Raw genomic sequence first — 144179 nt, forward strand, 5'->3', positions numbered from 1 at the left:
AGTATCTTTTGAAGGAGAGAAATCACAATTTTAACAAAATTCAAAGGATTTTTGGTGGTAGGATTTCTCAGTTCTTTTAATCTGCCAATGTGCATTTAAGGGCTATGAGTAAAATATTTAAGCAAATATTTTCCAGTATTATTTGGTTATATAGAAATATAATATTTGGAAGACAGTTTTTCAATTATTACATTTTTTTAACATTGTAACTGAGATAATATGGTTGCAGTAGTATTTGTGTTTATGCTTCTGATAAATATAGCTACTGTCCCTTCCATACATCAAAGTGCCAAAGACCCTCCACCACTGTCTGGGTGCTGGGTGTCACTTCTAAGTTCCCCCTCTCCATTCCCTCCAATTAACCTCTAAAATCATGTCAAATTTTAATGTTTCCTGAAACACATATTTATAGCTATGTATTATAATTTTAATGGTGACATAGCTTCTTGTGTGTGTGTGTGTGTGTGTGTGTGTGTGTGTGTGTGTGTGTGTGTGTGTATTTGGTTTTTGGGTCACAACCGGTGGCACTCAGGAGTCATTCTGGCTCTGTGCTCAGAAATCGCCCCAGCAGGTTCGGGAAGACCATGTAGAATACAAGGAATCGAACCACCATCTCCTGGGTTGGTTGCTGCCGCATGCAAGGCAAACACCCTACCGCTGTGTTATCTCTACGGCCCATGGCCGCATAGCTTTAAATTGTTAAAAGTCACAATGGATTTCCATAAATTAATGTTTCTTTTTGAGGGGGACACACCCGTTTGACGCTCGCGTTACTCCTGGCTATGTGCTCAGGAATTGCTCCTGGCTTGGAGAGACCATATGGGATGCTGGGGAATCAAACCGTGGTCTGTCCTAGGCTAGTGCTTGCAAGGCAGATGCCTTACCTCTAGCATCACTGCTTTAGCCCCTCCATATATTAATGTTTAAATTAGTTTTAATCTTGTTGTTACAAATAAATTTACTTATATAAAAATCTTATTTCGTTAAGATAAATTGTTTATATAACCAGCCACCTCTTTCCTTAGATCGCATTCATGGCTTCGCTGGCAACTCACTTTAGCAACCAGAACAGTGGGATTATTTTCAGCAGCGTTGAGACCAACATTGGGAATTTCTTTGATGTTATGACTGGTAGATTTGGGGCTCCAGTATCAGGTGAGATGGAAAGATAAAGAAAACACTGAAACAATCAGGAAGGAAGGAAGGGAAGGAGGGAGAATGGGAAGGGGGGATGGAGGGAGGGAGGAAAGAAGGAAGAGAGGGATAAAGGGAGGAATGGAGGGAGAGGGAAGAAGGAAGGAAGAGAGGAAGAAAGGAAGGAAAGAAGGAAGGAAGGGATTAAGGAAGGGAGAAAGGAGGATGGGAGGAAAGAGGGAGGGAAGGAAGGAGGGAAGGAATAAAGGAGGGAAGGAAGGAATGGGGAAGAAAGTAGGGAAGGAAAGAAGGAGGCAGTGAAGAAAACAAGGACGCAAGAAAGGAGGGAAGGAGAGGAGGGAAGGAAGGACAGGAGGAAGGGAGGGAGGAAGGGAGAAGGAAGGAAGGGAGAAATGGAAGGAGAGGGAGGAAGGAAGGAGGGAATTAAGGTGGGAGGGAGGGAAGGAAGGATAGAAGGAAGGGAGGGAGGGAAGGAGGAAGGAAGGGAGAGAGGGAGGAAGGGAGGGTGGGAGGGAGGGAGGAAGGAAAGAAGGGAGGAAGGGAAGGAAGGGAGGGAGGGAGAGGGAAGGATGGAAGGACGGAAGGAAGAAAGAGGAGGATGGGAGGAAAGTTGAGATGGAGGAAGGAAGAAGGAAAACTGGGAAGGTGAACAGAGACAAATGGAGAAAACAAAAGAAGCTAAGAACTCTTGGAATTTGGTTAAAATAGCATCTTTATAAATGTCTGTTGGACTTGGAGATAGAAAGATAATACAGAAATTATGGAATATATATTACCAGAGACCTATACCAGTTCACTTTTGCTTTGTTTTGGGTCTATACCCAGCAATACTCAGGAGCTATTCCAGGCCATGCACTCAGGAATCAGGCCAGGGGATTTTATGGACCATATGGAATACAGGAATTGAACTCCCTATGCAAGGCAAATACCCTACCTACTCTGTTAGCCCCAGAAATCTATGTCAGTTTGATGCATGAACAGTTTCCCATCCTAATGCCTTTGCATTCAGTCACTGGCTGGTTGGTCAGGAAATCCAGAAAGTGCCCCACACCTCCTGAACACTGCCTGGAAAGCGTCCCTACCCCCGAAAAATGTAAAAATAAAATAAAAATCTACTAGTTTTCAACATATGCTACAAATATGGATAAATGCCTGCCTCTTTCAGGTGTGTATTTCTTCACCTTCAGCATGATGAAACATGAGGATGTTGAGGAAGTATATGTGTATCTAATGCACAATGGCAACACTGTCTTCAGCATGTACAGGTAGGTGACTTTCATATCAAAGGACAGCCAAAGACAGGTACTAGTACAGGAATCAACGTAACTGGATATGACTGCATTGTCACTGCACACTCTTTTGCGTCACATATGGCCAGCATAGAATAGCTATTTAGTATCAATGAACTGGATAAGCCTCAGCATCGGAAGATTGATAAGCCTTAAGCTACATACTCAGTCACTAAATATTTGTGTACTTTTCTTAACTTTCCTTCTTCCTCTTCCTTTTCTTATGCTCCATTCCCTGGCAGTTAGTCCTGTTGATGACCTTCTTTTACCTGGTCACCTACAAATTGAGAGTCAAGGGTGGATCTCTTTCTACCCCAAAGGTGATGCTGCTTTAGTTATCCCAGGAACCTACTCCTAGAACTCCTTGGGAGAGGAGGAAAGTTTCTAAAGGATATAATTACAACATGCTTTGATGCAAAGGAGCATCAAAGGAGCAAAGGAGAAAATAACAAATAACAGCCATGTCTCAAAACCAAAATAACAACTTTCCCTGAAGTAAAGGGGAATTGTTTGAAAATTGTTGAAATGGTTGAATTGTTGAAAAGTTTGAGGGTTATTTCTTTTTATTTTTGATGATGTGAGGATTCTATTTTTTTTCTCTTAAGATTGATCTTCCCAGTGGAAGAATTAATTTGTGAGGAAAAAGAGAGATAGAAAGGGAGAGAAGGTAGTTAGAGTTATTGAAATAAAGAGATTCAAAACTTAGTGGCTGGACATATCAGAACTCTGTTTCTGGACCATTTCCTGACTGGGAGAGGTCAGCAGATATTGGGAGGATTATGAGGAAATTGGGAGGGGTTAATCTCCAGGTTTTTGATGATATGGATTGAGGGAGGCGGTTTTGCCATCTATAACAATTATTTTCAAATTCTTACTGGTCATTGATATTACTAGTTTAGCATAAGAAAAAGAACGATTCAGTCAAATTGTTCCCCTAACTCCATCCATCCAAATCCAAGGGCAGGATGGAAATGTCACCAGATCTTCAGTGGAGAAATAAAGACTGGTGAGCAACTAGCCTACCCACCTCTCAGGCTACCAACTACATGTGGCTCCTTTTTCCTCTAAATAGATTTTTCTACCACCTCAGAAGGTAGCTTACACTAAGCATAATGCGTTCAATTCAAAGTCCAGAATCCTAGGAAAATAAGTCACCCAACCTTTCCTACAAGTCAGTTATTTGGTTTTCTTTCTCTTTGGCTGTGGATTCTGAGTCTGAAAGCGTTTTTCTTATTTTCCTACCTGGCTATATTTAAAATGTAAGCAGTTCTCCTGGGACCCTTTTTTAATACCCCACTCCCTGCTGATGCAAATGTGAAGGCTGAGTATTATGTCCCAAGCCCCTTTTATTTTATCCAGTTTGGATTTGGGGATAATTCTATTTTCTCAAAAATTTAGTGATGTTTGCTGCATTTGACATGAGCTATGTTTAAGTAAATCACATAGGTAATGTTGCAGTCTGTTATTTCTTTGATTATTTTTTTATCCTCATTTCATCTTAATTTATTGGTGCCTACCAGCAAGACATCCCATCAACAAATTTAGCTAGGAAGACAATATTTTCAACCCATCAGATTATGTCACAGACTATCTGGTGGAGTAAATGAAAAGTTGTAGTAAGGGCTGGAGATATAGCACGGAAGTAAGGTGTTTGCCTCTCATGCAGAAGGTCAGTGGTTTGAATCCCGGCATCCTATATGGTCTTCTGAGCCTGCCAGGAGCGATTTCTGAGCATAGAGCCAGGAGTAACCCCTGAGCACTGCCGGGTGTGACCCAAAAACTAAAAAAAAAAACAGTTGTAGTAGTAGTAGTAGTAGTAGGAGGAGGAGGAGGAGGAGGAGGAGGAGGAAGAGGAGGAGGAGGAGGAAGAATACATTGGCTTTATATCTGTGTTTTCTGGTTAAAAAAAAAAAAAAGGGTGTGTGGCTGTTCTAAGACTATTAAACCCCAAGTATCTGGATTCTCTTTGCATGAGCCCTACTTAAAATATATTGGGCCTTTCCTGAGTTTATATTTTCTGGCATCATCTTTCTAAACATCACATTTCAGCTTTTTCCATTTTTACTGTATCAGTTTGGCAGATATTAGATCTTTATCTTGCAGTAGTTTAACATCTTTCAAACTTCACAATACTTTCTTCATTACTACTCCTCTGTTCTTCATCCAACATGGTCACAGAAGTAACCTCCTTCAATTTCTAATTCTGAATTAGAGAAGTATAAACTTTTCTATCATTACCCAATGTAGTGGCTTGAACATAAAAGAAATTCCATTTCTTTTCATTGAACTTTCCAGCATGGTGTCTTGTCCATAGTCTTCAAGAACTCAGACTTTTTCACATGGTTCCCAAGGCCATTCTGGTCATCACATAGTCATTTCAGTCTTAATAAAGAAGGAGCATTGGGGGTTGACCAAGTTATATATTCAACCCTACAGATGGGCAAATCATTTGTGTTGATAAGGTTTTTCAAGAGCTTTCACAGATCTATAGTTAAATGCATGAAACTCTGGGAAAGAAATGGAGGAAAGATTTTGGTTAATAATTGTCCACTGGAAAACTAAGCAGTAAATACTTTTATTTTTAATTTTCCAGCTATGAAACAAAGGGTAAATCAGATACATCCAGCAACCATGCAGTACTGAAGCTGGCCAAAGGGGACGAGGTGTGGCTAAGAATGGGCAATGGCGCTCTTCATGGGGACCACCAGCGCTTCTCCACCTTTGCTGGCTTCCTGCTCTTTGAAACCAAGTGAATTAGGAAATAAGCCAAGTCCACTTTAGGGAAAACTTACAGCTGTACAAGTGTGGCTATGATCTGAGGGATACTAGAGTTGTGGCTTCTACATACTGAATTAATGTTTTTGTTTTAATGTGTTTTAATGTTGTTTTTGCACTGCTAACCACACTTGCAGGTGCACAAACAGTATTGATGACTCGGGGGCTCCAAAGAACAAGCTACCAACATTCTTCTGAAAGATGATGATAAACAGGCTGCTTTTATCATTCTTCCCTGGATACTTAAAAATAAATTTACTTTTAGATGCAGGTTGGAAATGATAGTTCCCATCAGAGAAGTCATTGGCAAAAGCATTTTGGTTGTTCTACCTCTAATTCAATTTCTAGTTCATTTTAATTATTCTAATTCCTATCAGGAAGCCCTGAGGTTTGAACCTCATTGTTCTTTTTAATATTACAGAGATGCAGTGATTATGATAGGAAAAAATAGGGGCCCTTATGAGAACCTAAATAGCAAAGGCATTTGTCGAAGAAAAAGCATTTGATTCATGGGTTGATATTCATGCATAAAATATGGCTCTGAAACACAAATGTCTAAAACCCAACTATGAATAATTTTGTAAATTATAATGGTTTAAATAAAACATTAAAAACAATATGCATTTTCTTCAGTAGTTCCAGATAGATTTTAACAAGCAACAGTATACACAATGCCCACAAATAATGGACTTTTCTCCTTTATTTTTAAATAAAAATATTACTGTAATTAAATCCTTACTTCTAATGACTTTATTTTTTCAATAGAATTTTCTCAAAGTCTAGATGTGATTTGTGATGCATTGATAAGATCTAGCATAATCAGCCTGACTCATTTCCATTGTGTTTTTGAGACTGCTGCTGATCTTGTTGACTTCAACCTATAGAACCAGCTAAGATGAACTTGGGTTTATGTGGTATCAATGTAATCACCTATTTTTACAGGTACTAACATATCATAAAAGAGTAGTAAATTCATTTAGATAGAGTAGAATTAATGGCTGCAAAATATAAGGATAATCCATTAGGAAACAAGAAAATCTCTTCATTTCTAAAGTAAAAATTCAGACTTTTGGGTTACTATAGGTGACCAATATTTACAGAACAGCTGATCCACTTGACTTTGGCTTAGCCATCTCCAAAAATTATTTTTAAATGATTTAATTGCTTCCAAAATAATATGTACAAATTTGGGTTATTGGTTCTGAAAATAGAACTGATAGACATTGCCCCAAATTGGTTTATTTTAATCAAAGAAAGCATTACTATATGTATTTACTTGAGTTGTATCTTATTAAGATATACTCAGGAGAATCATATCTAAAAATTATTATATAATTAATTCCCTTCTAACTGATGAGTCCTTAATTTCTTTTCAATTACAATTTGAACAGGAAACAAAAAACTTTTAACTAAGATGTGCTTGTTTTATTTACCTCTGAAAGCTAAATGCATAGAGAAGTTATCAGGGCTGCCCTATTTACTATCTTATTGGACACTCAGTTCCACCTGTGACCTTTTGGTTTGAATAAAAAATATTTCAAAACTCTTCTTGGGGGGGCCAGAGTGGTGGTGCAGTAGGGCGTTTGTTTGCCTTGCACACGGCTGATCTAGGATGGACCGGTTTTGATCCCCCAGCATTCCATACAATCCCCCAAGCCAGGAGCGATTTCTAAGCACATAGCCAGGAGTTACCCCTGAGCGTCACCAGGTTTGGCCCAAAAACAAACAAACAAATAAAAAAAACACAAAAAAACACCAACTTCTTCTTGGTTCAAATACAATGCCATGTAAAGTCAATAGATGTTAGCTACAATGTACTTAACTGTTAATTTTTTTGTGTGACATTTTATTTGTGGCTTTTTTTCTCCCCAATGCCTGTGGTGTTAAGGGATTGAGGTTTAGAATCACAATATATTATAAATATTTCATAGATATGCATTAACAAAATATTTCAACATTATATGTTGCACAAAAGGGGTTTTATAATGGAAGTACATAAACTGTTAGCAAAGTGTCTTAAAGGGAGCATGATTTTAAATATAGTAACCACGATATGAAAATAAACAAATTTTGTTAACTATCCACTTCGTTATTGTTTGGTTTTGTTTTGAACAATACTCAACAGTGCTCAAGCACTGTACTTTTTTGGTGCTGGAAATACTTCCTAGTGATACTTGGGAGACCATGAAATTTCTTGGATCAAATTTAGGACTCCTGGAAAGCCTCTTTAACAAGTGGTGATGGGAAACCTGGTAAGCTAATGCAAGAAACTGAACTCAGACCTCTTCTTGACACCATGCACATAGGTTAAATCAAAATGAATTAAGAACCTTGATATCAGACCTGAAACCATAAGGTATATAGAGAAAAATGTAAGCAGAACTCTTTACAATATTTAAGCTAAAATTATCTTCAAGGATGAAACCCCACTGACCAAACAAGCTGAAGCAATGATGAATAAATGGGACTTCATTAAATTAAGAAGCTTCAGGGGGCCTCCAGGACACATAAAAAAACAACAACAAGATGTCTTATTGCAGAGATCCAACTTGGACAACAGAGACTGAGCAGAACCTTTGGATCCATAATATCCTAGGCTTCAGCTTAGGGACTGAACGAAAACAGGGAGCAAGTGTTACAGAAGACTGAACACCACAACAATGATGGATAGGAACCTCTAGAACCTAAAGACTCTATCCTAGACCCTGACCTATAACCTGTGCAAATACCAAGATCACTAGCTACAGTGGCTTGATTTTCTCACACACAACCGAGAGGAAACTTTCCTGGCATCACAAAAAAGCCTTTGGGATGGGGTAATGAGTATATGGAGCCAGGGGTTTATCCAATGATGGTATGCTTCAAGGATGGAGAAACCCTGAATCTCTTAGGCCATGGGAATTCCCTTTCTTCCCCAATGCTTACTGTGCCTATGCAAAAAAAAAAAAAAGTGGGGGGAAACACCAAACGCCAGCACCCATACTTTTTCTTGTTTTGTGTTGATTTGTTAGCTTTTGACTTTATTTTCCTTCTCTTTTTTTCTTCCACTTTTCTCTTTCTTTTTTACATTTGTGGTTATTATTTAGAGATTTATTTTTATTTTTATTTGCCGGGTCTATTTTAGTTCTTCCATTTTTCTTTTTTTTTCTTTCTCTCTCTTCTTTTTTTGGTAGTTGTCACCAAATTTTTTTCTCCCCCTTTTCTTATCCTTTTTATCTCCAATGACGGTGGAATGGATGCTCAATCTACAACAAACTGTGAAGTGGAGACCAGTTGCACTAGCATACTGTGGGGTAGAGGAGGGAGATATGGGATGCATACTGGGAACAGGGGCAGAGGGAGGACAGCACTGGTGGTGGGAATGCCCCTCATTCATTGTCACTATGTACCACAAATGATGCAGTGAAAGATTTGTAATGTACTTTGGTCACAATAAAAATTTAAAAAAAATTAAGAAGCTTCTACACTTCAAAGGAAATAGGATCAGAACACAAAGACTGTCCACAAAAAGGGGAAAAACTATTCACCCAATCCCCATCTGCTAAGGGGTAAATATCTAAGATATAAAAGGCACTAGTAGAGTTAAACAAGAAAAAACTATCACACCTCATTAAAAAATAGAGAAAAGAGATGAATATTTTCACAAAGAAGTAATATAGATATCTAAACAACATGAAAAAAATGCTCCACATCATAAATTATCAGAGAGATACAAATTAAAAGAACAGTGAGATCATATCACAATACAGCGACTGGTACACATCAAATAGAACAAAAGAGAACAACCCATGCTAGCATAGTGTGGGAAGAAAGGAACTCTCATTAACTGCTGGTGGGAATGTAGACTGGCCATTGTTTAGGAAAACAATATGAACAGTCCTAAAAAATAGAAATGGAAATCCCATATGACTTAATAATACTGCTCCTTGGAATAAATACAAAAGCACAATGCAGAAAAGGCATATGCATCCCTAAGTTCATTGTAGACTATTATCATTATATTGCTCCAAGACCAGGATATTGGAGAGACATGGATCTGGAAGTAAATGCTGATGTAAGAAATAATTCACACACCCGGAAGAAAGTGAAATGGGTCCAGGAATTCCAACATGCAAGTCTTCTGCTCCTAAGAAGCAGACAGCTCAGTGGAGAAAAGCTGGAAATGCAAGAGAGCATTTTCCTGAGACCCAGGATTTTTATTAGGAAGAATCAGATCACACACCCTGAAGTGGATAATAGGGAGAGACCTAGGTTGGAGAAAATGGAGGGATTTTGTTAATCTAACATATCCCCATAATTTACTTCATAGAAAAATGCAGAAATATAAGGTAAAACAAAGAAATTTTCATCCCAAGTTTCTAAGAAAACATCAGATGTCTCTAACTAAAAGATAAGGGGTTGGCAAGACTCTACCCGAGTTTTTCTTTAAGGCCCCAGGAAAGGTTCTCCTCAAGGTTATTTTTTAAGTTTTTAACCTTTTATATTTTGAGAAATTTTTATTTTTAACACAGTGGATTAAAAATCTTTCACAGTAATATTTTAGATACATAGTGACATTGAATCAGGATATTCCCACCACCAATGTTATCCTCCCTCCACCCCTGTTCCTAGCATGCATGCCACATCCACCTCTTTTGCCCCCCCAGGCAAAAGATAAGTATAAGTGGTCCCCTCTGTGTCTAGCTTATTGTAGAGTGAGTATTCAGTTATCATTGGCTTTGGATTTGGTGTTTAAGCCTGATCATTTTTTATTTCTATTCAATGTTCATACGACTGTTTGGTCTTGGTACCCTCTATTATTTCTCCTCCAATTTGTGAGGAAGAACAAGGTAGTTCAAGTTATGTGGTTCTGTTAGAAGTAAAGAAGAAAAAAGGGAGAGCAAAAATCAAACAAGCAAAAAATGGAAGTAGTCCTTCTAGAGGCTATAAATATCAATTTAAGAGAAGAAAGGGGGAAAGAAAGAAAAACATAACAAGAACACAAAAAAAAGAAAAAAACAGCCCCAAAAGCAGCACAGCAATAACCAAACAACCAAACAATAACCATAGTTCTGAGATAAAAACAAGACAAAGGGGCCCGGAGAGATAGCACAGCGGTGTTTGCCTTGCAAGGAGCGAATCTAGGACCAAAAGTGGTTGGTTTGAATCCCGGTGTCCCATATGGTCCCCCGTGCCTGCCAGGAGCTATTTCTGAGCAGACAGCCAGGAGTAACCCCTGAGCAATGCCGGGTGTGGCCCAAAAACTAAAAAAAAAAAAAGAAAGAAACAAGACAAAGCTCAAAACAAACAAACAAACAACAAAAAACAAGCAACAACAATAACAAAAAATTAATTTGTGCCTTTTTTTGTTTTTGCATGGGCACAGTAAATATTGGGGATATTAGAAAGGGAGTTTCCTTGGCCTAAGAGATACAGGGTTTCTCCACACTTAAAGTATACTGTCATGGGAATAACCACAGGCTCTGTGCATGCTCTTATTCTCTCCCCTAGGTCATTTTGTGACGTCTGGGAACTTCCCGCTCAGTCGTGGATGATAAAATGAGGCCTCTATAACTAGAGAGAAATGGAGCCTATGGTGGAGTCTTTCTTTATGGTTCTAGAAGTTCTGTTCCATCACTGTTGTTTTTCTTATCAGTCTTCTGTAGTTGGTGGTCTTGGCTTTTGTACTGATCCTTTGTACTGATCCTAAGACAAAGCCTAGAATAGTCTTTCATTATGTTTCCAGAAGTTCTGTTCAGTTGCAGTTGTCTCAGTTGGGCCTCTAGAATTAGAGATCTTGTTTGTTGTACAGGTCATAGGCCAAAGCCTAGACTAGGGTTTTTTTATTGGTCCCAGGATAAGTTCTACCCAGTCATGGTTGTCACAGTCAGTCTTCTGAAGTTAGCGATCTTGGTTTTTGCACAGATCAAAGGATGACATGTGTTCTAATTTCATCTTATTGTTAGGTGGTAAAATAAGACAACCCTGCTCTTAGACCAAGTTGTTGCATTTCCTCATTGTCAGAATATCTTATCAAAACTGGCGCTTGTTCTCAATCACAGTTTTTGCTGTCAGGTATTAGTAATTGGGGAGCTTGGTGTTAGCACATATTCCATATCAAAGTCAGGATGACTTGAGGCATCTCCTGGTTTCATATCATTATTATGTGGCAAGGCCAGAAAATCTGCTTTCAAAGCAAGTCGTTGCTGATTTTCAAGCCATAGTCAGGTTAGTGTGAGAGCCCACCTTGGTTAAATATGTGCCAAGGCAGTTCCAGGGTTTGTCTTGATAGAAGCTGGCAGCCAGGACCAGCAGTGGCAGTGGTGTTGGTGGCATCCTGAGCAGTTATATTGTTCTGGAAAGTTCTGGGAGGTCACTCCTGCCGTGGTCAGATCCCTGAGTCCCATCCTTCCCTCCCCATTGCTTGTGTTCTGGTCAGTTCTAAGCAGTCATGTTCACTTAACCTAGGTAATACTGGTAGAAGGTCAATTCCTGGTTTAGGTGCAGAAAACCATGTTAGATCCAAAGATGAGATTCAAGGTTGACCACCAATGCCAATGTCTAAGCGACTAAAGCCTAAGTCAATTTACTATGACAAATGTTCAGGGAGGAAGGCCCCCTGTAACAAAATATTTTGAGTTCTCCTCCCTAATGGATAATAACTCCTCTTAGTATTTAACATTTTCCAATTTTAATGCACCCATGAAAGAAGAATGGTGCCACAGGATACTATTGAAGCCTAAGGGGAAAATAATAACAAACTAAACAATACCTATAACCCAGTTCAATCAAAACCACAAAACTCTAAGGTTACTATCTACACTAGCTTCAGAAACTTTTAGTGAGAAGTTAGAATATTCAACCCACAATACATAAATACAGGAAAATCAATACATAAATTACTACATTCATATGTTTATGATTTTTGTTTTTATTTTGGGGAGCCACACCCAGTGACACTCAGGGGCTACTCCTGGCTATGTGCTCAGAAATTGTTCCTGGCTTGGGGGACTAGATGGGTCGCCAGGGTTTTGAGCTGTGGTCCGTCCTAGGGTAGCACCAGCAAGGCAGACACCTTACTGCTTATGCCACTGCTCTGGCTCTACATTTGTATGTTTTATCTTGACTGTTGGAAGAAAGAATGTAGCAATTTGCGTGAGGAAATGTCAGGGTCCCTCTACCAAAAACTAAGCCATTGTCACAACCTTGAACCAAATAGACACAAGCTTAAAAATCCCCTCTCGTGAAATCCACTTAAAAAGCTATGGAATTACATCTCACCAGTCATTAGCTGAGCCCTTGCTTCAGGCAAAACTGTTATAAAATCTTCATGCTCCAAGACCAAAACATTGAAGAGGCACAGGTCTAGAAGAAAACACCTATCCAATAAATAATCTACACACAATGACAAGGGTGAAATGGGTTCCGGTATTATTACAATAATGTCTTTTATTTTCTTTAAAACCCATAAATGAATCAGACTATTCTGTGTCTATCTCTCTCCCTCTAACTTATTTCACTCAGCAAAATAGTCTCCATGTCTAACCATGTATGGAACATGGAAAATGTTCCATGACATGAAACAATAATCTTAATAAAGTTGAATTTTCATGCAATTGTGATTCACATAAGTTTATTAAAATATATCCTCCTAAGTGGTCATGGCTGAGCGGTTAAGGCACTGGACTAGTAAAATATGTCCTCCTTCTGAAAATCAGAAGCTATACAATGTACAAAGCAAGGGTACTTTGCTTTGTAGTAGATTTGAAGTTTTTACTTAAGACACTGACGAGTCCTTAATAGTGGGTTAAACTTTTTTTAACTGGAGGCCATTTCACTGTCCCTCAGATCCTTGAAGGGTGGGACTATTGTTTAAAAAATGACTTTGAGCCCTTCCTGGAGCAGGATTTTTAGCCGGCATGGGTGGGCAGCTGGCAGACCTCCGCATGTGCCAGCAGCCTCTTGGCCCGGCCTAGGGTAGGGGGGCCCGGACCTGGGTCACCTGACCCCATTCTCCCCCTTTCCTCCGGATCTCCAGGTGGGTTCCTGGGAGGAGCTGATGGGGCACCCTGGGTTTTCCCCACTCCCAGGCCGGCTCCAGAGGTATGCTTAGGGGGTGGAGTTTGATCTGGGGCGTGGCAGATAACTGCTCAGCTATACTCAGGCTGTCACTGGCAATTTCATACCAGTCTACATTTTGCAAACCACATGGGGGCGCTAGCCCCCGCGCGAACATATGCTCCTCCCAACCATCAGTACCCCCAGATTTACCCTTCTTAACTTCAGTAACACACAGTTCTAATCTCTGACCAAAGACATACAGTAGATCTAACAAATCCCAGAACTATTTAGAAGGACACAAATTAAACACATATTGAACACATATATCTTTTGAATATTTTATGGGTATTTTCTTTAACTGCTGTAACTCTCTATATATTCTTCTACCATGATGTTTCTATCCACTTTTCATCTTGTCTTTTCTTTGTAAGCTGTTCAGTAAGGATTGTTGGTGGAACTGTCCCTCAGTTTGATGCCTATGATTGAGCTATGTCATGGAAATTGCTGGTCTTGTTCCTATTGCCTCCAGATGCACCAATAACGCTTCATGGCATTGATCCTTGTTTGCATAGACACATTAAAATGGGAAAACAATATACATACAGATAAGTTCTTATCTAATAAATCTCAGTACAATGTACCTTACACCCTGAACATTGATATAATGACCTGGCACAGGCCTCAGAAGAATGGGCATCCTCCATTCACGCCGGAACCAGGCAAGCTATCTACGAAACATCCAAAGTCTTTTATAGCAACAGCTGGAAGCAGTCCTCTACCAGGAAAGACACTACCAAGGGTCTGACATCGACCTCCTAAAAAGAGACTTCTGTTTACACTGAGAAGACGTGACAACAACAATGACCTGCTCTACAGGACATGGTTCTCTCTATTGCCTCTTAAGTGTGAGGTGAAATGAGAGAATGCTCTGCACCATCCTGACTGCAATATGGGATATGCAGACTCCAGGATCTTTAATACAGAAGCATGATACCAAAAACAGAGACTATGTGAGGAATGGAGGTGTATTGCCACTACAGACGATGACTTGAATTGGACAAACTAGTTTGCCTGGAGCCTAGAGTCAGTCCTGTGCCAGGAAACTTCAGGGGGAGGGTCTCCTTGTATTTAGACCATAATTTGTCTTTCCATGTCCCTTATGTTTTGGTGGGCATATGCAAACAAATGCCACTTTAATACCGTTTTTTACTATGTTCCCTTGACTCCAATCCTTAAGAAAAACAACCCACTAAAACTTTTGAGGTCAACTTAAACTAGTAAGCATGTGCATGGAACTAGATAAATGTACTTTGCCCTCAATGTTTAAGGAGTTACATAAGTCTAATGTCTTTAGATTATATTGTGTGCTGCTAAGAAATAGTATGTACTACAACTGGGGATTTGAGGGTCAAAGTAATTGTATTGTACATGGGTTCAGTTTTGTTTTTCTTAATGTTGTTTGGCTGAAAGTTCAAGGCTGGGATATCATCGATGGGACTACCGAGAATTCTGTTTATGGGTGATTGGGCTTCCACTGTAACTTTACCCTGTCCTCTTTCTTTGCATCTTTGTTGTCATAATTAAAACAATAAAAAAAATGACTTTGAATACTAGTGTCTCGTGGTCCATAGTTTAAGGTCCCCTGGCCGAAACTGAGAGGAGGAGTCGAGAGACATAGAGATGGAGGGGAGTTAGAGAGTGTGTTGCACATCCCACACATGCGCACTGTGAGTGCCCGACAAGTCAGCTGCTGAACAGTACAGGCAGCAGCAGCAAAAACACCCAGCGGGCCAGATAAATGTGCTCAGTGAATCGCATGTGGCCCATGGGCCCTAGTTTGAGGACCGTGCTTATGACATTGATGGTTTTGAGAGCCATCTAATTTTAACTATGAGGGTCACTGAGGGGAAGGGGGCTTAGAGTTCTTTTACATTGGTGCCTCATTTTTCATTTTTATCTTTTTTTTCAGAGACACACAGGTTTGGTCACGCAGGCAGGTAAAGAACACTGCATACTTACAGTTTATAGACAGAGAGGAAGAATTGTAATGGGGAACCAAAATGGGAAAAGGCTAAAATAATTAGCAGTGACAATTTTACCTACAGCCCAAGTTATGACTAGAAGGTTGATTTTGCAAGTTTTCCTAAAATTGATATGCTGAAAAGGAATTACAAAAAATTAAAGTGTATCATCTGGAGGTTGGCCATTGTATTGTATACAGGATTGGGGGGATTGTTTGTTTATTTGTTTTTATGGTTTGCTTTTTAATAACATTTGGAAAGTTTTCTGGTACAATTATTTTTTAATTTTTTACAATTATATGTTTTAATTTTTAAATTTAATTTAAAATCAAATCACTAAAATGGGTTTGAGTCAAACAATGTACCAACACCCATCCTTTCACCAGTGTTCATTTCCCACCACCAATTCCCCAGTTACCCTCCTATCCCCCCACTCCCACTCCCAGCCTGCCTCTATAGCAGGTCATTTTTCTCTTTCTCTTTCTCTTTCCCTTTCCCTTTCTCTCTCTTTCTCTTTCTCTCTCTCTTTCTCTTTCTCTTTCTCTCTCCTTTTTTCCTTTTACATTACTGTGGTTTACAGTAATCTTCCCAAAGGGGTATTATGCATTTCACTTTACCTGGCATGTTTTCTATCTGATTTAGTTCCCAGAACCACAAGGTCCTTTATGAGTGTTCAACCTAAAAGGAAATTTACACAAATATAGAGCATACACAGAAAAGAGAATATGATGTTGAACCTTTAGTCACAGAAGAAAAGTGACTAGTTATTAATTGGAATGCACAAAATTCTCAGCTCAGAGAAAAGATGTAAAAGACATCTGGAGATAGATATAATGTCTTGCCTTTTTAAATTTGGAGTTGTTTTTCAAACTTTTTTTAAATAAAAATAAACATTGAGGGAGTGGGTGGGAAAAATAAATAAATAAATAAATAAATAAACATTGAGGTACAGAGAGATAAGAATTAAGGCGCACACCTTGCTCATGGCCAACACACATTTGATTCCAACACCAAATGGTCCTCCAAGTATTACTGAGTACAGCCCTGAAGGCCAATCCCTTCCTCTCAGCACAAATAGCAAATAATTTATAAAAGACATAAAAGTATCCTAGCAGACATTAAATAATATTAGAGACAATAAGTAATATTGCAATATTTATTCCCATTTTCAGCATGATTTCAGTGTTTCTTTGAGAAAAAGCATAATAATGATACCAACCATTTGACATTTACCTTTTATATGTTTTGAAACCTTGCAATGTTTTATAATAAAATATTAAGACTACTATCAAATGCTACTGAGGTTTCTTTGAAAACATAGCTTTAATGTTTTTCATTGGGGAGTTATTTTTGCTACTTCTTGCAAATGTTAATTTTAATTCAAATCAATAATATTGATTTATGAATATTTTCATTATAAGTAATTTGTACATAGTCTAACAAAAGCTATGTGTCCATATAAATCTACCATATAATCTAACAATACCTCTCTTAGTATCTATTTAAAGTACACCAAAATACGTGTGTGAAGGACCAGAGCAATAGCACAGCCAGTAGGACATTTACCTTGCACCAGGTCAACCTGAAATAGATCCCCAATATCCACAGAGTCCCCCTGACCACTAGGAGTGATCACTGAGCATAGAGCCAGAAGTAAACCCTCAACACTGCTGGATGTGGCCCCCAAATCAAACCAAACCAAAACCCCACTCATCTGACAAGAAATATGCACACCTATGTTCATTGCATTGTTTATAGTAGTCAAGGTATGAAACAGCTCCAGTGCCTATTGAAGTGATGACTAGAGAAGCAAAATATGGTGTGTGTATAAATTAATATATACTGCATTATGTGTATATGTATATGTTTACATGCATATATACTCAATAGGAAAATACTCCTTAACTACTAAATACTATTTAACTATAAGAAATGGAAAACAGGGGCCAGAGCAGCGGTGCAAGTGGTAGGGTGTCTGCCTTGCAGGCACTAGCCTAGGATGGATTGTAGTTCAATCCCTCAGTGTCCCATATGGTCCCCCAAGCCAGGAGCAATTTTTGAGTGCTTAGCCAGGAATAAACCCTGAGTGTCACTGGGTATGGCCCAAAAACCAAAAAATAAAAAAAGAAAGAAATAGGAAACAATATGGAGATTCCTCAAAAACTGGAAATTGAGCTCCCATTTGATCCAGCTATACCACTCCAAGGGATATACCCTAGGAACACAAAAACACAATATAAAAATGCCTTCCTCACACCTATATTCATTGCAGCTCTATTTACAATAGCCAGAATCTGGAAACAACTAAGAGGCCCTTCAATAGATGAATGGCTAAAGAAACCATGGCACATATACACAATGGAATATTATGCACCTGTCAGGAGAGATGAAGTCATGAAATTTTCCTATACATGGGAGGATTTGAAAACTATTATGTTGAGTGAAATAAGTCAGAGGGGGATAGACACAGAATAGTCTCACTCATCTATACATTTTAAGAAAAATAAAAGACATTATTGTAATAATGCCCAAAGACAATAGAGATGAGGGCTGGAAGGACTAGCTCATGATATGAAGCTCACCACAAAGACTGGTGAGTGCAGGTAGAGAAATAATTACACTAACAACTATCATGACAATGGTAGTGAGAGAGAGAGAGAGAGAAGTCGAATGCCTGTCTCAAATTCAGGCAGGGGTGGGAGAGGAAGGAGTTGGTGGGGGGGGAATTGGTGGTGGGAATGTTGCTCTTGTGAAGAGATGTGTTCTGTTTATGACTGAATTCCAACTACAGTCATGCTTGTCATGGTGCTTAAATAAAGATATTATTTAAAACAAAACAAAAGAAAATCAATAAATTCAAAGGTAAAAAATAGAAAAAAAGAGAAATTCTTAAATCTTGCCTTCTGTGTTAACATTAGACCAACTTGACTCTAATGACAGTTTCTCTGACTCGGCAGATGCCTCTCTGTGGAACTGAAACCAAGGACTATCAATCACAGAAAGCTACTGCAGTTTTAGCTCCAGCTAACCAACAGTTTCCTTGTAGGGTTTTTACCTTTTCTGTAGTATAAAGACTCTTCCTCCAGTTCCTGAGATGAAACATTCCGGATCACTTCGAAGTTGATGTTATTGGATTGGAACATAAACAATTTTTTCTTGATTTCTTAAGTTTTATGTTCCTGTTTCTCTTTTAAGAGAATATTCAGAGAGAGGGGTAGAGAAATGTCAAGAGGCAGTCCTAGCAAAGATCCTTGAAATAACTCTGATCAAGACTGTTTTGCCAAACCTTTATCATAAGCCGGCACTTTTTAAGGAATTGGAGGGGAGATTAAGGTGCCCACTTCTGGGCACTGTATCCAAATTTATAAAACAGCCAAGTATAGTAAATATCATTTTCACACAGAGCATACCTAGAAGAGGCCAAAAGTTATGAAAGTAGAACTATTTGTGGTTTTAAATTTTTGTTGTTTTAAGAATTAAATTTAAAAGTCAAAACCTTGGTTATTTTAGAACTGCTGGTTGACAGATAGAAACTATATTTCAAGCTCTTTCATTTGGATCCGCCCTGCCCTTCCTCTTCAGATTGCTTCTGATATTAACGCTATTACAGAGTTGGAGACACCTAAGTCAAAATCTGTGTGTGTGTGTGTGTGTGTGTGTGTGTGTGTGTGTGTGTGTGTGTGTGTGTGTGTGTGTGTGTGTGTGTGTGTGTTATTCTGTGGGCTCCTAGGTCAGGGCAGGCCTAGGGGCTCAAAGGGCAGGCGGGTTGTTGTGAAAGCAGGAAAACCTTCGGTTCCTAAAAATGCTTTTGACAGAAACATCAGAGGTCAAGGTCACTTTTTTATATAAATATCTTTACTTAAGCACCTTGATTACAAGCCTGTTTGTAGTTGGGTTCTAATTATACATTAAAAAAAAAAAAAAAAAACACCACTTTCCAACCCCCAACCCTTTCACCAGTGCAACGTCCAGTTTAGACCACTGAAAACTTTGCCAAGTGCCCAAAGGTACCCGGGCGGCGGGGCAGGGAACCAGCCCAGTGCGCAGACTCCGCGCGCAGGCGCACTGACGAAGGAGGTGCCTGGGAAGGCCGGCCGAACGCGCGCGCGCCGAGTCCAAGTCCCGGGAGTCGGAGCCGTTTTCTGCGCCTTCCCTCCGCGCGGCTGGGCTCGGATCTGCCATGCCTCTGCGGGGCGTCTCGGTGGTGGAGCTGGCCGGCCTGGCGCCGGGCCCGTTCTGCGGCATGGTGCTGGCGGACTTCGGGGCGCAGGTGGTGCGCGTGGACCGGACCGGCGCGGGCGGCGACGTGAGCCGCTTGTCCCGGGGCAAGCGCTCGCTCGCTCTGGACCTCAAGAGGCCGCGGGGAGCGGCGGTGCTGAGGCGCCTGTGCGCGCGGGCGGACGTGGTGCTGGAGCCCTTCCGCCACGGTGAGCCCCCGGCCCCGATGTGGGGGATCGCCTCGCTGAGGTTCCGGGCCACAGCTCCCTCTCTCTCTCTCTCTCTGCCTGCTGCACTTTTGCCCTTGACCCCGGCCGGCCCTGCCTGGCCAGACCTTGCTCCTTGCTGTCACCCTCATCACTCGCCTCTGCAGCTGCTTTCCCCAGTTTTGCATTGGGAGAAAAGCAGTTGCCTCTGTTTCCCGGGTGCTTGCTGATCTCTGGTTGCCTGAGCCGGGCCCCTTGTCCCCAGGAGTCCATCCAAAGTTACTGATTTCAGTCAGGACGCTGGCACGAGTCTCTCCCTGGAATATTGCATCTAGGCGTATATTGCATTTAGTCATTGCTGTTGAGGGCCGCTGATCCATCTTACTCACCCAGAGACACAGGCCAACAACTGCCTTCAAGGCGAATGTTTCCAAGCTGCAGCTTCAATCCTTTCCTTATCTACTACTTCCCCGAAGAGGGAAAAGAACTATAAAATCGGTTCCCGTGTTCACTTGTTCTTCACAGATGATGTGCAAATCTATTCCCCCCCCCCTTAGTATTAGGGAACTTGCAGATCTCCCCGCAAATTAAAATTTTGTATAGCCTTCCAAGCCTTGCAACTTCCAGAAGTTCTGAACTGACCCCTTTCTCTTCCTTCCAAATGGATATTTCAGCATCGGAGAGACACAACAGCGGGTTCTGCTCAGCTTTGTCTGAGACAGACATTGGCTGGATACATAATATGGTTGTCTGAGTTCTACCAGCCCTCAGTGCTGAGCCTAGAGTAAGCTCTGAGCGCTGCTGGGTATGGCCCCAAATAATCTTCACTCCCCATCTCACATGGGCTTCTCTTCCTCACAGGTTAATAGCCACAGTGAACAAAGCAAGAATCCCTCTGTTTCCTGAATCAAAAACTTACTCTCAGTCATGATGTCGTCTATGTCCAGTTTTCAGTGACCACTATACAGTCATTTTTCCTCTAGAAATTCAGTAGCTCAGGGTTGTTTCCTTCTGTCTGGCCTCCTGAACCCTGTCCTGACGGATTCTTTTTTAAATCTAGCATCATTCCAGTTGTTACTCTATGATTACTGTTAGAGCAATTTTTTTTGCCCACATGCATCTCCAGTTTTATCCGACATGAAGCAACAGGTCACTAAATTTTGGTGAATGAACTAATTAATTAGCACCTTAATGTGCCCTCTTTAAATGTCTTACTCCTTGCATCTGGATTTGAAATTAGACTAGTCATTTAAAATTAAGAGTCTGTCAAACTTTAGTAGAGGTCCATTTGGAGAAGAGAGTAGCTCAAGTGGTTGAGCAATTTGTCCACTTAGAAGTAAAACACTTGAAACAGTTGCAGGTGAAAGTGGCCTTTACCTAAGTAGGTCATTGAAGTTCTTTTATAAACTGTCACATATTTAGGCTTTATATGTATAATATAGTATATATTAATATATAAAATTTATAAATATATAAAATATGTTTATATTTATATATAGATATATGTTATATATGTTACATATATAAAGAATATCTTTACGGGCCAGGAGAGATAGCACAGCGGTGTTTATCTTGTAAGCAGCTGATCCTCCAGAACTAAGGTGTTTGGTTTGAATCCTGGTGTCCCATATGGTCCCCTGTGCCTGCCAGGAGCTATTTCTGAGCAGACAGCCAGGAGTAACCCCTGAGCACTGCTGGATGTGACCCAAAAACAAACAAACAAAAAAGAATATCTTTACATATTCTTTTTTAAAGTCCCTCTGGGTGTTGTGTAATAAGTGTTGTAACTTGAGAAATCTTAGATGCAATCGTATCTAACCTTTCTACTAATAGGCAGTGTTTTGTTGTTTCGGTTTTGGGCTGTACCTGGCAAAACTCAGGGGTAACGCCTAACAGTGCTCAGAGGACCACTTGGAATGCTGGGACCTAACCCAGGTCAGCCATGTGTAAGGCAAGCTTACCTGCTATACTGTCACTCCAAATGTACTGTCACTCCAAACCATTGGGCATTCTTCGGGTGAAAGTACTAATGGGAAGTGTTGTGCAGGCCTGTGGAAATAATTAAGGCAGAGTTTTGTTGGAAGAATTTGAGAGTGGATGGGAAATAAGGACTATCTGCAAGTGTAACACATTTCCCAGCTTGGGTTGGTTACAGCCCCAGGTGCAGGATTGTTGTTGATTGGGGGCCTGAGGATGATAGTAGTCCCAGGTGCAATTGTGGGGGATTGCTTTTTGTCATTTCAAGAACAGGGAATTCTAGAGGGTTCTTTGTGATTTTTTTGCTTTCTTAAAAGGGAGTCCTGAAAATAGAACACATACATTTGTGAGACTTGGAAGTAGATTGTAGTAAATGAAAAAGTTTTCATAACATTAGTCTTGGAATTGTTGTATATAAAAATATTTACTTAGGATTGTTCTGTGACTATTGCCCCACCTAGACCTTCCAGGTGGGGGCACTGTGGAGTTGGCAATAAATAGCTTGATGGACAGGGGAGAGGGGTCCTTTTGCGAGAGCTGGTTGCAGGCTGCAAGAGGTCTCTCTCTCTCTCTCTCTCTCTCTCTCTCTCTCTCTCTCTCTCTCTCTCTCTCTCTCTCTCTCTCTCTCCCCTCCCCCAATTTTTTACACCCTAACCTTCTTGTCTGTGTGGATTATTATTTATATTACCAAGGTCTCCCCCAGAAAGGGGATGGGAAGTAATTAGTAATTTCTCATTCTGGGGACTGTTTGTGGATTCACAAACACCTAACAAAGAATTTAACAGCCCAGATACATTACAAATGGTGCCTGGAACAGGTGGACCTGGACCCTCAATAACTGTAAGTGAAATGCTTTATTGGAAATTGCCTCTGGAGATCCTTGGATGGCTTCTATGGTCAGCCACGTTGATTGTGCCACCTTGTTACAAATTCTTTGGTTCTGCGTTTGTCAATGGATTATTCCATATTATTTAAAACGAATAGGCTTGATGATAGAAAAATTTGTTGCTTTTGGATGGTTGTGGTTTATAGTTCAAACGAAAATTTATACTCAAATATTCGCCTCGCCTGTGTTGTCTCCATCCGTCATAGTTTGTGGAATCTCTGTGTTGGCAAATATTGTTATGGTGAGCATAGGTATTGGCTGGTGTTTAGGAAGCAAAAAGTGTGGAAAAAGTGAGGCTAAGACCAGCATAGATAATAAAGAGATCTATCTGATGAAAATCCAGGCCAAAGTGCAGGCTGATGAATCTAGCACCATCATCAAAAATATAGGCATTTTTCCCAACAAAAAATCTACTCGGAAACGTAATTTAGAAACTCAGGACTCAAATCAAAATTTTAACACTGATGACCAACCCCTGGTGCTAAGTCCACAAGTGAGTCCTGATTCTGTACACAGAATGGAATCACATAATAGTGCCAACTCAGACAACGAATCATAGGCTAGTGCTCCACATGTCAGGCCTCAGAGCCCAGTACAGAGTACTTCTGCTAATCTGGCCTCAGCCCCGTTACAGAGCCCTGTGCAGAGTACTTCTGCTAATCCGGTCTCAATTCCGTTACAGACAGTATATGTGCCAATTTATGAACCCCTTGAAATAGAAGACATGGAATGGTTTAAGAAAGCATGTAAGGACTTTGGGCCAGTTTCTCCATATTGTCTGGAGATGCTAAGACTTTGGTGTCAAAAATCACTTTGGACCTGCATGAATTTAAAAAAACTATCTGAAATATGCCTGCCATCTAAACAGTGAACCGAATAGATGTTATATGCGGAGGGTGTAAAATCCAAATTATATAGCCCAGATGGGACAAAAAAACAAGTGGCAGGGGTCAATCTCTCGTATGAATTATTAATGGCAGAAAATCAATAGGCAGATATTCAGGCACAAGCTGCTTTACCTAAGGAAATATTTTTATATACAACAATTCCAAGACTAATGTTATGGAAACTTTTTCATATCTACAGTAGATATTGAAGCAGAAAAGGACCTACAAAGAAGAGCACTTTTCAAAAGCTGGGTATTTGTTTGTTTGAAGGCTAGGAAGCTACTCCCAACTCTGTGCTTTAGGGTCCTTTCTAGTTATATTGTGGGGACTATGTGGAACCAGGGATGAAACTTGGACTTTCAGCATGCAAATCATATGTCCAGCCTTTTGAGTTATCACTCCATTCCTTAATGAAATAAGTCATGAAGAGGATTTTAGTGGTTCCTCCAACCCAGTCTCTAAGGGTCTGATTTGGGGTTTTTAACATCTGATGTGGGATGTGAAAACAATTTACCAAAGAGTGAGATTTCCAGACAGAGGAAAATCATAGTTTATTTGAGAGGAGACTGGTCAAGGGGCACAGTAGACACCTCAGTGGGACACCTGTCCAGTACAACCTTAGAGAGACTTTTCTCATTCTTAGGTACCCCATGCATGACCCTGCAGAGAGTGTTGGTCCCTTTTTGCAACCTTATAGAGAGGCAGAATGTTATGGAATGAGGATGAGTTGGGGAGAGGAATTTACCTTCATGGGAATCTTTTTTTTTGTTTTGTTTTAGGGTTACACCCAGCAGCGCTCAGGGGTTACTCCTAGCTCTGCACTCAGAAATAGCTCCTGGCAGGCTTGGGGTACCATATGGGATGCCGGGGATCAAACCTGGGTCCTTCCCAAGTCAGGCACATGCAAGGCAAACACCCTACCACTGTGCTTTCACCTCTTCATCGGAATCTTAAGTCACCTCTAAACTGATGTGGCAGGAAGATCTTTGATAGGGAAGTGTCAGGAAAGGGGTGGCTAGTAGAACTCACCAGAATGAAAAGGCAAAAATGCCTTATTATTGTACTGCATCTCTAGCCCCCCCCCATTAGATTTTTAACTCAGTAAAGTCTCACTGTAACTGTGCTAAAATAAGCAAAGCAACCACTTTGTAGTGAATGGAAAAGATTTGGGAAAGTCAGGGGACTGGTCTAAAAGGAAGAAATGCCTTCTGCTGATGGAAGAGACTAGGATAGATCTGAAGGAAACTAGGCAAATTCTGGAAGAAAATAACATTCTGAAGCAGAAGGTATGTATTTCAAAGCTGATGGCCTCTCTTCCTGGGTCCTTCCTGCAAGCACCTTCCATAGGTCCTCGATAAATGTTACTAGTGTGACTCTATAGATCGTTGTTATGTTTACCACAGAGGACCCTACACATGCTCTGTTTATGTGCTCTTAGAAGAGGTTACTTTTCTCCTAAGGTGTCATGGAAAAGCTCCAGCTGGGCCCTGAGATTCTGCAGAGGGAGAATCCGAAGCTCATCTATGCGAGGCTGAGTGGATTTGGACAGTCAGGAAGATTCTCCAAGCTAGCCGGCCATGATATCAACTATTTGGCTTTGTCAGGTATGTTGAAAGGAATCACCTCTCTCTGTGCCATCTATGTGTTTCCAGTCAAGTCCTGTGGTTATATGCTTAGCATTGTTTCTTATAAAGTGGTGATTTGTCTTGGAATGGTCAGTTTTAAAATTTAATTAAAGAACTGTAGATTACAAGGTGATTGACAGTTGAGATTTAGGCATATAATATTTCACCACCAATCCTACCACCAGTGTCAACTCCCATCATCAGGGCTCCTATTCTTGGCTATCCCACACTCAACTTCTCCCACCCCATCTGCCACCTTGGCAGGTACATTAAAGTTCAGTGGTTTCAGCTTAGATCTCATGTTGTCAGTGTTGTTGAGTCTGTACTGTGGATGAGTAGTTACCTGTACCCCACGATACCAGTATCACTGAAGCACTTACCCCAGTTTCCCCATTACTTCCCGTTCTCATCCTTTTTCTTACCACCCAGATTTATATTCTTCTCTGTGCTTTTCCTCCCTAAGCTCTTGGGTTAGGGGTGCTCAAGGCATCTCTCCATTATATATGTCCTAATACATTATTTTACATACCACAGATAAGTGAGATCACCCTTTGTTTGTCTGTTTCTTTCTGGCGTCCTTCACTCAATATGTCTTCCTGTTCCAACCTGGTTGTAGTAAATTACATGATTTCATCATTCCGTGCTAGAATGGCCATTTTGTAGCCTTTTTTTTTTAAATTTTAACACACTTGAAGAATAATATTTTTTTCTCTAGTGACACTTATTTACTCCCTGTGGAAAGTCAGTTCTCAGTCCACCTAGGAAGTCGGAGACTACTCGGTATTATGATGTTTGCTCTGTGCTTTGAGGATTCTGTTGTAGTTTGATGCTGGACTTCTCTCTTTTCCCATCTTCCTTGGCAACTATTGCCTGAACCATCATTTCAGATTGTGAAAACTAGAAAAAGTCCATACTTTTCAGGTAACATTACTTCATTAAATTTTTTGCCTATAAACAAGTCTTAAAAGGGGTAATTGTAGACTTCTAAGAAAAGAAAGTTATTAAATATTAAAATGTTGAGGAAGGGAACAAATTGGTAGTTTCTTTTTATAATCTGGTTTAAAATACAATTTTAAATTTACAGTGTTTGTGACTATAATGGTTTTATTTTTAGTCTTTTAAAACTGATAATAAATGTGCTTTTTGTTGTTAAAGTAGAGCCTCAGCAGTTAACACCATTCCCACTTCATCCCCAAACAGTGTAAAAAATTGGTGAGAATTTTTCTTTTTAAAAATGATAATTTAGGTACTTAGGACAGTGTTAAAATTTAGGGTTTTTATATACAATATTACTGCATTTCTCCAACACCAAAATGCTGATAGCTCTGGAGGCAGGAGCAATAGCACATTAGGTAGGGCATATGCCTTGCACATGGCCAACATAGTTTCCATCCCTGGCATCATATATGGTTCCCTGATCCTGCCAGGAGCAATTTCTGAATGCAGATCCAGGAGTAACCCCTAAGTGCCACCAGGTATGGCCCCAAAATAAAACAAACAAACAAACAAACAAACAAAAAATGCCCATGACTCTCCACCTCTGCCCTTATGTCTCCTCAAGTCTTGGATTCTTTCACTCCCATCATTCCCTCCACTGTTTGGAAATTAGTTTTGCATTCTAATGTCAAGGGTTTTTCATTATTTAATACTTTTGTGCCCTTACTTTGACAGTAAAATGATCAAAGTTTCATTGAAATAAAGTACTAGAGAAACAAAAATCAGAACAAAGGGATCCAGAGAAATGGTTCAGGGGTAAGATATCTCATTTGCACACGACTGACCTAGGACAACATGCTCCTGAGCACTGTCAGGGTGGCCCCACTGGTCCCAGGCACCCCACAGCAATGCATTCTTGGTGATGTCCTGACTTGCAGAGAATCCTCAGGAGAATTCCCAGACCTCATGAGCAGTGCTTGGGAGACTACCCCCCAAAAAAAACACACACACACATGCACACAAACACACATACACACACAACAAACACATAGAACAAGGATCCTTGCTGTAGGGGAAATCTGTTTATAAAAATACAGAATGGGTTTATATCCAGAAAAACACTATGTGTGACTTTTCACTTCATGTCACTTCATGTTACGTGTTTTTCACTTCATGTTTGGTGGTTTCTCCGAGCTGTTCAGGCATTTATCCAGGAAAAACATTTAGTTGGCGCCTTTGCTCTCTGCCTTGAACATGTAGGTGTGCTGTCTCTGATCGGCAGAAGTGGCGAGACTCCATACGCCCCCCTGAATCTCGTGGCTGACTTTGGTGGCGGCGGCCTCATGTGTGCCCTGGGCATCGTGCTGGCTCTTTTTGAACGCACACGTTCTGGCAGAGGTCAGGTCATTGATGCCAATATGGTGAGTGTTAACTGGGGGAAATGTGGAGCCTGCCTCTTATTATCCAATAGGACACATAGCTGCCTCAAATCCTTTTCTGAGAAGGATAAGAGAAGAAGGGCTTTGAAATTTGAGTTCAAGTTACACAGGACATGCTTTTTTGTAGAAGGGCCTCTTTTCAGGCTGGGGATATGGCTCGATGCTAGAGTATATATGTATACCTTGCTTCTAAGGACTTGGACTCATTCCCAGTCCTGCAAAAAAGAAAAAAGAAAGAAAAGAAAGGAGCCTTATATCTTTGCCATAATTAATTATATCATTTCATCGTGTTCCCTCACATTTCTCCCTTTGTTTGCTGTGGTCATGGTACACAGCAGGTCACACATACATGAACATGGCGCTTTCATACTTGGTGGCAGACAGTGTGCTGTCTTGTACACTTGACTGTCTCGTTCAGTATCACACTGCCAGATTCTGGGATTGCAAGCAGCTGCCAATACTGGGTGTTGCTGAGGGCCTGACTGACAGCTTCATCCATGCAGGGCAGGAACTCTAGCGGGGTGGCCCATCCCTGAGTCTGGATTGTCACATTGCTATGCTCTCTTTGAAAAGGGTCAATTTCCTAAGCTTTTTGAGACTCAACTGAATTCTATGTTATATATGACAATGTCCCAAGTTTTTTCTTAAGCTTCGAATGTAGTTTTCAAACCTTCCACATAAAAAAACTAGATTCCAGAAGTCTCCTGTAACACAGAAAATTTTTTTTTAATAAATAAATACTTTAATTGAATCACCGTGAGGTACACAGTTAAAAAGTTTGTCATACAATGTCCCAACACCCTGCACCCTTGCACATTTCCTGCTACCAGTGTTTCCAATTTCCCTCCTGTCCTCCCCCTATTCATGGAAGACATTTTCTTCTTTCTCTCTCTCTCTCCACACTTTTTTTCTTTGAAACACAGTGGCTTATATCAGTGTTATAAAGGGGTATCATGCATATCACTTTATCTCCTTTCAGCACCTAGCTCTCATCCAGAGTGATCATTTCCAACTGTCATTGTCATAGCAGTTCTTTCTCTGTCCTAACTGCACTCCCCTACTATTTGTAGCAAGCTTCCTATCATGAGCCAGTCTTTCTGGCCCCCATCTCTATTATCTCTGGAAACTATTATCATGCTATCTTTATTTTATATTCCACAAGTGAGTGCAATCATTCTGTGACTATCCCTGTCCCTCTCTCTAATTCTGTTTATGTATAAGCATATTTCACGACTTTTTTTTTTCCTAACAGCTGGGAAGTATTTCATTAGGACACAGAAAATGCTTAACGATGCTAAAGTGCAATGGGTTGTTCTGAACCTGTTAGTGTGCAGGAGATTCCTATGTCCAGTGCTTTACCTTCCCCACTGTCATCTAAGTCTGTCTCATGTGCTGGGTCCCTTCCTCGAGTGATTTCTTCCCATCCACAAGACAATAACTTGGGAGTTGGAGAGAGTAGGGGTGAAGCTGCAGATCTTGTGTGTGATCTCCCCATGTGGTTTTGAAATAAATTATTTAAGTTCCAGTGCCTCAATTTTCTTCTTTGAAAAGCAGAAGTACGAGGCTGGAGCAATAGTCTAGTGCGTAGGATGCTTGCCATGCACATGGCCTGGCCAGCCCAGGTTTGATCCTCAGCACCTCATATGGTCCCCTGAGTGAGTCTCAGGAGTGACTCCTGTGTGCTTAGCCAGGAGTAAGCCCTGAGTATTGCCAGGTGTGGCCCAAAAAGAAAACACACACACACACACACACACACACACACACACACACACATACATAAAGAGGCAAGGGAAGGGAAGGAGAAGGGGGGATAAGGAAAGGAGGAAAGAAAGGAAGAAAGAGAAAGGAAGGAGGGAGGGAGGGAGGGAAGGAGGGAAGGAGGGAGGTAGGGAGAGACAGAGTAAAGCAGAGGTGATGATACTTTCTGCCGCATTAGGAAATGAGTTCTTCTGTTGTTCAGTGTGTGAACAGACTGGCATGTGAAGTTGTTGTGGTCTGTGAGAGCATACTGCAACTACTGTGTTATAGAGGGAGATAGGCTGGGAATCACTGGGAGCCTGTTGAGACTGATCCACTGAGGGGACAGTTCCCAGCATGGGAGGAGAGAGGGGCAGCAGATGGCAAGCAAGGCTGAGCAGAGCTAAGTGGAGAAAGGAAGGGAGTGTTGTCATGGAAACAACGTACCAAGGAAGGAAGGGTCAGGGGTCAATTGGGGGAGAATCCTGACTTCTACAAACAATTAAGCCTTATAAATTGGATTTGTCCTTGGTGACTTTGGCTCTGGGGACCATATGGGATGCTGAGATAGAACCTAGGTCGGAGGCTTGCAAGGCAAATCGCCCTACCTGCTACACAAGTTCTGGCCATTGTCTCTCCTCTAGGAGTCTGGGCTGGGCTTCCTTCTCCTTGTGTGCTAATTTGCTAATTTGAGAACCTTGTGATTTTCTTTTTTCAAAAAAATCATTTTATTTATTGCTTAAGTTATTTTAATTTTTTTTATAATTGATTTGTTTCTTCAACAACCAGACTGCCATTACTGTTTACGAACAGTGGCTGATTTGAGTTTGAGGTTCCGACTTACATAGGTGCCCGCAGATTGCTAGAGCCATAGACCCAGCGCCGTGCTCTAGTGCCCTCTGCTGGTTCCCGCGGGTATAACCCATATGGTCTAGTAGGACAGAACCTGAATTTTTTTTCTTTTTTCTTTTCTTTTTTCTTTTCTTTTTTTTTTTTTTTTTTTTTTTTTGACGCTCAGGGTTTATTCCTGGGTATGCGCTCAGAAATTTCCTGGCTCGGGAACTATATGGGACGCGGGGGATCAAACCTCAGTCAGTCCTAGGTCCGCCGCTTGCAAGGCAAATGTCCTACCACTGTGCCACTGCTCCGGCAGAACTTGAAATTTTAAGGATAATTTTGCTGACAAAAGAGTCAGATTTGAATAATTTTCTGATGTTGTGCAATCGAATACTTACAGCTGGGTGTACATTCAAGGGTCACTTGCTTTCATCAGACTATGTTTCATCAGAATTCTGTGATGACTGGTTTTAGTGAAGATGTTGTGAACTTAGTTCAGGGTTCTTTTTTGCATTAGGAAAGAGAGAGTGTTGGTTAATTACTGCAGGCCAAACAGGAAAAATTTATAGCCATCACTTTCCCACTGTGGTATAAATAGTGGTCAAAGCTGATTAGAATTACAACAGCTTTTTGAGGGGACATTTTTAGCTTTTAATCACTTTTAACAACAGAATTCGGTTGGGTATTTGCGCACGCGGCGCGGTGCGGTGCGGTGCGGGGTGTGTGTGTGTGTGTGTGTGTGTGTGTGTGTGTGTGTGTGTGTGTGTGTTTGGTTTGGTTTGGTTTGGTTTGGTTTGGTTTGGTTTGGTTTTGGGCTGCACTTGATGCTCAGGATTGACTCCTGGCTCTGTGCTCATAGATCATTCCTTGGGGTGACTCATGGGGCCATATGGAACCCGAATTGGTTGCATGCAAGATTGATACCCTCCCCCACTGTACTGTCTTTCTGCCCCTGCACAGAATTCACAACCCCACCCAGCCTGCCTGTGATGAACTAGGGTTGCCTCTTCATAGAACTACTGAAGCAGACAGGCAGGTAGTTGGGGGCTGGGAGTGGGGTGAAGTCCTGACAGTGAATTCCTAAGACATAATAAAATCCATGGATTGAGGGACTTGAAGAAGTTATTCTCTAACTACCCCTAAAGCTGAGGCTCAAAGCATTATTGCAGGTCCCCCCATTGTGGACCAGGGACTGAGATCTGATAAGGCTCTCCTGGGCCTGGAGAAACCTGGACCCTCTCCAGAGACATTTCAGCAGGAGCAAAGGGCTGTGATAAGGACTTGGAGAAGGACTATCAGCCGTTTAAAACTCATCTCCATGAAAACGCCATAGTAATCAACTCAAACCTACTAGAAAGCCACATGTAGGGGTAGTTGGGCAAAGTGTATGTAAACTATCCTGTATGAAGGCTGGGTGCACATGCTGCTGGACATATGTTGCTAACACATGTATGGCCCGAAATGTGTCCCCTCAGCTCTCTATGCCTCCAGAAAAAACTTTCGTTCTCTTGACTATCTCTGTCCTCTCTCTCTCTCTCTCTCTCTCTCTCTCTCTCTCTCTCTCTCTCTCTCTCTCTCTCTCTCTTCTCTCTCTCTCCTCTCTCTCTCCTCTTTCTCTCTCTCTCCCCTCTCTCTCTCTCTCCCCTCTCTCTCTCTTCTCTCCATTCTCCTCTCTCTTCCCTTAAAAAAAATCTCTAAAAGCTATTAATGTGGGGCCAGAGAGATAGCATGGAGGTGGGGTGTTTGCCTTGCATGCAGAGGGACGGTGGTTCGAATCCCAGCATCCCATATGGTTCCCCATGCCTACCAGGGGCGATTTCTGAGCACAGAGCCAAGAGTAACCTCTGAGCCCTGCCGGGTGTGACCCCAACCCCCCCCCCAAAAAAAAGCTATTGGGGCCAGCGAGGTGGTGCTAGAGGTAAAGTGTCTGCCTTGCTAGAGCTAGCCAAGGAAGGACTGAGGTTCCAGTGTCCCATATGGTCCCCCTAAGCCAGGGGCAATTTCTGAGTTCTTAGCCAGGAGTAACCCCTGAGCATCAAATGGGTGTGGCCTGAAAAACAAAACAAAACAAAACAAAACAAAAGCTATTAATGTTTTTGTTTTGGGGACAAAGTCCACAATGCTTGAAGATTGCTCCCACTCTGCTCTCTGGAATCACTCTTTGTGGTGCTTGAGGAACCATACAGGGTGCCAAGGGTTGAATCTGGATCTTTGCATGCAAGGCGAATGTCTCCAAAGATACATTTTTCTTGACTGTGTGTCGCTGTGAGAGATTCTGTTCTCTCACTTGGTAACCTGAGAGGCCAGGATGCCTCGGTGACCTTCTTCCGGGAATGCTAGAATTATTTGGATCAGTAATACACTAAAATGAGGGGGTGACCCAGCCCATGGTAATTATGACTGAGAAGGCTCTTCAGCATTCCATGCAGAGTGGACATTCCCAGCCTTGTTCGTCTGGATTAAGAAAACCCGCAAACTGCCCCTAGCCCCACACATACCACCATAGTGTTATGTTCATTTGTAGCATTCTAGTGATTAATAATAAACTTAAAGCACATTAAATATTCAGCTACAGTTTGGTGGGGGGACTTGGAGTTAACTAAGTAAGCTAAATTAAATATATTATGATTTTCTTTTAAAATGTGATTGAACTGTTGGGCCAGAAAGATAGTAGGGTACCAGGTAGGACATTTGCCTTGCATGTAGAACCTGGTTTCAATCTCTGCTACCACATAGGGTCCCATGAGCCTGCCAGGAGTCTTCCCTGAGCAAAGAGCCTTGAGTATCATGGGGTATGGCCCCAAAACAAACCAGTAATAAAACATGATATAGCATGTGTATATGTGTTAGCATGTATTGAAATAAATTTTTTAAGATCTTTTGCTTTTTATAATCTTCTTAATATGCACATAAATAGGCTATGTAATTTGCTTCCATGTACATACATCTTTAAAATGATTAGTAACTTGGGGGTAGGAACAATAGTACATTGAGAGGGCATTTATCTTGCTTGTGGCCAACCTGGGTTCGATCTCTATATCCCTTATAGCCCCTGAGCCCCACCAGGAGTGATTCCTGAGTGCAAAGCCAGTACTGAGTTCTGGAATTCTGAGCACTACTGGTTATGACTCCAAATCAAAACAAACAAAAAACTAGAATAAAAAAATGATCAATATTTTGCCAGTCTGAAAAGAAAGAAAAAGGTAGTTCTGTCTAAGTCTTTTGGAGAAGTATTTTCTGAAACTAATAGTGTGAAAACTTCCATTCAGAGGTCTGCCATTGACTTTCTTAAAATCCCTAGGAAGTTGTATAACCAGATAAAGTCTTCCTGTCTCAAAGGAAATCATTGTAATGCAGATATTTAGGAAACACTTGAGTAGGAATGAGTTCTGCTTCTCATTGATTTGAGTGGGTTTGTACCATACTCTTTTTTTTTTAAAGGTGGAAGGGGCAGCATATCTAAGTTCTTTTCTGTGGAAAACTCAGAATTCCGGACTATGGGAGCAGCCGCGAGGAGAAAATGTGTTGGATGGTGGTGCTCCTTTCTATACAACATATAGGACAGCTGATGGTGGGTTTATGGCTGTTGGAGCTATAGAACCCCAGTTCTATAATTTGCTGATCAATGGTAAGGAATTTCACCTCCAACCCCCCAACCCACCCATCCTTTCTTCCTTCCTTCATTCCTTTCTTTTTTCCTCCTTTCCTTCCTCCTTTCATCCCTTCCTTCTCTTTCCTTCCTCATCTTTCCTTCCCTTCCTCCCTCCCTCCCTCCCTCCCTCCCTTCCCTCCCTCCTTCCTTCCTTCCTTCCTTCCTTCCTTCCTTCCTTCCTTCCTTCCTTCCTTCCTTCCTTCCTTCCTTCCTTCCTTCCCTTCCCTTCCCTTCCTCCCTCTCTCCCTTCCTCCCTCCCTGCCTCCCTCCCTCCCTCCCTCCCTCAGGTAATCATATAGGATGCCAGGGACTGAACTTGGGTTAGCCACATATAAGGCAAGTGTTCTTCTACCCACTGTACTATTGTTCCAGTTCCTGTAGATATTCTTTATTTTTTTTTATTTAGGGGCCTTTTGAAATTCATGATGTCAATTATTATGTAGCCAATTTCTATAACTTTTCATAACATTTTAGTGTTGAATTTAATCACTTATTCGTAGGCTTCTTCCTTAAAATCTGAGTCCAGTATAACATTGTGTAGACTTTATATTGGGAGTCTTACACACAGTGTGGGTTGATTTCAATTCACTGTGACAGATAATAACCTCATAAGGAGTTTTTATTTTGAAAAACTACTCAGTGAAGGAATTGATTTCTGGAATCTAGAATTGTGATGAAATTTAAATACCAGAGTGTTGGCCAAGGAAAAATAAGTCTGATTTTAGTCATGCAGCCCCAATGACTTCAATCCTCTCCAGCTTTTGGCTGAGACTTTAAGCTGAGTTTGAATTTCTTTTTTTCTTTATACACCTTTTTTTCTGTTTTTTTTTTTTTTGTTTTTTTTTTTGTTGTTGTTGTTGCTGTTATTGTTGTTTATGAGCCACATCCAGTGGCACTCAGAGATTACTCCTGTCTCTGCGCTCAGAAATTGCTCTTGGCAGGCTCAGAGGATTATATGGGATGCCAGGAATTGAACTTGGGACTGTCTCAGGTTGGCAGCATACTAGGCAAATTCTCTACTGCTGTACTATCACTCCAGCCACAAGCTGAGTTTGAATTTCTTCTTTGACCACTTTTAGAGCTGCACTAGAACATCTTGTTTGGGACAGTATGGTAAGCTCAAAACTAATTTTCATTGGTTATGATCTCTCTGCCCAAAACAAAATAATTTAAGAAATTGTTTTTTCCCTCAGGCCTTGGGCTAAAGTCAGAAGAACTTCCCCATCAGATGGACACAAATCAATGGCCAGAAATGAAAAAGAAATTTGCAGATGTATTTGCAAAGAAGACAAAGGCAGAGTGGTGTGCGATCTTTGATGGCACCGATGCATGTGTGACTCCAGTTCTGACTTTGGAAGAGGCTGCCAATCATGGTCATAACAAAGATCGGGGCTCATTCGTCACAGATAGAGAGCAAGGCGTGAGTCCTCGTCCAGCGCCTCTGCTGTCCAACACCCCAGCTAACCCTTTTTCCAAAAGGGACCCCTTGGTGGGAGAACACTCTGAAGAAATACTTCGAGAATTTGGGTTCAGCCAGGAAGAAATCAATCAGCTTAAATCAGATAAAATTATTGAATGTCGTAAAATAAAAGCTAATATCTAAGTTATAAATCAAATGAAATTGAATATTACATTTCTAGTATTAAATAATACATAAAATCATGTGTTTGAAAAGATGAAAAGAATATAACCATGATTCAAAAAGACTCATATGCTAATGACTGAATTATGTTTTTAATTTTATTTATTTAAAGAAAATGCATCACATGGTTAACAGTTAATCATAATACATTTGTTTCCAGATAAGTGAAATCAAAGTTATTTAAAAAATGAGAAGAAAAATTAAAATGAAATGAAAGAGAAGAGAAAAAAGAAAGATAAAAGGAAAAGTACAGTGGCAAGCTCTTGTGAAAATTACTGTATCACCAATGAAATAATATAATGGCAGAATATTTAGTAAGCTTTTGTTGGTATATGTCAAGTCTGTTAAATTAGGATGTTCCTCTAAGTATGACAGCATAAAACAAATGAAGTTGTCCAGAAATTCAAAGTATAATATTGCAAATTTTAGGGGCAATACTCATTTGTATGGCATCCTGGAAGAAGGCCTGTATGAACGTGGAGATTGTGGGCATGGTTACAGCTGCCAGGCTTTTCCGAAAGAAGGGAGCACCTGCTCCAAAAAAAGCTAGGTAATATCAGCCCAGCACCCTATGATTGAATTCTGAGAATGGTTAACTCTAGCTTTTAAAGGAATTTTTTAATATTTTAATATGTAAAATGGTAAACATTTTCTACCTTTTGTTTTACTTGACAGATTATATTTGTCAAAATTAAATAGCCAAATATATTCTTTAAATGAAGTAATACAACTTTTTATTAAATGTTTTCTTCTCTGAACTTTGCTTGTGCTTTTATTTTTGTAAAAACATTTTAATAGAGTTGGAGCATAGTACTGTAAATAGGGCATTTGCATTCAATATTTGCCTTGCACACAGCCAACATGAGTTCAGTCCCTTGCACCCTATGTGATCTTCTGAACCCCACCAAGAGTGAACCCTGAGTGTGGTGCCAGGAGTAAACTCTGCACACCACTGAGTGAGGCCCCCAAAACAGAACTGCTGGCCTAACCAGTCTTCACCTTAATTGAAGATGGCTTCTTCTTGACATATCTAAATCCCACCTGGCCAGGAAGAACCTTTGGATAGGCACTCTATCCCAATCTGTTCTCCAGCCGGGGGTGTGAAGGTGGTCATATTCTTCCCATTGAAGACTGCAGCTCCAGTAGATCTTGCTCTGTCCACATGGAGGAGGATCCCCAGAACAGTTTCATCTCTCCAGGTTGGTTTTTATTTCCTGCAGCAGCCCTGTTCCAGACCATTTCCCTTTCCCAAGATAGGAGTGTGAGAAATGATCTCTATCTCATTGCATGTATTGTGAGGGTCTCAGGCATGTCTTAGCAATCATATGAAAATCCTGAGGGGTCCAAAGCCCACTCTTGCTCCAGTTAGTAAGGAATTCAATACAAAACACTGAAATTGGCCCATAATGTGAATAGGATTTTTTTCTGAATAGACCAAGCAAGACCATGTTCCTGCCCACATAGGATGGGGTTGTTTATCCTCCTGAGGGGCAGGTGCAGAGAAGCTGCATCTCGAGCACTGTTTGCTGGCCTGTGGTGGAAGACTGGTGGGGACAGTCCTCCAGAGCTGCTTTCAGACTCAGAGTCTCAAAGAGGCAGTGGACAGCTCATCTTCAGCATTCCTTTCATCTGATATTTTAGTCTCAGCAGATGGTGATTTTACTGATTCAGTGCCAGTGGAGGGCAGTGAATTATTGGCCTTGGGGTGGTGTTTAGTTTGAGCACATGTCACTGTTGTATTAAATATTAATTATAAAGTCCTTGAAGGTGGTGGATAGATGGCGAGGCCTTTCTTGGATCGTCCAGCACCTGCAGCCCCTATGGCAGGTCTGTGGGTATCAGGTGAAGGTGAGGAAATGATCCACAGCAGTCAGATTTCAGGAGACATGAAGCTTTATCATAAAGCCAGAACCACCTTGTGCATATCTTACATGGCTTCTAAGCTAAGCAGCCTCTCTGAACCTAACCCGTCTCTCCTCTATCCATGCTGCATCTCTCTACTGAGGCAACCCCTTTTTTACAGACCACAGACCCCTCTCATCCAGGTAAGATAGACAGGAAGTTGGGGGAGGGGTTACAGTCATCACTGGGAAGGTGCTTTTGAAAGTTTGGCCTGTATATCCCTTACTGCATGACACATGAAAAAGGACCAGAGCACATAAAGCCTACTAAGAGTAACACCAAACTGCCTAGTATACATATTACTATACCTGTAAAGAACATGGTAAAGAATGTGAAAAAGATGGTAAGAGATGTGAAGAAAGGCCAAGGTCCCTCATTCCAAAGCAAGGACAGTATCATAGTCTTAATCGAAAGGGGTATTATGGCCCTTACCCAACAGGGAATTATCCACTTGGTCCACCCAGGAATCACATCACCCACTATTGTTTAGGTCTCTGTTCGAGGTACCAGATGTAGATAATTCTTCTCATCCCAATCTTGAGGGGAAAAAGGAAGTGTCTGAAATAGGGCCACCACAGGAAATAATCCAAATCAAACTGGAGAGATGAAATGGGTCTGGAGTTCTTCCACTACCTGGAGAGATCTTCCACCAAGTCTTTATTGTGAAGTATTTATTGTGCAGTCTTTATTGTGAAGTATAGGACTACCCCTCTGGGTGGAGAACAGGTTGGGGTGGAGAGCCTAACCAGAGGTTTTTCTTGCCCAGGTAGGATTTAGATATGTAAAGAAGCCATCTTTAATTAGGGTGAAGACCGTTAATCCAACAAAAACAAATAGACATCCTTCAGATGACACTCTCTTGCCTCGTTCTGCTTGTTCTCTTTGTTCTTAGCCTCATAGCAAATCCTGCATCTCATCTCTAGCAAAATCTGGAAGTGAGGCTTTCAAGCACCAGCAGCAAACCTGTATCTCGACTGAGGCTGAGTCAAGTCAAGTCCTTGGGAGAGAAGGGATTATTTTTAAGGAGAGTCAACTTGCTCTTTAATAAGCACAGAAAAAGGCATGGCAAGCTCCTCCATTGCACAGATGCGATCAGAAGTTCAGATAGGGGGCCGGAGAGATAGCATGGAGGTAGGGTGTTTGCCTTGCATCAAAAGGACAGTGGTTTGAATCCCGATATCCAATACGGTCCCCCGAGCCTGCCAGGAGCGATTTCTGAGTGTAGAGCCAGGAGTAACCCCTGAGTGTTGCCGGGTGTAACCCAAAACAAAACAAACAAACAAACAAAAAAAAAACAAGAAGTACAAATGACCCCTACATCTTCTCAAGTTTTCATTGCCTTTGTGTTTTGATAATTTCTTCATGGTGTCCTTTGTTGAAAGAAATAACAAACCATTTCATTTATAAATAATTAAGTATCATACTTACCTGGCAGGGGCGATTCCATGATCATAAAGGTGGTTTCCCTAGGGTGAGGCTCGCCCATTGCACTCCGGGCATGCTGACCCCTGCAATTTCCCCAAATGTGGGAAACTCGACTGCATAATTTATGGTAGTGGGGGACTGTGTGCGCACTCTCCCCTGAAAAAAAATAATTAAGTCTCAACAGCTTAAGTATTTATTATTAATATTAGCAGTTTGACATATATAAGCATAGTGATGGAGAGAAAGTATTGTTTTTTTCTCTGTTCTTCATCATAGCTACTAAGCCTTTCACACACACAGCACAACTTGTTTTACACTGGTTTTAAATTGGCTACTAACTTCATTTTCTGTGTAAATGATTTTCAGATGATAGTTGCTTTTTATTATGGCTGAGAATCTCAGAAATCTTTGAAAGTAGTGTAATTCTGTATTCAGAGTAAACTATGTCCTAGTTCAATGTCAGAGATGTAGACTACCACTCTATTTACTTGCTTCAATATTTTAAATATCCCAGGACACCTCTTTGAACTTACTGTGGTGTCCTGGAAAACAATTGGCACATAATCTGGGGAACAGTGATTTAAACAATTCATCCAGGAAAATACAACTATAAAGAGGCAGAACCAGAATGGAAACAATATTTTGACTCCCAAGTCTTACTCTTAGGATTATTCCTCTAAGATCATGTTTCCTTTGCCACACAAACTTTACATTTGAAATCTGGGTCCAGCAAGGAGATTATGGTCCATTTAAATGTTTAAAACAGAGAAATTACCTGGTTATAAAAGAGCTGAAGACCCAGAAAATAGTGAGGCAACCCAAATATGTGTAATAGGAACCAGAACCACTCCTTTGTCTTAAGCAACAAAGAAAAATGTGTGCTACCTAGACTAGGGGCAGAAGCTGGACCCAAAGAAGTGATACAGCTAATCTTAGGGGAGTGTTTCAGATAGTGTTTCTCCTACCACCTGTCTTCCTATCAATGACTCATTGAACAGTTCTATCCTGCACCTGGAAAGCAGAGGAACATGAGAAATGTAGTTTCTAGTGACACATTAGTGCCTAGAAGTCAGAAAAAGTATAGAAAGGATCTGAAAGAGTAGGGTTGACTGGCACTGCAAATTGTATGTTTATACTTTATTCATCCAATAATTCTTAGGGACCTTCCTGGTTCCAGTATTTTGTAAGATGCTCTTTATGGGATCAAACCAACAGGAGAAACAGGATAAAAATGGAACTATGTAATTTTTTAAAAAAAAATTAAGTGCAATTAGGGAAATATCAGTACTTTTAGATTTCTCATCATTTAGGGGAATGTACAACCTCACACTAGTTACCCCTACTTAAATTATTAACAAAATTTAGTTATTGACACCGAAGGATTATGTGTAGAGAAAATGTGTTCAGAAAAGTACAGAATATTTATAGCAAAATATGGCTTATATTTATATTTTATTGATAAAATGATATTGACTCAGGGGGGAGAGCTCTTTCAAAGCTCATTGCATGTTTGTGTATGTGAGAGAAACAGAAAGAGAATGAAATATAGGAAGAAAAATTCCTTTAGAAATACTTTCTAAGGAGCCTGCAGCAAATCTCAAAAGCTAATCTCCATCACGCTGCCCGCCCCTCTCTTTGCTGCTGACCATAGCATGTGATCTGCGAGGCCTGAAGAGCCTGCTTTTCCCCTCCCCTGGCACTCTCAGTGGGCAGCTCAGCCAATCTCCATGACACATCCTACGTAGAGCCCAGATCCCGGGACCACAGAGGTGGTGGATTTGCAGGCAGGTTCTCTACCCAGTGGCCATGGGCAGCAGCAGTGGGCAGCCTGGCGCTCACACCTATAAATCCCTGTCTGAAGATGGTGCCTTCAGCTCCTTGGAGCCCCCCAGAAGGCCCACGGGCAGACTGGTCATGCACAGCCTGGCTATGTTTGGCCGGGAGTTCTGCTATGCGGTGGAGGCGGCCTATGTGACCCCAGTGTTGCTCAGTGTGGGCCTGCCCCGGAGTCTCTACAGCGTGGTGTGGCTTCTCAGTCCTGTCCTGGGATTCCTGCTGCAGCCCGTGGTGGGGTCGGCCAGCGACCACTGCAGAGCCAGGTGGGGCCGGCGCAGACCCTACATCCTCACTCTGGGGGTCCTGATGCTCTTGGGAATGGCTTTGTACCTCAACGGGGATGCGGTGGTGTCAGGTGAGTCATCTGCACTAGAGGATGGGGGTCAGTAGGACTTCTGCCACCCAGTAGGAGAAGAAGGAAAATTTCTCTGGGGACCTCTTAGTCAGAAGTTGGTGAGCAACTCACAGTATCTCCTTGATTCCAGTGAGCCTCCATGTTCAAATGTCCCCAGTGTTGTTTGGGGGAGCCTTTAACTTTAGAAACATCAATCAGATGATGCACTGTTTTGTCAAGTTTTTTCCTGAGCATTTACAAAATACAATTAAAATTTCAATTCAAAGCTGGAGTGATAGCACAGTGGGTAGGGCATTTGCCTTGTGCATGGCTGATCTGGGTTCAATTTCTCACATCCCATAGGGTTCCCTGAGCCTGGTAAGAGTGCAGAGGCAGGAAGTAACTCCTGAGTGCCTGAGTGTGGCCCAAAAACCAAAATAAATTTTTTAACTCTTTATTAGTAACATTTTTACATATCTAACAATTGTGGTTTTTTTTTTTCATTTGAGCCCTTTATATTTGGTAATTTGACAATATTAAATGAATCCTTAGGTATTTTTAATAACTTTTCTTTATATTCAAATAGGAATTAATTCTGCTCATCACTTTACTTAGAACCTGTCAGAAACTGTGGGCATCAGTCTGTCAGCAAGAGAACATTTTTTAGTGCAAATTCTGGGCCTACACCTGCAGTGAGCACTTTTTCTAACCTGTAATCAGTCACTGTTACATTAGTAATTAGTGGTATTACAAGCGAAGTGTAGAGTTAAAAAGGATTCTTAAAATTGCACATGTTTGTAGACCATTAAGTCCCACTGAGCAGAGCAGAAAATGATCAGTGATTACTTCTATATATTTAGGAGAAGGAATACATAATGCATAGATGTAGGGTATTTCTGGAAGAATTTACAAGAAACCTGTCAAAAATAGTTGTCTCCAAAGACTCAAGAAGAGGAACACTATAGAAATGGAATGGAGGAAGGTTTTTGGGAAGCAGATTTATCTTTCATTGATTTCTGGGGAGTTTGGCCTATGCTTGTCGGGGCTTAGACCTGGATCTGTGGTCAGGGATCACTCTTGGCCATCTTCAAGGGACAGTATGTGTTCACAGATTGAGCTGGGGTTAACACCATGTAGTTCAAGCACCTTATGCCTTGTACTATCTTTCTGGATCTTTCTCTTTGAGATGCAGTTTTTGGGCCTCACTTGGAAGTGCTGAGGGGTTACTTCTGGCTCTTCACTGAGGATTATGGGCAGTGTTTTGGGGACTATATAGAAAGGCAGGACTCAAACTTCGGCCTGATGCATGAAAGGCAAATGCCCCAACTGTTGTATTATCATTCCAGCCCCATGTTCCACTTATTTTTACAGAGTAAATTTTAACATATATATATTTTGCGGTTTTGGGGTCACACCCGGCAGTGCTCAAGGATTATTTCTGGCTCCAGGCTCAGAAATTGCTCCTGGCAGGCACGGGGGACAATATGGGACGCCGGGATTAGAACCGATGACCTCTTGCATGAAAGGCAAACGCCTTACCTCCATGCTATCTCTCCGGCCCTTAACATACATATATTACATAGAATTTGAATTAAAAACATAAAAGGCAAGCAAGAGAAAATTATTAGGTTTAGGTCGGTAAATCACGATATACTCACAAATTAATAATTCTTACTTTATTCTGAAATTGCTCTTCACTTACTAAATTGGAGATATATAAGCAGGCACTGCAGAATCCCACAAATCTCTTCTCCCCAAAGTATGGGCTTCACACTCACAGCAATGAGAAATGCCAATTCCCAAGATTGCCTTAGACCCACAGAATCATAATCACTGCACCTGGATTTGACACTGTTTTAACCAGTTCCCCAGGAGAGGCTTCAGTATCTAAAATTCCACTGAAGATTGAAAAACTCAGATGAGGACCCAGGATTGTACTTTTCTGTTGGTGTTAATGGATGACTTAGGAGGACCCTCATCTCATTCCTGCCTCCCCAGCATTACTCTGTCTTTGGAATGGCTACAATAAACATGCATAATTTTGAAAACAGCATTCTTTAAAGAGCCGTGAGTAGGATGTAGGATTAGAATGATAGTACTAGCAGGTAGGGTGTTTGCCTTGCATAAAGCTAACCTGGGTTTGATCCCTGGGAATCTATAGGATCCCCTGAGCACTTCCAGGAGTGATTGATCCCTGAGAGCAAAGCCAAGAGTAACCCCCAAATATGACCAGGTGTAGCCCCAGAATCAAAATCATTAAAAAAATGAAAAAACAAAGAGCTATAACTCACACATTAGAAAAGTCACCATTTAAAAGTGTGCAAGATAATGCCTTTTAGCATATCTGAAAGGTTGTGTAACCATCATAACTATATAATTCCATAAATGTTCTTCTCTCCCAAAATAAACATGATGACCAGAACAATTACTGTTCCTTCCCTCTACGTTGTCGGTCAGAAGCACTTGCTCAATCTACTTTATTCCTCTGTAGATCTATCTGCCTTTTCTTGACATTGACTTGCCTAATTTTAAAACCTTCAAAAAATGATATGACATTTTTTATTTAAAAGAGCAACTTTTAATATTCTAGCCGCACTGGGGGTGAGGGAAGAGGAAATGGGAGGTAGGACAAAAACGGAGGTGTAGGGAAGACAATTTGGGGATGGGAATCCCCCCTGATTTTATGTAAATATGTACCTAAAATGTTATTGTCAACAATATGTAAGACACTATGATCAAAATAAAAATTATATTAAAAAAAAAAGGCCAAAAAAAAAAGAGCAACTTTTAAACTAATTGAATACAAAAGGATTTGATCATAGGAAATTTTTGTGGAAGTCAGAATGTAGAACTTTGAGTTCAGGACTTTGGAGACTGGTGTTTATTGTTATTTTAGGGGCTTTGAGGACATGCCTGTGCTTAGTAGCTCTTAGAGGTGACTGGGATTGAATTAGAATCAGTTGCTTGCAAGGCAAGCACCTTAACCCCTGTACTATTGTGCTAGCTGAGCTGACATTTCTTTCTCTTGTAGCTTTAATTGCTGACCCACGAAAGAAGCTGATGGGGGCCATAAGCATCACCATGGTAGGTGTGGTTCTCTTTGATTTTGCTGCTGACTTCATTGATGGGCCTATCAAAGCATACTTGTTTGATGTCTGCTCCCATCAGGATAAGGAGAGGGGCCTTCACTATCATGCCCTTTTCACAGGTAAAAAGCCTCCTGCAGCTCCCTCCAGGGGTCCTCAAACTTTTTAAACAGGGGACCAGTTCACTGTCCTTCAGACTGTTGGAGGGCCAGATTATAGTAAAAACAAAAATTATGAACAATTTTTTTTTTTTTTTTTTTGGTTTTTGGTTTTTGGGCCACACCTAGCGTTGCTCAGGGTTTACTCCTGGCTGTCTGCTCAGAAATAGCTCCTGGCAGGCACAGGGGACCATATGGGACACCGGGATTCGAACCAACCACCTTTGGTCCTAGATCGGCTGCTTACAAGGCAAATGCCGCTGTGCTATCTCTCCGGGCCCATGAACAAATTTCTATGCACACTGCAAATATCTTATTTAGAAGTGAAAAAACAAAATGGGAATAAATACAATATGTGGCCGGCGGGTCGTAGTTTGAAGACCCCTGCGCCTAGACAGAAATAAGCTTCTGCCAAAGGCATGTGAAGTCTCTCTGCATGTGGAGTATTTTGAATGAATAGGCCACTTTAGGGAATGCCCTCCAACCCATTCCCTCCCAGTCACGCGGGTCCTGTCTCTCTCCATGTGTTTCTCTAAAGTTAACTTGTGACTGGACAGTGGTGAACTAGTAAAGGGAGTTTACATAAGAACATTCTGAAGAATTATTTGGGAGAACATTTTCCAGGAGAAAAAGAAAAGAGTCCTTATGCACTTTACTGTTTCCTCTACTCTTTTTTTATTTTAACTAGTATTAATGCATCATCAGCATTACTGAGGAGTTTGCTCAATATGCAGTTTCCTGGGGACCTTCTTCAATTATTCTGATTCAGTAGGTTTGCAGTAGGGCTAGCCCAAATTATTCTGTGCAGGTATCTAAGAATCACAGTTTTAAATAATTTAAAAATAACCATAAAATTAAAAAAAATAAACAACAACACCACATGGCTTAGAGTTTTCTTGGTTATAAAAGGAGTTGGCATTTCCCAAGCCTCAAGGTCTGAAAAAGACCCTGGCAGAAAGACAGTGGGGGGGGGGGGAAATTCTCTTCATTTTTTGTGTGTTTTCTGGGTATTTTTTTCAAGCAGTAAGGTTAATGTTCAACATGCATTGATAAATACCACTTAGGTCAGTCCCAGGATTCTATCACTAGACAATTTTTATCTCTACTCGACAGAACTCTATGAGTCTGCCTTCTCTGATTTTTTTTTATGACCCAATGCACTTTATTATTATTATTATTATTATTATTATATTGGTTTTTGGGGCCACACCCATTTGATGCTCAGGGGTTACTCCTGGCTAAGTGCTCAGAAATTGCCCCTGGCTTGGGGGGAGGGACCATATGGGACGCCAGGGGATCGAACCACAGCCTTTCCTTGGCTAGCGCTTGCAAGGCAGACACCTTACCTCTAGCGCCACCTCGCAGCTCCTCCAATGTACTTATTTTATATTTTCTGTAATTTAATTTTTTTGCACTTTCTTTTAAAATATTTTTATCTTTATTTAAGCACCATGTTTACAAACATGGTTGTAGTTGGGTTTTAGTTATAAAAAAGAACAGCCCTCCTTCACCAGTGCAACATTCCAACCACCAAGACCTCCTATATCCACCCTTCCCCCCACCCCCGCCTGTACTCGAGATAGGCATTCTCACTCACTACCATTGTCGTGATGGTTGTCAGTGTAGTTATTAATTATTTTATTTTACACTTTGATATACTGTCTCTTTTCAGAGAAAGGTAGATCTCATGAAAAGCAAGATTTCTAGTTTGCTCCTTTATGTCTTCAGAGCCAGCTGCATTAGGAAAGCCATGTGTCAATATTTGTTGTTTGAGCAAATATTTGAACATTGAACACAAGAGACTTGCACTGCCCTAAAGAGAGCTTGGCTTCCTTTCACCTCTAGGAACACAAGTGTCTGGATCACTGTCACTATTACAGTGGAAGGTCCCAGATCAGAAATTCAAGCTGCCTTCTCGTAACTTGCATTTCATAAAGCCTTCATAAAGCCTTCTACTTTTTCATTATAATTTATAAAATTTATCATAACAAAGCCAAGGAAGATTTTGACTTTGGAACTCAACACACTGACAATTTTTTTTTTTTTTTTGCTCTAATGTACTTTGGGTAATATGGCCACCGCTTCCCAGGTTAATGGTATTAAGCAAACATTTTTTTTTTTTTTTTTGGTTTTTGGGTCACACCCACAGCGCTCAGGGGTAACTCCTGGCTCTAGGCTCAGAAATCTCTCCTGGCATCCTCAGGGGACCATATGGGATACCGATTCGAACCACCATCCTTCTGTATGCAAGGCAAACGCCCCGCCTCCATGCTGTCTCTCCGGCCCCTAGGCAAATTTTGACAAACAATTTCTGCTTTGCTTGCCTTAGTTATGAGAAGTTTGAAATCTATGTTTTAGAAACGTTTTTTTTTACCATAAAAACACATGGTAGTATTTATCTGAAATTTCAAAGCCCAACTACTTAATATTAAAACATGTAGTAGTAATTATATTTATAGTTCTACTTCTGTTGACAATTTTATCTGATCTGCACAAAGTACCATTTATAATTTTCTAAATTAAATTAAAGTATTTTTGTTTGTTTTTGAGCAACACTTGGAGAGGTACTCAGGAATCACTTCTGGAGGGACTCAGGGGACCATATGGGATGCAGGAGATCAAACTGGACTGACAAGTGACATACCTGTTATAATATTTCTCTATTCCCCCAAATTAGTTGTATCCTAATGTATGTATTTCACAAGTTTTTGTTTGTTTGTTTGTTTTTGGGTCACACCCGGCAGAGCTCAGGGGTTACTCCTGGTTCCAAGCTCAAAAACTGCTACTGGCAGACTTGAGGGACCATATGGGATGCCGGGATTCAAACCAATGACCTTCTGTATGAAAGGCAAATGCCTTACCTCCATGCTATCTCTCTGGCCCCGTATTTCACAAGTCTTAATCCATTCAATTTGAGGAGAATTTACCCCAAAATTCCCAGTGCCTTGTAGGTCATTGCTTTGCCGATAGCAAACACTTAAAAATACAGTCTGTGTAGAAAAGACATTTGACTTCAATAACCTTATTTGTATGTCATGCAATTTTACTAAACCATGGGAAATTGCATCAGTCAGATGAATGTGTTGACTTATTTATCTTGCTTTATCACATGATCACTACTGAAGACTGAATCTCAGTTGCCTTTCATCACAAAGGGCCAACAGGGAACATATGTATGACTCAAAGCTAGTTCATTCCCTGGCCAGAAAACATCATAAAATATCTTTTCTTAAGAAATAGTACAGTAAAATTTCACCTCACTTAAGGCTTTAATTAAAGTCCTTGTGTAGTGTCAGATGGTCTATATTATTTGTAAACATCTTTCAGAGATTATGTAAAATGATCTCTCTTGCTTTACATAAATGAATCTGCATAGAGATAGAAACATGTGCTCTTTCCTGCTTATTAATGGACACAGGCTTAATATGTGAACTAATAGATAATATCATTAGAGCTATGTCAGAAGTTATTCTTATCTTTCTTGGACTCTTTCCCCTCCTTCTCTCAATGTTGTCAATAATTTAATTATGTTGAGTTAAACGTGACTACTTGACCCATCATAGTATCTTTCCTATGCATGGAAGACCACGTTAACAATGTAGAGTAAAAATAGCAACTGGTGCGCTATCACTCTGCCCCGGGTATTTTTGTTTATTTGGGGGTTGGGGGAACCCACATTTAGCAATGCTCAGGGGTTATCACTGGCTCTGCATTTAGGTATCACTCCTGTTGAACTCAGGGGACAATATGGGATGCTGGTGATTGAACCCAAGTTGGTCATATTCAAGGCAAGCTCCTTGTCCACTGTACCACTGCTCTGGCCCAAATCTATCCTGTTTTTTGCACACTGTTCCTCCCAAATTTGCATGGACTCAGTGAAAAGATGATGGCAGAATTCTGCCTAAAGCAGACATTTTTATAAAAAAGGCAGATTTAGTGTCAGGGCTCCTTTCTGTTTTTACACCGGCAAAATAGTCACCAAAGGAATGCAATCATCTATCTGAATATATTGAATTTTTTTCTTCTTTCAAGCTATTTGTGATTGTCAGGTCGAACAATCATAAATGCTGTGCAAATCGATGCCAAAAGGTTCATTGCCTAAATATTTTCCAGTTTTATTTTTAACACCTTTTCTAGAAGAAAGATTGTGCCAGATTCAGGGGAGCATTGCAGCCCTCCAGCCTCTTATAATTATTTGTTTTCTTTTGGTTTGCACAAACATTCTTAAGTGCTGCTCCTTACTTGTTGCTGAGGTTGCCCCAAAGTGCCAGGGATCAATCCTCACCTTCCAATGATTCTTTAACTCTTTGATGTATCTCCCCAGCCCCATCCCATAATTAAAAGTGATTTTCGATGTCCCTTCCTTGGCATATCTGTGACTTGGATATATTTGGTGGCTCCATCCCAGTCCTCTCATCCCACAACTTCACCCCCAGGTACAGAGGGAGTTTCTTCCTTTTGTCAAAATGCTTCTAATGGACAATCTTTTTTGCTAAAGGTGAATCCAGGTTTTGTTTTCTTGAATTGGAACTCTGCCCACTCAGAAGGCCTGAAAGAGACATGGTAGAAAAGGGCCTCTGTCCCAGTTTTGCTTCCTCTTAACTGCTGAGTCCCTTTCCTGGGTCTGAACTCTATTTTGCTTATAGGGCTTTGAATTTTTATTCCATTTTTTTTTTGTTAATATCCTGTCAAATGGCTAGAGGACCAGAGCAAAGAACCATTTCAAAGGCCTAAACACCAAATATTCACATTTACATGACTTCCTCTCCTTCTATCAAGCTGGCAAAAGTTTCATTTGCAGTGACTCAGCCAGAAAGTTAACCCCAGTACTTCTATGGAACAATGGGTATCTTATTAAACTAATTTAATTTTTCTTCTCATTCTTTTCTTTATACTTCAAAGTATGTGTAAAAATAACTCTGATTAAGGACAAAGAAAGGGCCTTAACCTCCGTCTTAAGTTTAGACATGGGATCTTTTCTACAAAGAAACATTTTCTACAAACAAATTAATCATATTTCTTGTTCCAGTCTGCTTAACCTTTTAAAGCAGAGGTTAAAGCATTACTTCCTTCATATGGTTGTATAGTGGTTTTCTTTTATTCAATTAGTCCCTTCAAAATTTCTTCCGATGGTTGACCTTTCACATACCTTCAGAGCTTAAAAAGGATATGGCCAGACCCCAAACCATGGAGACCAAGAATTTCATTTTTGTGGGTGCCCCGGTTAACTTAGGGCAAAACAGAGAATGTATCAAAAGGTCAGTTTTCTACTTAAGTATGACTCATATACCTCACAAAGGACCTCAGAAGCTCTCACAAGATCTCAAAGATAGGTTAGAGAAGGAGGCAGTGGAAGGGATTTTTCAAGACTCTCCCTACATCTCTATCAGCTTTGTTTGCTTCCTTTCTTTGTAACAATCTCTGCTCACCCGATTCCACTTCAGTGATTATGTTTTAGTGTTTCTCACTATATGGCCCCCTTGTTTTTAAATAATTTTTAAATATTTTTTATTTATTTAAACATCTTGATTACAAATATGATTGTGATTAGGTTTCAGTCATGTAAAGAACACCCCCCATCTCCAGTGCAACATTCCCACCACCAAAGTCCCAAGTCTCCTTCCATCCCACCCCCCCACCTGTACTCTAGACAGGTTCTTCAGTTCTCTCATTCATTTTTTTATATATATTTTTTAAGTAACATGATCATATTTGGGTTACAGTCATAACCAGAACACCCCCCTTCACCAGTGTAACATTACCCCCTTCCCATCCCTCACCTGTATTCAAGACAGGCATTCTACTACAATTGTTTTTAAGTTCAGTAAGTTGTATTTTTTTTCCTTAAAGAATAAAAGTAAAAAAAAAGTAAAGGTGTGATAGTAGCATTGTTTGCATAGGTCCAGAAAAATGGGGAAAATGGAAAAAAAATCCTTGACCTGATTACTAAAAAGGCCTCACCTCAGTTTGTTGGCATAAGATAGACTCTGGGTTCCAGGTTTAAATAAATTTTTATTTATTTAAAAAAGTTCATTACAAGTCTTTCATAGAATTATTTACAGTACATAGTGATAATGAGTGAGGGGCATTCCCACCACCAGTGTTGTCTTCCCTCCACCCCTGTTCCCAGCATGCATTCCATATCTCCCTCCTTTACTCCCCAGAATACTAGTGTAACTGGTGTCCACTTTACACCTTGTTGTAGATTGGGTATCTATTCTGTTGTCATTGACTTTGGGTTTGATGTTCAAGTCTGATCATTCTTTTTTCCACTACATGTTCATAAGACTGGTCCTGGTATCCTTTTCCCCCATCAATTTATGAGGTTGAATGATTCAAGTTATGTGATTCAGTTGGAGGTAAAAAAAAAAAAGGATAAGAAAAAGAGAAGAAAAAATTTGGTAGCAACTGCCAAAAAAAGAAAAATAAATGCACCCAGCAAAAAAAAATCACCAAATAATAACCACAAGAATGAAAAAGAAAAAAAAAAGTGGAAGAAAAAAGAAGAAAAATAATATCAAAAACAAACAAAACAAAACAAGAAAAAGGAGTGATGGAGTGGCAGGGTTTGGTGTTCCCCCACTTTTTTTTTTTTTTTTTTTTTGCATAGGCACAGTAAGTATTGGGGAATAAAGGGAATTCCCATGATGGCCCTTTCTTTTTAAGTCACTGTTTATTATTTATCCTTTTCCTCTCTCATTAGCTTATAAGCTCCCTGAAGTCAAGATTATTGTCATTTCTATCCATTGTTCTATCATACCATAAATTGTTCAAGAAATACTGGTGGGACAAATATTCTATTCAAAAACTCTCAATTTACTCTTGAGAAAGCTGAGTTGCTAGAAGGCCATGTGACTAACCCAAAGTCACATTGCTGAGATGTGGTAGATTAGATTAATGGCAAAATCCAAGCACCCTCCCAACCAACAACCCATCAGTTGACCAGCTAACTAAAGATATCATTTGTGTTTTTGTCTGAATCGCTTAAGGGCCATTTTCTGGAGCAGAATGGTCTGTAGACAGTTATCTGGGAAGCTTCCAGTGGTGAGAGGGAGGGAATGTAGACTGGAATAAAGCAAGAGAAGCAGTGTCATGTAGGGGGTCTGTTTTAGGTGGCTGCTGTCTCTATTATTGGTGCTTTACAGAACTTAAAGTATTGATCAGGGATATAGAGGAGAGGCATTGTACAGGACTGGTTCCTATTTCCTTTGGTCAAGGGTGGTCCTATGGTCATTCATTTCATTTATGAGCATGAACCATTCCACCTGAGCATGTTTCAGGCAAGATGCCATCCACCAGCTAAGCAGAGATGACTGAGGCTGTCTTAGCACTGATCTTGCAGCAGCTCTGGGAGCCCATGGATGGTCTTTTTAAGGGTGGAACCATATAGTTTAAGACTTCTAATCACAAATGTTTCCTCTCTCCTATTGGCTTTTCCTATTTCTCAGGCACTCTTAAGAAAGTATTAAGGTATTTTGCTAAGTTCTCATGAGTTTACCTGTCCCAAGATAGCATAAAACTATTGTTGTCTCCAAGAACTGCAGAAAGCCACAAATGACCTCCAAATCAGGCCAAATAGTAATGTGACCTTCAAATGTACTTGAATCTTTAAACAAGAATAGAAACAAGAGTCAGATATCTGTCAGGTCAGAAAATGTGATGTTTCTAGGGACTCTTTTGCTATCATTCATAATCAGTCCAGTTCTGAAGTTAAAAACAAAACAAAACAAAACAAAACAAAACAAACCTGACTTTGGGAGGAAAGAGTAACTAAGGTGAGTGCTTTTCTAAAAGTGAATAATATTGTTTTAAACACATTAGCAGACATCAACAGTCATTAGCCATGAACACAAATTGCAGCCTCCAGGCATTTGCCCTCTCTGTTCAACATATTCTCCCAGCTCCCAGCATTTAATAATGGAGAGAAATTTGATATTTTATGGTAAATTGCATAGCATGTAAGTGCTCAGAAAGGAGAGAGATGGGTGCATCTGTAAGTCTGAAATGTTTTAAGCCTCAATTTTAAATTAATTGCTTCTGGCCTGTGCCCTATTGCTGCAGACTGATAAAAATTTAGTTTTAGTTTGGAATTTTCTTCCACTCTTCCTCAACAATTACAACTAAGTTCTGAGGACTTAGCGGAGTTTGAGGGTCAGGATGGGTTTTAGTGCCATTTATACACATTGATACATTTCTCACTTCTCAAAACTGAGTTATTTTTTATTCTCATTTGCAAGACCCCTTGTATACTATTGTCTTCTGATCTCTTCCTATACCATTCTGTTCTTCCTGAGTTGGGAAGTTTGTAAGCTAGACTCTGTTGTGACTTTCTTATAACTTTACTGGATATAAAAATACAATACATTTCCATTATAAAGAGATTTTGTCCTTACAAATTCAACCACTCACTAAAATTTATATACAAAAGCAAAGTCAGTCCTGGCAGCTCATTTGTGATCATTTGCAAACAAGAACAGAACACAAGGGAAGTAGAACTGTGCCCTCTCTACCCCAGCTGAGTACATCAAGATGAGACTGTTTCCTTATTTCAATTTTCATGCTATAAACAAAAAATTTCTGATGTATTTAGTGCCAATTTTTTTCTTTCTTTTTTTTTTTTAGTCTGGTTCTGTTACTGAAGTGCTATCTAGGGTTTATAAGTTCAAGAACATAGTCATGTGCCTTGTAGAGAAAACATGTATGTAAAATAAACTTTACTTTGACACGAGTAGTAGTGCTATTGGCCATATAGGTCCAGTGGTCATAAATTAACATTATACATTAAGTAAGATATCTTTAGACAGAAGCACACTAAAGTAAGAGGAGGGACCATAGAGATAGTACAATGGCAGAGTGTTTGCCTTGCACACAGTCAAGCCAGGACAGATGGTGCTTCAATTCCCAGCATCCTATTTGGGTCCCCAAGCTTGCCAGGAGTGATTTCTGAGTGCAGAACCGAGAGGAACCCCTGAGTGCTGCCAGGTATGACCCACCCACCCCCAAAATAAAGTGAGATGAGGTGCTGATAACTTATGTGACTAGAACTGACAGAAACTTTAGTTATTATATCTACTAATGAAGTGTTTCAGGTAAAGATCTAGAAAATGATCTCCACTAATGATGTGAACCAGCTGCAATATCTTCATTAAAGAGTATTATAAGAATTGGATGTATCTGTCTCTGCTCACCACAGAACAGAGCCCCTTATCTCTCTAGATTCACTTCACAACTATTCTTCAAGACCTTATTTCCCTCCCTCAGGATCTAGCCAAGAAAGAAGGCATCAGTTCTTCTGCCCTTGGGGATTCTTCCCCAAGATATTTAAAAGAGGTGCCTCTCCCCTCCTCCCACCTCCAAGGCCAACTAGGCCCACAAAGGAGACTTAGAACCATCAATATCTGAGGGAATCTGCCCCAAAATGTCTAAGCTTTGCCTAGGCTGTTCTGTTCCTGATTCACATTTTCTGCTCTGTCTAGCTCTATAGTTATGGAGCTGAAAGGATTTTGAAACTCATAATCCTGGAAATGCATTCTTTTTACTACTGTCAAGCTCTCTCCTAAAGGGAGGTGGAATCCTGGCTCAGTTTGAACTAAAAGGGAGCCTGGGTTTGAGCAGGGGTGTGGTAGGGGGGTGCATTGTGTCAAGCCAGACTGGCGGAATATTTGGTAAGTGCTCTATGAGTTCCTATTGATTTACAGTGGAGGTTAAGCATTCCCACACACACGTGTACATACACATAGGTATTTATCCAATAGTTTATACTTATATTAACTCTCCAGTATATCCTGTGAATTCTGGGAGTTGTTTACTTTCCAAAAAGTAGGAAAGACACAGAATTACTCTATCATAGACTGTATGGGAATGTGAGGGGTCTTTACTTGAGAGAGCAGTGAGCAGCCCATGATGAGCTCTTTTGGGTCACAATCAGCAGCACTCAGGGGTTATTCCTGGCTCTGTGCTCAGAAATCACTCCTGGCTCTTGAGTAAAAAGAACCCAGTGGCTGAAGCAGAGGAGCAGTAGCAAGCATGTGGCATGTGCAGAGTTTGATTCAGGAGGATCTTCTTTACATTCCTTTATTCAAAATCTCCCCATAATGGCCTATGCACTTAAACTTCTTCCAGGATGAACCATTATTGTTCAAGAAATTTCATTAGCTGTGAAATATGACATATGTACATTTGTATGTACAGACATTCACTCCTCTGAGTGGCTCTGGCCTGAGACTGACAACACAGCCTAATTCTGGGAAGAGTCAGCTGGACATAGGCAACATTTCTTTATAAAGTTTTCTTATCTAATGTGGCAGTGGACCTCATATGACTAACTTTAACTTTTAACTATCAATAACTTTGTAACTGTATCTCATGGTGATTCAATGAAAAACAATTAAAAATAAAGATATCAGGTTTTTAAGCAGAAGCAGATAAAATAAGAATCAGGAAGATTCAAAGTTAGGGTCCTATAATATGATAGTCAAATTTTGCAAAATTCATGTCTAAACTTTTGTTCTTATTTTTCCTTTGGTTATCAACTGAAACAAGTCCCTTTATCATTTCCTAATAGAACAAAGACAGATTCCAGGGCTCACTTGCTTGCCCTAGGAAGCCTATTACTAGACAATAAAATTAATAACGTTGTATTGCAATCAGAAATTAATTCTCTTTGGGACCTTTCATGGTCATGACTTTCTCATCTTAAATAGCATAAAGTGGTTTGCTTTAACCACCAGTCCATTCACATCAGGTGCCATTACACAAGTGTAGCAATTGAAAATCACTGGTCTGCCATCTTGGTTATAACTGCCAGTCCATGGGTTACTTATCAGACCTATTATGCTGTTTCACAAGTATAACAAATTTGAAGAACACTGGTGTGGAGTGTTAAATTTGGAAAAGCTACAGACAGTATTTCTGAGGGTAGAAATTATTTACCAAACACTTACTGCATGCCTAGTACTATTTTGTTTTCCAATTGCAACCAATTGGCAGATTACTTTTATATATTATGAGGGAGGAAATCCAAATCACAGCATGTAACCCAGTTTATTAGAGCTGGGTCTTGCACCCCCGCTTCTTGTGGGCATTTTAGCCCTGGCCATATTGCAGGGTGCCTCTGCCACAGTCAGGGAGCTTTCTCACTGACGGGAAGGCTGAGTGTAAGGAAATTTAAAACAGTTTGCTTCATATGCTAATACAACTCTTTCTTGCTTTTCAGGGTTTGGAGGTGCTCTGGGTTACATTTTGGGTGCCATTGACTGGAGTCATCTGGAGTTGGGAAGAGTGTTGGGAACTGAGTTCCAAGTCATGTTCTTCTTCTCTGCATTGATGCTCAGTCTGTGCTTACTTATCCATCTGTGCAGTATCCCAGAAGCCCCACTTACAGATGTGATAAAGGACATTCCCACAGAGCAAGCCCCACAGGAACCTCCATTGTCTTCAGACAAAATGTCTGAGTATGGGTCAATTGGAAAAGCTCAGAATGGTTATGCAAATACAGAGCTGGTGACGCAACAGGGAAAAAATAATAAGTCAGCAGACCAGGTAAAGATACAATTATTTTCTCTGAAAATATTCTTGTTCTTTTTGTCATGATTTTATTTATTTATTTGAACAGTTTTGTGGAATCTGAATGAATCTTCAAATCCCTAATGTCTACTTCTTGAGATTGAGACGTTGTACCTCAATGAAATGTGTGTGTTTCCCTCTTAAGCTCCCATTTCTTATCTTTAGAGGATATCAAACCAGATGAATCCAGTGGAGAAAAGGTAGGCAATAGGAAAAGCCTGATCTCGTGGTTATTCGATAATATTTTGAATAAAAAAGAAAAGGTTGGCTTAATCCATGCTCAAAAGAAATACTATCACTGTTTAAATTATGATCATTATTCCTCCAACAGTAATTTTCCTTGGGTTAGCAACAGAGTTGGGCATCTTGAATTTTGTATTTCATGAATGATTATGGTCATAGAATTTCTTCTTGTTCATTTTCAGATTGTTAAGTGAATTAGTTAAAGCAAATTCTACTAAGTGTCACAGAAACTGAACTAGGTTAAGGTATATAGTCAAAAAAATAGGCTAGATCTGTGCTGACTAACTGTGCTGTCCACTACTGGACCATAACCATCAATCATTATAACTATTAAGCTAAAGTTAAATCAAAATTGAAGAAAATAACTTTATTTAGTCACATTAGTCACAGCTCAAATACTAAGGGCCCCTGGGGCCTTGAGCTACTATATAGTGCAGCAGATATATAGAACATACTCATCATTGTAGGAAGTTCCTTTGGAAAACTCTGATACTCAGCGCTATCTTCCTTCATGATGAGTTTGAATGCCAACACTTCAGAGATCTGTGAGGAATCCTCAAAGAAATCCTTCACTGGCAAAAACTGTGGAAGATCTAAATTCACATATTTTTTGTTTTGTTTTTTTATCAGAAGTGAAACTTTTCTTTTGTTCTCCTGAGTGTTATTTTACTATTTATGACTACAAATAGCCATTTGTAGTCAATACAATACAGTCAGATGAGCAGAAATACATACAGTCAACAAGAAGTCTATCCAACACATTCTAGTACCAGACCACATGATTTCATGGGCCTCATATGACCCATGGGCTGTACATTCCCATCCCTACCTAGCTAATTAACCTGTGTAGTTCATTTAAAAAATATCTTGCAGGCACTTGTAGAAGATCTAAAAATTAAGAGCCAGGGTGTTAAGCAGCACTATTTACACTAGCCAGAATTTGGAAACAACCTGGGTACTTGAGAACAGATGAGTAGATAAAGAAACCATGGTACATCTACCCAATAGAATGCTATGCAGCTGTTAGGAAACAACAAAATAGTGAAATTTGCTTTTACATGGACGGATATGGAAAGTTCTATGCTGAGCAAAAGCAAAGAACAAATAAAAAAGAAATTCAGCCTGTGCTCTAATATAATTTTTGACCAACCAACCAGTCTCATCTTCTATGACATTGACATCATTGACTTGTTATATGTTTTCTAGTGTCATGAGGATGGTAAATGATGATAAGGAATGTTAGCAATAATTTTAAAGGCTTTTTATAAATAAAAGTGATGATGAGATTGTAAATGTCAGAGCCGGAGCGGTGGCGCAATGGGTAAGGCATCTATCTGCCTTGCCTAAACTAGCCTAGGACAGACAGCAGTTCGATCCCCCAGAGTCCCCCAAGCCAGGAGCAATTTCTGAGCGCATAACTAGGAGTAACCCTGAGCGTCACTGGGTGTGGCCCCAAAACAAAACAAACAAAAAACAAAAAAGATTGTAAATGTCAATACCATTGTAAAATATCTTAACAATAATAGATTTTTACAAAGCCATAGGCCCCAACTGGTTATTGTTATTTAACTTAGAAAATAAGATTTAGGGGCTGGTGCGGTGGTGCTAGAGGTAAGGTGTCTGCCTTGCCAGCGCTAGCCTAGGATGGACTGTGGTTCGATCCCCCTGCGTCCCATATGGTCCCCCAAGCCAGGAGCGACTTCTGAGCGCATAGCCAGGAATAACCCCTGAGCGTTACCGGATGTGGCCCAAAAACCAAAAAAAAAAAAAAAAAAAAAAAGAAGAAAATAAGATTTAAAAAATACAATGTAAGAATAAAAACTAAGTAGCATATATTGAACTTAAAGCAAGAACCTAACTCTTTTTTGGGGGGAAAGCACATGTGGCAGTGCTCAGGGGTTTCTCCTGGCTCTACACTTAGAAATTATGCCTGGCACCAAACATCACAAAAGGACCTAGGGGAGAGTAAAAGAGCATGTACAGAGCCTGGAGATATCCCCATGACAGTATACTTCAAAAATGGAAAAACCCTGAATCGCTTAGGCCAAGGGAATTCCCTTTTTAATCTCCCCAATATTTACTGTGCATATGCATTAAAAAGCCAAATTAATTTATTTTGTTATTGTTGTTGTTGCTTTTTTTTGCTTTGTTTTGTTATTTCAGGACCGTGGTTATTGTTTGCTGTTGTCTTTGTTACTGTGGTGCTTTTTGTTTTTGGTTTTTTTTTTGTTTGCTTTTCATTTTTTTGGTTTTTTGTTTGATTTTTTTGTATTGTTTTTTTGTATTGTTGTTATGTTTTCCTTCCCTTTTCATTTTCTTCTCTTAAATTAATATTTATAGCCTCTAAAACTCCTCCCATTTTTTGCTTGTTTGATTTTTGCCCCCCACTTTTTCTTTTCTTCAAACAGAACCACATAACTTGAACCATCTTGTTCTGCTTCACAAATTGAGGGGGAAATAATAGAGGGTACCAAGACCAAACAGTCATATGAACATTGAATAGAAATAAAAAAATTATCAGACTTAAACACCAAATCCAAAGCCAACGACAACAGAATCGATATCCAACCTACAACAAGCTAGACACAGAGGGGACCACTTATACTAGCAGCCAAAAGTGCAAAGGAGGGGGATATGGGATGCATGCTGGGAACAGGGGTGGAGGGAGGACAATTTGGTGGTGGAAATGCCTCTGATTCAATGCGCTATGTACCTAAAAAAAAAAAAGGCAAAAAAAAAAACAAGAGAGAGAGAGAGAGAGAGAGAGAAAGAGAGAGAGAGAGAGAGAGAGAGAGAGAGAGAGAGAGAGAGAGAGAGAGAGAGAGAGAGAGAGAGAGAGAGAGAGAATTACTCCTGGCAGGTTTGGGGGATTACGTGGAATGCCAGAAATCAAACCCAGGGTTGACAGTATGTAAGGCAATCTACCCACTCTGCTATCTCACCAGCCCAGGAACCTAACTTTTATTCTGTTGTAATTATGCATTTTAGATTTCCTACTGAGCTCTGGACTCCTCTGTGTTAGAGACAGTGTCCTTAAAAGTGTAAAGTGAAAACAATTTCTTATTCTATTTTTGCCCATGTTATCTAAAAGACCCTAAGCAATCATATTCTATGCTTGCTGGTGGCACTTTTGCAACTGAAGATATTTGTCATTTATTCTATTCTTTCCTGCTATTTTTTCTTTTCTGGATACAAGTTTGAATTCTATTACGTACACTATTTTTTTTGAAGTTTACATTTTTTTATTTATTTTAACATGTACATTTACTTTGTCCCTCGAGCCCCCAGATTGTAGCACATTATAATATTTCTTACACAAAGCAATCCAAAGCCAAAAAATTTATGCAATTCCCTTAACATTAAAAGCTGTAGTATTGTTGACACAATTGATCATAATACAATAATTCATTAAGAATGAGTCAAAAAGGGGCCGGAGAGATAGCATGGAGGTAAGGCATTTGCCTTTCATGCAGGAGGTCATCGGTTCGAATCCCGGCGCCCCATATGGTCCCCCGTGCCTGCTCAGCAATTTCTGAGCCTGGAGCCAGGAATAACCCCTGAGCACTGCCGGGTGTGACCCAAAAAACACACACACACACACACACACACACACACACACACAAAGAATGAGTCAAAGGAGCACAGCAAAGACTGTGTTAGTGTGGAAATTGTTTGCATAGGCCCAGCAAAATATAGGGGACATGGAAAGAAAAAGCCTTGGCCTAAATACAAGAAGACCTTACCCCTGAAGTTTTCTGGCGTAAGACCAACTTTAGGCTTTAGTCATATTAGGTTGTCCAACCCAAGTCATTGTCTGTAGTGCCAATACACTTTTATTTTTCACACAGTTGCTGTTGTTGGTGTCAGGTTTCTATAGCCAAGGATCTTGGAATACATCCATATCCTATATAAAAGTTAGGATGATGTGGAGCACTCTTTAGTTTCACTCACAATTAGAGGGTGATGCAGAGAGCTCAGTCTTTAAAGAAGGTTGTTATTGTTGTTCTCTGGGTGTTAAAGGGAAGTCTCTATTGAATAGGTCTATGCCAGAGCAGTGGTAGGATCTTCCCTGGTACCTACACTATTTTATATAGGAGCATGTGCCATCCTTGGGTTTTTATGTTAGGGGAAGAATTCCCACAATAGTTAAAATAGAAAGTCTAGGAATACCATTTTATAAATAAATAAACCAAGATTCAACTTCATTATGTCAAGTATCTGAAGAATTCAAAGTTGATAAGAAAGTCATTACCCCAAAATAGTTGATGATATAATTTCATAGACTCATGCTTATATGAAATAAATTCAATCTACTACTTACTACTCCAAGGACTCTTTCTTCTTTTTTTGTGGCGGTTGAAGTCAGACCACGAGAGTGGCCCCAGTGCCACAGGGCTTGAGTGATACCTCAGCTTTAGACTCTTGAACCAAACCATCTGGCCAGGGTGGCCAACCATTGCTAAGACTTGTTCATAGGCTCTGTATCACTTTGAGAGCCCCCTCAAAATCCCCCCAATAAGGGATTATTTTTTAACTTTTGATGCAAAGTATACATGCTTTTAGTTCATTGTTCCTTAGGACATCCAAGGCCTGAAGCAGTTAAATATACACATACAATTAATAAAATCATGGGGATAAACTACTGTGATGGTCAACACTTTCCTAGTTTACTAGCTGATCTGTTTGTACTAAATTTGGTACCTATTTCATGTTTTCTTTTTTCCAGAATCCAAGACCAATGACCATGAAGTCCCTGTTGAGGGCTCTGGTGAGCATGCCTCCCCACTACCGCTGCCTTTGCATTAGCCATCTCATTGGATGGACTGCCTTCCTGTCCAATATGCTCTTCTTCACAGATTTCATGGGTCAGGTAACAAGAGTGTCCACACACATGCTCATATTTATCTGTCTTCCCAAACAGCCCTGACTCTCCTAGGATAGCTCTAGAATGGACACTGTAGAGATACTAACAAGAGCACTTTCAAGCTGCCGATTTACAGACAGGCTTCCAAGGCAAATTGCTTTATCCTAGACCACTGTGAAACTGGTACTTGACTAAATTCCAAAGAGCAAGAAACCAGTGTGAGCTGTAGTGTTAGTGGCAGAATTCCATATAAAAGAAACAGTATGATTTGGGTCTTAAGGGTGATGAGATTTGTAGAGAGAGAGGAGAGAAGAAAAATTCCGAGCAGAAATTGGAATGGCATGTAGGGAGAAGTAGGGCATCTAGGTTCCCTCTAGGTTGAAACAGGTGGAAGTTGGCCAAGTCATATAGGTAGAACAATACGTTGAAGGAGGGATGCCACTGATCCAGGGTGGTCAGACACTGCAGTAGGCAAGAGGGCATTGAGTTAAGGGGTGAAAGATAATTTGGACATAGGAGTAGAAGCTCTGTACTCAGCAAGAGTCCCTTGGGCAGAGTCATGCTATTCCCCAGGGATAGAAAACCACAGCCCTTTGGATGAGGTTCCTACATTACTGCACTTGTAGTTCAACACTCTCAAATCTCTTTCAGATTGTGTACCATGGGAACCCCTACAGAGCACACAACTCTACAGAGTTTCTCATCTACCAAAGAGGAGTTGAAGTGGGGTGCTGGGGTCTGTGCATCAACTCCATGTTTTCCTCACTTTACTCATGTAAGTCTCCTCCTCTGAAGAGTTTCTTCTAAAGGGTCAGTGGAAACTTGGACTTGGATATAACAAATTCTTTGACTTGATGGAGGTCAGAAAACCAATTTCTTTATAGAGACCCACAATCATCACATTTGATCTCATCCCATCCTGACAGCAGCCCCAATAAGGGGCTTCTTAGTTTATGCCAGATGAGAAAGGGAGGCTCCACATTTAGGAATTGTCCATAGAGGGTGAGCCAGCGGCGGGAGGTGCTGTCTGCAATGGAAACACCTTCCCAGAAGGGCATGGGGCGGAAAGCTAAGAACAGTTCTGCCTACCCTTATACTGTGCTCTTTGCTGGTTTCTCAGCTAAGCAGACTACATTCAGGTCAGAGAAGAGAAATAGAATAAGTATGTCATCCTATAGCATCTGGTTGTTTTCACTTCCTTCCACTTCACTTTGAGACCTGGGATTAAGGGAGATATAAAGACTCCCAGTTTCTTTTTCTTGCTTGGCTGAGCTAGGGATTAAGAAAAACCTCTTCTATTTCTTTTTTTTTTAATGTTTGTTTGTTTTGGCCACACCCAGCCAGATTACTCCTGACTTTGTGCTCAGAAATCATTCCTGACTTGGGGGACCATTTAGGATACTGGGGGGTCAAACCTGCTTCTGTCCTGGGTCAGCCACGTGCAAGGCAAATACCCTACCACTGCAGTACCACTCCGCTCCCCATATCTCTTCTATTTCTGTTAGTAATTTTCTATACTTGAGTCACAATGAAACACACAATTACAAAAGTTGTTCGAGATTGATTTTAAGTCATACAATCTCCAACACTCTTCCTTCACCAGTGCACAGTTCTTGCCTACAATGTCTCCAGGTTCCCTCCAGTACCCCACCCCTATGCCTGCCTGTATCAGAAGCATTTTTCTTCTCTTTTCCTTTTTTTAGGCACTGTGGTTTGCATTATTGTTAATGAAAGGGTACTATGCATATCAGTTTATCTTTTTTCAGCACCCAGTTCTTGTCTAAAATGATCATTTCTAACTATCATTGGTATGGTAGATCTTCTCTGCCCTAATTGCACTATTTGTGGCAAGTTTCCTACCGTGGGCCAGTCCTCCTGGCCTTTATCTCTATTATCTTTGGGTCATTATTACTATACTATTTTTTTCTCCAAGTATCCAGATGAGGGTGATCATTCAATGTCTATCCCTCTCTCTCTAACTCATTTCACTCAGCATAATACTCTCCATATTCATCCATGAAAAACCTCTTCTATTCCCTGTCAAGGGTCCACAGGATCCCTGATCCCATAGCCATCCTGCACTTAGTTACCTTTTTTTTTTTTTCATCCTGTTGCTCTTCTGTTTCCTGTCACTCTGTGCCTGGTCCTCCCCCAGGAAAAAAAAAAAAAACCAACCTAGCCAGCAATTTGCAGCTCTCCTTTATGCAAAGCATTTCAAACTGATTCCCAAATGCCAGCTATTTTCAAGCCCATATAAAGAGCCTCTTTTGTTTCTGATGCAGTAGCAAGTCTCCTAGAGGAGAGAATCTACACAAGAAAGGAAGGTCTAAAATGATTAACCGGTGTATAGCACTGGCAGCTGTAATCTCTCCCTTTCTTCTCCCTTCAGACTTCCAGAAAGCTTTGGTCTCCTACATCGGATTAAAAGGTCTTTACTTCATAGGATATTTACTCTTTGGCCTGGGCACAGGATTCATCGGGCTCTTCCCCAGTGTCTACCCTACCCTGGTTCTCTGTGCCTCTTTTGGTGTCATGTCCAGCACCCTGTATACCATACCCTTTAACCTCATTGCTGAGTATCACCGAGAGGAGAAGGAGGAACAGGTGAGTCTTTGAACCTGGGTACTCACCTGAAGACCAGAGAAAGGAGAAGGTGAAGTTAGAAATGAAAGTTTCCTAGAGGGGCAGGAGAAATAGTATGGAGGTGGGGCGTTTGCCTTGCATACAGAAGGTCGGTTGTTTGAATCCTGGCATTCCATATGGTCCCCCGAGCCTGCCTGGAGCGATTTCTGAGCATAGAGCCAGGAGTAACCACTGAACACTGCCGGGTGTGACCCAAAAACCAAAAAAAAAAAAAAAAAAAGAAAGAAAGTTTTCTAGAAATCAGAGCTGAAATGTTCGGCCATATTGAATAACAGTCTGGCCCTATCCAAGCTTTCTTCCTCTTTTTCACTCTAGAGCTGAATGTGGGCACCAGGGAGTGAGGAGGTGCATATGTTTACTCCCCAGTTCAGATTAGATAAGGGGTCAGGACCATGTGAGACTACAGCTCACAGTGCTGACTCAAAGGGAAAGGAACCTAACTAAGGGTAGAGGCAAGTTTAGAGGTGACAGCACTTGTCTTGCACATGGTCAGCTCTGATTCAATTCCCCAGCAATTATATGGTGGGTGAATGATTCCTGAGCACAAAAAGCCAGAAGTAAACCCTAAGCACTGCTGGATATAGCTCTCCTTCCCAAAAGAAAAAAGAAAGGAAACTAGGACTTCAGAGATTTGCTCAACGTGCACCTGCTGCACCCACCCCCACTTTCCACAACTGATGTAGAGGTGTAACTTGAGGAAATTATGAGCCCAGGCAGAAAATTCCTAAACAACATTGGTTCTGGAAGTCTAAATTTCAGTAGTTCAATCTTTGTGCAGGAAGGAAGTGATTCATAGGCTTTTCTTACCAACTGTCCTTTCTCTGCCTCAGATTTCAGGCCATAGAACCAGGCCTGGGTTAATTAAGATTTTAGGGTGGGCCCGGAGAGATAGCACAGCGGCGTTTGCCTTGCAAGCAGCCGATCCAGGACCAAAGATGGTTGGTTCGAATCCCGGTGTCCCATATGGTCCCCCGTGCCTGCCAGGAGCTATTTCTGAGCAGACAGCCAGGAGTAACCCCTGAGCAACGCCGGGTGTGGCCCAAAAACAAAAACAAAACAAACAAAAAAAAGATTGCTAGGGTGGTTATTCTTACTCTAAAAAATAACTGCTTTGAAAGTTAAAGATAGTACAACAAGTAGGGCCCTTGCCTGGGTTCTATCTGAATCTGGGTTTGATCCTCAGCACCACATTGATCTCCTGAGTCTGCCAGGAGTGATCCCTAAGCACAGAGTTATAAGTAAGCCCTGAGCACTGCCAGATGTGGTTCTGAAAAGATTCAAATACTCACTTCTTTTCACCAGAATATCTCTATTTCCCCAGTGGCAATAAGCTTATTTCCCTTTCTGCAGCAGTGAGATTGGAAAAAAGAGAGAGATTGCAGCTTATTCCATCCCAGCATGAAATTGTTAAAAAAAAACAAACCCTGCTTATGTGACCACAGAATTGGCTTTCTTTCATGTCATGTCATCTGGCACATGCAGTCCGGTTCAGCTGTCCCAAGAGTCAATATCTTTCTATCAAGATTTGCAGCTCTCTACATTTCTTAATAATAATATCTCTAATGTTTCCATGTTTATGCATAGTTTATGTTTATGACATAGTTACTAGCAAATTGTTTCTGGAGATATTTAGCTCATACTAGGCAAAGTTTATCAAATTGGGACTCAGAGCAACATGGATGCCAATCATTCCTCCTCCGTGTGACAGCAGCACAATGTTGGGAATATTATTCATTCAGTTAGCAAATACCCTGTCAACCAGTTTACAAATATAATCTATTCATCTGATGCAGTAGTCCTAGTGCTTTGCAGAGTATACATTTAAAAGTGACTCACTTTCACCTCTTTCTCTGCTCTTTTCTCCTCTTCCTTAGGCCTCTAGATACAATCACACTTCCTGAAGTGAGAGACTTCACTTCACTTAAGTGCTTAAGACTTAATCCTGCTAGTGCTTGGGAACATAGGTGTTGCTGTGGATCAAACTGGGGTCAGCTGCATGCAAGATAAGCACCTTACCTTCAGTACTCTATATAAACACTTTAATGAGTATTTTGGGGTTTCATTTCCTGGACTTTCTAAGTACTCAGAGGCCCAGAGACTTCTCCCCAGTTTAAGAATGTGTCCAGACTCTGTGATGCTGAGGATCATTCAGATCACTGTGGTCCAGCTCTGGGACTGTACCCAGTGATGTTTGGGAGACTCTATAGTGCCAGAGATTGAACCAGGGTTGGTTGCATGCAAGACACAGGCCTTAATTCCCATACAAACCTTTTATTTTCTGGTTCTCTGCACATTAAATGTGCATTTTCCTGCAGTGTTCTTTTTATTTAATACCATAGGAATTATTTAAACTCCATCTCAGTTTCCTAATTATTCAAATAGGAATTTTTTTTTTTGGTTTTTGGGCCACACCCGGTAACGCTCAGGGGTTACTCCTGGCTATGCGCTCAGAAGTCGCTCCTGGCTTGGGGGACCATATGGGACACCCGGGAATCGAACCGTGGTCCGTCCAAGGCTAGCGCAGGCAAGGCAGGCACACCTTACCTTTAGCGCCACCGCCCGGCCCTCAAATAGGAATATTATACCCCGCTAATGAGTTGTTGAGAAGTGAAATAAGATCATATAAGTCATGTGCTTAACACAGTGACTACCTATCACCATATCACCATACACAAAAGAATCTGATACCCAGCACTCCAGAACTATAAGTGCCATCATGGGGATAATGATAATTATATGTACACCTAGGAGAGCAGAGGATGAAGTGAAGTAACATGTGAAAGAAGCTTGCACAAGCCCCATATCCTAAAGCAGCATTTCTCAACGAGGGGTTCTGTGGCCCCACAGGAGCTCCTAGGAGAGCACAGGTACAATTTTTGTAGAATTTTTGTTGACCCTTAATCTCAGCACAAGATCAGGGAGCCTACTAGTAGGATGGAGGTGTCAGAAGGAAAGACACATATTTGGTAAGATCTAATTGACTTTGTTATGTGCTTTTTTTTGTTTGTTTTGTTTTGTTTTGTTTTGTTTTGGGGTCACACCCGGCAGTGCTCAGGGGTTACTCCTGGCTCTATGCTCAGAAATCGCCCCTGGCAGGCACAGGGAACCATATGGTATGCTGGGATTCGAACCACCGTCCTTCTGTATGCAAAGCAAATGCCTTGCCTCCATGCTATCTCTCCGGCCCCTGTTATGTGGTTTCTATGTATATAAAGTGATTCAACTTTTTTTCTAAAAATATTTGAAATTTTAACTTAAATTAAGAAAGAAAAGGGCTATTTATTGATTTTCTTTTACTTTTTATTTATTTTATTGTGCTTTGGGATTCATTTGGCAGTGTTCAAGACTTACTCTTGACTCTGTACTCAGGGATCATTCTTGGCTGGGCTCTGGGTATCATGTAGGGTGCTGGGGATAGAATCTGGATCAGCTGCATGCAAAGAAAGTGCCTTGACTATTGTACTAGTTCTCCTTTTCTATATATTGAGTTTCTACTATATTGTGTTCAGTGACTTCTTAAAGAGAGATTATTTTGTGTTTATTAATCTTTGGACTCTGAGATATTAGTGGTGGAATTTAGGACTTTGGAAAAGAAAGGAATAGCTGTTACAGGCAGAAAGGTGGAATTTCTTGGTTACCTTAAACCAGGGGATGGAAAACTAGATCCCAGGTGCCAAATGAACCTAACTCCCAGTATTGTACAGCCTGTGAACTAAGAATTCTTCTAATTTTTTGAAGTGAAAATGGGTCTTATTTGAAGGTGCTGAGGAAGGAGAGGGAGAGGATCAGAAAGAGATTGAGTAGCATGCTCAAGATAAAAGTGCAGGCTTCTCCAAAGGTGGAGAAAACCCTAATATATATTCCAGAGTTAATGTAAAAAGTGCACAGCTCAAGAGAGGAGCTGCAGATGACATGTGATTAGGTATCATGTTCTTGGGCCCAAGGAACATACACCTCTTTTAATATATTTTTAGTGATTAAAATAAATAATAGAAGGATAATATAATGTAAAAGATAATATCAAGTTAAAATTAAATGAAAACCTGGGGTCCAGAGCAACAGTATAGTGGATAGGGCATTTGTCTTGTACCCAGGTTTGATCCTGGCATCCCATATGGTTCCCCGTGCCCACTAGGAGTGATGCCCAAGTGCAGAGCACCACTAGGAATGGCTCAAAATAAAAAATATGCATGAGAATCAAGTACTACTGTCTATGAAGTAATATTAGAACATTAATTCATTTATGCATTGTAGCTGCTTTGTCACTAAAAAGTGCAGATTTGAGTAGTTGTGGCCAAGACTGTGCAACCAAGAATCATTCCAGAAAAGGTTGTTTCACTTTTTTCTATGAAGGGAAGTCGGTTTAAATCAAACACAGTTTCTCTATTTCCTTTGCAGAGACATCAGGCTCAAGAAGCTGACCTGGACACTAACTGTGGCAGAGGGCAGGGTCTGGACTGTGCTGCCCTCACCTGCATGGTGCAGCTGGCCCAGATCCTAGTTGGAGGTGGGCTGGGCTTTTTGGTCAACCTGGCTGGGAGCGTCAGTGTCGTAGTGGTCACAGCTTCTGTGGTGGCATTGATTGGCTGCTGCTTTGTAGTTCTCTTTGTTAGATATGTAGATTGAATCAATAAAATCACTTTCTTCCTAAACTCAGACAAGGTGGCACCCACGGCGCAAGTTCATTTTCTTTAGTTTTGCATTGTTTGGATATGCTGGTTGGAGGCCTTGTGCTGTGTCTTCAGTGCTAATCCTCTTGCCTTTCACTTTTAGTCTTCACATGTCAGTACTCAGGTACCCTAGGAGATGGGCTCTGCTTTTATTCACAGATGCAGATTACAGAACTTGCCTCTCCTATCTCATAGTGCCAGTGCAGGCCCACAAGAGACCAGGATTGTTTTTTTAGGGCATACTTCAGGCAATGATGAAACTTGAAAAGCAGACTAGCTACATATACATAAGATGCTGTTATTTATTTTTTGATGGAGGAAAGTGCAAGGTTAGGTTTTGATTATATCCAGAACCTCAGGGGCTGTGAGATTTTGTGGGATAGAGGAGATGTCAATACAGATACTTTTCAGGGTACTGTCAGCATTCAGGAAGCCCATACTTTCTACAACATTAAACTCCAGCCCTCTGAGTTCTATCCAGTCTCTAGTCTTTGCGTTTGGGGGACTAGGAACAGGATTTGGGATGAATAACAAATGGTGTTCAGGGACTATTCTTAGCTCTGTGCTCAGAAGTGACCTCTAACCATGTCTGGGGGATCAGATGCAGTGGCAGAGACTGAACTGGGGTTGGCAGTATGCAAGGCAAGTGCCTTACTCCTGTACTATCTTCAGCCCTCTGGTTCCTAATACTTTTTTTTTTTTTAATCGAAATCACTCATACTGCATCCTCTCCCTCTACCCTTTTCGGAGAAAAGGGAGAACGATCATCAATGGCAAGAGGCAGCCGCAGAAGTGACACCTAGAGCCGGCTTCATGCTCAGGAGAGGATGCTCTGGCTCCTCCTCGTGGCTTCTGGTGCTCTACAAGATCAAAGAAACTTTTCTAGTTACATACTACAGAAATGATCCCTGAAAGTATAGTCTTCCTAATACATTTTTAACCAGGGTCCATATCAAGTTGAGCTGGCAGAAGTCATATTTCTCATGAAATATATCACTACTCAAATTTTAGTTGGAGATTTAGCTTGCAATAAATTTTTCATATTTATTTCATAGTTAATTTACTCATATTTGATGCATATTAACTTTGCTATTCCTGACAAGTCTGTTGGGATCTCTCACACAAAAGGACTTCCCCCTTTAGGGACCGGAGAGATAGCACAGTGGTAGGGCGTTTGCCTTACACGCAGCTGATCCAGAACAGACAGTGGTTCGAATCCCAGCATCCCATATGGTTCCCGTGCCTGCCAAGAGCGATTTCTGAGCACAAAGCCAGGAGTAACTCCTAAGTGCCGTCAGATGTGACCACCCCATCAAAAACAAACAAACGAAAGGATTTAACTCTTAAACCAGCTTATTTACTAGATACTATGACACTGTTTCTTTCTTGTGTACCTTTGTACCTTATGAAAATCTTTCAAAAATCAGCTTCCCATTTTTCCTCTCATCACCACACTAAGCAATTTTTTTCCCTGGTCATGCTCCTTCCACTACTTCTCATTTGATGAGGTTTTCATCAGCCTGGACAGGCAGGGCAGAGCTTTAAGGTTTAACAGAAAGCCAATGTGGGAAATCTTCTGCTCTTAACCCTTGCTTGCCATCTGCTCTCAAACCATTCAACTTCTCCTCGCCACTCTTGTTCACGATCTACTTGGTATCACTCCTCCATTGATAATACTGTGCATTTGTGAGGTGCTTGCTGCTCTTCTCAATGTACGACTGTGTTAACCTGTAGTCTTATTAGTGGATGCTGCCACTGTATTTCTTTACTGGAGATGAGGAAACTGAGGCAAGTAGGCATGCTAGAAGCTCCCCACCTGGATGTGGTGGTTCTGGCCTTGGAGTCTGGTTCCCTGGCTCTGCTGTTTGCTATAACAGTACTTAGCCCTAGAGACATGTACTTGATTTGCACCTGGTAGATGGCAGGAGTTGTCAAAACTTTAACAGGTTCAGCTCCTATTCCTCAGGCCAAGATCCTGTCCCCACTCTTCCTTGGGCATTTGACTGCACAGCTGTCTGTGATTGAGCCACACTTTGGGCTGCTGCTTGTGATCACTTCCAGGAGAGGAGTGTGGCTTAGCCGCTGCAGGATCAGCTCATGAGGAGCACTGCTGGGAAGAGGAAGCCTGTTCTGGTAGTCTTTCTGAAGGACTTGGGTCCCTTTTCATTCTACTGTGGGTCTATAAGGGATATAGGCTGAGACCTAATGTGCAGAATCAGAGTACGAAAGCTCCTAGTCCTCAGCCTACCCTGTTGTGGCTCCCCCCAGAGCTTCCCCATCCCATCCAACCTCTGCTGCATCTGCAAACAACCCCCTCATCACCCATCCTATCAGCTATCCTTGTGTAGGCTCAGCAGTGTGGTTCACCCTAGAAACACAGACTTAGGAAAGGACAAAACCCTTAGAAATAGACCTGAGGCCATCTTGTTCTGAGGTGTTGGGTACTGAAGCAAACATCTGGAAGAGGTGGGGGTAGGTATCTGTGTAGCTATGGGGCCTGATGGAGAGAGAGATATAGCCAAGAGGGAGAAAACAAAACAAAATTCTCTACTGATCAGGCCAGGCCAGATGGCCCTGGCCACTGTAATCTATGGCAGTACTAAGCGGATAGCCCAAGGGCTTTCCCATGCCACTGAGCTGTAGCTGCCTTCTCCTCCCAGCTGTTGCTCCTTTTCTCAGAGCCACCACTCTTGAGTCTAAGAAGCATCTCTGCTGGTACAGATCATCATAACTATGAGGCTGTGAGCAGTATCTCTGGAGCACACTTGGTTGTGTGTGTGTGGGTGGGGAGAGAGGGACAACTGAAGTCTTATACCACAGTGTTCACTCCTCTCAGCCCACTGCTCATGCCCATCAACTACTGGCCACTCAGCTTTCTTCCTCAGCTCCAGCCAGCAGACCCAGGTGCTTCCGGTCCAATCTGGAAACTCTGGATTCTCCCTACACTATGTTGGGCCTTCTGCTCTGACCTGTGTATGGGTCATTGTGTCTATTATTGACCTCTGAAAATTGCTTTCTTCCTTCACATGTTGGTGCTACACATTTTCTGCTCCCTTTTTCTGCATTGTAAAGGTATCTTCATATCCAATTGAAGTTATTTATTTCTTTGGTAAGTCACATGCAAAATTACTTCAGCCCCCCACCAAGTTTTTCCACACCATTTACACTCAAGAAATAGAGTCATGGCAGGTTTGCACAGTTTTCTCTTAATAGGAAGAGTATGGAAGAGCTCTCTTCCTTTTCTTACCTGACCAATCTGGAGCACTGCCAGGTGTGTCCCCCAGAAACTAAATAAATAAATGGAAGCAAAGTATGTTCAGAATCTAATGTTTATTTCTCCAAGGATTACTTCGGTGAATAAATGTTTTGAAAAGAATATCTGGGAGTCCTGGGACAGGGTCCTACAGTTGAGGGCTCTCTTCCTTGGATCTCCATATTCAGTAGTTGTCATCTGTGGCCAAGCATGGGACAGAGCCTTATTGTGAGTGACACTCTTTATTGAGGGAACACTGGATTAGATACAAGTGTGACTAAAAGGCTAGACCACATGTTCTCTTTTCTTTCTTTATTCCTTCCCACTCCCTCAAATATTTAAATATTTAGTCCCAACTCCATTGAGCTTTGGATAAATTGACAGTGATTTGAAGTCTCTATCAACTTTCAATATCTCCACTTTAAAAAGTCTTTTACCACCTTTGAACCCCCAGGTGTATACTATTCATGGTATACCAATGTTGTGTTTCCTCTGGGATAAAAAATGCCCCAGTCCCAGATCAATGAAACATGTACCAAGACCTTTTTTTGCCAAATTAACATCAATCCTGGGAAACAATGTAGAAAAAAGAGCTGCCACATTGCTTGGCTTCCTGTTCTACCCCCAGCACCATAGCATGGCAACTTTATTGTCTTCAATTACTTCATTTCTCAGCTCAGCTCCCTAAAGTCCTCACTCATTATCTTAGTCATCTTTGATGTTAAAGTTATATTTTTATTTCTGATTCCATCTCAAATGCTCCTCTGGCCAGGTAATGTCAACCTCCAGCAGAAACAAGTTTTCTAAACAAACAAACAAACAAACAAAAACTATCTATAGCATGTTCTTTTTTTTTTTTTAATTTTGTTTACAAGTCTTTCACAGTTGTGTTTCAGCTACGTAGTGACAGTGAATTAGGGCTGTTACCACCACCAGTGTTGACCTCCCTCCACTATAGTTCCCAGCATGCATCCCATACCTCAACCCTTAACCCTCTAGACTGCTAGTGTAACAGGTCCCTTTTGTGTATAGCTTGTTTGTTATAGTTTGGATCCCTTGATTCTACTGTTGTTGACATTGGTTTGGGTATTTAGAGGTGACCACTTTTTATTTCCACTCTAAATAGCACATTCTTTTAACCCTTCTATGATATGCATCTTATTGTTCCATGGTTTTCCATTTAGGGTACTTGGAAGTAAGAAAAGTATCTATCTGTATTTGGATTCTCAGTACCCATTCTAAGACTTGGCATACAAAACAAACGCTCAAAAGACAAATAGCTGAATTCAACTAATTGAGTCATTTTATGATTGATAATCTTCTCCTTGAACTAGATAAAAATATCAACATGATCTCAGAAGTCTTCAGAAATGGATGGGTAAAAAGTAATTTTTCCCCATGAACTCTTGGCCCAGCCCTTTCTGTTTTTCTTGCATGCATTGTAGCAGAAGTACACCTTTCAATATACTTTTCTAAGAGCTACCCACACACAATTTTATTGTCAAAATTGAAATGAGAATTTGCTGTGATAAAGAGAATTTCTTAGTAAAAATCTAATATCAGAGTTATACACAGATCATGTTGGGCTAAAAATTGTTCTTTCTGGGTGTTTGTTCTGAAGCACTGAGAAGGGCTCAATTCCAATCTTTATAAGCATAATCACTATTCAATTGATATATTAGTATTTTCTTCTAAGAGGACAAAAAAGACTTAGTTGAGTACTTTCTTTAAAAGCATTATCTGCACGCTAGTGAAAGTTTTTGTACATTGTCTGACTGTACCTCAATCATGGACAACTTTATCTGTGGGGAAAATTATATTATGAACAACCCTGTAACACAATATTTAAATAAAAAATAAAATATAAAAATCAAAATCAAAAGCATTATCTTGTTTTCTGAAAATAGTTCACTTCCCAAGACTGTAGGATAGAAAAGGTGAGGTTTTGTTTCTGTCGCAAGAAATGAATTTTTAACAATTTCACTGTGTTATGTTTCAGAGAACAGGATGTTCTTTGAGCCTTAAAACTCATACACATTTTGAGCTTCAAAGTTCAGACAGTGAAGGATATTTGCATCACAACTTCAAAACATATATATACAGTTCAATAAACTATTTAAGTAGACAGTCTTTTGGAATGACCATTTATTGTATTAAAATGACCACATCAGTAACTGTTTAGTTTCTCTTTTTTTGTTTGTTTGCTTTTTGTTTTTGTTTTTCCCTTTCGGTATATGGGCCACACCCAGGTATGCTTAGGGTTTATTTCTGACTCTGGTCTCTGAGATCACTCTTAGTAGAGACCCTCGGGACCATATGGGGTTTCAGGGATCAAACTTGGGCCAGATGTGTACAAGGCATGTGCCTTTATGTGTTGTACTAGCTCTCTGGCCCCCAGTTCACTGTTTCTTAAATCCAAACTAGCTTGCCAAAGAGATTGGCAGCATTTTTTTTTGTCAAAGTTGGCTGTGGATTAGGTATGTGCACCTGTTTAGTCCCAGTTCTATGAGCACTACCTCCCCCCACTCCAAGAACTCAACCTTGTGGCCAGAACAGAATCGTCCTGAGAAATATATCAGGACAACCTCTCTCCAGAGTTGATTCTCTGTGCACCTGGAGGTCCAGGAAGAATTCACCTCTTATCCCTCCACCCCCATTCTCTCCTTAACCTTGTGAGCAGTACATGCCCGCACTCCTCAAATTTCGCATGCCTCTATCCCCCAATCAGGCTCCAGGCATGTTCTTCCCTTTAGGAAACATTTGCTCAAGGCTCTAATACTCCATTTCCCACTCCACACTCCCTTCGAAAAGACTAGGCCAGAACTACCAAAGAATTTGGGTTCCAGGATCTCTTTGTACATTTCCACAGCATTTCTCAATTGTCTATGGAAATCCATTTAAACCTAGCAACCTGATAAAGAGGGGGAATTTGTGTTTCAGGTCCTATTCAAGAACCCCATTGAGGGGTCAGAATAGTAGGGGGGCACCAGCTTTACACACTTGGGACTTAGGTCTCACCTCCAGCATCCCTGAGCCCTTCCAGGAGTGTTCCATGGGCATAGAACCACTAGTAAGCTCTCCGCGTATGGCTTCGATAAACAAACAAACAAACAAAATCCCCAAAGGAAGGAAGGAAGGAAAGAAAGAAAGGAAGGAAGGAAGGAAGGAAGGAAGGAAGGAAGGAAGGAAGGAAGGAAGGAAGGAAGGAAGGAAGGAAGGAAGGAAGAAAGAAAGAAAGAAAGAAAGAAAGAAAGAAAGAAAGAAAGAAAGAAAGAAAGAAAGAAAGAAAGAAAGAAAGAAAGAAAGAAAGAAAGAAAGAAAAAGAAAAGAAAAGAATCTCACTTCCAGTCTGCAGGGAATTCCAACCCCTGTGAGTCTATTGAGACTTTTTCAAATTAGTTCCTCCAGTCCCATCCACTTTACCTCCACTTACCTTCCCAGCCTTGGGGAGAGTTAGGGCGCCCCCAGGCTCCCCTGCCTGCTCAGTTACCTGGTGACCATCTACTCCGCCTTTTCTTCAGGAAGAGTGGCCTGAAGTGACTTCTCTACCCCCCTGCTGAGATGAGACCCCCCCCCCCGAAATTCCCTCTCAGGCTCTAATACCAGAGTCTTTAGCTGTGCTTTGTTTTGTTTTTTTGTTTTTTTGTTTGTTTGTTTGTTTTGGGACCACACCGGTCGTGCTCAGGGTTACTCCTGGCTTTGTGCTGGGGGGATGGTGGAAACATACGAGATGGCTAAGATCGAATCCAAGTGGGCCGCGTGCAAGGCAAACGCCCTACCCCCTGGAGTTGATCTCCTTATCCCACCAACCCTATCTCACCCATTTCCAAACACCAACACCCAAAATAAACTTTCTTGCACCCGAACTCCCATAAGGGAGCACTCCCACTGCAAGGTAGACAGACCCTTCTGTGGGTGGGTCAGTCCAGACTCAAAGAAAAGGTTTTGCAGCCTCCTAGCTCGATGCACCCTGAAGCCCATAAGTGTCAAAAGTGAGTTCAACTGAGCCGGACCCCATAATATCTCTACATTCTCCAGACCTTTCTCCATTTCTAGGAGCCCAGTTGAAAGAAATGAAAGCAAGAGGGTGGAGGGTGGGCAGACCCTTAACAGCCAGATTCTTTGCCACTTTGCATCAGCCTCTCCTTGGGGGAGAAAGAAGGTCCCTAGGCTGATCTTCTCTGCCGCTCACCATCCTCACTATGCCACCTACCTCCTGACCCGGCTCCCTCTATCTCCCCCAACCAGCCTTCCCTAGTTCACCGATGTCCTCGTCGGGGCAGGTGTCAGTCGGCTGAGCTGCTGGGCAGCAGGTCGTAGCGCCCCCCGCTGTAGACCACCACCCCGGGCGGGTAGTAGAGGAGGTCGGGCTCGGGCTTGGCGGGGTGCAGCGGCGCCAGGGCCCGCAGCCCGGGATCCTCGGGCTCGGGCTTGGCGGTGGCGGCGAAGGGGCGCATGCTGGTGAGCGAGGGCGACGCGATGCGCCACAGCAGGTTCTTGAGCGCCTTGCGGAACTCGCGGCGCACGAGGCAGTAGAGGACCGGGTTGAGGCAGCTGTTGGAGTGCGCCAGGCACACGGTCACCGGGAACACGTACACCTGGCACGCGAAGTACTCGGGGCCGAAGGGCACGGCGTTGAACTTGATGAGGATGCTCCAGGCGGTGAGCGCCTGGTTGGGCAGCCAGCACAGGAAGAAGGACAGGACCACGATGGTGACGGATTTGGTGACCTTGGAGCGTCGCCGCGCGCTAGCTCCGGCCACGCCGCCCCCCGCTGCCGCCCCGGCCTCGGCGCCCACCAGCCGGCGCTCAGAGAGGAAGCGCAGGAGCCGCAGGTAGCACAGGCTGATAACCAGCAGCGGCAACACGAAGCCCAGCACCACCTTCTGCAGGTGGTAAAGGCCCAGCCAGAGCTGCCGGTCGCCGCCCAGCCCCCGGTCGGGAAAGCGCACCAGGCACAGCTCCTCGCCCGCCACCTGCATGGTGGTGGCGAACAGCGCGTTGGGCAGCGAGGCGAGCGCCGCCGAGGCCCAGATGAGCGCACACAGCGCTCGGGCCCAGCAGCCGCGCGGGGCCCCGAGGCTCCGGCCGCAGCAGGGCCCCAGGCGGGGCCGGCGGGGCCGGCGGTGGCTCTGGACGGCCGAAGCCACCGAGTGGTAGCGCGCCACGCTCATGGACGTGAGGAAGAAGACGCTGGCGTACATGTTCATGGACGTCACCCCCAGCACGATCTTGCACATGGCCCGGCCGAAGGGCCACCTGAAGTCCAGCGCGTTCTCCACCGCCCAGAAGGGCAAGGTGAGCACGAACTGCAGGTCGGTGAGCGCCAGGTTGGTGACGAAGAGGTTGGTGGAGGACTTGCGCCAAGCCTGCTTGCTCTTCATCAGGTAGAGCACCAGCAGGTTGCCGGCCAGCCCCAGGGCGCACACCACCCAGTACACCGCGCTCAGGAGGATGCGCACCCGCGCCTCGGTCGCCCCGCTGGCCGCGTCCCCGACCCCGATGGGGAGCCCCGGCAGCTCCAGCCCCAGCTCCCACCACAGGTCCCCGAGGCGCAGCGACGCGTTGGCGCTGGCGTTGGACGCTTCCAGAAAGTCCGGGGCCGCGCTCCAGACTTCCGTGGCTTGGTCCCCAGCCGCCGCCGCCGCCGCCCTCCCACTCATGGTGGTGGTCGTGCGCCAGCGACCACCGCACTAGGTCATGGTCCCGGGTGTCCCGTCGCGGGGCGAGGACGCGGAGGCGCGGCTCGAGCGCTTTCAAAGCGGCGACCCGGGGCAGAGCTGGGCGACCGGTGGCGGGAGCTGAGCTGGGCGGTGGAGGTGGTCCAAGGTGGTCCCGCCCTGAGCGGAGTCCACAGGTCCCCGTTTCTAGGACACAAGGGCACTGCGGGAGACCAGTCGGTAGTCCCCACCCGCTCCTTCTCCTTCCAATACCTCTGTCGGGGTCCTCGCGGTCCAGCCTTTGCAGAGAAGAATCCTGTCCAACTCGCCCGCTCTCTGGGTTTGGGCAGTCGGTGCTCGCACCGTCTCTCGGCTCGCTGCGCTCTCCGAGTTACACTCGAACCCGCAAAGCCGTGGCTGCGGGTTCCCAGGGAGCATGCGTACAGGGCGTGCGGGAGAGGGGGCGCTTTCCGAGGTGCTGAAGTCCGCGGAGCCCGCCTAGGGTGGGCGGAGGCAGAGGTGCGGGAGCTCAGAGGCCACCCGCAGACTCCCGCTTTTCTCCCGGAAAGTTTCTGCTCTTTGGATTTCTAAAATTGAGCAATTTCCCCCCTCTCTCTCTCTCTCTCTCTCTCTCTCTCTCTCTCTCTTCTCTCTCTCTCTCTCTCTCTCTCTCTCTCTCTCTCTCTCCCTCTCACTCTCTCCCTCTCTCTCTCTCTCTCTCTCTCTCTCTCTCTCTCTCTTCTCTCTCCCTCTCTCCCTCTCTCCCTCTCTCCCCCAAAGAGGTGATAGTGTCCTCTTTTATGCCTATACTCTGAATCAAATGATGGGTTTTCTTGAATACACAAAGGAAACACACCCATCCGCCATTCACTTATTGGTTTGGGTTTGGGATGGGATCCAGGATGAAACCTGGTATGCCTTGTGCAAGGCAAGAGCCTAACACTTTGTATAATCTCTCCAGCCCCAACCCCCATTTCTGATGCACATTTCAAATTTTATTGTAGACAGCATGGTTATAGTGGTTTTGATGAATACAATTACTGCACCATCTCTAACATTTAATTGTTAGGATCCATTGCCTGATCCTAATGTCACTTCTAGTCCACTTCTTCATACTCCCCCCAACCACTCCAAGGCTGCATGGTTATTTCAGATTTGTCACCCAAGGCCAAAGATTTATCATCATTTGATATTGTTTATACCATAGATGAGTAAGGTTATCTGATATTTGTCCTTCTCTCTATGAATTACTTCAAAGTTTTACTTTTTGTATAATTAACTGGCCACATGGTCAGAAGTCCCAAAGGGCCATCACCCTGTGGAGTTCTGGATTCAGGTTCTGTTCTCAGCGTTGCTGTATTCTGAGAAGTTCTACAAAATATGGACATATAAAAATATGTCCATTTTACAGATATCAGATGTCAAGGCGCACTCCGGTCAATTTGCACTCACCTTACCTTGCTCGCGTTGGATTAGAAGACTCCGTGGCTCTGGCTTTGGACACCAGCCCCTCTTTCCTTTTTTTGTTTTGTTTTGTTCTGTTTTTTTGGGTCACACCCAGCAGCGTTCAGGGGTTACTCCTGGCTCCATGCTCAGAAATCTCTCCTGGGGGCCGGAGAGATAGCATGGAGGTAAGGCGTTTACCTTTCATGCAGAAGGTCATCAGTTCGAATCCCGGCGTCCCATATGGTCCCCCGTGCATGCCAGGAGCAATTTCTGAGCACGGAGCCAGGAAAAACCCCTGAGCACTGCCGGGTGTGACCCAAAAACCAAAAAAAAAAAAAAAAAAAAAAAGAAATCTCTCCTGGGCAGGGCTCGGGGGACCCTATGGGATGCTGGGATTTGAACCACGTCCTTCTGCATGTAAGACAAATGCCCTTTCTCCATGCTATCTCTCCGGCCCCACCTTCTACTAAGAATTTTTTACTTAGGATTGTTTTTCCAAAGGTTCAACTGAGGAAAAAACTCTTAGTTCTTTAGTTCTCAGAATGGTCAGTATTTCTGTTATAAGTCACGCCTTTTAGGATGAATTTATTCTGAGAATAATTTAAAATCGAAGTGTCAGCTGTAATAAAGTCCTTATTCCTAGGTTAATACATAGAAAGAGAGGTTTTTAATTTTTCTTACAGAAATAAATAGGGTATCAATTTAGGTCAGAGTGATAGAAAGAACTTAATTTTAAGAAGTAGAAAAAAAAAAAAAAAGAAAACGGCCTGATTCTCAATTAAAAAAACGAGATGAGCAAACGATTTCAAAATTGGCCTGTTCAGCCTTCCCACTAGGGGCGCCAAGGCCTTTTACTAAAATAAAAAACAAAAAACAAGCTCCTCTCACGTCTGAATAGTTCTGAATTACAGAAATTTGGTCTTTCCCAATACTAGGTGAGTTCTGAAAACTTTAATTACCAGGGTTTTTGTTTTTCACGGTCACTTGGTAACTTGATTAACTTTTTCTTTACTCGTTGTTTGGCTCTATATTTCCTATAATTAGTAAAGCCCTGGCAATGTTTATCAAATAAGATAAGTTTAAACCATGATTTTTCATTATTTATTTGTTTATTTTATTTATTTATTGGTTTTTTGGGCCACACCGGTAGCGCTCAAGGGGTTACTCTGGCTCTGAGCTTCAGAAGTCGCTCCTAGCAGGCTTGGGGGGACCATATAGGAACCACTGTCTGTTCAAATTGGTTGCATGCAAGTCAAATGCCCTACCGCTGTGCCTATCTCTCTGACCTCGATTCTCATATTTTTTTAATAACAAAAGAAAAATCAGCTAATGGCTGTTTAATTCCAGAATCCATCCTGCTCCTAAGCACAGCCAGGGACAGATCATGAGTGCAGAGAGCAGAGCCAGGAGTAACCCCTGAGCATTGCCAGGTGTGGCCTAAAAACTCAAAAAATACCACTACCAACAAACAATTTACATACAAACAAACAATCGAGTAGTATCCCATTGTGCCATAATACTTCATCTTGTTTATGGCAAATAAAGTTGTAAAGTTGTAATAAATTTTATCAATATATATGGCCCTTCAATAAATGTTTTTTGTATTCTTTTTGGTGAAATACTTAGAAGTGAATCTCATTTATGCTTTAATCACCTTCCAGTTAGGCTTTTTAACTTATTAAAATTCTTTAAATATTTTTCTTTCAATTATTAATTCTTCTTTTACTCAAAAAAATCTTGAGAGTTTTGAAAAAATGAGGAAATCCAGAGCATTCCCTGAGCATCATTTCCCACTCTGTTCTTCTCTGTGAGCTAATAATCCCCCATCACAGGCACAGAGTTTCACTTATGACAGTTCTATTCATCTCTATTGCAGCTAAACAATCATGCCTTCATGTTCACAGTTCATGTGGAATATTGCTGGAGTAGCATCACATCCTCCAACCCTAGTGTTGATTGAGAATTTGAGAACCCTGGGCCTTCTCAATTCTGCTTGGGAGACCCTTCCCCCTAAAAAAAGAGAAGAGCTTGGAGAGAGAAAGAGTAAGAGAGAGAGAAAATGAATGGATTGAATCAAGCTCCAACCATATGTCCTCCCCTTCTTCAACATTGAAAGTCACTGCCTTAAATAAGTACCATTTGTTTGAAAGGAAATTGGGTAAAAGACAAGGAAAGGGTCTGTTGTGATCAAACTATTCCTTGTTTAGGAAAACATTCCAGGGCTTTATTGGGGTGGCAACTGGACATGTGTCACGTGTGTAAAAAAGCAGCTGCTTTATTATATAAACTGTACATATGTTTAATTGCAATTTAATCCTTCTAACTAGAAAGCCCATTCCTAGATGCTATCAAGTTAAAGTTTTACAGAGAGCTAATAAAACTCAATACATTTTGTCTAAATGTTATTCAGGTTCACAGATGAATCTGTCTATTTAAGAAATATAATATTACATATAATATTATAAAATATAATACAATCTATATTAAATATAATTTAATAAGTATAACATATGTGTTCTGGCCCATGTGTTAAGCCTGAGATTTTACCTTGTCTGGATAGAAGAAAATTTCAGGAAAAGTGAATGGTAGTGTATTTGCTGATCTGATGCCCATCTACAATAGAATAGTTTGTTTTTGTGGTTTCTGTTGTTGGTTTAGTTTGTTTTTTCAGATCATATATAACAGTTCTCAGGAGTTGATTCTGGCTCTGTGCCCTGGGAACCATATAGTGCTGGGTATTAAGCTTGGTCGTTTTGAAAGCAAAGCATGTTTCCTTTGCTTCTAATCAATAAACTTTTTAGGCATTGCATGCACTTAGCCCATGAACTATATCTCTCTAGCCCCTAGCTTGGTGACTTCTGGGTACCAATACCATTTTTTTTTTACTATTATTACCATTTTTAATTGTGCTCAGGTGGACTCAAGATTGTTCAGTGTCCTGACCCTGACCTGGTGTTAGTTGGATACTTAGTAGACCTTTGGGTCAACTTAAAGGAAAAGCAAATTATGAAAGGACAAGAGTTTTAATGTCTTAGTTGCCTGCAATCCAAGGTGGTAGTTAGAGCTGGAGAGAGGTACAGCAGGTAAGGTGCTTGCCCTAATGGTACACTGTATGGTCCCACAGCTCTGCCAGGAGTATTCCCTGAACATAAAACCAGGTGTAAGCCTCTCTAACAGGCATTTTTATTTATTTATTGAATAGCAATTTTGAATACTGAAAAGGCAAACCCAACAATATTTCTTATTTGAGAAAAATGAGGATTATCAGATCTGACACATGGTATTCAGATAATGGTGCTATATGTCTCTATGACTCTTCTGGGATTTGGTTCCTTCTTGTGTTTATTGGAGGAATTGTGATTTACATATCTTCTGAGGGTAGGTGCTAAGCCCTTATATCACCGTGATCAATGAGATAATCTTCCAAATGTCAAGGCTGTAACCATCCTGCAAGATCTGCACTGGCCTGAGAAGTTCCAGTGCTTTTGTTTCCAGGTAAGTGAGAAAGAAATTATCAAAAATAGAAAAAGAGAAAAACAAAGACAAAAAGAGAGTATAGCAATAAGAACATTTGCAAAATTTATTGTATCTCACAATAGGTTTCTCAAGCCATGTCAGAAGGTTTAGTAATCTGTTGCTAATTGATCATTCTGTTATTTTGTTTCTGTGGCTTCAAATACACATTGATGTTTACATTAGTATGTTCCTATGGGGATGACAGCACTTAAAAACAATTAAAGTTGTCACAGAGCTGCATTTGTGGCTGAATGGTCTAGAAATTCCAAGCACAATTACTGATACTATGATTTTTGTGGGACATATTTTTGACTGCCAGGGCTTCTGGTAATGGTGAGAAGGTGGGAGGGGATGCCCACACTCACTCAAGAAAAAGTCCTGGTGATATCAATCCAAATACTGGCATACTGTCGGGTTTTTGAGAGCCATAGAGTAGTTGTGAAGCATGATGGGTGATGGGTTCAGCAGGCTTTGCTTTGGCAAGGTGGTGGTTGGCCCACCCTCTCTTCCTAAGATTGCCAGCTGTCAGCTGCATGGCCGATTTGCCCATGTCTTTCATGTCTTTGTTTATGTCTCTTTTGATAACAGAGTAAGTCTATGGAACTAGCCAAATCTGATAGTAGTTTTTACTTGACTTTGAGTACATGTGTACTAACATTTATTTCTTTTTTAACTTCCCACTTAAAAAGAAGTAAATTCTAAAGAGTAATGAATGTTCAGTGACTGTCTCTGACATCCCAATTAGAGGCTCAGGAGAAGTTCTATGCTGAGTTTTCCTAAAATCACATTAATAATGATGTTCACTTGATGATGTTTACTTTACTGTCAAGGTCAGTGTGTGGTTGTGAGGTGAGGTGTGCTGGCTTTTGGAGCAGAGTTAACCTGACTCAGACTGGGCCCTGGGAAGGCTGCACTTATGTGCCTCTCCAAGAAGTCATTGAAATTCTCTTAGAGAAGTCTCTAGAGAAGAAGTGCCCTTTATTTCTGAAAACAAACCACAGACTGTATGCACAAACTTACAGTAAAATTTTTATAGAAAAAAATTCCCTGATAAAATAAGCTCTCGAACCAGTGCTATAGTATAATCGGTAGGGCATTTCCTTTCATGAAACTGACTCAGGTTCATCCTCAGCATCCCATATGGTCCCCTAAACTCACTCAAAGTGACCTCTGAGGTCAGAAGTAAGCCGTGAGCACCGCTGTGTGAAGCCCCCAAATTAAAATAAGATAAAATAAAAAGTTGATTTTTCAATAGGAACTACATATATGTTAGACCACATATCTCAAAAGTCTGGGCCATGTTTTTCTCAAAGAACATCTAAAATCTTTATAAAGAAAATTATATAGTCATGGTCAAATGTTATTTATGTATTAGCTTTAAATTAAACTCCTCCAATCTTATAAAACTTTTACCAGAAAGAAAGAAACACAAGGATTTATGCTAGTAATTCATGCCCTTAGAGATAAACATAGGGGTTCTTTGATTATTAAGAGGGGGTAAAAGTTTACTTAGTTGTTTAAGTAAACTTATAAAAAATTTAAAGAGGGAATATCATTTTTTAGCTGTTTGGCTTTAAATCTACCTCTACTCATACCATGAGTCCTTTCATTTAGTTATTTATCTTTTAAACATTTTTCTTTGGGGGGGAGGATGTTTGATTTGGGGGCCACACCCAGTGATACTCAAGATATATTCCTACTTCTCTGATCAGGAATCACTCCTGAAGGACTTGGGGAAACAACTGGGGTATGGGATTAAATCTGGGCAAGCCACATGCAAAATTCTTTGTACTATGACTCTAGCCCTGTCTCTTTGAATTCTTTTTCCCCTTTCTCTTATTGCTATGGCAATTAGACTAGAGGTCACAGTGTGTCCAGTTGTTTGCTCACATTTAGCAAGGGTGCTCCCTGGAAATGTCACTCCTTTTTCAGTTTTGTGGTCAGCACTGATGGTGCTGAATAGGGGTTGCCATAGTGCCTGCAAATATATTCACACTGGATCAATGCTTCCAGACAGTGATTATCACACAATATTTTTAGCTTCAGTGCTCTCTGGAAGTTGTGTTCCCTCTCTCCTTTTTATTTTTGTTATTGTTGTTTGGTTAGTTGGCTGGCTTTTGGGGGCCTACATTCAGTGACATTTAGGTCTTTCTCCCAGATCTGTACTCAGGAATCACTCCTGGAAAGCTCAGGGAACCACATGTGGTGCCAGGGATTAAACCCAAGTTGTTTGTGTGGGCAAAGTCATTGTCATACCTTACACTCCAGCTACCACCATCCACTCCCAGCCCCTTTTAGTTACTGTGCTTACACAAACAAGGTTGCAGTGTTTCACTTGTTGAGATTGGAATCACAAACTTCAGAGCTCTTGGGATCTACCCAGTACCTATAGTGGAACTTGATTCCTGTCTTCTTAGCAGGTGGATGCTGTGAGACTCAGCTCTCCTCTGGCTCTCCAATGGTTTGTCATATTTGGTCACTGTGAATTCATAATACTAGTGTTTTTTTCTCAAGATTGGTGCCTTTGCTAAATATGTGAAAGTTCATTCTCTGGTCTTTTCTTTTCCCCCAGTTCAACGTATTTCAATAGTATTTCTACTTGAATGCTGGAAAAATGCTGATATCTTCAGGAAGATGTTCACATACCCTGAGAAAGAGACATCACTTTTCCCTCTGTATTATCACTGAACACACTGTGCGCATCTCTTAAGATATTTATCTTCCTTCTTAAAATCTATGGACATTTCTCCTCTTGATTAGAAGAGTCCTAGCTCCTGGTGAACAGAAATACTGTTAGCACTCAGTGTTGGGGCTTGCAGGATTTGGCATGTATGAGCACAATGATTGTCCTCAACAGACACCCTCCTCTTAAAGCCACTCAAAATAGGAAGCAAACCTCAGGAGAAATTTTGGAAATAGTCTCTGTCCACTAGAAGATCCAAGATTACTCAAGTTGTACTCTAGGGCATTGATATATTTTTAAAAATATTTTAATTTTACTTTATGATATCTCCATCCAACATCTCCACTTGCACATTAACACCTTAAGAAGTATTTTTAAAATATTGGTGCCTGATCCAGAGAAACGGTATAGGGGGTAAGGAAGTTGTCTTGCATATAAACCAACCTGGTTAGATCTTCAGCTTCACATACGGTTCCCCAAACACCTCTGAAAGTATTCCCTGAGCATAGAGCCAGGAATAATTCTGAATATAGCCTGGTATGACCCCAAGGCAAACAAGGCAAAACAAATAGTGGTGTCCATGTCAATTTTATACTAAATGGGAAGCACTTGTTGATGAGTAAAACATGTAGTTCTAGAGAGTTTATTATGTTTTAATTTTTTATTTGTTTTGGCTTTACCCAGCTGTACTTAAGGTTTAATCTTGGATTTCCAATCAGAATCTGGGTCTGTGCTCAAGGATCATTCCTGGCAGACTAAAGAAACCATATGGATATGAGGATTTAACTCAGGTCTTCTGCATTAAAGGCAAGCACCTTCTTTACTATCTATCATTCAGGTTCCAAGCTTATTACTATTTTTCAAATGCACCTTCCACACTGATGGATCCTTTGTATTTCTTTGCCCATTTAAATATTTTAACTTTTTTTTGCTATATGTCTCATAACTCTGGTTGATAAGCTTGTGTTACCCCTCTTTTCTATTTTTTTTTAAACTTTCATAGGACAGAGTACTTTAATAGTACAGGCACCCACATGAACACTCAGAACTGAATAGGACAAGTGTGCGTACAAGCCGGCTGATCACCTGATGTTCCTCAGCACACCTGGATCATCATGGTTGTCACTGTGCTGTCAAAGGCCCTGGACTGGATGTGGTCGCCTGGGTTGTAGAAAGGATTGCACATCACGTCTGTGTAGGAGCTGTGTAGTTTTTGGAACATACTGCGTATCTCGTCCCATAGGACTGTGATGGAGGAATTCACCACCATAACAAACTTGACCTTGGAGTTGGTGACATCGCCATACACCTTATAGTCCTCTGTGGGGTAGAGCAGGCTAGGTACAGCTCCTGCTGATCCACCAGGGTCTTGCCCATGCTTGAGACCTCGCCCACCACGTCCAGTGATGTATGTACCATATAGTGGAACTTGAGCTTGCTCTCCGTGGGGACACTGCAGATGTACAGTGGGTAATTCTCCTTGGCGATCACAGCCACGCACACTGCCATCGTGTCCAGCAGCTCAGCCCTCTTTTCTTTCTTTCTTTTTTTTTTTTCTTTTTTCTTTCTTTCTTCTTTCTTTCTTTCTTTCTTTTCTTTCTTTCTTTCTTTCTTTCTTTCTTTCTTTCTTTCTTTCTTTCTTTCTTTCTTTCTTTCTTTTCTTTTCTTTCTTTCCTTTCTTCTTCCTTCTTCTTTTTCTTCCTTTCTTCCTTTCCTTCCTTCCTCCTTCCTTCCTTCCTTCCTTCCTTCCTTCCTTCCTTCCTTCCTTCCTTCCTTCCTTCCTTCCTTCCTTCCTTTCTTTCTTTCTTTCTTTTCTTTTTTTTTTGGTTTTTTGGGCCACACCCGTTTGATGCTCAGGGGTTACTCCTGGCTAAGCGCTCAGAAATTGCCTCTGGCTTGGGGTTACCATGTGGGATGCCTGGGGATCGAACCGCAGTCCTTCCTTGGCTAGCGCTTGCAAGGCAGACACCTTACCTCTAGCGCCACCTCGCCGGCCTCATCCCCTCTTTTATTTTCAATTTAGCTATTATTTTTTATTTCCTACTATGAAAGGTGGATTTTAAATCTTTTTATTCACATCTCTTTCCCTGTCTAATATTTTAATACCTCTTTGTGTACTTTTGAAAAATTTATTCCCAGTATTTTTATTGCTATGATTAAATAGTAAATCATACAGCATGATTGCTTTATTTTTAAATATAAATTTAAATAAAAAATAATTAGATTTAAATAGAAAATAATTATACTTGTTTGTCTGATGTAATTACTCCTTAAGCTTTCTTTGACCTGTAAAACAACCTTCTAAGTATTTATTTGTTTGTTTATTTATTGGTTTGGATAACATACCCATCGATGCTTAGGAGTTGCTCCTGGCTCTAAGCTCAAAAATTGCTCCAAGAAGGCTCAAGGGACCATATGGGTTGCTGGGGATCAAACCTGGGTTTGTCCCAGGTCAGCTATGTGCAAGACAAATGCCTGCTTCTGTGCTATCGTTCCGGCCCCCTTCTTAGTATTTTATAAAACATCAGTTTTTTTTTTATTTTTATTGAGACCACTGTGAACTACAAGTCTTTCACAGTTGTATTTGAGGCATATAGCAACAGTGAATTAGTTTCTCCTTGATCTGAGGAAGTCAGTTCCCCTTCTTGAGAAAAGTGTCAAGTCCTCCCCTTGCAGAGACTATTGTTCTCCAAAGGATCTTTTACTGGTTCCAGTGTGACTTCGATTAAGTGTAAAGCAAATGAAATGCAAAAAATTTGCCAATTTTGTTGATGGAATCTGGGAATACTTTGGGACATTGCATGCTCAGAGTGCTGAATCAGGATGGAATGAATTTCATTTAATGTGAGTTTGGCCATGTTTTGTTGACATGAGTCAATTCAGCAGAGGCTCTTGATTCTCTGTATTTCTTCACAATCCAGGAAATGGTTCAAGCAGTATGTTTGTCAGTTGACTGAAACTTAGATCCACAATGTCCTGGACTAATAGAAGTATCAAAAATAATGTGGCCAGAGCAATAGTACAGTACATCAGATATTTACCTTGCATGTGGCCAACCCAGATTTTAATCCTGATGCCCCAAGTGGTCCCCTGAGACCTCAAGATTGATCCCTAAGTGCAGAGCCAGGAGTAGTCCCTATTACTACCTAGTATGCCCAACACCACCTACTATAGCCCAACACTACCCCCCAAAACAAACAAAAGAGTTCACCAAAAAGACAACATCCACAAGGCCAAGAGAGCTGAAATAAACACTGGCCTCCTATCTGTAGGCTAGCAGGAACACTGTCACATTTCCTATGACTTTCTGACTTACCTTGTCCCCACTGGGCAGCATCTGAGATCACAGTTACTACACTGCTCACTTCATCTTCCTTCATATTTTCTAATCCTGGCTTAGGACTATGGACAACAAGTTTTGTTGGGGTACCTGTTCTAGTAGTCTTGGAGGCAGTGGTCTTGGTGGATTCCAGCAAAAGAATACAACAAAGAAATAGGGCAAGGTAATATTTCTGGAGGTGGTCAAAGACTTTCTTATTCCAACTGCAAATTACAGCTGACACACAGATTCAGGCATTTAATTCCTTCAAGCAAAGGTGGCCCTGCTGAAAGGGTTGCCTTTTGATGAGAAGAGGCGAGAAAAAAAAACCCAGATCAGACAGAGCCCAGGATGTATGATTAGCTCTGATATCACCCCAGTCCCAATGGGAAGCCCCCAGAGAATCCTAGAGTAGGGGTAGATACTCTTGGCATTCCTACATCTTCCCACTTAATCTACTTGTCATCTTGATTTTCAAGTACCAGCATCTGTGACTCTCAAGCATTCATAGAAGTTTTGCTCACTGGGGAACAACTGAGAGCTGAGGTGGGTCCAATCTATTCTCATATGCTAGAAAAGTTTAGAACTCAAAATAGATCAGAGTTGATTAAAAATAAACACTCCTGCTTTTTATTTTTAAGAGCTTCACAGGTGTGTGTGTGTGTGTGTGTGTGTGTGTGTGTGTGTGTGTGTGTGTGTGTGAGAGAGAGAGAGAGAGAGAGAGAGAGAGAGTTGTGCACGTGTTTCATTTATGCCTGGTGGTGCCCAGGAGCACAATTGGCAGTGCCATGAAGCTCAAAGATGGTGTAGAAATTCAAACTATTTTTTTTACTAGCCTTCTGGGCAAATGACCTCGCCTTTGTACTATCTCTCTAGCCCCTATTTTAATCTTTTGGTCAGAGTTAAGAGATAAACTTCTTTCTGCAGTGTGTTAACTTGTTGATAATGCACTTTTCATTCGATTTCCTCCCTAATCATATTTTTCAACCCCATTTCTAGTATTTTCTGGAATTGTCTCCTAGATAAGGAGAAATTTTGTATCTGGGTCTAATCTGGATCCAAATTATAAAAGGAAAAAAATGATGCAATTCAATTTGCAGCCAATAAAAATAAGACTTATTGGGGGTTAGAGATAGGACAATAAATAATACACTTGCCTTGCAAGTGGCTGACTCAGTTTTAGTCCCCAGCACTACACCATTGTTATCCTGTCTAGACTGAGTACAGAACTACAAGTAAACCCTACGCTTATTCAAGTGAATATGGCCTAATTCCCTTTCTTCACCCGCAATAAATTTTGTGGGTAAAAGATTGAAAAGCAATTAATTAGGTGCAAGTGGGAGCCTGGAGAAATATGAGGGGAAAGAGCAAAAAAAAAAAGTGGTAGCACTTGCTCAGTTAGCTTGTTCAGATTGCTTTAACATAGACACCAGAGCTTGAGCAAACGCATACTCATAAACACATGCATTTCTCATGTGTGTGAGCCTGGAGTCCAAGTTTAAAGTACCAGGACACTTGGTATCTGATTAAATTCTGCTGCTTTAATCATAAAAAGCTGCCTCTGTGCTTCTGTGCTGTGTCCTCAAGTGGCAGAAGGAGAAGGGCAGTTCTTTGTGTTTTATGAGGACATTAATTCCATTCATGAATGTTTCCCCTTACTGACCTAATTGTCTCCTCCAAAGCTGTATTTATTATACCATCATATTGGAAGTGATAGTGAGACTCCAGTCTCTGAATTTGGGAGAGACACAAATATTTAGTGCCCCTGCACAGTTTACAGATACTAACTGTGAGGATGGAGAGAAGCTCTAGCTTGATTTCATCTGTAGGTCAAAATCACCAGGAGGTTATAACAGTAACTGGTTGGGTGGGTTTAGGCTTGTGAGGACAGCTTCCATGTAGATTGATCCAAGGGTGCTAATGAAAATTTACAGTGACTGAAAGGCAGGGAAAAGACAAATTTAAGAAGATGAGATGATGGAAATTTTTTATTTGTTTTTGGGTCATACCATGTGGTGCTCAGGGCTTATTCCTGACTTTGTACTTAAGGATCACTCCTGGTGGAGCTCATCTACCTATGAGGTACCTGGATGCAGTGGAAGCCTCATATCCCAATCCTGGGGGATTTGGGACACAGGTCTGGAGGCAATATTTACACAGGAAATAATTCACACCAAGTTAGGGAAATAAAACAGATTCAAGAACTTCCATCACAAGTTATATGCAAGCAGGCAAAGGGTACCAGGAGGCAGACAGGCTAGCAGTGGGATCAAAACAGGAAGAAGTCTCTCTGACGCAAGGTCTTTATTGGGAAAGAGTAAAGCCACCTCTTGGGTGAAAAGCAGGTAGGGAGTGGAGGCCCAATTCAGAAAAGCTTCCTGCCCAACAGAAAGAAGCACATGCAAAGAAGAATTATCCTGGATAAAGTAAGAACTGGTTACTCCAACACCAGGGATTGAACCCAGGTCAATGTTCTACCCACTGTACTAGCTCTCCATCCCCTTACAGCCATGTTGCCTTTTTGAAATCCAAGTGGAGCCGTTAAACAAAGAGTTGTAGGGCCAGAGTGATGGTACAGTGGGAAGGGTACTTGCTGGGTTACAGCTGACCTGGGTTCTATCTCTAACACTTTATATGTTTTTCAGAGCCCTGTCAAGAGTAATCCTTGAATGTAGGAGTTAGTTCTGAGCACTGCTAAGTCTGATTCAAAAACTGATAAATATATAGGAGACATGGATATTTGCAGTTTACTAGCTAGGAGTGGATTAGTTTTAAAACTTATTATAAATGATGAAATTACCCAAGGGAAGTACTTAGAGACAGAAGACTGAACTATCACGGAAATGATCATTTTTAATGCAGGTCTCGTTCCCTACTCCTTTTTTCCACTCAGTCTGTCTATTTCAACTGTGTGATAACTTTGCACCAAAGAAGGGAGAAACTCATGTCTAGAGTGTAGGAAATAATGTATTTTTCTGCAGAAAGAAAAATCCCCCTTTTTAATGGAATCTTGTAACTGTACTAGAGATAGCTTTAGTTGCTTATGGAGGAGGGATTTAAAGGGCTGAATTCTGGATTAGGGTGGGTTATAGAAAAGAGGTAAGCAGAGATCTTCAGGTTGGGAGTTCCAGAATAGCCCAGATGAATATCAAGATAAACATGAACTTCTTTCTTGAACTGTCAGGAAAATGCCATTAAAATTCACCCCAAATTTTACTAAGAAAGAAAGAAGAGCTCTGACACTATGTCTAGAGTCAATTGGTGTTGACCAAGAGAAATAGCTCTGCATGAGGGCTGTGGAACTCCATACTGCGACCTGACTTTCCAGACAGCCTAAGGTGATTCACATTGTTGGCAGAAAAGGCAAGAACTTGGGCATATTTATGGAGTATTCAAACACTATTTCTGGGTCCTTGCGGTTTCTTGACAAGTAGAAGACAAGGTGGGGTGGGTTTTTATGGTCCTCAGGATGGGATTTAGAGAATGATTGTTGGGGATTGGAATGAAAAATGTGACCTCATTTTATTCTTTCAAGATGTTGTGATCAGGAAATATGTCTGTTAAAAACAGCAACATCCATTATGTCTAAGAAAGGCACTGAGAACCCCTGCTGTGTTTTATAACAGAGACAAACACTGTCATTCTGATGTTTAGGTACTTATAATTTAATTCTAGAGATAATACAGGGGCAGGAAAAGGGCAAGTGCACAAGGTCATAATTCATACAATGCAATATGTAATTAGCAGGTAAGTAGAGAAGGATGTGAGTTTCGGAACCCTGTTGTCATGTGGCTAGATTGTTTCTGACAATCTGGGAATTCAGTTTCTGGAAAATTTGCAGTAGAGCCAACAACTAGAGAGGGTTGTGGATAAGAGAGCAGAAGTCATTCCTTGAAGTCAATGTAAAGTAGTGATAAATAACCAGCACTTTTAGATTTCAGAATCCCACATAATGGGCTATCAGGTATGAAAGCTAGGAAAGACTTCATTGTCTGAAGATCCCTAAAGTGTGTGAGAGCAGCTACTCCACTTCCTTCCTTGATCACACATATCATATATCTTTTGTTCTACCATAATTAAGAATCAAGTTTCAAATTTGTGAAAAGCCATGTTTTAGACATACCACCACCAATAGAAACAATACTTATACAATATGAATCATACTTAAATAATTATTTAAATTTAATAATTTATTATTACACTGTTACATTATCCACAATATGAATAAGCAATGATTTCATCACATTTATTAGACTCTTCATCTGTTTTCTCTGATTATTATAACAAATCCCCACAAGGGCCCGGAGAGATAGCACAGCGGCGTTTGCCTTGCAAGCAGCCGATCCAGGACCAAAGGTGGTTGGTTCGAAACCCGGTGTCCCATATGGTCCCCCGTGCCTGCCAGGAGCTATTTCTGAGCAGACAGCCAGGAATAACCCCTGAGCACCGCCGGGTGTGGCCCAAAAACCAAAAAACAAAACAAAAAAAAATCCCTACAAACTGAGTAAACTAAAAAAAATTATTCTCTTATCATTCTAAAGTTAAAAAATAATCAATATTAAATTTAATAGAGTTGGTTTCTTCTGCCGGCTCTGGGAAGAAGCCACACTGCACTTCTCTCCTGGAGACTGGTGATGAGAATTGCAGCTGCATCAGCTTCAGCTCTTTTTCTTCTTGGGTGACATTCATTCTCCCCTCAGTATAGATCATTCTGCTTCTGTTTTCTTTTCTTATAAGGCTAAAAGTCATTGCCTTAGGGTTCACAATTAGGTCATGAGCATGACCTCATTTCCACTAATTACATCTACAAATACCCTTTTCCCATGCACTTGAACATACCTTTTGGGGAGAAATGATCATAACTTGAAACACTGGGAAAAGGATTTTATCTGCATTATATCACTTGATGCTCACAGTCAGTGAAATTGACACTTATCTGAAGTTGGATTTTGAAGCCTTTATTCCTGAAACTACAGAGTTGTATATCCAACAGCTACTTGACATGTCAAGATGCTTGCTGTTATTCAGAGTTCAACCTTAATAAAAAAAAAAGTCTACTTATCATCACTTGACTGTTTCTTGCTAAAAACTCGAGTATTTCTCAGTTTCTTTTACAATCAAAGTAAGATCATTTAGTGGATCTTGTTAGCATATTCACATAAAAAGAAGACAATGGACATCCCACAACTGCTACTATGCAAATAGCCCAAGTTTACTGTTTCACAATTAACTTCAGATGCCAAGCTGACAAAAACTCCAAGTACAGCAGTTTGAGGTATGAAAAATCTAAAATCTTCTCAGAGTAGGGATGGACAGCCTTCCCCAGAACTGCTAGAAGCTCCAGAAACCATGCCCACATCCCACAGCTGCCCCAGGTAAACAATGGCCCAGCTACACAACTTCACAACTAATTTCAGGAGATGAAAGACAAACTGCTTAAACTCTTGGGTACTCTGGTCTTTGAGCTGAAATTTTTCTGGAGTCTCCTTTGGAGGGGGGCAGGCTAAGAACCATTTCAATTCCCCAGGTCCTGTAACTCCTGGAGCATATGGCTGCATATGTGACACCCCCAAATTCCACAATAATGACAGTCCAATCCTAGTATACCAAGTTAGATGGGAAAGCAATATAGAAGCCAACTAAGTTTAATAAAGAGAAACAGGAACACCGAAACTCAACTAGCAATAAATAGCTCAGTAAGCCCTCAGATAATGACTTGAAGGTCAGATGTAACAATATACACAAATCTTCTTTACTGAAGTATTTTTTTTAATTTTTTAAGTTTTTGGTTTTTGGGCCACACCCGTTTGACGCTCAGGGTTTACTCCTGGCTACGCGCTCAGAAATTGCTCCTGGCTTGGGGAGACCATATGGGACACCAGGGGGTCGAACAGCAGTTGGTTCTATGCTAGCTCTTGCAAGGCAGACAGACATCTTACCTCTAGTGCCACCTCTCTGGCCCCCTTACTGAAGTATTTTTTTTATTAATTCCATGAACTATTTTTGTTTTTGGTAACAAGCATTATAAAATAAATTACTTTGTGCCTGCTAAAGGGAACAAAATTGTGCATGTGTGTGTGTGTGTGTGTGTGTGTGTGTGTGTGTGTGTGTGAATGTATATGTGAAACTGGGAATATGGCATAGGGAAAGTCACATTGATTGTGAGATTGGTGTTGGAACATTGAATGTCCGAATAAATAAATAAAGTGCTCAAATAAAATAAGTGTAAAATTATATTGCTTAAAACAGTACATAATCTCACAGTGTGTTTGTTGGTTGGGAATCCAGGCCCAGCTCAAGGTCCCTCATGAAGTTGCAATCAAACTTTCAACTGGTTTTATCTGAAACACAGTTCAAAGTGAAATTGCTGAGGGGGCTTGGGGCAGAGGCTGACCAGTAAGTATGAAACTATATAAACATTAAAATAAAAACCTTAACTGTTATACTGATTTAGATCAGCTGGACATGAATATAGGGTTTTTGTTTTTGATTTGTATCTGCTTCCATTGTATCACCTTGTTAACCTGCCTCCGTCGCTATAATGTCCTTTGCTCTGAATTGCACGTATACCATTTCTCTACTTACTTCACATATCCTGAAATATAATCTCTCTATTTCCTCTATCCACTGTGTTCTCTTTGCCCAAAGGGATATTTCTCTCCTATCCCAACTGTAGAAAATGTGAATGATTAATTCTCCTACAAGTTTCAACTCACACAATAATTTTTATGGGAAGATTTTGTTATTCACATTTTTCCTTGAGAGAATTGGTCCCTTTCTGTGCACCAACAAGATTATTAGTATGGTGCTTATTATTGTTCAAACACAGTCATAAATAACTACCCCTAATCTGAACTAACTGTGTCTTGAAACTCATAGTCTGATTCTAATAAATCTTTGTATCCTTATTTTCTCATATAGTGCCTGGAAAATTATATGCAGCTTTAACCCACAAATGAGTCATTAATTGTATTTTTTTTGCTAACCACAGACATTTATTCATTAAAAAGAAAGCAATTCCCAGTTGATATACCCTGAAGTAATATGTAAACTCTGTTCCTAATGCATCTCTACTCCTCTCCAAGTTCCACACAGTCACGATTGTTAAATGCCATTCCAAAGAACAGGAAGGAATATTCCCCTGATCATTGTCCCAGTTAGAGATCTTTTACAATGAGGGAAACAACCATGGTTGCCAGTCAGTTAATAAGTACGTGTTTCATTAAAATATAATAAAATAAGATCTGATTGATTTCACAGCAGTCTAAGGACAAAAGAGAAAGAAATAGAGAGAAGGGAAGGAAAGAAGGAAAGCAAGATGGAGAGAAGGAAGGAGAGAAAAGAAAATAGAAAAAGCTCATCATATTTTACTATAATAAAGCAATTTCACTATTAATATGGGTTAACTTTGCCTCCTTCTTGCTGTTCACTGGGGTCCTACCACATGGCTTACACAGCTGGGAGAAGTGAGAAGAGGTCCAGGCTCTTTAGTTTTACTTGTACATTATTCTTGCTGCTGCCTTGGTGGTGCCTGGCCCAAACTTGACTGTTGTTGTGACTGCTCCACTGGTAACTTGATATGCTGCACTCAGTTCTGAAGGCTTCTTTGACTCAACATCATAACTGTAATGCCCTAAGAAATCCAAAGAGGCATAATGCTCTCAGAGGCTGCATCAGTGTGGTTTCTGAGACCTTCACCTGTCTTACTCATGGAGTTCCTGCAGTTCATGGTTTTCTGGTATTGAGTACTTTCTTCTCTCACAATTCTAATGTCCTTTATTGTGTTAGGGAGACTCAATATAGTCTAATTACTCCCTATAAAACAGTGGTTCTCGGCTGGTCCGAGTGCAGTGGTGTTTACAATTAATTGATCACAGCCTGTTACAGATTTCTTTGTTCCTTCTCCACTCCCACTGCTTCACTTGACTAACCTAAAAACAAAAACAAAAAACAATGGTTATCTGGGCCAGAGCAATAGTATAGCAGGTAGGACATTTGCCTAGCATGCAGATGACTGATTTGATCCCTGGCATCCAATATAGTCCCCTGAACCTACTCAGGAGTGATTCTTGAGCACACAGCCAGGAGTATCTCCTAAGCACTACCAAGTGTGGCCCTAAAACATAAACAAGCAATAGTTTTCTAAATGGTGTCCCAGCCAACAGTTTCTGAGTCACTTGGGAAGCATCTTAGACATGCCAGTTCTCTCATCCTATTGAGCCTGAATGTCAGAGGTTAGGACCCAGCAGTCTAAAGTTGAACCAAAACTATAGGTGATTTTGATGAACTACAATTTGAGAATCACCAATCTACTAGATAGAAATAACATTTTCCCAACTTCTACTCCAAAACACAACTCGAGTCTCTCTCTTTCTCTTTCTCTCTCTCTCTCTCTCTCTCTCTCTCTCTCTCTCTCTCTCTCTCTCTCTCTCTCTCACACACACACACACACACACATACATGCACACTTTAAGGAGGGCTCTCTCCTTAAAGATCTAGTTATTCACTAACAAGATCACAGGGATATCAGAAGAGGGAGAGAGTGAGGCAATTAGACTACTTTTCCCTTCTAAGGTTATGAATGCATATCAGAGGAAAAAAACAAAACACATTTCTGTGGGAGAATAACCTATTGGAGCCTTGTTTCTTAAATTGTCTAAGAATATCTTGAGAAACCTAAAAACATTCCAGTGCCTGGGACTCCCTCCCCCAAGGAATGCCAATTTAATGGGTCTGGAGTGGAATCCAGATGTGATTTTTGCAAATTTCCCCAGGTTACTTGCATGTGCAGTAGAAATGAAAATAAAATAAAATAAAATAAAACCAGCGGCCAAGATCTTGTCATTTGTGTGTGTTTGTGGGGGTACAGGGATTGTCACACCCACAGTGATCAGAGTACTATCCTGGCTCTGCTCAGGATCACTCTTAGTGATATATAACTTTAGCCCATGTAAGTTTTTTTAGAGGACAACACAGGTGAATTGAGTGCATGGATAGCTTCAAGGCTTATCAATGAAAGTCTTACGTTTCCTGCTATTGCATTTGTTGGGACTTGGGTCTGAACAAGGAGGGATGCCATTTTGTAGAAGCCAGATGGCAGGCTTCTTGCCAGGTTCTGAGGTTGAGTCTGGACTCTAACAGTGTCGAATGTCCCTTCCTTTCTTTTCCTACGTTCTTATTAGTGATAAGGAGCCTTTTAACAAAGGTCATTTGAAATACCTTTGATTATCAGCCACTACACTCTTCTCACTGGCAACAATTTTTTTGTTTTGTTTTGTTTTTCGGCCACACACGGTGATGCTCAGGGGTACTCCTGACTATGAGCTCAGAAATTGTTCCTGGCTCGGGAGACCATATGGGACACCAGGCAATTAAACTGAGGTCAGTCCTAGGCTAGAGTGTGCAAGGCAGACACCTTACCACGTTCACCACCACTCTGGCCTGCTGGCAACAATTCAAACTACTATTTTGGTTCATTTTCCTTGTATTCAACTCCTTTTCCCATATATTTTATTGTGTTAGGAAATGAAAATACCTTTTCTGTGCACTGGATTATTTTCCCCTGCATTGGGTTCCTTTTGTTAAAAATTAGTAGTGGTGTCCATATCATAGTAACACTTATTTCAAAATCCATCATAGACCCATTTCCAGAATGAAAAAACGGCCATTCAAATACAAAAATTCATGTTTAGAGGGAGAAGAAGCAGGTGGCATATATGTGCCCTTTCGTTTGTTAAGTTAGTGTGTTTTCAGTTTTCTCAAACTGTCTTCCAAGTTCATGCTAGTGTGGCTGTCAAGGGTGAGAGGTTGGAGTAGTTGATGGTCTTCTTTGGAATGGGGGAGAAATATCCAGCTGTGCTCAGGACTTACTTCTGGCTCTATGCTCAGGACTTACTTCTGGCTCTATGCTCAGCAATCACCTTTGGGAGTTTGAGGGAACATATATATGGTAATATGGATTGAATCTGAGTTTGGCATGTGCAAGGCAAGCATACTGACCACTATACTATTTCTTTATTTCCAAAGGTCTTATGATATTCTTCAGTTTGCCTTATATCCCACTGTCAAGCCTCTCCTTCCAGGTGTCCATACAATTCTCCACTCAGGAATACATCTATGTACTGAGCCTGGCATTCTGCATCTCAATGATTTTCAATTCCTTAAAATAGTTTTCGAATCAATGACTTTCAATGGCCCTGAAAATGGGCTTTTGTGTCAAAGGCCTTCATACCTTTGGGCTAGATTGGGTTTCGGAAAATGTTTTCCCTGCATATATTACCAGCACCCACCCAGTCCCATTTTCCTGCTGGTAACTGTTTTACAGTTTAAAATCCTTATAAAATGAATTGTAAGGGATTATAAACTTTCAAATATTGGATCCCACTGCATAAAATGCAACCCACTTACCTACTTCAGTACTTGATTCCATTCTTTCTGTAGAATCTTTTAGACATTTAAACTTTTCTCTGCCTTTCATATTAAGTAAACTATGTATTCAGCAAATATCTTCTGTGAACCTCATTCTCTTTCATTGGACTTTAAAAATTCCACATATCACCCTGCTTATCTTCAAAAAACGAATCACAACACCTTAATCTGATCACAGCCAGCAGTAATTGAGTCAGTACACCATGCCTCTTAGAAGCATCTCTGAACAATGATCCCTGCAGATTTAGTAGGATATGACAGTAAAGCTAATCTCAAAGGCTGCCTCACAGCATCTGCAGAGCTCAGGGGGACTCTCGGGCTACTTTCCTAGGCAGGAGTCAATTCTGCCAGGTAACATTTGGGATGCATGGCTGAGGTGGATAAAGGTGTAACAGGGGCATCTATCTCTTGGCCAACTGTTCCCTTAGCCGCATGAAAAGGTCTGGCATGCTTACAGTCTGCCTTTGTCTTCTGAAGAACATGCAACCAATGCTCATCTCCAAGCTGTGGAGATGATCTAACCTCTCAACAAAACCAGTCAGAGACCTTTTGTCTTAATCCAGCTCAATTTCAAAGCTGGGGTTATTTTTGATGTGCAGAGGCTCACATTACTTTTCCAGATGGACCTGACAATTGAAATACAATTGTTGGAAAACTAAGGAGTCTTGATTTGTTGATTGCCTGAAAGGCTAGGTAGGTGTCTATGGCCAATTTTTTCCTACATTCTTTTTTCCAGAAATCAATAGAAATGTTAGTGATATGATAAATGAAAAAATCCATTGTGATAGATCCTCATAATGTATTACTAGGCAGGTATGAAAAGAAGTTTCACAAAGTATCTTTGAATCTCAAATTATTATGCTGGGTAACAGAAGACAGAATAAATTCAGAATATCTGACTCCAGTTATGTAAGCTTCTAAAAATACTATCTAATCTCCAGGAACAGAGAGTAGGACAGTGATTACCTGTGATTGGAGCTATCGTTGGGACAAGTGGATTGAAATGGATTGCAAAGAAGCGGGAGAAATTTTCTGATTTCAATTATATATATATATATATATACACATGTATGTCAAAATCACATATATGTTAATATAAAATGGTATGCTTCAAATATGGACAATTTAGTATTGTCTTCAATAAAAGAAAGAATGGCACTTCTTATTGTACCCATATTGTTAGCAGAACTAATTATATTTATTCCCTTAAAAGTGAATAACAGACTTGGGGGACTGTATACACCAAGATTATAAATGAGAACAACATATTAAGGCATATATCATCTCCAAGGGTGTGGGAACCAATATGGATTGATTAATTTTTTTTAAAACTACCTTCTCTTGCAGCTGTTGTTGTTGTGATAACTAGATGTCACATACATGACTCTACTGTTCCTTGGGTCGTTTCTCAATAGTTTTTTTTTTTTTTTTTGGGTCACACCCAGCAGTGCTCAGCGATTGGTTACTCCTGGTTCTAAGCTCAGAAATCACTCCTGGCAGGCTCGGGGGACCATATGGGATGCAGGGATTCGAACCACCGTCCTTCTGCATGCAAGGCAAATGACCTACCTCCATGGTATCTTTCTGGCCCCACACTAATTTTTGTCCTTCCATACATACTCTGGCTGGTGATATGCCAGAGATCCCAATGGTGCTTCCATTAGGATTGCGCTTGGCATGTAGAGTGGCGCTAGGGATTGTATATGTGTTTAGATACATGTAAACCAGACACTCCAGTGCCCTGGACTTGTGAATTCTTATTTTATGACTGATAATTCATTACTATTATAATGTATGTTTAGCTCAAAGTTTCTAAAATTTGGCCAGTGGAAGCCCTTTGTGCTCATTTCTTTATCCTTTTAATATAGTTTTGAATAGTTTCTTGTTCTACTGTTTTGTCTTGAGCATGAAAATATTTTATACTTTTATGTTTAAAACACTAATTCTGGAGCCAGTCACTTCTCTAAGGAATTATAGTTCTCTTTAAAGAGAATGACATTGGGAATCTATGATCTTAGTGTCAGGTATGATTATTAGTTTGCAGAGTCACTGTTTCAACTCCAACAACCTAGAGATTGTATCTATTCATACATATTCATATAACTTCTCAGAATTTATATTTTTTATTTCTGTATACATCTATATATTTCAGTAACTATAGTTTCACACTAAAACCTTCTATTTCAATCTGACTTTATGAGGTTCATTTATTTTTTCCTCTTTTATTTGGATAACTTTCTTCAATGGCAGGGAGAATATTGACTTCCAGTAGGTCTTTCTGTGTTTTTCTTGATCAATATCCATATATATATTATATAATTTCTTTTTTTAAAACTTTATTAATTGATTGGCTGTTGGCCACACCCAGCAGCACTCAGGGCTCACTTCTGGCTTTGCCAGAAATTGCCCCTGGCTGGTTGGGGGACCATATGGGACACCAGGAATTGAACCGGGTCTGCCCCAGTTCAGCCACATGCAAGGCAAATGCTATCTGTGCTATCTCTCCTGCCCCATATATATATGCAATATATATATATATGATGCAATATATATATATAATTTCTGTTTACCATCATCAGTTGTCATCCTCATCCTTCTTCACACTATTGGTATTTCAACATCTGATAGAATACTTATTCTCCAGGTCTGCCTTCCCCATTTTGATAAGGCTTAGAAGCTCTCCACAAGTAATGTTTTTACATTGAGGCGAGTCAGGAATTTCACAATAGGCTGAATCCCTCATTTCCCAGGGCAGAGATTGAGCAGGACCTAGAAATCTATTTCCTGCCTGGGTTCCCTTACAGAGTTCTTTACTACCCCATTAAAGTCTTAGACCCTTTCTTTTTTTTTTTTTTAATTTTTATTTTGATCATAGTTGCTTACATATCTTTCACATTAGTATTTTAGGTACATATTAACATTGAATCAGGGGAATACCCACCACCAAATTTGTCCTCCCCCCTTCCCCGTTCCCTTTCTGCAACCCATATTTCCCACCATCACTCCCCCCCAACCCCCCCCCCCCCCCCCCGGGCTGCTAGAGTAGGTGGTTCCCTCTTTGTCTAGCTTACTATCAGTGATCGTACATCTGTTTGGTCCTGGTGCCCTCCCTTGTTTCTCCCTCTATTTGAGAGGCTAAGCTAGTTAAGTTGAGTTATGTGTTTTTGTTTGAGGGAAAGAAAAGCAATAGAATGGGATAAAGATTAAACAAAAAAATTTTTAAAAATAATAAAAATACGCTGAAAATGGGCTATCTGCCTCAGTTTGAGAGAGGACTTGAAAAGGGTAATTGAAACAACATTCAATACAAAAATAAATGTCAAATTAAATATCCAGTGAGCCCTACAGCAATAAAGAGAAGCACCACACAATAGTCTTGGTTCTGAATTCAAATTATGCCAGAGTGCAAAAAAAAAAAAGAGAAAGATAAGATAAAATAATATAAAATAAAAAAGGAGACATCAACTTCAGTATCTACACCAAAATAAGGACGTCAAAAAAAATCAATCAATATATATGTGGAAAAATGATTATTTTTTGCCTTTTTTCCTTTTCTTTTTTATTAGACTTTCTTTTTTATTAGACTCTTGATGATCTACATGTTAATAGTTTTCATACATTGCATCCAGTGTTACATATTTTCTGAGATAATACTTGTTCCTTTAGTCTTATAATAAACAATGTTCAAAATAGTATTTTTAATTCATGGAAAAATCTGCAATCTTTTTTTTTTTCTTTTCTTCACCACACTTGGTGGTACACTCCGGTTACTCCTGGCTCTCTGCGCAGAAATCACTCCTGGCAGGCACGGGGGGGCTATATGGGATGCTGGGATTTGAACCAACATTGGTCTTGGGCTGGCCACTTGCAAGGCAAACGCCCTACCTCTGTGCTATCTCTCCGGTCCCTACAATCTTTTTTTGGGAGGGCACACCCGGTGGCGGTGCTCAGGGGTTACTCCTGGCTATCTGCTCAGAAATGGCTCCTGGCAGGCACTGGGGACCATATGGGTTGCTGGGATTTGAACCAACCACCTTAGGTCCTGGGTCCGCTGCTAGCAAGGCAAACTCTGTGCTATTTCTCTGGCCCCCCTACAATAATTTCAATGAGACATTCAAAGAGGTATTTCCTTGACATTCTTATTCAGTTAAATTAATTATAACATCAGAAGAATTGTTTTATATGGTACCAATTAATAGTTAACTGTACACAATCTGTATTTAAATAGATTCCAGACTCTAAGCCAGAAAGATAAACTCTCTAGGGACTAGGACTATCTGAATTATTAGAGGGCAGTCATGATTTTGCTCTAGATTTCTAGTTACATATTGAATAAAACTTGATGCAAAAAATACTTTCTTTTTATTCTGTCCGCTGATTTGCAAACTCTCACGTGTGATGCAATAATTTTACGATGAGGTGGTGTGGCAATGGGACAGGCTTCACAAATGTGAAATTTCTTTTGGGAGCACATTTCATTTACGATTCTTAGGACTAAGTTAGGGTTGAGTTTCCTTTTGGGGGTGATGGCATATTTTTGGGTGCTGTCATTTTATCTCTCCATTATAATGATAGCTCTGAAAAGTGCATTGAGCTAATTTTCCTTGTACATCAGCTATACCTTTTGCTTTAAAGGGTTTGTTAAGAAAGTGTGAACTTTGGCAATGTCTTATTTGCCACCAAAGCAGAGGCAGCATTTTTGAGGTGACTTTGTTGGTTTTTGGTCCCAATTTGTTATTTTATGTGGAAAATACTTTTCCAGAATGAATTCAACCACTACCCAAGACACTGTGAAAATATCTCTGCGTTAGCCTTCGTATCCTTCCACTCTGTGGATGACGACATTATAGAGGGTAAGAAAAAGGAGTAAGAAAAAAACCCTATATTTGAATTTGCTTAGTAACTTAGCTAAGTCTCTTAATTTTTCCAAACTCTATTGCTTCTTTTTGATTTTGTAGTGATATACTCTCAAACAAGCAATCCTCAGGATTTATTTCCCCACCTAAAATATGAAGATAATAATGACAACGATAATGCTGTGTGGTCAGTGCTCAATGATCCTTCTGCTATTATGGAACTTTGTTGTGTCCGGAGTGCTTGGGTTTCAGGCTTCTTATCAGTGCATGGGCATCAGAAATAATCTCTCATCTTTGAAGAAGAGAATAAAGAGAAAACTAATGCGATTTTTATTGCGATTATTCGATAAGCAAATAATCGCGAATACTGCGATATTTGAAGGCCGGCCGCGGGCCCAAAATGTTGTACAGAGGGCTGCAAATGGCCTGGCCGCGAGTTTAAGACCCCTGTTATAGAGTATGTCAGGCAACATAACAGGGGAGATGGGATTCAAGTTACTAAGTGGCCCACTTAAAATGAATCTTTTGTTTTGTTTTGCATTTTGGGTCACACCGGAAGTGCTCAGGGGTTACTCCTGGCTCTACGCTCAGAAATTGCTCCTGGCAGGTTGGGGGACCATATGGGAAACCATATGGGATGCCGGGATTCGAACCACTGACCTTCTGCATGCAAGGCAAACACCTTATCTCCATACTATCTCTTTTGGCCCCCTTAAAATAAATCTTACCTGAGTGAACCCACACCAATCAGAAGGGTCCTCATAAGTAGAAAGGAAGGAAAGAGAGTGACAGAATGTGATGTTCAAGAGTCGGCTGGCTATGGAAGGAGAGGGCATGAACCAAGGGCCCTGGGCAGTCTTGGATGCTGTAAATACAGTAAGTTTCCACTGTGTCCAGAGAGAAATGCAGCTGTGCTAACATTTTATCTATAGCTCCAGAAGACCCATCTCAGACTTCTGACTTGCAAAAGAGTATATTTGAGTTTTCAACCACCAGTTTATGGCTGCTGGTAAGAACCACTACAGGTAACTAATACATACCCCTTGAAAGGGGCTGTGTGGATGTACCTGTGGTATCAATCTTGCATTTGATCACTGCTGTGACTTGGCTGGCTTGCCTATGCACCGTTAAATGAATTGATATTTCCAAGCCTCTTGCTGAATACATGCATTTGGCTGGAAGCCTTGGGGAACTAGCAAAGGGCCACATTTCTTCTGGGTGGAGTAAGGAGACCTGCTTCTGCCCAGAGAGGTAAGTTTTTTTGGCTAGATTATGCCTTAAATTTTCTGGATACCTGGACACCTCTCCTCTTTCTACATTTTTTGTTTTAAGGCCCATAGATGACCAGATAAACTGAGCAGATCAAGCAAACAAACACCTGGATTGCTATAGGGGGTGTGTGTATTTGTGTGTGTGTGTGTGTGTGTGTGTGTGTGTGTGTGTGGTGTGTGTGTAGGGGGTGTGTGTGTTTGTGTGTGTGTGTGTGTGTGTGTGTGTGTGTGTGTGTGTTGTGTGTGGTCCATGCACTTCACTGCGCAGACCAAGTGCAAGGTTGCTTGCTAGTTCTCTAGCGTGACTCGGCCAGAGCAACACTGCCTATTCGATTTCACAAATAGAAGCCCTACTCGGAGCTCTTAGAAACTCTCGGAAAAGTTTCACTAGGTAAGGACTGCAAGAGTCAAGTTAGGAAAAGTTGGAGAACTGGGAAGAGAAAGGAAAGCCAGGGGCAGCAGAGGGAGCCCCTTCCCCCCATCTTTCTGCCCAACCTTCTCCGCCAGAGAGGGGCTGGCCTGGGGGCCTCTCTCTCTTTCTCTTTCTCTCCCGAGTCCCGCCTGGGATATTCACCCAGGTCTCCCCTATTTGGCCTGGATCGGGGCGGGGCGGAGAAGCGGGGGTGGGAGTGCCGGAGGAGGAAGATGCTCCGGGCCGGCTGCAGGCAGAGGGGTGGGGATAGGGGCTGGTTGCACCCTCCGGGCTCGGAGCCGGTCCACACCCCGCGGGAAGTAGCCGCGGCCAGCGGAGTCACTCCCCTCTCGGGCCGAGCGAGGGGGCAGTAAAGGTGACTAGAACTTTCTGCATACAAAAGCCAAGGGGGAATCCCTGCAGCTGGCAGGCGCTCCGGCCCCTCTCCGACCATGTCCCCTTCGTCTCTCTTCTCGGCCGCAGGCGAGGACTTGCTTGCTGGAGCTGAGCCCTGAAACTTCTGGACTTTTCTGCGCCCCAACAACCGAATCATGCCATGTGCCCAGAGGAGCTGGCTTGCAAAGCTCTCCGTGGTGGCCCAGCTCCTGCACTTGGGAGCCCTGGGAGATGGGGAGTCTTCCCTGCCGCGTCCCGTGCGCTTCCCGGACAAGAGACAAGGTGAGTGGCTTTTCTGTATTTCCTTCCAAAGTGGAGGTGCTGAGCCCCGGGAAAAGCGGGTGGTTCCTTTTGCCCTCCCTCCTCCTCTGAATTCCCTGCCGATCTTGCTGAGGAATTCATGTGCAAATTAACAAGCTCAGAACCCCAAGTGTGCCTGTGGTGTTGGAAGTGATGGTCCCTTGGTTCTTATTGAGAGATGAGGTCCAGCCTCTGACTTGGAGGCGTTTACTCTGCAGTGGAGGAGACCCAGGAGATAGATTTGGTCTCTTCCTTGAATGCCTCCTGGTTTTCATCTCCTGCTTTTCAGATTCTGAACCCAGAGCGGGGAAACTTACTTTTCAAAATTTCCAACTGGCCAGTGGCAGGCATTCAGTGTTTCTAGTTGGTTTTAAACATTCTGGTGAGGGCAGGCGAAATGTGATTCTGCCTCCCCTGCTGAGTGAGCTTGGCTCTATTTTGGTTTCCTGGAAAGTCTGAGGACTGTGTTTGTAAAATAACTTTCGTTTCGGGGACACTTACCCTGGGGCATTCATCTTGCCCTATTGTTCTGTCTTTCCTGTCCAGAGCTGGCTTCTGCTTTTTATGAATTTCCTGAAGTGAAATCCAGGGGATAAAGCCTCGTGGAGAGGTGATGGACAATTTGTTATTGTGATTCAGGTTTCCTTATCCTGAGACTATTGTCTCTGTTGGAGTCCTCAGGCCTTTCTGGCAATTTTTGGCCAATTGGGCTGGTGAATCAATGCCAGGGGCAGGGAAACATGTAGGGTTCAGTGTTTACCTGAACCTCCAAAACAGTGCTTGGAGTGCCTCCCATCTAGGAATGCTCAGGGCACCCTGTGGTGCTGGGGACTGAACCCAGTGTTGACTGCACGCAAGGTTTGTGCGTGAAGCCTTGTACCATCTTTCTAGTCCCTGCTGCTTTTACCTGCATTCAGAAGGGTCAGCTACTTTTTGGTGTTTGGATAGTTCATGGTACCTATGGGAGCAATGCCCACATGGCTCGCTGGCCTCTCCCTATGGGATATGATCATTATGCCCAGACTGCTGGGCACTCTGCCCTTTAGCACATCAGCCACTGATAGTCAACATCCTCCAGTTCCTGGTAGATAGATGAGGAAGCCCAAGCACAGAAGGTTATGGACCAAGCTAGTGGTAGGTTTTGAACTCACTTAACTTGATTCCTAAACTCTTTATAAACAAACCTTATTGCCTAGTGCAGTAATCAGAATAGTGCAAAAAGTGAGCACATGGGCATACACACCCATCTCTCTCTCTCTCTCTCTCTCTCTCTCTCAGACACACACACAGCTGGATCACACACACACACACACACACACACACACACACACACACACACAGCTGGATGAGCATCCGCTCAGCTCTGTGTCTGCTGACTGCTTCTTGGGAAGCTTCCATAGCTTTCTGACCCCCATTGGGCTCTGAGACGACTTGGGTGGCAAACCTAGGAGCAGTCCCTGTTTGCGAATATCTACCAAGATTTTCTGTCAACGTTGCAAACTTCAGATTTCTGCTGGAGCATTCATTACTATGACTTCAAGAGTACTCAGTGGCAAGTGCCTTTGCTTTCCTTGGAAGCTGGAGCCTGCACACACTGAGATGAGATATCTGTCAGCCTGCAATGCTTGTGTAAACGATCAGATACAATCTCCCACCCCCAAGTTTAAAATAGCAGCTCTTGTTGTTCTTTGCAAAAACAGCTCCTTTGTGAAGAGTCTCTTGACACAGCACAAACAGGCCTGCTAGTGCTTCCCAAGGCATTTGGAGATGATTTGGTTCAAAGACACACATTGTCTTGGGTTGCTTTTTGCTCTCCTTCTAAGTGATTTTGTTTTAGAGGAGAGCAGAATCTCTGGGCAGGTGAGAGATGGTTGCTTGTTCTAAGCACCATTATAGTTATATGCTGAGGGTTAGAAATGAAGCCATGCATAATACACAGAACTTAATAGAAATGTACAGATATTTAGTTTTTATATGTAATTTTAAATTTCTAAATTATTTTTATGAAAATGTTCGCTGTGAATCAACTCAGCAGAGGTAGTTCTGATCATCTTTTCATGGGAACTAAGGAGAAGGAGTGAAAGAGAAAGAGTGAAAGACAGAAAGAGACATAGAGACAGAGACAAATGGAGACATACAGAGAGACAGAGACAGAGGTGGGAGAACAAACTAATTAGAGAAAAAAAATTATTTGAGGGGTTGGGCTTTTGGGTGCTCAGGAATTACTCCTGGCTCTGCACTCAGAAATCACTTCTGGCAGGCTCAGCCGGCCATATGATATACTGGGGACATTTAATCCGGGTCTGTCCTGGGTCAATTATGTCCTGGGAATAAATAGAATGGCCTGAGCTTTGCCTTTATGTGGCAGTCTCCCTAATTTCTGTTTTTACTCTGACAATTTTGAATTTCACAAAAATTCTTAGCACTGATTTAAAATTGCAAATTACTGGGGCCGAAACGATAGCACAGTAGTAGGGAGTTTTCCTTGCGGTTGACCAAGGACAGACCTAAATTCTATCTCCGGCGTCTCATATGGTTCCCCCCTTGCCAGGAGTGGTTTCAGAGTGCATAGCCAGGAGTAACACCTGAGTGTCACCAGGTGTGGTCCAAAAACAAACAAAAAAAATTGCAAATTGCCTCAAATATTGGGGCTGGAAAGATAGCATGGAGATAGGGCGTTTGCCTTGCACGAAGAAGGAGGTGGTATGAATCCCAGCATCCCATATTGTTCCCCAAGCCTGCCAGGAGGCATTTCTGAGTGTAGAGCCAGTAGTATCCCCTGAGTGCTGCCAGATGTGACCCCCCCAAAAAAAACACCCAAAAAATTACCTCAAATATCATCCTGCCCATCCTTCTTGTTTATTTTATAACAGGTCTGAAAGAACTAGAGTTGGTCTCTAACTCAATGTCTGTTTATTGAGCATCTACGATGTGCTATGTAACAAGGTAGTATAAGAAAAGGCAAAAGGTTTATAGTTAGAATTCCATTTAGAAATCAGAAAACCAATAAGTTTCCTCCTGGTTCTAAGAGTAGAGTAAAATCAGGCTTTTAAATGAAGGAAGGCATATGGAGATAGAGTTACTCCTTCCTGAGCTGCTCTTTCGACATCTTGTTTATGATGTTTGAATGTGCAATGTCTTTCACAGATTTCCCAACCAAAAATCAGAAAATGGGAACTATTAATCCTGCACAAAGCATACAAATGTAATCTTTCGTCTACAGGGATTAGATTAGAGGGAGCTTTGGCTCTCTATTCTCTGTACTGTTTTGACTGGTCACTTCTATGCTATCTTTTGCTCCTGAAAACTCTGTGAAAGCAGTAGGGCCTTCATTTTAGCCAGTCTAGCAGACGTTCTCTACACAGGTTTATGAAGAATTGGAGGAGTGTTTCTTGTCTTTAAGGCAAATATTATGATCCTGTACTTATGCTATTTGCAAGGCATAAATTTTGCAAGAAGAAATATATATTTTAGAGTTGGTGATTAAATTCAGTCTTAAGTGGTGTATTTTTTTAATTTAATTTAATTTTTTTTGTTTTTGGGCCACACCTGGCGTTGCTCAGGGGTTACTCCTGTCTGTCTGCTCAGAAATAGCTCCTGGCAGATCTATGGGACGCCGGGATTCGAACCAACCACCTTTGGTCCTGGATCTGCTGCTTGCAAGGCAAACGCCACTGTGCTATCTCTCCGGGCCCTTAAGTGGCGTATTTTTAATTTTAAGATGATCAGTCCATTTTTCTACACTATTTCTGCATTTGTAGCTTCCCACCAAAAAACCCGAGGTTATAAGAACCCATGGAAGACATAATGGAAATAAATTTCTGACTATTTCTGATATGCACTTTCTTTTAATAATGAATTTAAAAAATTGCTCTCTAAGAAATAAACACAAAGAATAAATATAAATTTTGATTTATTAAAATGTAGTATGTAAGTATTCTCTCACTTTTTCTATCTAAGCAGAAAAAAAGAATCGCCTGATGTTTTTGTAATTTTATAGGTTTATGTACCCACAGATTTCACTCACAATGTTTCATAACCAAGATTTACATCCTAAGTTTCATGTCTCAGTTTATTTTTATTTATTTTTTTGTGTGTGTTTTTGGGCCACACCCGTTTGATGATCAGGGGTTACTCCTGGCTAAGCGCTCAGAAATCACCCTTGGCTTGGGGGGACCATATGGGACGCCGGGGGATTGAACCTCGATCCTTCCTTGGCTAGCGCTTGCAAGGCAGACACCTTACGTCTAGCACCACCTCACCAGCCCCTCATGTCTCAATTTAAATAAGAAGTTAAACAGTGTTCAGGAGCTAAAATGCATTTCCATCTGCTCTCATGGAGATTGTGATGTAATTACAGTGTGGCTTAGTCCTCACCATCTTCTTGATCCTCTATTGACATTTCATTCTCAGTGTGGACTTTGGAAAAGCTGTGAAGACAGAGTTCAAAGGTAGGGTGCAGGGATCCCCATACCTCTTTATTATTTTTGCATTTAGGTGAGAGTAAAGGGTAAATGAGTAATTAATCCTGTCTAACACAGAGAACTGTGATAATTAGACAAGACCAAATTGGTGACTGTTAATGTCTAGCCCTTCTTTTCACTCCAGTGGAGAACAGTCCTTACCTAGATATGATAATAACTATGACTTATCTCTAAACTAAATGCATAGAAGCCAAGTGAGTGAGGCTTTTCCCCATATCTGCTTGGACTTGATGTAGTTTTTTTCTGGATCACACCCAGCAGTGCTCAGGGGTTTATTTCTGGCTCTTATGCTAAGAAATCGCTCCTGGCAGGCTCAGGGGACCATATAGGATGCCGGGATTTGAACCATAGTCCTTCTGCATGCAAGGCAAATGCCCTACCTCCATGCTATCTCTCCGGCCCCAGGACTTGATGTAGTTTTAGGGCCAGAGTGATCCCTGATAGTCACTTTTCCATCCGTGGTAGTCACTGGTCCAGTAAGAACTAGATGTAGATAATGAATGCTCTTTGCCAAGCACTATCCTAATTTGATGACATATATGAAAACATTAGCTCCTTATGACCTTCTAGCAGGTAGACACTATTATTATATACCTGTTTGCAGTTGGGGCCACTGTCAACATAAGCCAGCATAACAAGGGCTAAGGTGGCCTAGTTGTCTCCTTTGCAATCATATCAAATGGCCATCTGGTCTTGTGTCCCATATTCTTCCCAGTAAAGAGGCAACTATGACTTCATTGATTATTGAGCAAACTGAGGTTAAATATTTTGCTTTTTAAAGAAGCCAGGCTCTTCTTTTTCTCACCCAGGGGACCGAACAAGCACTTTTACCATGTTGTAGTCTGCCAAGAGCACATTGATATATGGTAGTTCAGAACATAGATTTGAAACAGGAAATATGAGATGTTGATTCTAGTAATTCTGTGTATTGACTTTGAGACTTCTCTTAAGCACTATATTTTTATCTATGATGTGGGGTTAGTAAAGAAATTCCTTAGCTTGTTGAGATAGTATGGATAAGATGCTGGCTTTGCATGTGGCTGGCTTGGGTCAGATCCCCACCACTATGTAGGATATCTAATAGAGCCAGGAATAATCCCCGAATACAGATAGATGTGGCCCCAAAACTAAATAAAATAATCTAAAGTACAATGCAGTCACATTGTGGTTGTGGGATTGAATGATGAGACATTTGTTAGGGTTACTGACTCTTTCCACATACTGATTAAGTGACACTAATAAGTGCTATCAGCATAGAGTTATATTAGTGAATTTATTTGTTCCTTTAAAAACCCACCAGGTTAGAATAAGCCAGAAGATGTAAAAATATTTACTATTTCATTCTTTGGCTAACATTTTAGCAACAGTTAGCCTTTTATGCTTTTAAAAAAAGTCTTAATCTTTGAAATGTCCCACAGGCAGTCTCTAACCCAGAGGTTCCTAATTAATTTGATCTACCATTCATTTTTCAGAAAAAAAATTTTGTTTCCTTTTGGAAATCTATTTTTCTTAAGTGAATAAATAGAGAGAATATACAATTGCACCCTGGATTAGTCCCGTATTAGGGTATGTCGCTTCATTTAAGGGAGCAGGCTGCTAGAGAAGGATGTGAGAGCATCTTTTGAGAGAAGAAACTAGAATTTGGACAACACACAGGGGAATATTGATTGAAGATGACAGCTGGAACAGGGAGAATACACTTCTTTATACCTTTGGCTCTTTTCTACTGTTCCAAGCCCAGAGAAGCTAGAGACATTGTGAGCAGTAGAGGAAAGGCAACATAGGAGAAATGCCACAGAAGTCTACAGTTCCCACCCCCCTCTGCCCCCCATCAGCCTTCTGGTCATCTCCCAAGGTCTATAGTGTCGTGGTGCATGATTCAGAAGAGATCCAGGGATTCCCGAGGAAACTGGCTGGTTGGTACCGAGGACTGAGGCAATTTGACTCCCTGTTCACTGGCACACTGATGTTATTAGTTTGTACAAAACCCCTTTCTTGTTTTATTTAGTTGTGATTTTTTTTCCCCCTGTTGCTCTCTCCCATTCCTTCTTATAGAAAACTGTTCTAATGTGTTCCATGTGTATTTTGCTGTAGTGCGTGCAGATTCTGGCAAACTTTGTATTACTGTTTTCATGTCCATGTATTTTCCATTAATGCAAATGGTTCTACTATTTTGTTTTTGTTTTGTTTTGTTTTGATTTCTAATTGAGCATTGCTTTTTAAGAGTTTTCTTTTTTTAGAGATTAAAGAAATGGTCTTTTTGTTTGTTTGTTTTTATATTTTTGTTTTGTTTTGTGGCCATGCATAGCAGTGTTTGGGAACTACTCCAAACTAAAACTTGGGCTTTGCCCCCTATACGTTAAAATTTTTCTTCTACTTTATTTTTTATTCCTTCATCTTATTGTGCTCCCCAGGCCCTCTGCTGCTTAGCTAATCTTAGTTTTATTATTAATGTCCACTAGTTTTTCTTTCCAACATTTTTTTTACTTCCTATTCAATTTTTAATTTTCCTATTGTACATAGAGGTAAACTCATTCAATACTCATATTTTTCTTTTTGTGAGCTTTCACATAATTATCTCAAGGTCCTTTAATTTGTTGCAAATGAAAAAAATCTCTAATTTTTAAATAAATGAATGATATTCTACTAATTTAATTATATCATATCTTTTTATTTGTCATCAATGATCATATATTTTAGCTATTGTTAATAATGATTTAATAAACATTGAAGTGCATATATTTTATGTTGGTGTTATATTTTCAGATAAATACCCCAAAATTGGATTGTTGAGTCATATCATAGCTGATCTTTAGCTTCTAAAAGAAATTATAATGATATTTTCTTTTTTTTTAAATATGGAACGCTTCACGAATTTGCGTGTCATCCTTGCGCAGGGGCCATGCTAATTTTCTCTGTATCGTTCCAATTTTAGTATATGTGCTGCTGAAGCAAGCACTATAATGATATTTTCTAATTGGAAATACCAGTCTTCCAATTGGAAGTACCAATTTTACATCTTTTCTAGTACTGATTACTTTTTTGATATGTAATTATTTGTATTAGACCTTTAAGACTATAACATAAGGGACCGGAGAGATAGCACAGCAGCATTTGCCTTGCAAGCAGCCGATCCAGGACCAAAGGTGGTTGGTTCAAATCCCGGTGTCCCATATGGTCCCCTGTGCCTGCCAGGAGCTATTTCTGAGCAGACAGCCAGAAGTAACCCCTGAGCAATGCCAGGTGTGGCCCAAAAACCAAAAAAAAAAAAAAAAAAAAAAAAAAAGACTATAACATAAGTAGAAATGGTGATAGTAGACAACCTTGTCTTATTCCCAATTTAAGAAAAAAAGCTTTGGGACCAGAGAGGTAGTATTGGAGTTAAGGTTTTTGCCTTGCATAGAACGACCCTATTTTATATTCCTGCCACTAAATGTCCCCTGAGCACCACAGAATTTACTTCTTTTTTTGTGTGGGGAGAATCACACCTGGCAGCACTCAGGGTTACTCCTGGCTCTATGCTCCGAAATCATTCCTGGTAGGCTATATGGGATGCTGGGAATCTAACTGGTGTTAGTCCTGTGTTGGCTACGTGCTATTGCTCGGCCCTAGAATTTACTTCTGAGCACAGAGTCAGGAATAGGTCCTGAGCATTTCTTTCTGGTTGTGACCCAAAAAAAGTAATAACAAACAAACATAAAGTTTTTATTTTTCACCTTTGAATAGGGTATTAATTTTGAAGTATATAAAATATAATCTTTACAATGTTTAGATATTTCTCTATCTCAACTTTTTAGAGCTGTTATCATGAATAAATACTGGGTCTTATGAAATACTTTATCAATGTTTATTAGTATCATATAATATCATTTTTATTTTTCTTTTTATTTAGGTAGCATATTGCACTGACTGATTTATATATATATATATATTGAGCCTTCCTTGGGTACCTGGAATAAAGTCATAAAATTGGTTATTATGTGCAAACTCCTGGCTTCCAGAAAACTTGGGGGGAAGGTAGCATAAGAAACAAGAACATTGTAAACTAAAAGAATTCTGGGAGCTACAGAAAACAAGGACATAGAGTTTAAAAGGGGAACTAAGAACTTAAACCAGGGCATTAAGAGAAAGAAAAGTGAACATTGGAACTAAAACTTCAGAGTAAAGTAGGGAAAACCAGGATATTGCTAGAGAATGTTATTATAGTTGAAGGATGATATGACCAGTATAAAGTGAGTTAGAAAGTATATGAGTGGGGCAGGAGCGATAGCACAGCAGGTAGGGTGTTGCCAAGCATGCGGCCTATCTGGGTTCCATCCCCAGCATGCCATATGGTTGCCCAAGCTAGCCAGAAGCATTTCTGAGTGCAGGGCCAGGAGTGACCCCTGAGCACACCAACCTGTGTGGCCCCCAAACAGAAACAAAACAAATAAGTGTAAGGAGTTTAGCAGATAGGTGAAAAATTGATTTGTTTTTAACCTTTCTCCTTTTTTTTCCACCTTTTCACACCATTCTCTACTTCTTAGCTTTGTTTTTTGACCTTAAACAGAAGTTTCATTTATATACTACATGATCATTTGCTTTATGAAGTTTGTAATCCAGAATGATGTGTGGTCCACAATAGTTAGATCCTTTGTAATATTCAAATATCAAAAATGAGAAGAAAATGAAATATAAAACAATTAAAAAAATTTGAGAAGGTAATTGTGGAATTTACTTTAGTAAATCTAAAATTGCCTGCATTCTTGGGTGTTGAGGAGCCAGTGTCTTAACAGTTCTTGAGTGACAACTTTCTTATTTTGAGATTTTTAATAGGTTCTACTAAATTTACTTATTTAATTTTTCATATTTTATAAAAATAAAAATGATCCAGTGTTTTTGAGCTACATTATTGAACACTGATGCTATAAAAGTGTGGGGAATTTGCCAGTGACATTAAGGGACTTACATTGATTTGGAAATTTTTCTCTACCCAAACCTAACAGAAAATTCCTGTAATAATTTTTTGTTTTTGTTTTTTGAACCACACCCAGTGACACTTAGGGGTTACTCCTGGCTATGCACTCAGAAATAATTTCTGGCTTGGGGTACCATTTTGGAGACCCAGGAATAGAGCCATGGTTTATCCTAGGTCAGCTGCATGCAAGGCAAACACTCTACCACTATGCAACTGTTCTGGCCCCTGTAATAATTTTTTAAATGTAACTTAAAGCTTCTATAATAAATAGCGAAATTGATTTCCATTGATGTATTTATAACTTATTTCCATTAGTATACTGATTTTTGCCTCACTCCTTATGAATTAATTCTCATCATCATGTGTTTTTAGAAAGATATATGACATCCAGAATTATGCTTCCTTGTTCCACTTAGACTGCCACATATCACAGAAAAGGGAGCCCTGAATTGATTCTAGTTGTGAAGGGAATTGATGTGTATAGTAATTGTATGGTGAAGGGGGTTTCTGAACTCAAAGCCAACAGTGGAATTTTGCAATACAAGTCAAAAATCTAAGTCTCCAAAGGAAAGAAAGCTCACTTTATTATAGACCCAGCAAGGATTTCTTCTAGTTGATTTCGTCTCTTTTTCTTTCAGAGAATTTCGTCAAGACCCTGCCAGAGTACCATGTGGTGGGTCCTGTTCAAGTAGACGCGAGTGGGCATTTTCTGTCCTATGGTTTGCACCACCCCATCACCAGCCACAGGAGGAGGAGAGATGCAGGAAGCCCAGAGGCAAGGGTATACTATAAAATTGCACATGAGGACCAGGACCTGCTTTTCAACTTGACAATCAATGAGGAATTTCTTTCCAAAAGCTACATTGTGGAGAGGAGATATGGGAACCTCTCCCATGTTAAGATGGTGGCTTCCTCAGGTCCCCCCTGTCATCTCTGGGGTACAGTTCTGCACCAGGGTACCAGGATAGGGACTGCAGCCCTCAGTTCCTGCCATGGATTGGTGAGTGTCTGATTCCATCACCTCCCTCATCAGCATTCACTCTTAGTGTTAGTCAGCATACCCACAACCAGCCGGTTCTCCAATGCTTTAGGTCTATGTACACTAATCCCTGGAGTGTGTATAATCCTGACCTCCACATGTATTGAGAAAGCAGGTGGGAGAGGGAAAGTGCAAAAGATTGGTAGTCTAGACACTCCAGGGAATAAGGACACTGAAGTTTCCAAGGAGGCAGATTGAATTTTTCTTGGTAACATCCAAATTGTTGGTTTTGGGTCTTTAGTTTTTGAGGCAATTCTGAGTGTTGCGGTGACTATCTGATCAGCAAAGTGTGAGTGGAATTTGGTCAAATGAGAGGCTTTATAATAGTGATACTGATGTCAACAGCTCCTAGGATGTGACACTTGATTGTGTTTACTTCCTAACCAGACCTCCAAGGTGACCTCAGCTTATCAGTTGATGCCTTGGTGCCTGTTTTCTTATCTGTAGAATGATGCTAGAGCTTGTCTTTTAGACCAAAAGTTGAAAAACTATGATCTACAAACCAATTTTTGTTCAGAAATAAAAGTTTATTATACACACAGATATGTGAGGCTGGAGAGATAAGACAACAGGTAAGGTGCTTGTCTTGCAGGCCGTAGGGTTTGATTCCTACTGGCATCCAAGGACCTCCTCGAATGATTCCTGAACCAAGAGCCAGGAGTAAGCCCTGAACACTGTCAGGTAAGGACTCAAAAACAAAAAGAGGGGCTGGAGTGATGGCACAGCCATAAGTCGTTTGCCTTGCACTTGGCCAACACAAGATGGACTCTGGTTCAAATTCCAACATCCCATATGGTCCCTGAGCCTGCCAGGATTGACTTCTGACTGCAGAACCAGGTATAACTCCTGAGTGCCACCAGGTGTGATCCTAAAACAAAAACAAAAACAAGAAAGAAAAAGGAACAAGAAATACAGATATACTGACTGTTTTGCTTCCATATTGTCTTGACAACTTTTAAATAATAACAAGCTGAACACTTGGGATAAAGACTCGATAGTCCACAAGCCAAATATTGTGCTTCTATTCTTTTTTAGTTTTGGGGTCACACCCAGCAGTGCTCAGGGGTTACTCCTGGCTCTCTGCTCAGAAATTGCCCCAGCAGGCTCAGGGGACCATATGGGATGCCGGGATTCGAACTACCAACCTTCTGAATGCAAGCAAACGCCTTACCTCCATGCTGTCTCTCCGGCCCCATGTGCTACTGTTCTTGACAAAAAAAAAAGTTTGTTGATTCTTATAATAGAGTATATGTGAAAATTAAGTGGATGTATATAGTATATCTAATTTTTTTTGTTTTATTTTTTGGGCCACACCCGGTGGTGCTCAGGGGTTACTCCTGGCTGTCTGCTCAGAAATAGCTCCTGGCAGGCACGGTGGACCATATGGGACACCGGGATTCGAACCAACCACCTTTGGTCCTGGATCGGCTGCTTGCAAGGCAAACGCTGCTGTGCTATCTCTCCGGGCCCAGTATATCTAATTTTTAGAAGTATTTAGTAAGTAATATTTTTAGAAGTGTTTAGTAAATGAATGGTGTTTGCTGTTACTGTTATTTTTAAAATCTTTCTAATAAGTCAGGAATAGGATTGTATATTTCTTTATTCTGTGGTGCTGAGAATTGAATCTAGAGCATCACACATCCCAAACTCTTTACCCTTGAGCCATAGCTAATCCTTGGAATGTGTAGTTCATGATGTGATTTATGTAAACCTTCCTCTCCTATCCTTCAACCTTGACTTTTATTGGGGGGGTGGGTGTCATACCCAGTGGCACTCAGGAGTTACTCCTAGCTCTGCGCTCAGAAGTCGCCCATGGCAGGCTTCAACAACAATATAGGATGCCGGGAAGTGAACTAGGTCCATTTTAAGTTGGCTGTGCTATTGCTATGGCCCTCTCAACCTTTTATTTTGTTTGTGTATTTTTAATAGACGCTGATGCTTGTAGGTGTCATATAGATGACTGTGTAATTCATTTGAGTTGCAGGTTTTTTTGTTCGTTTGTTTTTGGGTCACACCTGGCAGCACTCAGGGGTTACTCCCTGGCTCTATGCTCAGAAATCGATCCTGGCAGGCTTAGGGTACTATATGGGATGCCGGGATTTGAACCACTGTCCTTCTGCATGAAAGACAAACACCCTATCTCCATGCCATCTCTCCGGCCCCGTGTTGCAGGTTTAGAATGATCATATCTCCTATTTAAGTACTAACCAGGCCCGACCCTGCTTAACTTCTGAGCTCAGACTAGATCAGGCACATCAGAGTGCTATGTCCAAGATAATATTAATGAGTGAAAGAAGTAGAATGCCTGTCTCAAATACAGACAGGGGTTGGGGGGAGAGATTGGGGGCATTGGTGGTGGGAAGGTTGCATTGGTGAAGGGGTGTGTGTGTTGTTTTTATGACTAAAGCTCACTAGAAACATGTTTGTAATCATGATGCATAAATAAAGATATTATTTAAAAAATAAAAAAAAGGAGCCGGGCAGTGGTGCTAGAGGTAAGGTGCCTGCCTTGCCTGCGCTAGCCTTGGACGGACCACGGTTCGATCCCCCGGCGTCCCATATGGCTCCCCAAGCCAGGAGCAACTTCTGAGTGCATAGCCAGGAGTAACCCCTGAGCATTACCAGGTGTGGCCCAAAATCCAAAAAAAAAGAAAAAAGAAAACTTTGAAAAGCAGAGCTATAAACAGAGAAAATGTGGCATTTACTTTTGAAACTATTACACAGACTAACGGAGGAGCACCATGTCAGAAACTGTCCTAGAGAAGCAACATTTGTCTCTCTAACCCTTAAAGCTTTCTACTGGCATCATATTTGCAAATGGAAAAAGGTTGAACCATATATATGTGGATTGCATTTGTTTATTTACTGTTTCTTTTTATGTCTTCCACTCTCTTGGGAATCTGAAAATGTGTAGGGGTTAACTAAAAATTTGGTGTGTGTGTGTGTGTGTGTGTGTGTGTGTGTGTGTGTGTGTGTGTGTGTGTGTGAGTGTTTTGGTTTTGGGTCACACCTGGTGGCACTCAGGGGTTACTCCTGGCTCTGTGCTTAGAAATTGCTCATGGCTTTGGGGACCATCTGGGATGCCAGGATTCGTCCAGCCATCCATCCTGAATTGGGTGTGTGGGTCTGTGCTATCTCTCCAGCCCCATAGATTGACTGAAAATTTGAGAGATAATGCTTGCAAATGAAAACCAATTGTCCTTAAAGAAATTAACACATCTCCATACCTAATCAAGAATAATTTTTGAAATTGAAACCCAAATTGAAAAAAGTGTGTTTCTTTGTTTCCAGACACTTCTAGCAGTAGTAACAGTAAGGGTTTTCCTCCTTCGGTACTATATCACAACTGTGTTCAGGGGGTACAGTAATGTCTTTCTTTCTTTTTTTTTTTTTTGGTTTTTGAGCCACACCCGGCGTTGCTCAGGGGTTACTCCTGGCTGTCTGCTCAGAAATAGCTCCTGGCAGGCACGGGGGACCTTATGGGACACCAGGATTCGAACCAACCACTTTTGGTCCTGGATCGGCTGCTTGCAAGGCAAACGCCGCTGTGCTATCTCTCCGGGCCCGGTAATGTCTTTCTTATGCTGGTGTAAGAAAGAGAGAGGCACAAGTCTAAAAAGCTATGATGATGGGGAGAGATACCAGGGTATTGAGTGTGGTCATGGCAGAAACTAGGGTTTCTTTCTGCCTTGAAACCTGAACCAGGGCTGGTTTGGTGGATGAACTGTTAATGACAATGACATTCTTCTCAAGGCACCGAATTCAAACTTTTTCAGCTTTTGTGTCAGGTTAAAAATTCTGCTCTTCATAATTCAAGATTCTCTTTTTCTGTGTTTGTATAAGTTGACTTTGCTTGGACTTGACTTTTGAGTGGAAAAGTTAATGTGAAATACTGTATCACGGGGCCGGAGAGATAGCATGGAGGTAAGGTGTTTGCCTTTCATGCAGGAGGTCATCGGTTCGAATCCCGGCGTCCCATATGGTCCACCCGTGCCTGCCAGGAGAAATTTCTGAGCCTGGAGCCAGGAATAACCCCTGAACACTGCCGGTGTGACCCAAAAACCACAAAAAAAAAAAAAAAAAAGAAATACTGTATCACAATATACAATACTGTATACTGTTTCAGTATATCAATAGAAGCTTCTTTTTTTGAGAGACCCTTGGGAGGAGGAATTGTTTTGTCCAATAACTTTGTATAAAAATGTTGTGATTTGTCTTTTTTGTAATCTGGATTTTCATAAAATAAAAAGATAAATAGTCATACGATCTTTATTTTTCCCCAAATTGATTTCTAAAATACACAAAATCAAGTACAGTGCCCTGTCCTTCTTCATGCTTGTTTGAACTGGGGGCATCTCCTAGTTCTGTGACCCTCATCTTCTGAGTATGCTCTGAGTTTGCATACTGTTTTTTCTTTGAATTCCCAGTTCTCATTTATTGGAGACAATCTTGAAAATACCATGAATCCTTACATGACTGAAACCTAATCACAATCATTTATGTAATCAAGATGTTTAAATAAAGAAAAAAATGAAAAAAAAACTAAAAAAAAAAAAAAAGAAAGCCTTGGGGGAAAAAAAAAAGAATAAGTTGCTTGCTTTGCATATAGCCAACTCTAGATTGATTCCCTAGCATCACATGTGGCTTCCCAATCACTGACAGGAGTCATTATTGTAAACAGAACTATGAGTAAGCCCCTGAGCACTTTCAGAGGATGTACTATACAGCCCACCACCCCCAAATAAAATGTGACTTCTGCTGCAGGACTCTAAGTGTTGTCAATTTTCCCTCCATTCTTTAAGAAACTAGCAGCCCGTGGGGGAAGGGGGGAGTGGAGGATATGGGAGGCAGGATGGGAGCGGTTGTAGGAAGACAATTCTGTGGTGGGAATCCACCTGATTCAATGTAAATATGTACCTGAAATATTACTGTGAATGATATGTAAGCCACTATAACTAAAATAAAAATTATATTAAAAAAATAAACTATTAACAGAGGTGGGAAATGACCCAAGTTCCTGCTCTCTAACTCATATACCATTTCTACTCCATTATGACTACTGAGATTATGGGAAAGTACTCAAAATTTTAGTGGTGAATGGGGCATTTTCTGCTTCTTTTTCTGTATTTCCAAGCCATCTAAATACTAAATCAATCACTATGGATTTCAAACCTATAGAATAAACCAGATAATCAGAAAAAAATAATACCATGAGTCCTAATCCTCTGTGGCCAGGCATACAGAAGAAAGAGCCCTTGTGAGGTCAAAATCATTGAATGATTTTTCCAAAAGAAACACCTCACTAGCATTGGGATTCTTTGACACATAATTACACAACAAACATTTGGTTTTCAAAAATATCTATTGAAAGCTAAATATGCTGTTTTCCTGTCTGAGAAATCATAAATTGGCTGACTCAAATTCATTTGCTCATGTGCTATTATATACCATACTTGTTTATACTGTTCCTTGTCAAAAGGATTGAGGCCATATTTATGTCTAATTTCTGTTGGTCACCTGCCTGGAGCTTGACTTCCAGTATATTTATTATCCCTTTCACTCAGGAATGACCTCTCAAACAGATTCGCAGGATCTTAGCATAGTAGGTCCTCCACACCTCCATCACATCTAGGAAAAGCATGGTGTTTAAGAAAGATTTCTTGGGCAGAAAATGCTCTCATAAAGGTGGATATTACTCTCTCTCTCTCAGTGTTTAGGGAGAGCATATTCTTCGCCTCAGATGTGATTATCATAATGACGAAGACTAAATACTCTTGGAATAGTATTTTATTTGAGGCTTGTTAAGTCTTTCTTTGAGCAGATTCAGATAGTTGGTGACTGACAACCCAGGAAAGGTCCCACTTGATAAGTCGAGGCAGCATTCTTTCACTGAATGTCCTTACATGACTCTCCTCTCCACATCTCTGGAAATGTTTTCAAAATGCTGGTCTCCTGTGCTAGGTGGCAACCTTTTTCTCTCAACTTTACTATTTTCACCATCCTTCTTTCCTCAAGGAGAAAGTCATGAAAGTTATGAAATTTCTTTTTCTTTTTCTTTTTATTTATTTATTTATTTATTTTGGTTTTGGGGCCACACCCGGTGGTGCTCAGGGGTTACTCCTGACTGTCTGCTCAGAAATAGTTCCTGGCAGGCACAGGGGACCATATGGGTCACCGGGATTCGAACCAACCACCTTTGGTTCTGGATCGGCTGCTTGCAAGGCAAACGCCGCTGTGCTATCTCTCCGGGCCCGAAAGTTATGAAATGTCTTACATTTGAACAGTTAGTGAATTAGTTCTATTCCAAATACATTGATGGGGAAACTATTCTTTAACTTAGAGTTCATGTGCATCCTCAGTAGAGCACTGGTTTTGGATTCCTCTTGCCAAAAACCCTATAGGATATATTCTACGCTAGTTTGCTATTAGACTTTTAGTCATATTTCTGCTGTTAAAGTAGAGCTAAAATATTAAACTGTATACTCACACATGGCATAAAACTAAGGTTTTAATTTTTCATGAGGTGATTCACTTCCATTAAGGGTCTGGTAGAGATACCAAGTTAGTAAACAAATATTTTGATATTTTAATGTAATAATATTTAATAGACAAGCAGTTTTAATTCCTGTTCACTGCAAGCAGAGTATCCCTCTTGTCTAAGGCTTCATTGGAGATAACACTGTTGTTGGTTCTATCTTTATTTTTATTCTCAATTGCAACCTCTACTGGGAAATTAAATCTTAATACCCAAATCCTATCTTAATAGCTTTCATGACTTTCTTGAAGTTCTTTAAGATTCAATTCTCATTTAATTCTTTTTCTCCTTTCCCTTTGCACTATGGGATTTCTTTTCTTTTCTTTTCTTTTTCTTTTTTTTTTCTTTTTTATTTTTTTAAACTTTAAAAAGTTTCCCACCTACTCTCATCTTTCCTATTAGCAGGTACTAAATAATTCATTTTATATTGCTTGTTACCACAAATGCCTTTTGGATTATTTAAAAATACAATAATGGGGCCGGAGAGATAGCATGGAGGTAAGGTGTTTGCCTTATAAGCAGAGGGGCGATGGTTCGAATCCCAGCATCTCATATGATCCCCCAAAATTGCCAGGAGAGATTTCTGAGTGTAGAGCCAGGAATAACCCCTGAGCATTGCTGGTGTGACCCAAAAAACAAAAATAACAAAACAAAACAAAACAAAAAACAAACAAAATACTTCAATAACATAAAATTTGTGAATCTCGTCATCTCACAATGGGAATATTAAAGTAATTTAGTGTTTCTTGAACTGTTACTAGTTGGGCCTTACGTACTCCTGTTGTTGTTTATGGAGCTGAGTTGATGCCTATGCTACTTTCCCATCTTATTTGCTGTGCTCCTAAGGTATTGTCAGTATTGTGGAATTTGGAGGTGCCATGTAGCCTCATACATGGCTGCACACTCCAGGAACTCCAGGATCTGTAGAATTACGATGATCCTTGGTTCCCTTCTCCTGAGGGGTCCTCAGAATTTTCAGCCCAAAGACCAGTGTTCCAGGAATTTCATCAGCTTGTCTTTTACATCTTCTGAGAACAGTCATGAAACCGTGAGTTTGGGCCACTGGGGTTGTGGAAGGCTGCCTACCAATTCCAGAAGACCCCAAAGTTTCCAATCTGAAAAACCATGTGACTGCATGTTTTGTTGTCATGATATCTCTGCAGAGATTAATCATGAAGTTGGTCTGCTGCAGTTGTGGGATGTGCATGCAGTTGTTGAAACTTCAGAAGAGCAGGAGTTGGCCTACCCCCTTCCTGACAGCACCCCAGAATTTTCAGCCTAAAGACAGTGAACTGTGAGGCTGGGCCATTGTTTATATGGCTGCCAACAGCAACAGTTATCAATAGCTTGGGAACATTATAACATGGTGATAGACTGAATGCTTTATCCATAAGATTGAAAGCATAACATAAGATATCTGTTTTTAGATATTTGACATAGTACTCAAAGTACTAGCCAGTTCAATAAAGCAAGAAAAAGAAATCAACCTACTTTGAAGGCAAAAATGAAAATTTCCTCACTTATAAGTAACACTAATGCAGGAAATCCAACTAAATACAGCAAAGAATAACCACTCAGACTAAGTAAGTTAAGCAACTCAAAGTATACAAAATTTAAGCATTAAATATCAACTACTTTTTGACATACAAACAAAAATTATATGGACACTTAAATTTTAAGTGCAGTTATTCAATACAAAAAAATACTTTTTTTGGGGGGGTCATACCCGGCAGTGCTCAGGATTTACTCCTGGCTCTATGCTCAGAAATCACTCCTGGCAGGCTCGGAGACCATATGGGATGCCGGGATTCAAACCACTGTCCTTCTGCATGAAAGGCAAACGCCTTACCTCCATGCTATCTCTTCGGCCCCACAAAAAATAACTTTCAAGAAAATCAAGTTCAACATTCAGGATTAATATTCTAAAAAATACATAATAATGGTGAAAAAAATCAATGAATACCTAAGTAAATGTTTATGTTCATGTATTAAAAATTAAACATTAAAATTGCATCCAAATTTTGACCATTTTTAATAGCAAACAAATTCTGACCATATACATTTACAAATGATCTCAAACATCATCATGCATATTCTTCTTGCCTATCTAGGTGAGAAATGGAAAGTATGACCCCCATCTCTCAAGGACCTATCAGTAATAAATCTTTTTTCTCAAAGTTCCCTGATGTTTATATTTACTTTCTGGATGTGATTCTATATTATTGCTATAGAATTGCTCTTTACATTTTTGGTAGAATTCTTCGGTGAAATCTGGGCTTACAGATTTCTTTTTAAAAGTTTTGCTTAAAATTTTTATTTTCTTTTTAATTATAATTATAGGGAAATTTGAATTTTCTGACATAATGAGTGAATTTACTAGTGTTTGTTTTCCAAAGAATTAGTTCATTTCCTCTCAGTTAAATTGATCAGTATTGATTTATTCATTATTCCCTTTCCTTTTAATGTCTACAGATCTATAGAGATTGGCATTTTACTTCATTTTTATATGAATTCTTTCTTCTTTCTCTCTTTCACTCTTCTTGTATTATTCCTTTAGTCATGCCAGAAATGTTCAATTTATTAGTATTTTCAAAGAACCAGATCTTGTCTCATTAAATTTTATTATTTTTCTATTCTCAATATTATTGGTTTTTATTCTTTTTTGTTTGTTTAGTTTTGGATCAAACTTGATGGCACTCAGGGGTTACTCCTAGCTCTGCCCACAGAAATCGCTCCTGGCAGGCTCAGGGGACCATATAGAATGCCAGGGATGGAACCTGAGTCCGTCCCTGGTCAGCAGCGTGCAAGACAAATGCCCTACTGCTGTGCTATTACTCCAGCCCCAGGTTTTTATTCTTTTTTTTTTTGTTTTTGTTTTTGGGCCACACCCGGTAACGCTCAGGGGTTACTCCTGGCTATGCGCTCAGAAGTCGCTCCTGGCTTGGGGGACCATATGGGACGCCGGGGGATCGAACCGCGGTCCGTCTCCTAGGCTAGCGCAGGTAAGGCAGGCACCTTACCTCCAGCGCCACCGCCCGGCCCCAGGTTTTTATTCTTAACCTATTTCTTCTTGACCTTATCTGGTGGAGGAAATTTTGTTTTGTGGGTAGGAAAGAATCACACTTGTTGGTGGTCAGGGTTGCTTCCTGGCTCAGTGTTCAGGGCTCATTTTTGGATTCTGGGTTACTGTATTTGGTATCAGGGATTAATCCAAGTATGGGAAGCACATGAGCCAAGTGCCTTAATCCCTGTACTATCTCCCCAGTCATGGGAGAGAATTTGATTTCATAGTTTAAAAAATATTCTTTAATTGAAACCCCTTGATATACGTAGTTACAAAGTTTTTCATGATAATTTCAATCATTTAGTGTACAACATCTTTCATCAGTGTACATTTCCCACCACTGTGTCCCCAGTTTCCCTCCTCTCTCTCCCTTGCCTGCCTCTGTGGCAGACACTTTATTTCTCTCTATCTCTGTCTGTCCGTCTCTCTCCCATTTGTTTTTCTTTAATTCATCTGTGGTTTGCAAATCACTTTATTTTCTTTTGTTTTCAGTTGGCTTTTAGCCACACCCTATGGTACTCAGGAGATACTCCTGGCTCTGCACTCAGAAATTACTTCTGGAAAATTCGGGATGCTGGGGACTGAACCTGAGTTGACTGCTTGCAAGGCAAGTGTCCTATGCACTGTGCTGTTATTCTGGGCCACACATTATCTCTTTCGACATCCAGTTCCTGTCCAGAGTGATCATTTCCAACTATCATTGTAATAGTGGTATCTTCTCTGCTCTAACTGCACTCTCATTGTTTGTTATTTATTCTGGAAAGATTTAAAACTCATGCTGGTCTGATAGAATGCCTCTTATTGATCACTTGGTTAAAAATAACAGGTTTTTATTGAGGATTTGTTTCTAATCTGTGCCTTTTGACATTTGAGACTGCAAACTTCTTCCACACTAGTGTGGGCTATTTGAAGCAAAATGAAAATTAATGGAGTTCACCACCATGCTGCATGTTGGGTCTCAAGGTTCCTGGCACATCTACCTTCTTTCCTCTTCTTAAAATCTTACATTTGATTCATGTTCCAGAGATTTTAGTTTTACTTAGTGGGAGAAACAGTGAAAAATTCATCTATTTTATCTCCTCAAATTTGGGTATTTGCCTTGTGTTTTAGCATATAAATTTAAGAACTTCCCAGTGCCTTTCAACACTGTTTCTCTTTTCCTTACAATTAAAATTCTTCCCGTGGTCTTTCAGATTATTTGCATTTCTTTCAAAGCTTTTCTCTCCATGTCACCTGGATGGTTTATTTGTTTTCAGTGCCAGGGATAAAGCTTAATGCTTCATGTAACAAAACTATCATTCTACCTCTGAGCTACATCCTGAACTATAAGCTGGTCCATTCTTGACTGTGAAATCTTAGCTGTTTCATTTTTTATTTTGGCCACATCCAGCGATGTTCAGGGATAAATCCTGGCTCTGTACTCAGGAATTATTTCCTGGAAGTGTATGGGGGACCATCTAGGATGCTAGGGATTGAAACTGTGGGCAGCTCTGGGCAAGGCAAATGTCCTACCTGTTGAACTATATATAACTCATGCCCCCCTAACTATTTCTTGATCACATCATACAAAGTAAGTTTTTACCTTTGTTTCTCCCTTGTTTCTAGCTTTTGTTTCCCCAAGACCTCTGGTGTATGAGAAAGAATAGTTTATAAATTTATTTGCTGCTGATTAGCATGTAAACTGCTAGAATGCAGAATATTCATTTGAAGATTCTTGAACAGACTTGGATTAAATCATTGCTTCTCAATTATTTTCTGTCATGTCCCCTAGGAAGAAGAAAACATTTTTCGTGCCCCCTGAGCAACTGTAAATAGTATCTTTATTTAAAAACTTTAACCTGCAAAACAAAAATATATAAAATAATTTGAGCTGGGGGCCGGAGAGATAGCATGGAGGTAAGGCATTTGCCTTTCATGCAGGAGGTCATCGGTTCGAATCCCGGTGCCCCATATGATCCCCCATGCCTGCCAGGAGCAATTTCTGAGCCTGGAGCCAGGAATAACCCCTGAGCACTGCCGGGTGTGACCCAAAAACCACAAAACAAACAAACAAACAAACAAACAAAAAACATAGGGCCCGGAGATATAGCACAGTGGCGTTTGCCTTGCAAGCAGCCGATCCAGGACCAAAGGTGGTTGGTTCGAATCCCGGTGTCCCATATGGTCCCCCGTGCCTGCCAGGAGCTATTTCTGAGCAGACAGCCAGGAGTAACCCCTGAGCGCCGCCGGGTGTGGCCCAAAAACAAAAAAAAGAAAAAATAATAATAATAATTTGAGCTGATTTTTTTTTATCAGAGGAGATGTATGGATTAATGACTACAGTGAGCATGTTTTGTAGCATAGCTTTTTGAAGCGGGTTTGAAGCAGGACACAGCAACTCTCGGCTCCAGAGACATACAGAGACATAAACACGGGGCTTAGCTTGTTATGACAGTGTTTGCCAAGGTCAAACGCGCCCCCCTTTATGGAGTTTCTGGGGGGCGCGCCCCACTATTTGAGAACCACTGAATTAAATACACATTTGGTCATTAAAAGTTGATTAACAAGTAAATGCTAGTTAAACATTCCTATGTTACTAGAGAAGGTTCCACATTTGGGGAGAGGAGTCTCCTCCCAAGCTGAGCCATGGGTACCCAGAGTTGTGGGTACCACTCCTAGACATAGGCAATATTTGGCCTAGCTATGTTGACTGATGGTTTAGTGCTTTCGCACTGTGGTGCTAGGGGCCACAAGGGTGTTACTCAGTAGTGTATCAGGGGACCATGTATAGCTGGGGATGAAACTCTAGGTTTAGGGCATGCTTGGCATTTGTTTTAACCTTTTGAATTACCTCCCTTGCCCAAAATATTGTCCTAACTAAATGTCAAAGTTTTATGTGCTAATTTTGAAATTAATCTGGTTTGTTTTGGGGCTACATACAGTAGTACTCAGGGGCTAATTTTGACTTTGCACTCAGGAATTATTCCTGGTAGGCTTGGGAGACTGACTATATGAGATATAGTATATCAAACTTGGGTTGTTGCATAAAAGGCATCCTAACTGTTGTACTATTACTCTGATCCCTGATATTTTTTAAGTTGAAGAGCAGTAATAGTTAAATTAATTCCAAGTTGTGTGTATTTTTCTTAGGGTCAGTTAAATAAATTTCTATGTGTAACTCTCTCTCTCCCTCTCTCTTTCTCTCTCTCAGAATTTGGAGAGGCGTCCCAAGCAGGGGCTCAGGGGATTCATTACTCAGAGACACATTAGGTGGTGCTGAATGGTCATGCGATGTCAGGAATTGAACTTGCAACTTTATGCCTGCAAGATGAGTTCTAGTCTTTTGGACTATTCCTTTAGCTCTCAGTGTATAACTAAATAAGCTAAGATGTCATCGCCTTGAAAGGTCTAAGTTTCTTTTGGAGGGGTAGGAGATTGGGTCACCCATTAGTCTTTAGGACTTATTCCTGACTTTGCTCAGGGATCACTCATGTTGGTGCTTAAGGGATCATATGCAGTCCTGGGGACTGAAGCCAGGTCAGCCACATGTAAGATTAGAAGTGCCTTAACTACTGTACTATCTCTCAGGCCCCACCAGTAGGCAAATCTGAAGGTCATTCTATTTCCTTTTCTTCAACACGGCTGAAGTAGAGGATTTTCCTTTTTTGTTTCAGAAACCATGGAAGATAGGCACCATAAAGAACCATAATTGTCCTTCTCTAGGGTATCACTAGCCTTTAACCAACAAGGGAGTAATTCTTGCAGAAATAGCTGTTATAATAATTTTAAGTCCATCAGCATTGTTAGATTTTCATTTCTTAAGTTCTGATTTAAACAGAATGAAGCTAAGTGCTGCTCTGTGACAACTACAAAGGAGACAATTGACCCTGGAACCTCAGTGCCATGATAGCATCTCTATGGAGGGGTTGATCCTCCATGCCATTTGTTCCTTGCAGTGCGGTGAGGTCTAGAGCTTGGATGCAGAATCCCTCTGGTTCCTTTTCCCTTCCAGCCAGGAATGTAATTATGTCTGTCCTCTTGCTCCTGATCCTGGGTTGCAGCATGGGGTGAGCTGGCTGCGAGAGGAATGAGCTGCTGGCAGGGTGGTGTGGGAATGAATGTTTTCCCAGAATGGCTTCCTGCCTAGTTTCCCAATCTGGAGCTTTGTGACTCATTAGTAGTAAATACTCATGCGAATTTTGGGGTTACTTGGGAGTAAGGGCTCACTCTTCCTCACCAGAAGAAGGAATAAACTCTGTGTTTCACCCAACTTTACTCTCACACTGACCAGTTGGGGTTTGCTTTGATCTTTGACTTTTGGAGGTTGCCTAGGTGATGTACATCTTCTTGTACTTAGGGAACACTCTGAATAGGACTCTGTGAACAGGACTCAGCAGTACCAGAAATAGAACTAGGGTCTCCCACATGCCTTACCCTCTGCACTCTCTCTGGCCTGTGGTCATCTTCCTAAGCCATGAAGCCAGGGGCTGACATTCCCCTTCTCCTAATCAAAGCTTTCCATGACAGTCTCATCAACAGAAGTCTCTTTCCTCCTTCCTGACATGTTTTTTTCTCCCTTATAATTTATTGGTTCAGTTTACATGTTCCTAACATGATGATTGGAGGCAGGAGAAAAAGAACTGTAGACTCTTTAAGGGGAGCAGCATTGTTAAAAGCAAATCTTCCTTTTTCCAGACCTAAAATCCTGCCCTTTGATCTACTGAAGCAGGTTATAGGGAAGAGGCGCCAGATGTCCTGACTTTTGTTGAGATAATGACTTGATTTTGGTCCATCGAAATGTTTCAGTGAGATAGTTGTCCCTTCTCCTGTGTCTCTTTTCTCTGGAGATTTGGAGTCTTCTTTCTGTTTTTATTATGGAGCCTCAACACAGTGTGGAGAGTTCTCTCGGTGCTTGTGTATATCATTTTAATTTATATTTTATTCAGCATAAGTCTTAGATATAGGGAACAACTTTCAACTTTCAGAGGAATCTTGTTCTTTGGAAAAATGAAATGTCTATGTTGGCTGACCAGTAATGATTTGGAGAAAGGAGAAAACTGAAGACCTGTTTCAAGCTTTATCATTACAAATTTGTTTTACTTTGTTGGAAGTGATTTTTGTTTTGTTTTGGGGACACACTTAGTGAATTGTAAGGAGTTACTCCTGACTGTGCTCAGGAATTGTTTCTGATGGAGCTCAGGAGACCACACTGGTTGACTAAGATTGAACCTAGGTTGACCATAAGTAAGACAAATGACCTATCTACTGTTCTATCTCTCCAGCACTTGGTGATGATCTTTCTCTAGGCATGACTGATTGATTTTAGCCCACTTGCATCAGATTCATAGACAGGTCTGTGGAGACCAGACCTGTTTTTCAAGAGGAGCCACCCATTGGACTTGGAGCTATTCTGCTGGACTTGGTCCTCCATGGGGCTGGAATAGGCAGTATGTGGCCAAACTTGCAGCTTTCATTATTTTTCCTTTGGTGGTTGTTTTTGGGACACATTGGTGGTGCTCAAAGCTTACTCCTGGCTCTGTGCTCAGAAACCATTCCAAGTAGGGCCTTGGGGACTATATGGTTTGCCTGGGATACAACGTGGTGTGCCTTTTGCCAGCCACATGCCCTATTAGCTGTATATTGCTCTGGCCCCACAGTTTTAGATTTCATCTATGTCCTTGGAGAAAGGATAGGGTCTGGTGGGTGCTAAGTTTAAGTTAGGTAAGAATAGACCCTTGTGCTTTGTAAGTATTTCTTTAGATAGTATGTATGAGCAAATAAACAAACAAAAGAGATCGTGAGTATGGAATTTCCCAGGCTATGGTAAGAGTCTGTCCATAAAGGACAGTGGTTGAAGAGGATTGAAGCACTCTCTCAGGGAGGACAGTATCTCTAAGGAGAGGGTTCCAGGTAGCAGTGCACCCCCTAGATCTTGGAGCAGGTGATGCAGCCTCTACTCCAGGGTTAGCTTCCAATAAGTCCCACATACTTCACTGTATACACTGAGGGCTCAGGAGGCATCAGTTTCTCCAGAAACCATCCATTTCACTGCAGTTGTTTCAGTCACTTTTTTCATGGGTTTCACCTGCTTTTATACCTAGCTTTAAAAACCTTTTCAAGAAGCCAAACATAGAAAAATCCCCTGATACAGAGGCCAATGTCATAGTATAGTTGGAAGGATGTTTGCTTTGCAGGTTCAATCCCTCCATATTGTCCTCCGCATCTGCCAGAAGTGATCCCTGAGTGCAGTCAGGAATAAGCCTAAGCAACACCCAGTGTGGACCCTCTTTCCACCAAAAAAAAAACAACAAAACCAAAAAACCAAAAAAAAAACCCATAAACCAAAATCCAAAAAAAGCAAAAAAAGAAAAAAAAAAAGAAAAAAGAAAATTGGCTGATAGATGTACACATAAAAAGTGACATTAGAATTTTCTCCTAATGTTGTGTGTTGTTGCATTTGTTTATCCCCTCACCCGAGAAATTTCAGGGGGTCACTTAAGAAGTGACTTGGGCCCTAGTGTCTCAGAGAGACCAGTGCATAGTGCCCTTAGACATTTCTTCAGTTCTGTTGCAGAGTTGGCCTGGAGGATTGTGGCTATTCTGAGCAACACATTAATCACTGTTAAGTTTCCTACTAACTGGCCCCATTTGATGTCCTTGGCCTCCCCTGGTACGCTCTCCAGCCACCCTTCACCATTTACCACCCAGTTCACAGACAGATATTTTCCCCCCCTACAAATTACTTGCTTGCTTGATTTCTGCTTTGGTTCTAAGGAATGAGTCATCTAATTAATTACTCAATGCACAGCTTCTTCTGAAGGCCCTGATGGGGATCATCAGATAGTGCTATCTTTCTTACAAATGGACTTCCTTTCTTCTAGCAAGTTTTTATTATCATTTAAGTTTGCAAACTAATTTCTCTCCACAGTTCAACTCCCTACATTCTTGGCTTATCTATACTAGCTGGTTCTCACCCTCTTCTTCCCTCACCCCATGCTCTGGTGGCAAACTTTCTGGATATTCTCTTTGGCTTTTATATTTTTTGCTTATTTTCTCGTTCTTGCTGTGTGTTATGTTTGAGATAATACCCATTTTTTTTTAATGTTTAATGAATTGGCAGAAGGAAGACTTTAAGTTGAGCTGTTAGCTAAAATAAGCTTTGGGAGAAAAAAATAAGATTTTGGGATACTTTCTTATATTTTTATATCTTTATATTCCTAAATAGCTTTATAGAAAAAGAGCATTGGAAATGGATTATTCATAGCAGAGTTTAAAGTTGGAGTTCATTGCAGATAAAGGAGGGTGTGTGTGTGTGTGTGTGTGTGTGTGTGTGTGTGTGTGTGTGTGTGTGGTATGTGTGAGGAATGTGGGAGAATGTAGATGTGTAATACAGAATCAGTTCATGTGAAAGTCTTAATTTTTTAAATCTAAAGCTGTGGCTTAGAAAATGGATTAAATCCTAGAGTTACAGTTTAAAAAATTAAAAACATTCTTGCTCACGACCTAGGAAATTACACTGGAGAACAGATAAAATGGCTTACAGAGGGGACGGGACATAAAGTTCTCCTGAGCACATATTGTTTTCTATCTGGAAACTTCTGACGGAATTGCCTTAGTTAATGACCAGGGAAGAATTTGAGATCTGCTGATTAAATGCTTTATATCCTTCTTTCCTGGAGAAAAGATTCACTCTTTTACCAGTTCATTCTGTTTATATTCAGCTATTTGAAAAGGAGATAGACATTTGATAGTTGGCTTTTCTTCTTTTTGACTTTCATCTTCATCCCAAACTGCTGTGATTTAAGTTTAAGTAAGTATTTTTTTTTTATTAATCAAAGGCCTTGACATTGATGGACTGGTACTCAGTGTGTTCTGCTTGCAACTCATGGGGAACTAGAAGCCAAGATGCTTTAAGCCTCCACAGCCCAGTGTCTTGTCTCTATGAAATGAAGGTTGGGAAATTTCCATTAATTTTTCCAATTCTGCAACTCTAACTGTGACGTAGCTATGGCCTTGGCATATGTCATCCTGTGATGATGTGTGCAGAGGAGAATGATGTAATAAGAGGGTGGGTGAGTGAAAATGTCTCTGACAATTTAGTTTGAAAATTGGCCAAAAGTTAATGTTAGAGATTGTTCTAGTAGAGTGTGATTGTGCTACTATGAGATATTCTAGTCCAAGCTATTTTATAAGGGATGTTGTATATATGATTTTTAGGGGTTGGTTTTGGATCATACTCAGTGGTGTTCAGGAGTTACTCCTGGCTCTGCACTCAGGCGTGGGGGACCATATGAGATGCTGGGATTCGAATTACTGTCCGTCCTGAATTGGCTGTGTGCTAGACAAACACTCTACCGCTGTGCTATCTCTCTGGCCCCGATTTTGTATATGTGTTTTCTGGGCTATAGAAACTGATGGATGACAGGAGAATGCTGATGTCAGAGTTCATGATGGCTCACTCTGGAAATTTACCAATGTTTAGCTACATCATGTGTAGAGCCTGGAAATCTCTTGGGTTAGATTATGGCCAATAGTACTTACACTTTGCTCATATTTTCTTTGTGATTATAAATAGTGTCTTATCTATCAATACCTCTTGTGATACTTGGTCATGGAGATTAAACAAAATATTATATATCAGTACTCTATCTAGCTTGGAGGAAGTGTACCCATACCCAGAGAGGCTCAGGAGTTACTCCTAGTTTTGTGCTTTGAAATCACTCCTGGCAGGCTTGGAGAATTATATAGAATGCCAGGAATCAAAATCAGGTTGGCCACATGCAAGGCAAGTACCTACTGTTCTGTTTCTCAGGATCCAGTGCTCTATCTTACACAGAATACATGTTCAAGAAAATGCAGCTATTTATTGCTGCTTTTATTATTAATGTTTGTGCAACAACTACTGAATACTTTGAATGTTTTGAAGACTAGCAGAAAATACTTCTTCCTGTTGAAACAAAATCGTTTCTTTTATTACATATTTATCTGCAATGATCTGGAATTACAATATATGTTGTCATATCTTAGGGTTTTGGGGACAAAATAAACTAAAAAGTCAGTTTGTTCTTCCTCCCCACCCCACACCAGCCTGTACTCTAGACAGGCTTTCTACTTCCCTCATTCAGTCACATTTTGTTATGATAGTTCTCAGTGTAATTCAGGGGTCTCAATCTCAATTTACCTGGGGGCCGCAAGAGGCAAAGTTGGGGTGAGGGAGGGCTGATTAATGGATTTCAGAAAAAAAAAGTCCTCAAACGTCATTATTAACAGTTTTAATTATTTCTTCTGAACATGAATAGAACATTGAAGATCATGAACAGTTCTTCTGAACATGGCATCTTTTGCCTATTCCTTGCTGCCAGAGACTTGACAGCGCTTCTTCTCACAAATCTGAACCACATTTGGCTTTAGACAGGAAGCAGTTGAGACCCTCAGTATGGCTTGAAGATGATCATCATTAAGTCTAGACCTGTACTTTGACTTATTGAAGTTCAATGTGGAGAAAAACTTTTCACACAAATATGTGCTCCCAAAAAGGCACATGGTGCGCTTGAACATTCGGGAAAGCTCAGGGAAGCTGGGGGCAATTCTCTCAAAAATTGCATGCATGTCTGCTTTTCCACTAATCTCCCTGAACTTGGCTTTGAGATCAGAGTTGCATTGCAGGTCAATGAGCTCCATTTGAAGCACAGGAGGGGCATCTTGCACGTCAAAGGAAAAAGGGTCCACAAAATTTGGAAAGTGGCCCTGTGCTTTTTGAAGTCTGCAAATCTGTGATCAAATTCCTTCTCTAGCTTAAAAATAGCATCAACATATTTCTCACCACTGAATAGTATGCCTGAATCCACAAGTTCCCTGCATGCTGGGAAATGACAAAGGTTAGTCTGAGAGAGCTGGGATTTCCATAATACAAGTTTTATGGAGAATGCTCTCATGTTGTCATAGGCAGCACTGATAAGCTGCCCGGGCCTTGTAACATCTTGTTTAGTACATTCAGCTTATGTGTGATGTCAACAAGAAAAGCTAAGTCCATGAGCTGTTTGTGATCACTCAACTCAGAAACAGCATTCCCATCCTTCTCCATGAAGGCTTTCACTTTTTCTCTCAACTCAAAAAATCTTCTCAGGACATTTCCCCTGCTGAGCCAACGTACCTCGGTGAAATAGAGCACATCTCCATATTCTGACTCCATTTCCTCTAAAAAAGCACGGAACCTCCTGTGCTTTAAGCCCCTGGATCTGATTTGGTTGATGCATTTCACAACAACAGACATCACATTGTCACACGGCAGGCATTTACTGCAAAGGGCCTGCTGATGTATAATGCAGTGAAGAGCAATGGCCTTCTCTACACCCTCCTTTTTAAGTTTTTTTTGAACAAGTGCCACCAGTCCATTTTTCCTCCCTGTCATCGATGGCACTCCTTCGGTTATTATTCCAACAAACCTCTTTCGTGGCAAATCTGCATTCTCAATGTCATCACACAGATGCTGAAATATCTCATTAGCGGTGGTCTGGCCATGCATTGGAATTATTGTGAGCAGCTCCTCTGTCAATTCAAAGTTGCAATCAACACCACGGACATAAATTGTGAGCTGCGCAGTGTCTGTTATATCTGTGCCCTCATCAAGAGCATTTGAGTATGCATCAAAACATTTGGCTTTCTCACACAGCAGGAGCAGCTGAAATGATGTCTGCGCTAGGTGCAAAGTATTCAGGATTATTTGCTTACTGAATATTTGCAATAAAAAATCGCATTAGTAAGAAAAAAAATCACATTAAATATTTGCATACCCCGAAAAGAACTGCTCGGGGTATGCTAATGTTTAATGCGATTTTTTTCTTACTAATGCAATTTTTATTGCGATTATTCGGTAAGCAAATAATCGTGAATACTGCGATATTTGAAGGCTGACTACAGGCCACAAAATATTGTATGGAGGGCTACAAACGGCCTGCAGGCCATGAGTTTGAGACCCCTGGTGTAATTATTTCTGTGACTGCACTAAACGAAGGAAGGACACTTGTGATATTGGTCATGGGAATGTTGCACTAGTGAAGGATTTATATATATATATGTATATGTGTATATATACATATATATTATAAAAATAAAAAAAGAAAAGAAAAGATAAGGCCTCCCAATTCTTACCACAGGCTGTGTTCTTTACACTGACTATATAGAAAAAGGAGGTACAGTAAATGCACACCATATACACATGAACACAGACCCTTTGCCTGGTCTGTATTGTGAATTGGGGGACAAAAAAAGTCAGTTTGTTGATAAGAGAGGGAGAATTTGGGGTCATACTAGGCGGCTCTCAGAGGTTACTGCTGACACTTGGAGGATCACATGGTGTCAAAGATCAAACGCCAATACTTTCTCTCCAAGTCCCATTTCTTTTCTTTTTGTATTTTATTAAAACACTTTGATTTCAAACATGAATGTGGTTGGGTTTCAGTCATGTAAGTGACTGAAAGTCATCACCAGTGCAACATTCCCATCACCAGTGTCCCGAATCTTCCTCTTCCCCACCCCCCCCCTGCCTGTACTGTAGACAGGCTTTCTATTTCCCTCATACATTCTCATTGTTAGGATAGTTCACAATGTAATTATTTCTCTAACTAAATCATCACTCTTTATGATGAGCTTCATGAGGTGAGCTGTAACTTCCAGCCCTCTTCTCTTTTGTCTCTGAAAATTATTATTGCAAGAATGTCTTTCATTTTTCTTAAAACCCATAGATGAGTGAGACCATTCTGCATCTCTCTCTCTCTCTCTGACTTATTTCACTCAGCATAATAAATTCCAAGTACATCCATGTATAGGAAAATTTCATGACTTCATCTCTTCTGATAGCTGCATAATATTCCATTGTGTATATGTACCACAGTTTCTTTAGCCATTCATCTGTTGAAGGGCATCTTGGTTATTTCCAGAGTCTTGCTTTGGTAAAAAGTGCTGTAATGAATATAGATGTAAGAAGGGATTTTTGTATTGTATTTTTGTGTTCCTAGGGTATATTCCTAGGAGTGGTATAGCTGGATCGTATGGGAGCTCAATTTCCAATTTTTGGAGGAATCTCCATATCACTTTCCATAAAGGTTGGACTAGACGGCATTCCCACCAGCACTGATTGTTCTCATTCTTTGTGATGTGTGCCAATTCTGTGGTGTGAGGTGGTACCTCATAGTTGTTTTGATTTGCATTTTCTTGATGATTAGTGATAGTGATGTGGAGCATTTTTTCATGTGCCTTTTGGCCATTTGTATTTTTTTTTTTTTTTTGTCAAAGTGTCTGTCTATTTCTTCTCCCCATTTTTTGGATGGGATTAGATTGTTTTTCTTGTAAAATTTTGTCAATGACTTGTATATTTTGGATATTAGCTCTTTATCTGATGGTTATTGCGTGAGTATGTCCTCCCACTCAGTGCGTGGCCCTTGTATCCTGGGCACTATTTCCTTCAAGGTGCAGAAGCTTCTCACCTTAATATATTCCCATTTGTTAATCTCTGCTTTCACTTTTTTGAAGAGTGCAGTTTCCTCCTTGAAGATGCCTGTAGTCTCAATGTCCTGAAGTGTTTTTCCTACGTGTTGTTCTGTATATTTTATTGTATTGGGTCTGATACCGAGGTCTTTAATCTATTTAGACTTTACCTTCGTACAAGATGTTAGCTGGGGGTCTAAGTTCAATTTTTTGCAAGTGGCTAGCCAGTTGTGCCAACACGACTTGTTGAAAAGGTTTTCTTTGCCCCATTTAGGATTTCTTGCTCCTTTATCAAAAATTAGGTGATTGTATGTCTGGGGAACATTCTCTGAGTATTCAAGCCTATTCTACTCATCTGAGGACCTGTCTTTATTCCAATATCATGCTGTTTTGATAACTATCACTTTGTAGTAAAGTTTAAAGTTGGGTAAAGTAATGCCTCTCATATTCTTTTTCCCAATGATTGCTTTAGCTATTCTAGGGTGTTTTTTGTTCCAAATGAATTTCAAAAGTGATTGATCTACTTCTTGCAGAATGTCATGGGTATCTTTAGAGGGATCGCATTAAATCTGTACAATGCTTTGGAAAGTATTGCCATTTTAATGATGTTAATCCTGCCAAGCCATGAGCAGGGTATGTCTTTCCATTTCCTTGTGTCCTCTCTTATTTCTTTTTTTTTTATTATATTTTTTTCTTTTTGGGCCACACCTGGCGGTGCTCAGGGGTTACTCCTGGCTATCTGCTTAGAAATAGCTCCTGGCAGGCATGGGGACCATATGGGACACTGGGATTCAAATCAACCACGTTAGGTCCTGGATTGGCTGCTTGCAAGGCAAACACCACTGTGCTATTTCTCCGGGCGGCTCTCTTATTTCTTGGAGCAGAGTTTTATAGTTTTCTTTGTATAGGTCCTTCACATCTTTAGTCAAGTTGATTCCAATATATTTGAGTTTGTGTGGCACTATTGTGAATGGGGTTGTTTTCTTAATGTCCATTTCTTCCCTATTATTATTGGTGTATAGAAAAGCCATTGATTTTTGTGTGTTAATTTTGTAGCCTGCCACATTTCTATATGAATGTATTATTTCTAGAAGCTTTTTGGTAGAGTCTTTAGGGTTTTCTAAGTAGAGTATCATGTCATCTGCAAACAGTGAGAGCTTGAATTCTTCCTTTCTTATCTGGATTCCCTTGATATCTTTTTCTTGGCTAATCACTATGGCAAGTTCTTCCAGTGCTATGTTGAATAGGAATGGTGAGAGAGGACAGCCTTGCCTTGTGCCAGAATTAAGAGGGAAGTCTTCTAGTTTTTCTCCATTAAGGACAACCAAGTCCTATTTTTTAAAATTAAAAACTTCTTTCTTAAGATTGACATTTTTAAAGTTTTACTCCCTCTCTGCCCAGTCTTTCTCACTACTCAGAGTAAGAATAAAATTATAGCGAGAGCACATATTGCCCATAAAGGGACAAAAGACTTTCTTTCCCCTTCACAGCTATCATTTTTCTGGAGTGAATCTGCTCACAGGCTGAGACATGTAAAGATTCATATGTCCTTGCTGTTGAGATAGATTTTGGTGCCATTCTGGCCCCAGTGGTGCCTTAGTGCTTCTTTTTCTTTTCTTTTCTTTTTTTTCTTTTCGTTTTTTGGCCATACCTGGTAGCACTAACTGTGCACTCATGAATTGCTCCTGACAGGCTCAGGGAACCATATGGTATGCCGGGGATCAAACCCAGGTCTATCCTGAGTTGTAAGAATGTAAGGCAAGTGCCCTACCCACTACACTATTGCTCCCACCCCCTTAGTGTTCCTTATGTGTTGACCCAGTGTGGCTGTGCTTTTTGCCTCATGTTACCTACCCTGACTCTTGGGTGAGGAAGCCCACTGTCCGGGTTTCTTAGAGTCTTCTGTCATTGCATGTGTCTTCTGCAAGATCTCTGCGCCAATCATTACAGGACTTAGTCCTCGAGGCCACCCCACGGCCTGGCTCTCTGCCTTGTTTGCTGCTTCTCTGTGTTTTTTCAGCTGCCCCAGGGGTTTTCTCAGTAGCTCTGCAGGCAGCTCTGTGACTGCTGAGTAAGCTTTGTGCTGGTGGTAGTGAAAAGGTCTATTTAAAAGTTGAAGTGTGGACAATGGCCAACTCCTGCTTTAAATTCTTTTTGCTTTTAGAAGCCTCTGTGAGAGGGAGACAACTTTTACCATTTTGTGCAGAGATGCAACCCTGACCAATTACTTATAGTGCGACATCCCCATCCTGAGTTTACTGAAGTGTCAGAAATCTATTGCTGCGGTATTTACCTGTATGCAAGCATTAGAAAAGAAGGAAATGAACATGTAGAGTATGTAAAAAAAACACAAGAACATGGTTTAGTTCTGTGTGATAAATCACAAAACTCTCTCTTTTGTCAGTTATAAACAGCTGTTTCCTAGGACCTGTTGGGCTCCCAAATTCCCTAAAATCATACATTTTTGTACTGGAGAATAGCAAAGGCATTGCCAGGAAATGATGATAAAGGCCTGATGGCATGACCTGGTGATGCTGAGGCCTTTTTTCTGGCTCTGCACTCAGAAATTAATCCTGACAGAACTCAAGGGAGCAGAAGTTTTGCCAGAATTGAATTTGGATAGTCTGCATGCAAGGCAAAATGCATTATCTACCATACTATCTCATCTGGTCAACCTCTTTTTTAGGTTAGATTGGGGAGTATTATTAATTCTGTTCACTCAGGTATTTAAGTAAGCAGGAGAACCCTGGGATCAGAAAGACAATAATGTTGGAGGACAATGAAGAGTCTTAAAGTATGTGGAATGCTCTGGTGAGTAGCAGTGTGAGGAGGGAAGAAACCATAGTCAGTCTGCAGAAAGGTCATTAGGAGGCTTTTTTTCTTGGGGCTGATTCTGGGGCTTTTTGGCTTCAGCCTCTTCCATGGAATAAAAGCTGTTTTCTTCAGAAGTCTGACTGCCTTTTAGCTTTCTTCCCACTTCATTCACCCCAGAACCGCCGGCTGAACAGGGTAACAGACACGTGGTCCGAGTTGGAGGAGAAAGGCCTCATCCTCCATCCTTCCATCAGTCAACCCCATCAAGGGTAGTATTGCAATACTAGAGATCTTATTATCTGTACACTCAAGGAACGGAGCTTATGATGAAGGCTTTCTTTGTGGTTCTAGCAGTTCTGCTTCTTCAGTGTCGTTTTAATCCATCTTCTGTAGCTGGTGATCTTGGTCATTATGCTGCTCTTAGGATGGAGCCTGGGACAGAGTCTTTCGTTATGTTTCTGGAAGACCCAATCATTTGCGATTGTCTCAGTCAGACCTCTGGAATTAGAGATCTTGTTTGTTGAACAGATCGTAGACCAAAAGCTAGGCTAGAGCTTTTTGTTGTTGTTGTTGATGTTGTTGTTTGTCCCGGGATGCGTATTGTACAGTCTAACCTGACCAATGTTTTTTAATGGAGTTACTTTTTTGTTTATATTTTGCCTTGCTGGGATAGAAACTAGGATCTATACATGGAATATACTGAGCCATGTCCCTAGCCTTACTAAAGTAGCTTAAGTTTTATATTCAAATGAGGTGGTTAGAATGTAGTTGCTTATGAGTACTGCTCAGTATAAACTTTCAGTGGCCTAAGAATGTGTGTTTCTCAGTATAGAGCAACTGCTTGCCCTGCAAACATGAGACAATAGATTTGATCCCTGCCATCCCACATGCCTTGTGTGATCCCTGGTCTCATCAACAAAGAAAGTGTTAGATCTCTGCACTCATCACAACCAAGTATATGTGAAATCCACAACTGAAAACAAAAAAAACAAACAAACAAAAAAGAAAGGTCTTTAGGAGATGTTCAGCTCTAAATGTAGGCAGCTTTAGTGAAGGAAAGGAAAATACAGGTGATAGAGGAAGGATTAGGTCTGAGTTGATAATTTGTTTCTAAACCTTGGGAGAAACTTGAGTAGGGCTGTGGTGACCTAAAACCAAACAGTGAGCACAGCTGATTGGACAAGTATATCTGGGAGTGAGATGGTCCAAGACCCAGGGCATGATGGGAAGGTTTGGCCTTTGATGTACCTTATTGTTTGTTTTTATTTTACATTTAATTTAACTTGGGGGAGGTTTTTGGATTACATGAAAAGGCACTCAGGAATTACTGCTGGTTCTGTGCTCAGGGGTAAACTATTGGCAGTACTTAGAGACCATGTGTGTATGGCAGTACTTCAGGGACCAAATTTTCTGCAGGCAAAGCAAGCACCTTAACCTCTGCTATTTCTTTAGCCCCTACTCTTTTTTTTCTAAATATGTATATTTTATTTTTTCAAATTAAAAAAAAATCTTAAAGGTATAGTTTTATATACCCCCAAAGTCCATTGTCCTACCACCTTCATAAAAATCTTCCATTCCTTCTACCATACTTTATTTCCGTCTAGTAACTCTCATAGTTTCCAGGCATCTAGTTAATTTTGTTGTTTCTTGCCAGTTGGTTTGCTCTAGTAATTTATGTTCTACATATGAGTAAAACCATCTGCTAATTCTTTCACTTCCTAATTTCATAATCATAAAAATGTGACTTTTATAGAGATATTTTTTCATATCTGCACTGTTGTACATTTTCTTGCAAAGAAAAGCAATGTTGGGCCATCAAATGTGGGTCATGTGGCATCTAGTGTGGTTCTGAAACACCAGTGAAGATGTCGAGAACTTCTGGTGTGCACAGATGACATCCAGCCTGGATTATGGATGTTCTGAGTGAATGGGGTTTTCCTATGTGAATAGAGGTGTCTGGCATGAACATTAAAGCATAAGGTATAGAACTGGAGGTTTGGGTTGTGCTACTCAGCTCCCTGATGAACAATCCATGCTGAAGGATCTTCCAACAACACTACCAGACTCCACATCAGCCCTGAAACTGTGGGTACCAAACTTGACATCAGCCCCTCAAGGGTAGGCTTCAGACTTCACATCAACTGTGCACTTATGAGTTTTGGACTCCATGTCATTTGTTCACATATGGGTACCAAACTCCATGCCAGCTATGCATACATGGGTACTAGATTTCTTGGCATCCTCCTTATCCCATGTAGCACTCTGCAAAGTTGGCTGTCCCTATACGGGCCCTGTGTTTTTCAGACTCTGGCTGTGACCTGACTGTGACCTTTGTGCCCTAAGCAGCTTTCTTGTAGGCAGATGGCGTTGGTATCTTGAGAGATGGCCCTTCTCCTAAGAGATGACTTCTATCACCCCTTCCCAAATGGCCCCTGTATCCTAAGAGAAGGACTCTGAAAGATGGCCTCTGTCTCCTGAGAGATGATCTCTGTTTCCTGAGAGATGACCTCTGTCTCCTGAGATATGACCTCTGCATCCTGAGATATGACCTCTGTCATCTTGGGAGAGACTCTTCTCAGAGGTGCTCCAACTGCTGTTGTGTGTTGGCTGAGTGGGCAGTGACTGAGTTAGACGTAGCATATCTACTTTATGACGGTTTCCCCCAGAACTCCACATTCATCTTGGAATTTTTCCCCATCCTTGACTAAGTCCCCTACCACAGCATCTTTGGCAGTTGGATTCAGAAGATGAAATGTTCAGGTAGGTAAGAAGCTGTGGACTCCCCCAGTTTTACCTCAGGCCTGAAGATGTCCTGGCTCGAATGCTGGGTGGTAGTGATGTGTGTTTCTGTCAGAGGTGGAGCTGGAAGTAAGCATATTGCCTATGAAGTCAATCTGTGGCTGCTACTTCTAGTGCAGCTTTGAGCAAGGATGCCCAGAAGATGGCAGAGGGCACCTGGAACAAGGGTGCAGCCTCCATCATTCCTGTGTCAGTGTCTTGCACTTCCTGCCAACACCAGGAGAATGGAGCTGGATGAAGACTGTGAGATTTGGGAGGTGCAGCAGGAGGTCGGGGGAGCCCCAAACACTGTACTTTGCAATAGGGAGGTGTAGGACACTTAACACTGAAAACTGCCCTGACCTCTGCACACCTGGCTGAGCTGACTGGGTAGAGTTTAGGAAGTCTGGGAGTGGGGTGGGGTGGGGTAGGTGGAGTCAGGGGTGGAGTTGGCC

The 144179-nt window shown here is 41.0% G+C and overlaps 6 protein-coding genes, 4 non-coding genes and 1 pseudogene across 12 annotated transcripts in view; 6 read left to right on the forward strand and 5 right to left on the reverse strand.

Moving 5' to 3' along the window:
* Positions 1–5883, forward strand: part of C1QTNF3 (C1q and TNF related 3) — an 18644-nt gene extending 12761 nt beyond the window's left edge. For both annotated transcript variants that reach the window (XM_049767696.1, XM_049767697.1), the window contains exons 4-6: positions 1026–1155; positions 2321–2420; positions 5038–5883. In XM_049767696.1, the coding sequence (XP_049623653.1) occupies positions 1026–1155; positions 2321–2420; positions 5038–5197 (390 nt within the window). In that variant the 3' untranslated portion in view covers positions 5198–5883. The remainder of the gene's footprint in view (positions 1–1025; positions 1156–2320; positions 2421–5037) is intronic.
* Positions 5884–19382: 13499 nt separating this feature from the next.
* On the forward strand, positions 19383–35405 carry AMACR (alpha-methylacyl-CoA racemase). The gene is made up of 5 exons (XM_049767693.1): positions 19383–19707; positions 24915–25058; positions 27276–27436; positions 33470–33656; positions 34874–35405. The coding sequence occupies exons 1-5, from the start codon at positions 19461–19463 to the stop codon at positions 35281–35283; spliced, it is 1149 nt and encodes a 382-aa protein (XP_049623650.1). The 5' UTR covers positions 19383–19460; the 3' UTR covers positions 35284–35405.
* Positions 35406–38644: 3239 nt separating this feature from the next.
* LOC126002548 (U1 spliceosomal RNA) lies at positions 38645–38808 on the forward strand. Its single transcript, XR_007493236.1, has one exon. It is a non-coding gene; the product is annotated as a U1 spliceosomal RNA (small nuclear RNA).
* Positions 38809–40372: 1564 nt separating this feature from the next.
* SLC45A2 (solute carrier family 45 member 2) lies at positions 40373–68030 on the forward strand. The gene is made up of 7 exons (XM_049767727.1): positions 40373–40840; positions 43851–44027; positions 55279–55604; positions 60598–60741; positions 61387–61510; positions 63125–63339; positions 67777–68030. The coding sequence occupies exons 1-7, from the start codon at positions 40456–40458 to the stop codon at positions 68002–68004; spliced, it is 1599 nt and encodes a 532-aa protein (XP_049623684.1). The 5' UTR covers positions 40373–40455; the 3' UTR covers positions 68005–68030.
* Positions 68031–68758: 728 nt separating this feature from the next.
* LOC126002957 (small nucleolar RNA U3) lies at positions 68759–68972 on the reverse strand. The gene has a single exon (XR_007493528.1). It is a non-coding gene; the product is annotated as a small nucleolar RNA U3 (small nucleolar RNA).
* A 6607-nt stretch (positions 68973–75579) lies between these two features.
* Positions 75580–76964, reverse strand: RXFP3 (relaxin family peptide receptor 3). Its single transcript, XM_049769041.1, has one exon. It carries the CDS (start codon positions 76962–76964, stop codon positions 75588–75590), a length of 1377 nt encoding a protein of 458 aa, XP_049624998.1. The 3' UTR covers positions 75580–75587.
* Positions 76965–85702: 8738 nt separating this feature from the next.
* Positions 85703–86115, reverse strand: LOC126000248 (trafficking protein particle complex subunit 2-like protein; annotated as a pseudogene).
* An 11720-nt stretch (positions 86116–97835) lies between these two features.
* Positions 97836–144179, reverse strand: part of TARS1 (threonyl-tRNA synthetase 1) — a 387157-nt gene continuing 340813 nt past the window's right edge. Inside the window, exon 20 of the transcript XR_007492361.1 lies at positions 97836–97845. The gene's annotated coding sequence lies outside the window, so the exon portion shown is untranslated. The remainder of the gene's footprint in view (positions 97846–144179) is intronic.
* The window catches only part of ADAMTS12 (ADAM metallopeptidase with thrombospondin type 1 motif 12), a 321939-nt gene continuing 283203 nt past the window's right edge, over positions 105444–144179 (forward strand). For both annotated transcript variants that reach the window (XM_049767671.1, XM_049767672.1), the window contains exons 1-2: positions 105444–105570; positions 115668–116029. In XM_049767671.1, the coding sequence (XP_049623628.1) occupies positions 105444–105570; positions 115668–116029 (489 nt within the window). The remainder of the gene's footprint in view (positions 105571–115667; positions 116030–144179) is intronic.
* LOC126003119 (U6 spliceosomal RNA) lies at positions 112925–113031 on the reverse strand. The gene has a single exon (XR_007493660.1). It is a non-coding gene; the product is annotated as a U6 spliceosomal RNA (small nuclear RNA).
* On the forward strand, positions 136781–136913 carry LOC126002676 (small nucleolar RNA SNORA51). The gene has a single exon (XR_007493352.1). It is a non-coding gene; the product is annotated as a small nucleolar RNA SNORA51 (small nucleolar RNA).

Source organism: Suncus etruscus, chromosome 2 (assembly GCF_024139225.1).
Source record: "Suncus etruscus isolate mSunEtr1 chromosome 2, mSunEtr1.pri.cur, whole genome shotgun sequence".
NCBI lineage: Eukaryota > Metazoa > Chordata > Mammalia > Eulipotyphla > Soricidae > Suncus > Suncus etruscus.

Excerpts from the sequence above, each read along its gene's own strand:
- AMACR (XM_049767693.1), top strand. The coding sequence starts at position 19,461 with ATGCCTCTGCGGGGCGTCTCGGTGGTGGAGCTGGCCGGCCTGGCGCCG. Across the intron at positions 19,708-24,914 it reads GCTGGAGCCCTTCCGCCACG|GTGTCATGGAAAAGCTCCAG; the intron begins GTGAGCCCCCGG and ends TTTTCTCCTAAG. Across the intron at positions 27,437-33,469 it reads AGGTCATTGATGCCAATATG|GTGGAAGGGGCAGCATATCT; the intron begins GTGAGTGTTAAC and ends TTTTTTTTAAAG.
- SLC45A2 (XM_049767727.1), top strand. The coding sequence starts at position 40,456 with ATGGGCAGCAGCAGTGGGCAGCCTGGCGCTCACACCTATAAATCCCTG. Across the intron at positions 44,028-55,278 it reads CTATCATGCCCTTTTCACAG|GGTTTGGAGGTGCTCTGGGT; the intron begins GTAAAAAGCCTC and ends CTTGCTTTTCAG. Across the intron at positions 60,742-61,386 it reads TCACAGATTTCATGGGTCAG|ATTGTGTACCATGGGAACCC; the intron begins GTAACAAGAGTG and ends AATCTCTTTCAG.
- RXFP3 (XM_049769041.1), bottom strand. The coding sequence starts at position 76,964 with ATGAGTGGGAGGGCGGCGGCGGCGGCGGCTGGGGACCAAGCCACGGAA.